The 140,641-nt window shown below is 45.1% G+C and overlaps 1 protein-coding gene and 2 long non-coding RNA genes across 5 annotated transcripts; 1 reads left to right on the top strand and 2 right to left on the bottom strand.

Annotated features, from left to right (window-relative positions):
* The first annotated feature begins 37,294 nt into the window (after positions 1 to 37,294).
* On the top strand, positions 37,295 to 42,016 carry LOC139572775 (uncharacterized). The gene is made up of 3 exons (XR_011674476.1): positions 37,295 to 38,175; positions 40,160 to 40,265; positions 41,893 to 42,016. It is a non-coding gene; the product is annotated as an uncharacterized lncRNA (long non-coding RNA).
* Positions 40,393 to 42,004, bottom strand: LOC139572776 (uncharacterized). Its single transcript, XR_011674477.1, has 2 exons — positions 41,904 to 42,004; positions 40,393 to 41,371 (listed from the first exon to the last, which is right to left on the bottom strand). It is a non-coding gene; the product is annotated as an uncharacterized lncRNA (long non-coding RNA).
* Positions 42,017 to 50,121: 8,105 nt separating the features above from the next.
* Positions 50,122 to 120,446, bottom strand: LOC139572777 (ephrin-A4-like). Of its 3 annotated transcripts, XR_011674478.1 has the most exons (6): positions 119,753 to 120,411; positions 66,579 to 66,892; positions 64,234 to 64,302; positions 56,327 to 56,423; positions 52,119 to 52,154; positions 50,122 to 52,019 (listed from the first exon to the last, which is right to left on the bottom strand). XR_011674478.1 is itself a non-coding variant. In XM_071395544.1 (5 exons), exons 1-5 carry the CDS (start codon positions 119,872 to 119,874, stop codon positions 51,910 to 51,912), a joined length of 651 nt encoding a protein of 216 aa, XP_071251645.1. In that variant the 5' UTR covers positions 119,875 to 120,446; the 3' UTR covers positions 50,122 to 51,909. The 3 variants fall into 3 exon arrangements, 2 of the variants coding, with proteins under 2 accessions (XP_071251645.1, XP_071251646.1); XM_071395544.1 differs by lacking the exon at positions 56,327 to 56,423 and having other exon boundaries at positions 119,753 to 120,446; XM_071395545.1 differs by lacking the exon at positions 56,327 to 56,423 and having other exon boundaries at positions 50,122 to 52,010.
* Positions 120,447 to 140,641: the final 20,195 nt, after the last annotated feature.

A 140,641-nucleotide genomic window follows, 5' to 3' on the forward strand; every position in this document is an offset into this window, starting at 1 on the left:
GGGTTGATAAATTTGATTTCCATTGATAATTTTTGTGTGATTTTGTTGTCAGCACATTCAACTATGTAAAGAAAAAAGTATTTAATAAGAATAGTTCATTCATTCAGATCTAGGATGTGTTATTTTAGTGTTCCCTTTATTTTTTTGAGCAGTGTATATTTTTTATATACCTTTTTTTCTCCAGGATTTTGCAAATTCATATTAGTCAACTCCATAGCGGAGAAGATACGGTGGGATTCGAAATGGTCGGTGATCTGTTTGTTCACTTGGCTTTCGAAGACTTTAGAAAGGCAGTGCAGGATGGATATACAGTTGAAGTCGGAAGTTTACATACACCTTAGCCAAATGCATTTAATCTCAGTTTTTCACATTTAATCATAGTAAAATTCCCTGTCTCAGGTCAGTTAAGATCACCACTTCATTTTAAGATTGTGAAATGTCAGAATAATAGTAGAGAGAATGATTCATTTCAGCTTTTATTTCTTTCATCACATTCCCAGTGGGTTAGAAGTTTACATACACTCAATTAGTATCTGGTAGGATTGCCTTTAACTTGTTTAACTTGGGTCAAACGTTTCACGTAGCCTTCCACAAGCTTCCCACAATAAGTTGGGTGAATATTGGCCCATTCCTCCTGACAGAGCTGGTGTACCTGAGTCAGGTCAGGGATGGTGTTCTTCCAAGCCTCCCCGTTTTTCCTTCAAACATAATGATGGTCATTATGGCCAAACAGTTCTATTTTTGTTTCATCAGACAATTCTCCAAAAAGTACAATCATTGTTCCCATGTGCAGTTGAAAACCGTAGTCTGTCTTTTTTATGGTGGTTTTGGAGCAGTGGCTTCTTCCTTGTTGAGCGGCCTTTCAGGTTATGTCGATATAGGACTCATTATACTGTGGCTATAGAGACTTTTGCACCTGTTTCCTCCAGCATCTTCACAAGGTGTTGTTCTGGGATTGATTTGCACTTTTCACACCAAAGAACGTTCATCTCTAGGAGACGGAACGCGTCTCCTTCCTGAGCGGTATGACGGCTGCGTGGTCCCATGGTGTTTATACTTGCAAACTATTGTTTGTACAGATGAACGTGGTACCTTCAGGCGTTTGGAAATTGCTCCCATGGATGAAAGACTTGTGGAGGTCTACAATTTTTTTTTTAGGTCTTAGCTGATATATTTAGATTTTCCCATGATGTCAAGCAAATAGGCACTGAGTTTGAAGGTAGGCCTTGAAATACATCCACAGGTACACCTCCAATTGACTCAAATGATGTCAATAAACCTATCAGAAGCTTCTAAAGCCATGACATAATTTTCTGGAATTTTCCAAGCTGTTTAAAGGCACAGTCAACTTAGTGTATGTAAACTTCTTACCCACTGGAATTGTGATACAGTGAATTATAAGTGAAATAATCTGTCTGTAAACAATCGTTAGAACAATTACTTGTGTCATGCACAAAGTAGATGTCCTAACCGACTTGCCAAAACTATAGTTTGTTAACAAGACATTTGTGGAGTGTTTGAAAACGACTTTTAATGACTCCAACCTAAGTGTATGTAAACTTCTGACTTCAACTGTACATTACTAAAATGTGGCTTTACAGGGATACATTGGGACTTGGGCCAAATCCCTAGAGTCGGATGAACTTGTGGATAGCATTTTTTGTCTCTGCGTGCAGTTTGAAGGAAAATGCAAACTAGCGCTAACGCAATTGCTAATTAGTGTCGAAGCAATGACTGGAAGTCTTTGGCTTTTAGATACCCATAGACTTCCAGTAGTTAGCATTGGCTCGCAAAACTACCTCTAACTTCCTTATACTGAACACTGAGACATACAGTGCATTTGAAAAATATTCAGACCCCTTCCCTTTTTCCATATTTTGTAACATTACAGCCTTATTCTAAAATGGATTAAGTAAAAAAAATAATACCATCAATAAACTTCAGTTAGTGCTAAATACGGCTGCTAGAATCCTGACTAGAACCCAAACATTTGATCATATTACTCCAGTGCTAGCCTCCCTACACTGGCTTCCTGTTAAGGCAAGGGCTGATTTCAAGGTTTTACTGCTAACCTACAAAGCATTACATTGGCTTGCTCCTACCTATCTTTCCGATTTGGTCCTGCCGTACATACCTACACGTACGCTACGGTCACAAGACGCAGGCCTCCTAATTGTCCCTAGAATTTCTAAGCAAACAGCTGGAGGCAGGGCTTTCTCCTATAGATCTCCATTTTTATGGAATGGTCTGCCTACCCATGTGAGAGACGCAGACTCGGTCTCAACTTTTAAGTCTTTACTGAAGACTCATCTCTTCAGTGGGTCATATGATTGAGTGTAGTCTGGCCCAGGAGTGTGAAGGTGAATGGAAAGGCTCTGGAGCAACGAACCGCCCTTGCTGTCTCTGCCTGGCCGGTTCGCCTCTCTCCACTGGGATTCTCTGCCTCTAACCCTATTACAGGGGCTGAGTCACTGGCTTACTGGTGCTCGTTCATGCCGTCCCTAGGAGGGGTGCGTCACTTGAGTGGGTTGAGTCCATGACGTGATCTTCCTGTCTGGGTTGGCGCACCCCCTTGGGTTGTGCCGTGGCGGAGATCTTTGTGGGCTATACTCGGCCTTGTTTTAGGATGGTAAGTTGGTGGTTAAAGATATCCCTCTAGTGGTATGGGAGCTGTGCTTTGGCAAAGTGGGTGGGGTTATATCCTTCCTGTTTGGCCCTGTCCGGGGGTATCATCGGATGGGGCCACAGTGTCTCCTGACCCCTCCTGTCTCAGCCTCCAGTATTTATGCTGCAGTAGTTTATGTGTCGGGGGGCTAGGGTCAGTCTGTTATATCTGGAGTACTTCTCCTGTCTTATCCGGTGTCCTGTGTGAATTTAAGTATGCTCTCTCTAATTCTCTCTTTCTCTCTTTCTTTCTCTCTCTCGGAGGACCTGAGCCCTAGGACCATGCCTCAGGACTACCTGGCATGATGACTCCTTGCTGTCCCCAGTCCACCTGGCCGTGCTGCTGCTCCAGTTTCAACTGTTCTGCCTGCGGCTATGGAACCCTGACCTGTTCACCGGATGTGCTACCTGTCCCAGACCTGCTGTTTTCAACTCTCTAGAGACTACAGGAGCGGTAGAGATACTCTTAATGATCGGCTATGAAAAGCCAACTGACATTTACTCCTGAGGTGCTGACTTGTGTCGTGGATAATCGTCTCAGAAATATAACACTCTTACAAGAACTTGTAAATTCAATATAGGCTTTAATACAAAGTATATCTTAGCCTAGATGGTCCGCGGGACACACACCTTCCCAGAGCACTGGCTCTGGCTTTATACACACACAGCACATGAGTTCATCACATATGTTAATTAAATTACTTCTCCTAGGTCATCTGCCACCATTACCCTTTATTTCGGCTTCCTCGTTGTTTACGCCCAATAACGCCTGTATCCGCTCTTGATTAGATTATAATGGTGGCAGGACACTCTCGTGTCCTAAAATTAATATATGTCTATTTTACCCTAAGCACTTATGGCCTTTACCCTAAGCACTTATGGCCTTTCCTCTCTATTTAATCTTCATAATGGTGTCCTGCTCTTTCCATAAATGCACTTTAAAGCACGTATGGCTTAGGCCATTTTACTATCTGTTTAATCTTTGGTTTCCTGTTTTTACCAGAATGGCAAATGCACTCACGTGTTGCCTTCTCTTCCTTCTCCTCCTTTATTCTAATGTACACCTGTCTTTTGCTCAATAGTGTGATATCTGTCTCTATATGTCTAAGTACTAACTCCTACACTTGCTGCACCCTCGACAAGTACTGTGATTATTATTATTTGACCATGCTGGTAATTTATGAACATTTGAACATCTTGGCCATGTTCTGTTATAATCTCCACCCGGCACAGCCAGAAGAGGACTGGCCACCCCTCATAGCCTGGTTCCTCTCTAGGTTTCTTCCTAGATTTTGGCCTTTCTAGGGAGTTTTTCCTAGCCACCGTGCTTCTACACCTGCATTGCTTGCTGTTTGGGGTTTTAGGCTGGGTTTCTGTACAGCACTTTGAGATATCAGCTGATGTGCGAAGGGCTATATAAATCGATTTGATCTACACACAATACCCCCATAACGACAAAGCGTAAACAGGTTTTTATACATTTCTTTCTAAAAATAAAAAACAGAAATAGCTTATTTACATACAGTATTCAGACCCTTTGCTATGAGACTGGGAATTGAGCTCAGGTGCATCCTGTTTCCATTGATCATCCTTGAGATGTTTCTCCGATGTCCACCTGTTGTAAATTCAATTTATTGGATATGATTTGGAAAGGCACACACCTGTCAATATAAGGTCCGACAGTTGACAGTACATGTCAGAGCAAAAACCAAGGCATGAGGTCGAAGGAATTGTCCCTATAGCTCTGAGACAGGATTGTGTCGAGGCATAGATCTGGGGAAGGGTGCCAAAAAATGTCTGCATCATTGAAGGTCCCCAAGAAAACAGTGGTGTCTATCATTCTTAAATTAAAGAAGTTTGGACCCACCATGACTCTTCACAGAGCAGGCTGCCCGGCCAAACTGAGCAATCAGGGGAGAAGGACGTTGGTCAGGGAGGTGACAAAAAAAACCCAGAGCTCCAGAGGTCCTCTGTGGAGATGGGAGAACCTTCCAGAAGGACAACCATCACTGCAGCACTCCACCAATCAGAACTTTATGGTAGAAGCCACTCCTCAGTAAAAGGCACATGATAGCTCTCTTGGAGTTTGACAAAAGGCACCTAAAGGACTCTCAGACCACGAGAAACAAGGCCTGAATTCCAAGTGTCATGTCTGGAGGAAACCAGGTACCGCTCATCACCTGGCCAATACCATCCCTACGGTGAAGCATGGTAGTGGCAGCATCATGCTGTGGGGATGTTTTTCAGCGGCAGGGACTGGGAGACTAGTCAGGATTGAGGGAAAGATGAACGGAGCAAAGTACAGAGACGTCCTTGATGAAAACCTGCTCCAGAGTGCTCAGGACCTCAGACTGGGATGAAGGTTCCTCTTCCAACAAGACAACGACCCTAAGCACACAGCCAAGACAACACAGGAGTGGCTTCAGAACTAGTCTCTGAATGACCTTAAGTGGCCCAGTCAGAGCCCGGACTTGAAATCCGATCTAACATCTCTGGAGAGACCTGAAAATAGCTGTTCAGCGACACTCCCCAACCAAACTGACCGAGATTGAGAGGATCTGCAGAGAAGAAAATCCCCAAATACAGGTAGCATCCTACCCAAGAAGACTCAAGGCTGTACAGAGTAAAGGGTCTGAATACTTATGTAAATGTAATATTTCAGTTTTTATTTGTTATAAATTTGCTAAAATTAAAAATAAACTGTTTTTGCTTTGTCATTATGGGGTATTGTGTGTGAATTGATGAGGGGAAAAAAATATTTCATCAATTTTAGAATAAGGCTGTAACGTCATTTTGGGGGGAAAAGTCAAGGGTCTGAATACTTTCCGAATGGACTGTATACTTCCAATAATTGTTTTAACTGGTACCGGGGACCTTCAGACGAGACTTGTGAGGCTTGTGTTCATCCTAGAGCAAAACAGCCAACATGTACATGTTTGTGAGAGACTCACCTTTCCACAGAGGGTTTTGATCTATTAGTGTGTAGCCCAAACTGTTTGGACACTACAGACAGAAGTTGGCAGATCGGCAGTATCGACTTCAGACGAGTCCTGGAGAACACCATCGTGTTCATGAGCGTTTCATCTTTCCATAGAGGTGTCATGATATTTTGTAGGCCAAACCATTCTGGCTCTGCAGACGTTTTCATGAGAAGACCGATTTTTGGGACGTCTCATGGTCTGACAAACACTGCTGTAGTTCTGCCACCTTTTACCCGCAGATATGGAAGCGCGACATTGGCGCATGTGGTGGATTGAGACGTATCCAATGCAAAAAAAACATCTTAAACAGACAGATTTTGATTGACTCTAGGGATGATAAGGGCAGTGCTTTCTCATGACTTTTCCATTTGGTTAAAGTTGCTTCCAATTGCCGATCATGCTTTAGCTCCCACAAATCGTCGATGTGACAAGAGATGGTTAAAGCATGACTGTCCCCTAACCCAAACTCTACTTGCCTTATGGCTGAAGAATTTGCAATATGAGATTAATGATCAAACTAAGATAACCAGTGTGTGGTACTTCAGACGATGTTGTCTGATACACATGGAAGAAAATGAATTGCCAACTGTGTCAACTGAACTATTTAAATTCAGAGAAGACTCTGGACTTAGTATTACCACAGATAAAACTATCCCTTTGCCACCAGGCCACTGTCATGACGTTGCCCTCTTTGGGTACAGCGAGCACCCCTCCCTCTGCACCAGCCCTTTTCTATGCACCATCCCCCTACCCCCCCTGTCTCCTACACCCAGGCTGCTGTGGTCAGAGAGAGGTCTTAAATTCCTGGAGGAGATTATCTCCCCATGGCCACAGTATAGAGAGAGAGTAAAGTTTCACAGAGAGAACAAAGGAATTTCTTCCACCTCACAAAACTGGAGAACCGAACAACATTTATGTTCTGGAGAAGGTATAAAGAGAAGATATAAAAGATCGGTGAAGAATCCAGCTACGAACTGGTCCGTTTGGTACAATTTTGTGAAACTCATGGGAGACAATACGGCCACATTACCATAACGCTGTTTGTATAATAGCCTCAGTTATGAGGCTTACATCTAATTGTTGTATAAGACGAATGAGTGAGGATGATACTGTTTGTGACATTGTGTAATGTGATTTTGGACTGTTTAATGAAGGAAACTCCAATTCCCTTTGGAGTTTAACCTCTCTGGGGTAGGTGGGACGCAATCGTCCCACCTGGCCAATAGCCAGGGGAAATGCAGAGCGCCAAATTCAAATACAATTATATAAAAATCAAACTTTCATTAAATCACACATGTAAGATACCAAATTAAAGCTACACTCGTTGTGAATCCAGCCGACATGTCAGATTTCAAAAAGGCTTTTCGGCGAAAGCATAAAATGCTGTTATCTGATGATAGCACAAAAGTAAACAAAGAGAGTGGCATATTTCAACACTGCAGGCACGACACAAAATGCAGAAATATAAATATAATTCATGCCTTACCTTTGACGAACTTCTTTTGTTGGCACTCCAATATGTCCCATAAACATCACAAATGGTCCTTTTGTTGGATTAATTCCGTCGATATATATCCAAAATGTCAATTTATTTGGCGCGTTTCATCCAGAAAAACACAGCTTCCAACTTGCGCAACGTCACTACAAAATATCTCAAAAGTTACATGTAAACTTTACCAAAACATTTCAAACTACTTTTGTAATACAATGTTAGGTATTTTTAAACGTTAATAATCGATCAAATTGAAGACGGGATGATCTGTGTTCAATACAAAAAGAAAACAAACTGACGCAACTTTTCTGGTAATGTGCCTCTCTCAAACAATTTACTTAAAGTGACTCTCATTTAAGATGGCTGTACTTCTTCATTACACAAAGGAAAAACCTCAACCAATTTCCAAAGACTGGTAACATCCAGTGGAAGCGGTAGAAACTGCAAACAAGTCCCTTGGAAATCTGGTTTCCCAATGAAACTCATTGAAAAGACAGTGACCTCAAGAAAAGAAAAATCTGAATGGTTTGTCCTCGGGGTTTTGCCTGCTACATAAATTTTGTTATACTCACAGACATGATTCAAACAGTTTTAGAAACTTCAGAGTGTTTTCCATCCAAATCTACTAATAATATGCATATCTTATATTCTGGGGATGAGTTGCAGGCAGTTGAATTTGTGCATGCTATTTATCCAAAAGTGAAAATGCTGCCCCCTACCCCGAAGAAGTTAACTAAATCAGAGGACCGCCCATGAGCACAGCCAGGACTTGGCGTCATGAGACAGCCTTTTTCTGCTCTTCCGAATAAAACCCCCACCTTGAGAATTTCTCAACAGACCATGTTTCTCTCAATTATGAGAGGACAAAGGTTGCAGACCAGCTTACCTCAATAACGAGAGTGCCAAGGTTTGAGACGATTGCTGAATCTTTTAACCTCTAATTCCTCCCAAACCCGGATCCGGGAGCACCCCCATCAGTAAAAAAGCTGACTAGCATAGCCTAGCATAGCGTCACAAGTAAATACTAGCATCTAAATATCATTAAATCACAAGTCCAAGACACCAGATGAAAGATACACATCTTGTGAATCCAGCCATCATTTCTGATTTTTAAAATGTCTTACAGGGAAGACACAATATGTACATCTATTAGCTAACCACGTTAGCAAAAGACACCACTTTTTTTACTCCACCAGTTTTTTACTCCATCAGTAGCTATCACAAATTCGACCAAATAAAGATATAAATAGCCACTAACCAAGAAACAACTTCATAAGATGACAGTCTGATAACATATTTATTGTATAGCATATGTTTTTTTAGAAAAATGTGCATATTTCAGGTATAAATCACAGTTCTACATTGCAGCTGCAATCTGAAATAGTGCCGAAGCAGCCAGAATAATTACAGAGACCAACGTCAAATACCTAATTACTCATCATAAATCATTTCTGAAAAATACACAGCGTACAGCAAATGAAAGCCCAACATCTTGTGAATCCAAAAGAAAGGAGGACCAAGGCACTCTTCATATAATTAATTAAAATGCCTTTATTAGTATGGCATGTTCAATAGAAACAAAGTTGTTAAAAAACCGACGCGTTTCGGCTGCATGGCCTTCGTCAGGGAGTACAGAAAAAGGAGAATACAATGTCCTCTTTTGAAAGGCTTTTCCAATTAGCCCTAATTAGAAGAGGGAGTGGTTACCAAATTGGACACACCTAGTAAGCAATAATATACACATGGTAACCAATTTGGTAACCACTCCCTCTTCTAATTAGGGCTAATTGGAAAAGCCTTTCAAAAGAGGACATTGTATTCTCCTTTTTCTGTACTCCCTGACGAAGGCCATGCAGCCGAAACGCGTCGGTTTTTTAACAACTTTGTTTCTATTGAACATGCCATACTAATAAAGGCATTTTAATTAATTATATGAAGAGTGCCTTGGTCCTCCTTTCTTTTTGATGACCAATTTACACCTTTTACCAAAGAGCACCTTCTATCTACCAAAATATACTATAGTGTACCTTAGTAGCGCTTCCCTTCCTCCTCTTTCTATCTTGTGAATCCAGCCAATATGTCAGATTTTTTAAGTGTTTTACAGCGAAAACACAATATAGCATTATATTAGCTTACCACAATAGCCAGAAACACAACCGCATTTACCAGCAGCAAATGTTAGCGATCGTAACAATCCAGCAAAAGATATATAATTGGACTAACCTTGATAAACTTCATCAGATGACAGTCCTGTAACATCATATTACACAATGCATATAGGTTTTGTTCGAAAATGTGCATATTTAGCAGCACAAATCGTGGTTATACAATGTGATCAGTAGCAGCATTTCATGCATTCCTGTCGGCGCCATCTTGGAGAGGCACCTAATCTAATCGATAAATAATCGTAAACTTGACTAAAAAATACAGGTTGGACAGCAAATGAAAGATGCATTAGTTATTAATGCAACCGCTGTGTTAGATTTTTAAAATTAACGTTACTAGACATACAGTGTGCGTTACAGCCAGACCAGTGCCGCAATAATGGCGGACAAATCCTTTTTCATTTTTCCACATAAATACGGAATAACATCATAAATAGCTCTTACTTTTGGACGAGCTTCCATCAGAATCTTGGGCAAGTTGTCCTTTGTCCAAAAGAATCGTTGCTCGGTTGTAAAACGTCCTCTTCAACTTTGGAACTAGCAGCTAACAATAGCTATGTGGCGCAGACATGCTCAAATGTTCAAAACGCAATACTAAGGAAATTCCGAAAATCGCAATATACTTGTAACGTCCTGACCAGAGTTATTATGTGTTTTGCTTGTTTAGTGTTGGTCAGGACGTGAGCTGGGTGGGAATTCTATGTTGTGTGTCTAGTTTGTCTGTTTCTATGTCCAGCCTAATATGGTTCTCAATCAGAGGCAGATGGTAATCGTTGTCCCTGATTGAGAATCATATATAGGAGGCTTGTTTTGTGTTGGGATTTTGTGGGTGTTTGTTTCCTGTCTCTGTGATTGTCTGCACCAGATAGGTCTGTCTCGGTTTTTGCACATTTTGTTATTTTGTATGTTGTTTGTAGTGTTTCACTTGTTCTTTATTAAACATGTTGAACACTAGCCGCGCTGCACTTTGGTCCTCTCCTTCACCCCTGGAAGAAAACCGTTACAATACTCGCATAAACTGATATAACTCGGTTTAAAATAACTTCGTTATGATGTTTCTAACACCTATATCGAATTAAATTACAGACGGATATATCTAAGGCCGATAACTGAGCGTTTCAAAATGCCATCCTGAGGTCTTGCTTTGCGTCATGACGAACGTCAAAAAGAGAGCTCCCTCCGTTCCTTGGGGCTTTATAAGGTCTGAGATCTGCGTAGAAACTCCATTCCAATTCTCATTGGTTACTGACATCCAGGGGAAGGCGGGTGGAGTTCATGTCGACCCATAGGATACATACAGAGCTTTAAACTGATCTGAGAACAGAGCCTCGTTTTCAGACCTTCGCAGTTCCTGTCATGAATTGCGCTGCAGAATGAGTTCTGTTTCACCCACAGACATAATTCAAACGGTTTTAGAAACTAGAGATTGTTTTCTATCCAATAGTAATAATAATATGCATATTGTACGAGCAAGAATTGAGTACGAGGCAGTTTAATTTGGGAACGATAAATGTCAAAGTTGAAACAGCACCCCCTATAGTGACAAGAGGTTAACCATCCCACGTGGTTAAACTCTTAGACTATCGATACCGACAGAATAAGAACAAGTCTTTGATATTAATTACTAGTCTGCAGCTAGGAATTTGGTATCATTGAACGTGAAGACCGACAACCGCCGAAACATCTATTCTATAACGACATGAATGAATGTCACTCTGAACTATCCATTCTAACCACGACAGAGAGAGCGAGAGAGAGAGGGCGAACAGACTCTCCAACAGAAACTAACTTTTCAACAGAGATCCCGACGACACACTGAGCATAAATATATATATTGATTGCAATTGTTCCCGAATGAGTGAGCGTTCATGTGCAAAGGATTAGCATTTCAATTGTTATAATTATCAACTGTGTGTTGTCTTATCTCAGTCGATCCCCACTTCCCTTTTGTACCCCAAGCTGCGATGCCGGTTTATCCCACTAGGGAAACTCTGTTATGATTTCCTTGTAACTATCTACTGTTTGTTTATGCATTTCTGTGAATTACTTAGTTAGTAAATAAATGATTTAAGACAATTGATGTATGGATGACTCATAGTGAAGACTGGGTTCGTGTAGATAACCAACAATTTACGATGTTTGGAATGACACTAACGTGAGGTAAAATAAATAATTCATTAATAAAGAAGACTAATTGATCAGATATTAAAACATCTGAAAAGTTGTATTAGGAAAATTATAACTTTGTAATCTGAATATTTTCCTTGGTGCCCCGACTTCCTAGTTAATTACATTTGCCTGATTAGTTAATCACGTAATAATAATTACAGAGAGTTATTTGATAAATAAGTCTTCAGTTTAATGATGCCAAAGACACGACACCACAAACCCAGAACAGTGAGTGAAGGTCAAACTCAGAACCCAGAACCAGTCCTAAAGATCATGTATTATGGTCAAACCCAGAACCAGACCTAAAGATCATGTATTTTAGTCAAACCCAGAATCAGTCCTAAAGAGTATGCATTATCTGTGACACACATGTGTCATGACGTTGGGTTGGGGGTAGGTTTACGACAGTCATAAATACCTCTTTCCCCCTTTTTCTCTCTCCCCACTATAACTGATGTGACATAAGGAAACCCATGGGTTAACATAGAGATTCTGGGTAACATCAGAAGTTGGGGGAAATGAACTATATTCTGATAATCCAACCAACTGAACATATGCGGTGGTACTTAAGGTATATTATGTCAGTTCGGTTGCACTCTGACACATTCTCATCAATGATAGAATGACATAAACTCTACTGTGGAAAGTATAAATGTCAGAGGTATCGGATTCACATGGAATTGTGGTTTAATTGAAATGTTTGAATATGAGATTATTTGTGAAGAGATTAAATGTAAATTTAGCTTCCAAATGAGAGATCTGTGCTTTCATAAGTTTTCCTCAGCTCAACCAGTGGCCCACCCCTGTGAAGAGGCATGGGTTATAAACTTTTCAGACACACCCCTCTCCCTCCACTATATAAAGCCAGTGACAAGAATATAACTTCCTGTTCCGGGTACATTTTGGATGACGATCCGATGTCAGAATGGTTCAGACAATAACTACAGAACTAGGCCAACATCAGCATGGACTTTGATTGTGAATGGTATGAAACTTGAACTCGTGTTCACTACAGAAGTGATATCTCCTAGCCGTTGAGTTGGCAACAGCTGCTACAAACGCAGGTTAGGAAGGACAGTCCGAGTATCCCGTCTTCCACACACAACGTTACTACACGTATCCCGTGACTACCAGAGACATTCTCCAAAGGACAGAGGACCCGGGTTGGCGACACGGTCCATCTACCACCAACCTACTGAAGCGCAGCTCAGAGTAAATATGTATTGCATTTTCTTTTTCAAATGGGCGGTAATTTAGAATGCATCAGATACTGTATTTACGACAGCACAGCTCGCCTATGTTCGAATCTCCCGCTCTTTCACTAAGACTCAGCCCCTTTCCTTTGTGTAACAAGCGTCATATCTATTCCGCCCGCTAGGGACGTTTTTCTGTATGACGTAATTTGTGATCAAGTTATGATTTAATTGTATATGTGTGATTCTGTGTGATTAGTTAGGTATTTAGTAAATAAATAATTAAACACAATTTTGTATTGCTGATTCAACTTGTTAGCCAGGATTCTTGCAGATAATCAAGGACTTACAACTTTCAGATGAGACTGAATAAAATGACGATTAATGTGACTGTTATTTAGTAAAATATTACTAAATCTTTAAGAGTTTATTCGAAAGATAACAGCTCTATAAATATTCTTTCGTGGTGTCCCTCTCAAGTTAATTAATATTTACATGATTAGTTCAATCAGGTAATATTAATTACGGAGAAATTATTTTATAGAATAGCATGTCATAGCAATCAATCTGGCATAGTCAAAGACACGACATATTGATGCCCCGTTGTGTGGAGTCTAAGATAGAATGAGGCTTTCATTCTGATTCAGCCTGTATAAAATTGAAAAGCAGATTCCATAATATACCAAATTTATTATACACATTTTTGGAGTGATAGACAAGCATTGTTGAGTGTGTGTGCGCGGAGATTCCCCGCCCCGCGCTGTTCTCTGACATAGTCAGTGGACAACATAAGCGAATACATTTCTTTTATAAGGCTGAGAAAGCTAATTATAGAAATCAGAGAAATAGTGCGTTTGGCCAAACGCAGGGCTATTTCTGCCTGACGCATTTCATACGCTGGTAGGGGAGGTCATTATTAATTTCTCGAGCGAGGACAAAGAGCCAGCCGATTGAAATTCAGGAGATATAGCTCGACCAGCGATAATATTATCTCTCTCGGTGCATTTCATGTTTGCCGCGTGTTCCGGTTAAAACATCGTCCAAAAAAACGGCGAAAAGGGTTTGAACATAATACGTTATTAGTAAAACCTTTCCCTTGCCAAGGGAATCCTACGTGCTACATTTTCAGGCACAAAGGAGGGTTAGCTGGCACGAGGTGCTAAAGCTAACAAGGGAAAATAGTTTTTTTCTGGTGCCACGCTGAAATTCCTCCGCCTCGCGGAACGTAAGTCCCGCACCGGGTATTTCCATTTGATTTCAGCGTGTTAAATCATTGGCCGCTGAAGTGTGCCCAGTATATTCGTTCATGAAGAATTATTCAGGTCACACTCAAGTCATTACTTATGATTTCCAGACGAATATCAATGTCTTATCCAATTGAACTAATAAGTGTAAATCTGGCCATTTACATTCTGAAATAGATATTTTAAATAATATCCAAATTGTTGAGTTTTCTAAATAAGACATTGCAAACTTTTTCCAAACTAACCTAGATTAAGCACTTCTCAGGTTAATTAAAGTTTAATTCACAAATTGCCTATACTGTCACGTTCCTGACCTGTTTTCTGTTGTTTTTGTATGTGTTAGTCGGTCAGGGCGTGAGTGTGGGTGGGCATTCTATGTTATGTGTTTCTATGTTGGTTAATGGGTGACCTGATATGGTTCTCAATTAGAGGCAGGTGGTTTTCATCTCCTCTGATTGAGAACCATATTAAGGTAGGTGGTTTCACATTGTTTGTTGTGGGTGGTTGTCTCCTGTGTCTGTGTCGTTATTGCACCATACGGGACTGTATCGTTCGTTCGTTCATTTATTTGTAGTCTGTACTTGTTCGTGCGTTCTTCGTTGTATGTAAGTTCGTAAGTCAAGGTCTGTCTACTTCGTTTGTTGTTTTGTAGTGGGTTAAAGTGCTTCCGTGTTTTTTCGTCTTTTCTTTAAATAAATATAATGTCAAATTACCACGCTGCGTTTTGGTCATCCGATCCTTCTCGCCTCTCCTCGTCTGATGAGGAGGACGAAGTAGAAGAGCGTTACAGAACCACCCACCAAACCCGGACCAAGCAGCGGGACTACGAACAGTGGTCCACTACACGGGAATTCTGGACATGGGAGGAAGTAATGGAGGGAAAAGGACACTGGGCTCACATTGGGGAATATCGCCGTGCTCGTGAGGAGATGGAGGCAGCGAGAGCCCAAGATCGGAGGTATGAAGGTACGCGGCTAGCACGGAAGCCCGTGAAGAAACCCAAAACATTTATTGGGGGGGGGGGCTAAGAGGTGGTGGGCCGAGGGCAGGTAGGAGACCTGCGCCTACTTCCCAGGCTAACCGTGGAGAGCGGGAGTACGGGCAGACACCGTGTTACGCAGTAGAGCGCACGGTGTCTCCTGTACGTGTTCATAGCCCCGGTGCGGGTTATTCCACCTCCCCGCACTGGTAGGGCTAGATTGGGCATTGAGCCAGGTGCCATGAAGCCGGCTCAACGCGTCTGGTCTCCAGTGCGTCTCCTCGGGCCGGCATACATGGCACCAGCCTTACGCATGGTGTCCCCGGTTCGCCTACATAGCCCGGTGCGGGTTATTCCACCTCCCCGCACTGGGTGGGCGACGGGGAGCATTCAACCAGGTAAGGTTGGGCAGGCTCGGTGCTCAAGGGAGCCAGTACGCCTGCACGGTCCGGTATATCCAGCGCCACCTTCCCGCCCCAGCCCAGTACCACCAGTGCCTACTCCACGCACCAGGCTTCCAGTGCGTTTCCAGAGCCCTGTTCCTCCTCCACGCACTCTCCCTATGGTGCGTGTCTCCAGCCCGGTGCCTCCTGTTCCGACACCACGCACCAAGCCACAGGTGCGTCTCCAGAGCCCTGTACACATTGTTCCTTCTCCCCGTACTCGTCCTGATGTGCGTGCCCTCAGCCCGGTACCACCAGTGCCGGTACCACGCACCAGGCCCATAGTACGCTTTGAGAGTTCAGTGTGCCCTGTCCCTGCTCCCCGCACTAGCCTGAAGGTGCGTGTCCTTAGCCCGGTGCCTCCAGTTCCGGCACCACGCACCAGGCCTACAGTGCGCCTCATCCGGCCAGAGCTGCCCGTCTGCCAAGCGCCATCTGAGCCACCCGTCTGCCAAGCGCCATCTGAGCCATCCGTCTGCCCAGTGCCATCTGAGCCATCTGTCTACCCAGCGCCATCTGAGCCATCCGTCTGCCCAGTGCCATCTGAGCCATCCGTCTACCCAGCGCCATCTGAGCCATCCGTCTACCCAGCGCCATCTGAGCCATCCGTCTGCCCCGAGCCATTAGAGCCGCCCGTCTGTCCCGAGCCGTCAGAGCCGTTCGTCAGTCAGGAGCCGCTAGAGCCATTCGTCAGTCAGGATCTGCCAGAGCCGCCAACCAGACAGGATCTGCCAGAGCCGCCAACCAGACAGGATCTGCCAGAGCCGCCAACCAGACAGGATCTGCCAGAGCCGCCAACCAGACAGGATCTGCCAGAGCCGCCAACCAGACAGGATCTGCCAGAGCCGCCAACCAGACAGGATCTGCCAGAGCCGCCAACCAGACAGGATCTGCCAGAGCCGCCAACCAGACAGGATCTGCCAGAGCCGCCAACCAGACAGGATCTGCCAGAGCCGCCAGTCAGCCAGGATCTGCCAGAGCCGCCAGTCAGCCAGGATCTGCCAGAGCCGCCAGTCAGCCAGGATCTGCCAGAGCCGCCAGTGAGCCATGAGCAGCCAGAGCCGTCAGCGAGCCATGAGCAGACAGAGCCGTCAGCGAGCCATGAGCAGTCAGAGCCGTCAGCGAGTTATGAGCAGCCAGAGCTGTCAGCGAGCCATGAGCAGCCAGAGCCGTCAGCGAGCCATGAGCAGCCAGAGCTGTCAGCGAGCCATGAGCAGTCAGAACCAGCCAGCCAGGAGCTGCCAGCCAGCCAGGATCCGCCCCTCAGTCCGGAGCTGCAGTCCTTCAGTCCGGAGCTGCCCCTTATCCCGGTGCTGCCCCTTATCCCGGTGCTGCCCCTTATCCCGGTGCTGCCCCTTATCCCGGTGCTGCCCCTTATCCCGGTGCTGGTCATTATCTCGGTGTTGCCCCTTAAATTAGGTGGGTGGAATAGGAGGGTGGTCATTCGGAGGGGGATACGTAAGCTGGGATTGACTATGGTGGGGTGGGGACCTCGCCCAGAGCCTGAACCACCACAGTGGTCAGAGGGCCATCCAGACCCTCCCCTAGACTTTTGGTGGTGCGTCCGGAGTACGCACCTTGAGGGGGGGGTTATGTCACGTTCCTGACCTGTTTTCTGTTGTTTTTGTATGTGTTAGTCGGTCAGGGCGTGAGTGTGGGTGGGCATTCTATGTTATGTGTTTCTATGTTGGTTAATGGGTGACCTGATATGGTTCTCAATTAGAGGCAGGTGGTTTTCATCTCCTCTGATTGAGAACCATATTAAGGTAGGTGGTTTCACATTGTTTGTTGTGGGTGGTTGTCTCCTGTGTCTGTGTCGTTATTGCACCATACGGGACTGTATCGTTTGTTCGTTCATTTATTTGTAGTCTGTACTTGTTCGTGCGTTCTTCGTTGTATGTAAGTTCGTAAGTCAAGGTCTGTCTACTTCGTTTGTTGTTTTGTAGTGGGTTAAAGTGCTTCCGTGTTTTTTCGTCTTTTCTTTAAATAAATATAATGTCAAATTACCACGCTGCGTTTTGGTCATCCGATCCTTCTCGCCTCTCCTCGTCTGATGAGGAGGACGAAGTAGAAGAGCGTTACATATACAGGTTTGATTTATCATTAAATTGATCAATCAGTAAAATTTCGGTTTTTCAAAACCCATTTAGTAATCCAGTATTGACAGAAGCCCCGCCCCAGCGGGAATCCCATGTGGTTTCGGCCTTAGGGAGAAGTGCCACAGTGTTGAATGTTCCAAACATTTGGTCTACTGTTTACGCTTATGATATCCAATCAACAGAGATTGTATGGAGTATCGTCTCATTCAATTTAATAAGTTAAATTGTTGAACATAATTTAATGTTCTTCCAATCAAATGAGACACTTTTAAACTTCTCATATTAACCTAGATGAAGCCACATCTCATGTTAATTAAAGTTTAATACCCAGATAGCCTACACAGGTAGGATTAATCATTGGCATTGATTAATTAATCAAATTTGCTTTTGCAAATTCATTCACGTCCAACTTCCACATTACTGGTACAGTACTGGTAGTTGTCAACATCTATAAATAGATTAAACTTGTCTTTGCAGCTTCCAATTAATTCCAAATCCAAACTTTGAATAAATTTAGTGAAAAATTTTCCTCTAAATTTTTCTAATAATGTGCAAGCTATCAAAGGAGGTGGTCACCACTCCTCCGCTAATTAGTGAACCTCCACCCATAAAAGGATTGATCTCTGACCTCAGCAGCGATACCAACCCTAATTATGCCATTAGTGAAAAAACAGCCGAAATTGCGAACGCTCTCCAAAATCAACCATCAAACGCAGGCTTTGTGACGGTTCTCCCCACTTTTGCACTGATGTATCGCCATAAAAATGTGGCATCGGTCCAATACCACCGTGCACAACTAAAGCACGATAGCTCACTGGCTAACATCAGGGGACAGGTGGAGAGAACTGAGCCACTATTGACAAAAGCAGGAAATGAAAACATTCTGCTAGTCGAGGAACTGCGTTTGAAATCTGAACAATTGAAAGTAATTGCAAATACTTATGACGATGAACGAGCACAAACTCTTCAACAAAATCGTCGTCTCCAGGAACAATTCGATTTAGCCAAAACTAAATACGAGGTTGTCCACTCCAAACTAGATAAATCTGTTGAGTTATCTACAAATAGGAGCGCGCAATTTGATAACATGCAGGCAGTTTTGTTGAACGTTACTCAGAGTAACACGGCTCTACTCAAAATTCTGCAGACCAAAGACGATCAGTTGATGAACACATTGACGAAGTTGGATGACAAATCAGCAGAACTCATTGAAGTCGCTGACCAAATGAATGATGAGAGAACTCGGGTGATGAAGATGGAAATCTTGATTTCTAAGCAAGCGGAGGAAATCTCATCACTGAATCTCTCGCTCCGTACTCAAGACCTCTATCTGCAAGCCATGACAGATAAGTTTGAGACCGAAAGGAGCAAGTGCGACACTCACGTGTCCAAAATCAGCACTCTAAGAGCTCAAGTGGACTCTGCAATGCAGCAGAATACCACCCTTAGGTACCATCTGGAGGAAGTCCAGAAGGGTCACGCTCTACAGCGTGACTATCCATCCAAGCAACCGGAGCCCGGTACTCAAAGGAGTGAAGACGATAGGTTTCAGACATTGCCTCCGTCAGGTGTCCCCCAGTCTTCTCCGCTTGGCCATTCGACACTGAGTAATATGGCGCCTCTTGGCCAACAAAGCCAAAGCTTGGCTTCTCCTCTTGGCCTTTTGGCCCCACTTTCCCCACAGGATAAAGCCCACCCTCTCCGCCCGCTTGACGCGGAATACCTTGACAAACTCGTCAAGTATTTCCCCACCTTTGACCCCGTTCCAGGTCAGCCAAATGATACTGAGACGTTCCTAGCTGACATAGAGGACGCGTTGGATGGCTACCCGAACGCTACGGGTTCTGACAGGGTTTACCTGTTGAAGCGAACGTCGAATAGACACGTGACAAGGTTCATTCGCCTACAACAGCAACACGTGCTAAATGACTACGCTAAACTTGCCACAGCTTTGAAATTAGAATTCAGTGGTTCTGCAACTCGCAAACACGATAGCTCACTGGCTAACACGGTCAAACAAGCTCGGAATGAGCACCCACAAGCTTACTATCATAGGCTTCGTTCAGCTTACTTTGGCCTACTCACTGAAACAGGCATGGAAGACCTGTTACCATTTAAACAAATGGTCCTGTCGAACATGTATCCCACCTTCATTACCTACTTGGGCACTGCAGCCCACATTGGCTTGCCTATCTTACAACTCAGAGAGCTTGCAAGCACAGCTTTTGAGGCATCAAAAGCTCGCAACGCCAAGAGCCCTGACCACTCGGTTTTGAAGTTCGACCAGGAGCACTCACTCCAGTCAGAGAGTGCATTATCAGGTATTGGAGCGTTAAGAGATGACGCACAACAACAGTTTCTACCACGAAACCATGATTCCAATAACCTCCGCGGTCGAAATAACTGTAAAGCACGTCGCCATCAAAACGACTACCGCTACAATCGACCTGTTCACTACGTTCCTGCACCCAACCCACACAAAGTGTCAGAGCACAAGGGTAACAAAGGGTTGAAGGATGATCAAAACGTAGACCAATGTTCTCCAGAAGTTCCACTACGTGAAGAACTAAAGCGAGAAACATTTGAGAAAAGGGTAAAAGATAAGTCACAAGGACTAGACAGGGAATTACCGGACTCCAGGTCCGCAGGAATTAACACCCATAGCAAGGACGTTAAAATTCAAATCCCTCCTGCTTTCACTCGAGACCCTATCCAGGGCCCGATTGACCAAGAAACAAGCCCACGGGCTTTGTCTATAAACTCTGATACAAAGGTTGCGAAGAAAAAGGTAAAACGCTTCGTTAAAGACAAGCCCACTCAAAATCGTAAAAGTCAATCTGCTTCCACCTTGAACAGAATTGACACATCACGTTGTTGCGAAAGACGCCTCACTTTGTGGGGAATATGTCCACTAAACACGAATCGAAACGACCATACCTGGAAACAGTCCTGGAGGACTGCTTAACTTGTCATGCGCTAATTGATTCGGGTGCGACAATATCACTCATCTCTCAAACATTGTTTGATGATCTAAAAAGGGCTTTGAAGCCAACTAAACGTTGGTTAAAAGTGGAACGATGCGACACTACACTTCGAGGGGTCACTCAGACTACCTCGCCTCTCACATTGAGCGTCATGCTGAAACTACACTTCAAGGACATATCGCTCGTCCACCCTGTGTATGTCACTAGCCTCGAAACTGTACCCCTGCTACTTGGAGCAGGCTTGATGGATCGGTTACTCCCATTGATGGATTGGAAAACCAACCAGGTATGGTCACAGGCTACCGTGCCTTCTCCACCGACCACACTGTCTTTCCCTAACGCTAGCTGCAACGCAGTCAGTCACGAGGGGTATCTGTCGAAAGCACCCCTTGGGAAAAAGACGTTTAAAAAACACTTGGTGCAGAATCCGATCCAAGGAGATATTACGATATCTCAACACATTCCATCAGCCAATCTGATTGACAATTATTTTCACGTTTTCGAGCCAGCTGTCTCTGTGAATGAGCTACTTCCCTATTCCTTGCAGTCATGCAATACGGTAGTTGAGATGAACTTCTCTTGCCCTTCGGACACTTCCGCAAGCACTGCGGCCGTCTCAGCAAGAAAAACATTGATGCGCAGAGTATACTCTGCTTCCGATGTCACACCTTCCGCTTTGTGGGGGACTGTCAACCCCTACAATGACAATAATGGCGTCAGTCCAGCAACTGACCCGTTGACTCCCACTGGTGAAACACTTTGCGATATCACAGACCGATATCCTCGTCTCAGTTCGCAGGTACTGACGAGGTTGCCACACGCGGTCGCGGTGGTGACTGACAGACCTCGACAGCCACTGAGGGTGTTGAAGCACAAACACCAGGAGATTTGGTTGAAAGGTTACAGCCATTCTCATAACGTGGCCACTGACAACTCGTACATAGGGTCCCAACCTTTCGTTTGCGCCTCGGATACCAACACCACATGCTGGTGGGGGGGTCCCGAGACACAAAGGGGGGGAATAGTAGCCCAGACCCATGATGAGCCTTATCGAGGCCGGTGGGGGGGTCGAGACTACGGACAACACCGTACGAGGCCGCCAGAGCATAAATCAAATCTAGTTGTAAACTCCCATTTGAGAACAGTGAGGAGCAGACAGGCCCCTAGACGGGGATTATCTTAGAACACATCTAAGATATTATTGAGGTGTACCACACTGGTCGTAAAGGAAGTCCAGTGGACTTGTCCACCTCCAAAACAAATGGCAACAATAATCATTCCTTGCCATGTGTAGTAGTCACTACAAGACAACTAGTAAAATGCTCTAATCATGTATTCCTGTAGGATAACATTTCAGAATAAATCGGTAGGACGACTGGACCCCTTGAGTACCAGTACCAATACCACAGTCAGCCCAGCAACACTCAGTAAGAGGATTAGTAACCTCACAAGTTAAATTGCTATTGATAATAGCAACATAGGAGTCACTCAGAGTGCAGCGCGGGGAAGGGAATCTCCATTGCACTCTTCCAATGGTTACACACGCCACTAATAAATAGAACCCTCCGTTCAGGAGAAAAGTTATCAGAAGTCAGGAACCACGATCACACCATGTACGACTGGTCTAATACTTAAAGTACTTCCGTCATGAGGTTAGCTCCTCCGTGGATAACATAGCTATGAAGTATACTTCTTCATACCTACTGCCACTACAATAGTGGAAGACAGTGACTGGTAGTAAAACCACTACAGACTCCCTCGACACCAATTCTGACTGACCTCCAGGCATTGACCTGAAAATTACCTGTCTACGTCAGACTCATTCTGAACAAGTTGTAATCTGCCAGGATACTTGGTTTCCTTCCCTTGACATGTGTGCTTGCGTACGCATAAACGCACATGTACAACGGAACATCCAATTAGGATTTATGCTAGGATCACTTAAGGGTCCGAGCAAAATACCAGCCTTAGTAAAGTTGAACATTTATTTTGAGGCCTTTAACTCTACAGCTACAGCACTCACCAGTTTTCTTCTCAGAAGTCCATAGGTCATCCCTGTAGACTGCCCAAAACTAGTGCCTTACAGCTGTAGACGTATCATATAGTTATCAACTTAGGATAGTACCCTAACCAACACCCCGCAAATTAGAAGAGCCCTAGATATGACATTAGACAATGCCATGATAGGGTCATTTTGCCAAGACCATGGACGTAGATAGAATACAGTCCAATTAGATGGTTAAGGTGGCATAACTATATTTTGTTTTATTTATGCTTTCATTCATTTTGTTTCATTTTCTTCGGCATGTAGAAAGTGATAGAGCCATAAACAACTTCCCCATACAACCATCAGTTAGTGCCACAACGCCGCTCATTTGGGAGGAAATGTAATGATATATTTCATGAGTGTGTGTGCGTTGTTAACATCTGCCTAAGTTACTGCCCAGATCTTCCAGTCTGGACGACCAGACTACGGGTCCGGAACGGCGATCCCAATCCGGACCTCCGCTGCCCAGCCATGGGGCAGACTTCTTCATTTGCAGACACCCTACCCGGGTCAACCACACCAGAGGGGGGACTGCAACAGCGATCACCAACTGGACATCTGCTGTCCAGCCATGGAGCAGACTTCTTCATTTGCAGACACCCTACCCGGGTCGACCACACCAGAGGGGGGACTGCAGCAGCGATCACCAACTGGACATCTGCTGTCCAGCCATGAAGCAGACTTCTTCATTTGCAGACACCCTACCCGGGTCGACCACACCAGAGGGGGGACTGCCACAGCGATCACCAACTGGACATCTGCTGTCCAGCCATGGAGCAGACTTCTTCATTCGCAGAAACCCTACCTGGGTCGACCACCAGATGGGGACCACAACGATGGTCCACAACCAGGACAACCCACGGTCATTTGTATGTTGGTTTGCAACATGCAGGTTAAATCGCAAGATTGAACCCAACATGGGGGGACTGTCATGACGTTGGGTTGGGGGTAGGTTTACGACAGTCATAAATACCTCTTTCCCCCTTTTTCTCTCTCCCCACTATAACTGATGTGACATAAGGAAACCCATGGGTTAACATAGAGATTCTGGGTAACATCAGAAGTTGGGGGAAATGAACTATATTCTGATAATCCAACCAACTGAACATATGCGGTGGTACTTAAGGTATATTATGTCAGTTCGGTTGCCCTCTGACACATTCTCATCAATGATAGAATGACAAACTCTACTGTGGAAAGTATAAATGTCAGAGGTATCGGATTCACATGGAATTGTGGTTTAATTGAAATGTTTGAATATGAGATTATTTGTGAAGAGATTAAATGTAAATTTAGCTTCCAAATGAGAGATCTGTGCTTTCATAAGTTTTCCTCAGCTCAACCAGTGGCCCACCCCTGTGAAGAGGCATGGGTTATAAACTTTTCAGACACACCCCTCTCCCTCCACTATATAAAGCCAGTGACAAGAATATAACTTCCTGTTCCGGGTACATTTTGGATGACGATCCGATGTCAGAATGGTTCAGACAATAACTACAGAACTAGGCCAACATCAGCATGGACTTTGATTGTGAATGGTATGAAACTTGAACTCGTGTTCACTACAGAAGTGATATCTCCTAGCCGTTGAGTTGGCAACAGCTGCTACAAACGCAGGTTAGGAAGGACAGTCCGAGTATCCCGTCTTCCACACACAACGTTACTACACGTATCCCGTGACTACCAGAGACATTCTCCAAAGGACAGAGGACTCGGGTTGGCGACACGGTCCATCTACCACCAACCTACTGAAGCGCAGCTCAGAGTAAATATGTATTGCATTTTCTTTTTCAAATGGGCGGTAATTTAGAATGCATCAGATACTGTATTTACGACAGCACAGCTCGCCTATGTTCGAATCTCCCGCTCTTTCACTAAGACTCAGCCCCTTTCCTTTGTGTAACAAGCGTCATATCTATTCCGCCCGCTAGGGACGTTTTTCTGTATGACGTAATTTGTGATCAAGTTATGATTTAATTGTATATGTGTGATTCTGTGTGATTAGTTAGGTATTTAGTAAATAAATAATTAAACCCAATTTTGTATTGCTGATTCAACTTGTTAGCCAGGATTCTTGCAGATAATCAAGGACTTACAACTTTCAGATGAGACTGAATAAAATGACGATTAATGTGACTGTTATTTAGTAAAATTTTACTAAATCTTTAAGAGTTTATTCGAAAGATAACAGCTCTATAAATATTCTTTCGTGGTGTCCCTCTCAAGTTAATTAATATTTACATGATTAGTTCAATCAGGTAATATTAATTACGGAGAAATTATTTTATAGAATAGCATGTCATAGCAATCAATCTGGCATAGTCAAAGACACGACACATGTCAAGTAAAATCATAAACCATGAAATAAGAGGCATTACACTTCATATCCAGGGATATTGGATATCTGGGTTTACAACAGCCTATACATTACAACCTGTATACATGGTCATGTATTTTCAAACATATACAGTGGGGCAAAAAAGTATTTAGTCAGCCACCAATTGTGCAAGTTCTCCCACTTAAAAAGATGAGAGAGGCCTGTAATTTTCACCATAGGTACACATCAACCATGACAGACAAAATGAGGGAAAAAATCCAGAAAATCACATTGTAGGATTTTTTATGAATTTATTTGCAAATTATGGTGGAAAATAAGTATTTGGTTACCTACAAACAAGCAAGATTTCTGGCTCTCACAGACCTGTAACTTCTTCTTTAAGAGGCTCCTCTGTCCTCCACTCGTTACCTGTATTAATGGCACCTGTTTGAACTTGTTATCAGTATAAAAGACACCTGTCCACAACCTCAAACAGTCACACTCCAAACTCCACTATGGCCAAGGCCAAAGAGCTGTCAAAGGACACCAGAAACAAAATTGTAGACCTGCACCAGGCTGGGAAGACTGAATCTGCAATAGGTAAGCAGCATGGTTTGAAGAAATCAACTGTGGGAGCAATTATTAGGAAATGGAAGACATACAAGACCACTGATAATCTCCCTCGATCTGGGGCTCCACGCAAGATCTCACCCCGTGGGGTCAAAATGATCACAAGAACGGTGAGCAAAAATCCCAGAACCACACAGGGGGACCTAGTGAATTACCTGCAGAGAGCTGGGACCAAAGTAACAAAGCCTACCATCAGTAACACACTACGTCGCCAGGGACTAAAATCCTGCAGTGCCAGACGTGTCCAGGCCCGTCTGAAGTTTGCTAGAGAGCATTTGGATGATCCAGAAGAAGATTGGGAGAATGTCATATGGTCAGATGAAACCAAAATATAACTTTTTGGTAAAAACTCAACTCATCGTGTTTGGAGGACAAAGAATGCTGAGTTGCATCCAAAGAACACCATACCTACTGTGAAGCATGGGGGTGGAAACATCATGCTTTGGGGCTGTTTTTCTGCAAAGGGACCAGGACGACTGATCCGTGTAAAGGACAGATTGAATGGGGCCATGTATCGTGAGATTTTGAGTGAAAACCTCCTTCCATCAGCAAGGGCATTGAAGATGAAACGTGGCTGGGTCTTTCAGCATGACAATGATCCCAAACACACCGCCCGGGCAACGAAGGAGTGGCTTCGTAAGAAGCATTTCAAGGTCCTGGAGTGGCCTAGCTAGTCTCCAGATCTCAACCCCATAGAAAATCTTTGGAGGGAGTTGAAAGTCCGTGTTGCCCAGCAACAGCCCCAAAACATCACTGGTCTAGAGGAGATCTGCATGGAGGAATGGGCCAAAATACCAGCAACAGTGTGTGAAAACCTTGTGAAGACTTACAGAAAACGTTTGACCTCTGTCATTGCCAACAAAGGGTATATAACAAAGTATTGAGATAAACTTTTGTTATTGACCAAATACTTATTTTCCACCATAATTTGCAAATAAATTCATTAAAAATCCTACAATGTGATTTTCTGGATTTTCTTTCCTCATTTTGTCTGTCATAGTTGAAGTGTACCTATGATGAAAATGACAGGCCTCTCTCATCTTTTTAAGTGGGAGAACTTGCACAATTGGTGGCTGACTAAATGCTTTTTTGCCCCACTGTAGGTTTTTTAGATGTGTCTTCAAAAACTGCTGATATTGTATTCATTTTTGCACAGCTGTCTTGATAGGAATATAAATAACTACTGTACATATTATACTGTATACAGTTGAAGTTGGAAGTTTACATACACTTAGGTTGGATTAATTTAAAACTTGTTTTTCAATCACTCCACAACTTTCTTGTTAACAAACTATAGTTTGTCGGTTAGGACGGTTAAGTCGGTTAGGACATCTACTTTGTGCATGACACAAGTAATTTTTCCAAAAATTGTTTAGACAGATTATTTCACTTATAACTCACTGTATCACAATTCCAGTGGGTCAGAAGTTTACATACACTAAGTTGACTGTGCCTTTAAACAGCTTGGAAAATTCCAGAAAATTATGTCATGGCTTTAGAAGCTTCTGATAGGTTTATTGTTTATTATCATTTGAGTCAATTGGAGGTGTACCTGTGGATGAATTTCAAGGCCTTCAAACTCAGTGCCTATTTGCTTGACATGGGGAAAAACAAAAGAAATCAGCCAAGACCTCAGAATAACATTTGTAGATCTCCACAAGTCTGGTTCATCCCTGGAAGCAATTTCCAAACGCCTGAAGGTACCACGTTCATCTGTACAAACAATAGTACACAAGTATAAACACCATGGGACCATGCAGCCGTCATATCGCTCAGGAAGGAGACGCGTTCTGTCTCCTAGAGATGGACGTACTTTGGTGTGAAAAGTGCAAATCAATCCCAGAACAACAGCAAAGGACCTTGTGAAGATGCTGGAGAAATCAGGTACAAAAGTATCTATATCCACCTTAAAACGAGTCCTATGTCGACATAACCTGAATGGCCGCTCAGCAAGGAAGAAGCCACTGCTCCAAAACCGCCATGAAAAGCCAGACTACGGTTTGCAACTGCACATGGGGACAAAGATCGTACTTTTTGGAGAAATGTCATCTGGTCTGATGAAACAAAAATAGAACTGTTTGGCCATAATGACCATCGTTATGTTTGGAGGAAAAGGGGGAGGCTTGCAAGCCGAAGAACACCATCCCAACCATGAAGCACGGGGGTGGCAGCATCATGTTGTGGGGGTGCTTTGCTGCAGGAGGGACTGGTGCACTTCACAAAATAGATGGCTTCATGAGGGAGGAAAATTATGTGGATATATTGAAGCAACATCTCAAGACATCAGTCAGGAAGTTAAAGCTTGGTCGCAAATGGGTCTTCCAAATGGACAATGACCCCAAGCATACTTCCAAAGTTGTGGCAAAATGCCTTAAGGACAACAAAGTCAAGGTGTTGGACTGGCAATCACAAAGCCCTGACCTCAATTCTATAGAACATTTGTGGGCAGAACTGAAAAAGCGTGTGCGAGCAAGGAGTCCTACAAACCTGACTCAGTTACACCAGCTCTGTCAGGAGGAATGGGCCAAAATTCACCCAACTTATTGTGGGAAGCTTGTGGAAGGCTACCTGAAACATTAACAATTTAAAGGCAATGCTACCAAATATTAATTGAGTGTATGTAAACTTCTGACCCACTGGGAATGTGATGAAAGAAATAAAAGCTGAAATAAATCATTCTCTCTACTATTATTCTGACATTTCACATTCTTAAAATAAAGTGGTGATCCTAACTGACCTAAGACAGGGATTTTTTACTACAATTATATTTCAGGAATTGTGAAAAACTGAGTTTAAATGCATTTGGCTAAGGTGTATGTAAACTTCCGACTTCAACTGTAGATGTATGAGCTATGATGTATGAAGAAGAAGTGTTCGCAAGAGTGAAATATCTCAATCTTATCAGGGTTCTGCCGACTGTAAATAAATATAACCTCAACTCAATATTCTATTGGGTTTCTCAGGTTACAATGACCTTTCAAACCACAAGGTCCTCTGAAGGTCCTTAGGTCTCAATTTGAAGATACTCCTTTGCATTGTACATAATATGTCGGTCTTCCACAAATAAAGGTATGTGTGTGTATTTGCATGTTTGTATTTGCATGCATTTGGAACCATTCCATGAGTCTTATCACTGGCATCCAATGATAGGTGATGACGCATAGGTTGTTGTGGATATTTGTATGACTGCACGCAACCTTTACATAACTATTTACATAGACTCACCTGAGTATTAGAGGTCATACAGCACAGCAGAGAATAAACACCTCCACCACCCATGCTCTACCAATGTTTTCCAGCACACAGCTCTGCCCGACTACAGTAGCTATGTTGGTATTGTAATTCAAACTATGTGTAGACAGGTTGCTTAGGTTTCAAATATACTAAAAACAACCAACATAGCTACAGTAACAACAGCAAAAGCAAGACTAGGTGGATTGCAGGATTGGGGTCAATTTGAATTGAAGGCAGTCAATTCAGGAAGTGAAACACAATTCCCATTCAATAATTTATCTGAAATGTAGAAGTTATTTATTAAACATTTAAAATACATTTTTAAATGAACAAACACATGAGAGCTTTGTGAAGTTATAGAAATGACTAAGACAGTTCATTGAATCATAATGAAGACCATAACCCAGTTATCTAGTACAACCTGCTCTACCGTCACTAAACTTGTATGTAAAGAATGTAATTTGTCTCCGAGTGCTCACACGCAACTCTCACAAGACATTCCTTACCTTTGAAAGCAAGATAAAAATAAGAACATCTGAATACGCCCCACCCCCTCAAAACAAAGAACGGGGCATTTATACATTACATATTACACAACGGAAAGTCAAATAGAGAGACAAATTGAATCCTCCTGACTGCATTTCTTAATTGTTGCTTCAAGGAAGAGTAGCTGCTGCCTTAGTAACAGCTGATGGAAATCCTAATTAAAGAATAACCCAGTTATCTAGTACATCCTGCTCTACCGTCACTGAACTTGTAGGAAAATAATGTAATTTGTCCTTAAGTGTTCACATGAAAAGGTTAATTTATGAATCATACATGATTCAGTAATACCTGTATGTGTTTGTAACATGTATGACACTTTATCCACATCTGTACAACTAATTGAATACAAATATCACTGAAATATCACTGAAGAATGTCTTGCTATTTTCTCAGGAAACAAACTAAACTAAAATCACCACAACACACCTGTCTGCCCATTAATTAAGCATGTAAGATGAAACATAGATATACAAATGACTATAATGGAGCTTTAACAGTTAACAATACAAAGTATCTGATGACACAGAAGTGGGTGTAGATGTTGATATGGCTTCACACAACCTTTAATATTTAAAGAGACTCACCTGAGTATTACGGGTCATACAGCACAGCAGGGAAGACACCTGGATCAACAACTCAGGTGAGTCCTGTCGTAGCTGAATCAGAATTAGTTAGGTAACATAGTTAGGTAACATAGTTAGGTAAATAAGATGTTTTATTTACTTCATACTTGTCATTAGAATGTCTTCTTTTGGACTATACTGTTGGCAGTTGCATTTTCCTTTCTCTCTAGGGAAAAGTCACTTGGGGCCCAGAGAGGGGAGAGGTCAGGCTTGTTTTTTACATGTCTGGTAATATGCAGAATATCAGAAAGGGAGAAGTCAGGTTTGAACATTGTCTTCATATGTGAATGTTTCTGTTAAACCATGTGAAGGGCTCCACTATGTCTGTACTCCAGTCACTCCCTCCTTTTCCCATTGGGGGGAGGAGTATGGCAGTGCCTGGAACCATTGTATTACCCCTCTGATGTTGCACTTATCTTTCATAGTATATGACCTAGAGGCTCACTCCCCTCCGTGAGCTTGTCCAGGAGGGAGGGTATTTGGGATGGGAGTATCTAGAATTGACAATTGATATATGCCATTGGATGAGGTAATGTTTTGGTACTAGGAAGTACCAAGAACGAGAAGTAGAACCTCGTCTAAGAGACCAAACTGAACGATAATGTATAGCTAATGCTATCTGGCTATGGGATACTCCTCTCTCAAGTAAAAGGCCCTTTGTGAAGTTCCTAAGATCTGTGGTTTCGTCATGTGAGTTGAGAGGGGTTTATCTTGGCTATAAAAGATACTAAGTATTCTCTTGTAAGGACTCTCAGAGAATTCATTTATAGACACTGAATTGATCTGAGAGTTAAAGGGTGAAGCTCATATAACTAAAGATGGACTTTAAAATATAACTCTGACTTGTGTGTGGTTTGTAAACTCTCCTCATTTAGTAATACAGGAAATTACCACAACAGTCCTTCACTGGGTTAGAGGAATAGGCTATTTAGGGGTAGGCACACATACTTTAAGATCATATTGATACCGTATTATAGAGTTTTTGACCAAACAGTTAGGCTGGGTTTAAAAAAAATAAGATTGTTCTATGCATTTGGAGATTTAAAGACAAATCACAAGTGCTATTTTGTTACTATTCTGTAGAAATAGAGAGAGAGAGAGAGAGAGACAGAGACAGAGAGAGAGAGAGAGAGAGAGAGAGAGAAAATGGCGGCTATTTCTTTGACTATTTTGGGTTCTGAGCGCCGTTCTCAGATTATTATTTTTCCGTAAAGTTTTTTTGAAATCTGACACAGCGGTTGCATAGAGGATAAGTTTATCTTTAATTCTGTGAATAACACTTGCATCTTTTATCAATGTTTATTATGAGTATTTCTGCAAAATCACCGGATGTTTTGGAATCAAAACATTACTGCACGTAACGCGCAAATGTAAACTGAGATTTTTTTCTATAAATATGCACATTATCGAACAAAACATACATGTATTGTGTAACATGATGTCCTATGAGTGTCATCTGATGAAGATCATCAAAGGTTAGTGATACATTTTATCTATATTTCTGCTTTTTGTGACTCCTATCGTTGGCTGAAAAAATGGCTGTGTGTTTTTGTGACTTGGCTCTGACCTAACATAACCATATGTTGTGCTTTCGCTGTAAATCATTTTTGGAATCGGACACCATGGGTAGATTAACAAGATGTTTATCTTTCATTTGCTGTATTGGACTTGTTAATGTGTGAAAGTTACATATTTCTAAAAAATATTTTTGAATTTCGCGCACTGCCTTTTCAGCAGAATGTTGTCGGTGTTCCGCTAGCGGAACCCCTGCCCTAGAAAGGTTAACCTGTTGAGGACAGAGGGCGCTGTTTTCACTTTGGGGGAAAATCGTGCCCAATTTAAACGGCCTCGTACTCAATTCTTGCTCATACAATATGCATACTATTATTACTATTGGATAGAAAACACTCTCTAGTTTCTAAAACCGTTTGAATTTTGTCTGTGAGTAAAACAGAACTCATTTGGCAGCACACTTCCTGACCAGGAAGTGGAAAGTCTGAAATCGATGCTCTGTTCAAGGGCCTGCCTATAAATGGGCATGATACGTATTAGTATACATGCACGTCATACACCTTCCCCTAGAAGTCAAGAGGAAGTGAGAGAAGAAATGAAGTGTTTATCTTGGTCTGAGGTGGAATAAATCCTCTTGGCACAACGAGTCACCCATTTCCTGTTTTCTGGAAAGCGCGAAGATGGACCTGGAATTGCCTTCTGGAAAGCTGTCGTTATAGGCGACTACTATCTCCGGCTTTGATTTTATTTGATACATGTCACAATATCATCGTAAAGTATGTTTTTTCAATATAGTTTTATTAGATTATTGAAATTTATTCGGGACGTTAGGCGTGTTGCGTTGGGTGCTTTTGTTCAGGAAGGAGACCTTCGCGCTACTTGGCGAGTGTGCTTGCTAATTCAAGAGGGACAAAGGACGTTCTAAAACCAAACAACGATTGTTCCCGACAAAGGACCTCTTGTACAACATTCTGATGGAAGCTCATCAAAAGTAGGACCCATTTTATGATGTTATTTCATATATCTGTCTAACTGTGTACTATTAGTTTTGCGCCCAGGTTTTGGTCACTATCTCGCCATAACGTAAGCCTTATGTCGTAAAGAAGTTATTTTTAGAATTCTAACACTGCGATTGTATTAAGAACTAGTGTATCTATCATTTCCTATACAACATGTATTTTTTTGTAATGTTTATGAATAGTTATTTGGTCAGAATAGGTGAGAGTCTAATAGAAATATCCGCACATTCTGGGAAAAAGAGGCTACGTTAGCACAATGTATAACCACTGATTTCAGCTCTAAATATGCACATTTTCGAACAAAACATAAGTGTATGTATAACCTGATGTTATAGGACTGTCATCTGATGAAGGTTTATGAAGGTTAGTGAAAATTAATATATTTTGCTGGTTTATTCGCTAACGCTAACGTGCCTATTGCTATCGCTAATGTGCCTTGATGAATGAATGCGGTTGTGTGGTAGGCTATTGTAGTAAGCTAATATAATGCTATATTGTGTTTTCGCTGTAAAACACTTAAAAAATCGGAAATATTGGCTGGATTCACAAGATGTTTGTCTTTAATTTGTTGTCCACCATGTATTTTTCAGAAATGTTTTATGATGAGTATTTAGGTATTTCACGTTGGTCTCTATAATTACTCTGGCTGCTTCGGTGCTATTTTTCATGGTAGCTGTGATGGTAGCTGCAATGTAAAACTGATTTATACCTCAAATATGCACATTTTTCGAACAAAACATAGATTTATTGTGTAACATGTTATAGGACTGTCATCTGATGAAGTTGTTTCTTGGTTAGTTTGGTTGGTTCTTGGTTAGTTTGGTTGGTTTCGTGCATGCTACCTGTGCTGTGAAAAATGTCTGTCCTTTTTTGTATTTGGTGGTGAGCTAACATAAATATATGTGGTGTTTTCGCTGTAAAACATTTTAAAAATCGGACATGTTGACTGGATTCACAAGATGTGTATCTTTCATTTGCTGTATTGGACTTGTTAACTTCTACTTGCACAGCATCCCGGATCCGGGAACACCCCCCACAGTAAAAAAGCTGACTAGCATAGCCTAGCATAGCGTCACAAGTAAATACTAGCATCTAAATATCATTAAATCACAAGTCCAAGACACCAGATGAAAGATACACATCTTGTGAATCCAGCCATCATTTCTGATTTTTAAAATGTTTTACAGGGAAGACACAATATGTAAATCTATTAGCTAACCACGATAGCAAAAGACACAACTTTTTTTCCCACAATTTTTTTCCTGCATGGGTAGCTATCACAATTTCGACCAAATAAAGATATATATAGCCACTAACCAAGAAACAACTTCATAAGATGACAGTCTGATAACATATTTATTGTATAGCATATGTTTTTTTTGGAAAAATGTGCATATTTCAGGTATAAATCACAGTTCTACATTGCAGCTGCAATCTGAAATAGTGCCGAAGCTGCCAGAATAATTACAGAGACCAACGTCAAATACCTAATTACTCATCTTAAAACATTTCTGGAAAATACACAGCGTACAGCAAATGAAAGCCCAACATCTTGTGAATCCAGCCAATATTTCAGATTTTTTAAGTGTTTTACAGCGAAAACACAATATAGCATTATATTATAGCTATAATATAATTATATAAGCTATAGCTTACCACAATAGCCAGAAACACAAGCAATTTACCAGCAGCAAAGGTTAGCGATCGTAACAATCCAGCAAAAGATATATAATTTTTGACTAACCTTGATATACTTCATCAGATGACAGTCCTGTAACATCATATTACACAATGCATATAGGTTTTGTTCGAAAATGTGCATATTTAGCAGCACAAATCGTGGTTATACAATGTGATCAGTAGCTGCATTTCATGCATTCTGGCCGGCGCCATCTTGGAGAGGCACCTAATCTAATCGATAAATAATCGTAAACTTGACTAAAAAATACAGGTTGGACAGCAATTGAAAGATGCATTAGTTATTAATGCAACCGCTGTGTTAGATTTTTAAAATGAACGTTACTAGACATACAGTGTGCGTTACAGCCAGACCAGTGCCGCAATAATGGCGGACAAATCCTTTAAAAATTTTCCACATAAATACGGAATAACATCATAAATAGCTCTTACTTTTGGACGAGCTTCCATCAGAATCTTGGGCAAGTGGTCCTTTGTCCAGAATCATCGTTGCTCGGTTGTAGATTGCCGTCTTCAACTTAGGAATTAGCAGCAAACATTAGCCATGTGGCGAAGACGTGCCCAAATGTTCAAAGCGCAATACTAAGGAAATTCCGAAAATTGCAATATACTCGCATAAACTGATATAACTCGGTTTAAAATAACTTCGTTATGATGTTTCTAACACCTATATTGAATTAAATTACAGACGGATATATCTAAGGCCGATAACTGAGCGTTTCAAAATGCCATCCTGAGGTCTTGCTTTGCGTCATGACGAACGTCAAAAAGAGAGCTCCCTCCGTTCCTTGGGGCTTTATAAGGTCTGAGATCTGCGTAGAAACTCCATTCCAATTCTCATTGGTTACTGACATCCAGGGGAAGGCGGGTGGAGTTCATGTCGACCCATAGGATACATACAGAGCTTTAAACTGATCTGAGAACAGAGCCTCGTTTTCAGACCTTCGCAGTTCCTGTCATGAATTTCGCTGCAGAATGAGTTCTGTTTCACCCACAGACATAATTCAAACGGTTTTAGAAACTATAGATTGTTTTCTATCCAATAGTAATAATAATATGCATATTGTACGAGCAAGAATTGAGTACGAGGCAGTTTAATTTGGGAACGATAAATGGTAACGTTGAAACAGCACCCCCTATATTGAGAAAAGGTTATTAATGTGTGAAAGTTAAATATTTCGAAAAATATATTTTGAATTTCGCGCTCTGCCTTTTCAGTTGAATGTGGGAGGAGTTCCGCTAGCGGAACGCCGGGGCTAGAAAGGCTAACCTATATCCAGTGTGCTGAGGTTCTCCAGACTAGTCTTTTTAGAGTAAGTGAAGTCTTTTGAATTAGGGTTTTGTATTCTCCATATGTCCACTAGCTTCAGAGAGGAGGTGAATTCTTGAAGATAAACTCTAAATGTTTTGTGCTGATGATTATCTGACGTGGAGCTCCTGTCACTTTTAGGGTCTAGCACTGTGTTGAAATCCCCTCCCACCACCAAGGTTCCGGTAGCAGTGTTTTTAAGATAATGACCCAGTCTCTCCAGGATTGTGTGGTCATCTTTGTGATTATAGACATTCACAAGAGTGAAGAGTTGACCTTACAGTCGACAGAACAGTACAATGTAGCCACCAGCGTAATCTTCATCATGGCAGATATACTCAAAGTCTGTTATGCTATCTTTAATCAGTATGTCTGTTATCCTCTAACGAGTCACAACCCCGGATCCGGGATCCCCCCCATCAAAAAAGCTGACTAGCATAGCCTAGCCTAAAGCCACAGGGATATCATATAATCAAATGTTCATGAAATCACAAGTCCAAGACACCAAATGAAAGATACAGATCTTGTGAATCCAGCCATCATTTCCGATTTTTTAAATGTTTTACAGGGAAGACACAATATGTAAATCTATTAGCTAACCACGTTAGCAAAAGACACCACTTTTTTTACTCCACCAGTTTTTTACTCCATCAGTAGCTATCACTAATTCGACTAAATAAAGATATATATAGCCACTAACCAAGAAACAACTTCATAAGATGACAGTCTGATAACATATTTATGGTATAGCATATGTTTTTTTTAGAAAAATGTTCATTTTTCAGGTATAAATCACAGTTCTACATTGCAGCCACTATCACAAAACTCACCCAAAGCGACTAGAATAACTACAGAGAGCAACGTGTATTACCTAATTACTCATCTTAAAACATTTCTGAAAAATACACAGCGTACAGCAAATGAAAGCCCAACATCTTGTGAATCCAGATAATATTTCAGATTTTCTAAGTGTTTTACAGCGAAAACACAATATATCGTTATATTAGCATACCACATGAGCTAACATCACCCCAGCATTGATTCAAGGCAAAAAGCGCGATAACGTTATCACCACCAAAATATATTAATTTTTTCACTAACCTTCTCAGAATTCTTCAGATGACAGTCCTGTAACATCATATTACACAATGCATATAGAGTTTGTTCGAAAATGTGCATATTTAGCATCACAAATCGTGGTTATGCTATGTAATCAGTCAAAACATGGCATGCATTCTGGCCGGCGCCATCTTGGAAGGGCACCTAAGTTTACGATTATTTATCGGTTAGATTTACTAAAAAAATACAGGTTGGACAGCTAATGAAAGATGCATTGGTTATTAATGCAACCGCTGATTTAGATTTTTAAAATTAACGTTACTAGACATACAGTGTGCGTTACAGCCAGACTAGTGCCGCAATAATGGCCGAAAAATGCATTTACATTTTTCCACATAAATACGGAATAAAATCATAAATAGCTCTTACTTTTGGACGAGCTTCCATCAGAATCTTGGGCAAGGTGTCCTTTTGTCCAAAAGAATCGTTGCTTTGTTGTAAAACGTCCACTTCAACTTCGGAACTAGCAGCTAACAGTAGCTACGTGGCACACACATGTCCAAATCCTCAAACGCAATACTACGAAAATTCCGAAAATAGCAATATACTCGCATAAACTGATATAAATCGGTTTCAAATAACTTCGTTATGATGTTTCTAACACCTATACCGAATTAAATTACAGACGGACATATCTAAGGCCGATAACTGAGCGTTTCAAAATGCTATCCTGGGGTCTTGCGTTGCGTAATGGCGGAAGTCGAAAAGAGAGCGCACCTCGTTCCTTGCCCTTTTATAAGCTCTGAGAAATACGTAGAAACACCATTCCACTTCTCATTGGTTACTGACATCCAGGGGAAGGCGGGTGCAGTTAATTTCGATCCATAGGGCACACACAGAGCTTTAAACTGATCCGAGATCAGAGCCTAGTTTTCAGACCTTCGCATGTCCTGTCATGATTTTCGCTGTAGAAAGAGTTCTGGTTCACCCACAGACATAATTCAAACGGTTTTAGAAACTAGAGATTGTTTTCTATCCAATAGTAATAATAATATGCATATTGTACGAGCAAGAATTGAGTACGAGGCAGTTTAATTTGGAGACGCAAAATGTCGAAGTTGAAACAGCACCCCCTGTAGTGACAAGAAGTTATGCTATCTTTAATCAGTATGTCTGTTATGCTATCTTTAATCAGTATGTCTGTTATGCTATCTTTAATCAGTATGTCTGTTATGCTATCTTTAATCAGTATGTCTGTTATGCTATCTTTAATCAGTATGTCTGTTATGCTATCTTTAATCAGTATGTCTGTTATGCTATCTTTAATCAGTATGGCTACTCCTTTGCTTTTGAATCAAATACAGTGAAGACAGATTTCCAACCAACCACTTTCTTTAAGAGTTTCACATTCTTAGGTCCAATGTGTGTCTCCTGTAGAAACGCTACAGAAGAGTTTATATCCTCCAGCTGGTCTAGTACAGCATTCAGTTTAGGGTCATTATCTGAGGCTTGTCTGTGGGGTTTGATACCACAGGTGTTCTAGGTGACAAAGTGAAGAAGAGTAGATCCTGGTAAGGGTACACTCAGATCGTCCTCTGTCTCTGATGATGATTCCAATGAATTAATTTAAATTGTTGAGTGTTTTATGAGTGATGGTTGAAGTTGGACTTGTTCTTTGTCAGATCACAGATGTAGGATGTTCAGCACCCTCTGGACAACATGACAAAAGGAAAACATTGAAGGACAAAATCATGGGGAGGAGAATGAGGTGATGCCATGATGACATGCTGTTGGGTCGATCGAGCCATATATTTATCCAGTAGATTGTATAAAAACCTTCCTCCAAAGCTCTTGTTTAAAACAAAAAAATTGAGTAGATAAAGACAGAGCAACACAGTTAATTGACACTCAGCAGCTAAATCAGAATTTATAAACCAGTTATTCTGGGGTTCAACCTTCCTGCCAAAGCAGACAGTTCCACTCCCTCCACACCAGAATGTAGAAATACAGAGGTTCGGACAATGTTACCGGAGTATCAATACAATGACAGAACAGGAAAAATATGTGGGTCTGAGATAGTAATGGCAATAGAATTTCTGACTGGCTCTGGACAACCAACACTTGGTACAATACCTGACCTGATAACAACCGAACGCTTAAAGCAGACATATAATAAAGAACAGAAAGCTTCAGAAATGACACCCAATGAAGGGACGATATTTGCTAAAATACTAGAAAGTCGTCTACAAATGTACCTTCAGTTCTCAATCATAGAAAAGAACCGAGGTGAACCGTCACAGAGTTTGCCTTATCTTGTTAAGTTGGACATCCCAACAAAGATTAAGATAAACTTCTTGGAAGAAGCCCTTTTGTCCATAAAGTGTTCTAAACCATCTCCTAAATCACCTAACCCTATTGGATTCACATTTTTAAGGGAAGTGCTTTTTCGTGACTTTACCAACTGGTCAAAGTTGCTTCTAATTGACGATCATACTTTAGGTATGACAAGAGATGGTTAAGACGTTACTGTCCCCTCGCCCAAACTCTACTTGCCTTATGCAAGAAGAATTTCCAATACAAGATTTATGATCAAACTAAGATTACCAGTGTGTGGTACTTCAGACGGTGCTGTTTTATACACTTGGAAGAAAAGGAATTGACAACTGTGGCAGCTGTACTCTTTAAATTCAGAGAAGACTCTGGGCTTAGTATTACCACAGATAAAACGATCCCTTTGCCACCAGGCCACAAACCAAGAACAGTGAGTGAAGGTCAAACTCAGAACCAGTCCTAAAGAGCATGTATTATGGTCAAACCCAGAACCAGTCCTAAAGATCATGTATTATGGTCAAACCCAGAGCCAGACATAAAGATCATGTATTATAGTCAAACCCAGAACCAGTCCTAAAGAGCATGTATTATAGTCAAACCCAGAACCAGACCTAAAGATCATGTATTATGGTCAAACCCAGAACCAGACCTAAAGATCATGTATTATAGCCAAACCCAGAACCAGTCCTGAAGATCATGTATTATAGTCAAACCCAGAACCAGACCTAAAAATCTTGTATTATAGTCAAACCCAGAACCAGACCTAAAAATCTTGTATTATAGTCAAACCCAGAACCAGACCTAAAGAGCATGTATTATAGTCAAACCCAGAACCAGTCCTAAAGATCATGTATTATGGTCAAACCCAGAACCAGACCTAAAGATCATGTATTATAGTCAAACCCAGAACCAGACCTAAAGAGCATGTATTATAGTCAAACCCAGAACCAGTCCTGAAGATCATGTATTATAGTCAAACCCAGAACCAGACCTAAAAATCTTGTATTATAGTCAAACCCAGAACCAGACCTAAAGATCATGTATTATCTGTAACTAACATTTCATCAGGTGAGATCATAAACCATGAAATAAGAGGCATTACACTTCATATCCAGGGATATTGGATATCTGGGTTCACAACAGCCTATACATTACAACCTAAATACATGGGCATATGTTTTCAAACATATAGGTTATTTAGATGTGTGTCTTCAAAAACTGCTGATATTACTGTATTCATTGCTGCATATCTGTCTTGATAGGAATATAAATAACTACTGTACATATTATACTGTATAGATGTATGAGCTATGATGTATGAAGGAGTACTCCCAGGAGTATGCAATGTCTTGGTCTTATCAGGGTTCTGCCGACTGTACATAAAATATAAACTCAACTCAATATTCTATTTGGTTTCTCAGGTTACAATGGACTTTCAAACCACAAGGTCATCTGGAGCCTCAGAGGTCACACAACGAACATACTCCTGTGCATTGAACATACTATGTCTGTCTCCCACAAGTAAAGGTGTGTATTTGTATGTGTGTGTGTATTTGCATGTGTGTGTATACTGTCTAAATGTATCTTGATTATAGGACTTGCTGTAGTAAAACAAACAAAAATGAATGAAGACAAATAAACCAGGAAAAAACTGTCTTATTGCAATCATCTTTATTTTGTCGTCACCTTGTATAAAAGGGCTCAGATTGCAGTTCACTCTTCATAGAAGATGTTTCATACTTCACTAAAATGTGAAAAATCAAAATCAAAACACACAACACACACAAAACATAACACAAAATAACAAATATTTTTTCCTATGAACTGATTGTAATAAACTCTAAATCTTGGAGCACTAGCTTTATACAACAAGGTTCTAGACATCAGGGTTCACACCACTGGAATAATCATTACATTGCTGAATAACTTGCGTAGACCAGAAAAAAATATTTAACTTTAATTGAAGGAATATTGAGAACCAAATGTGCGTATAAAGTAATTATTAGCAATAATTTCTGTTAATTCTCCTATGCACTTTTTTTGGGCACCAAGGACAGAGTTGTGAAACATTGCTCTAACTTATCTATCAACATATGAATGTGGCCCTGTCTCAGTTTGGCAACACTTTAAGCCCAATGATGCGTTTTTCCAACACTTACAAAACTACCTCTAGCTCTGGCCTGGAATGTTTGTTTCTCAACTTGTTTTTTTCTACATAATTACAACATCTTGAGAAGACAGGAAACATGTTTCAAGTGCACTGCATGGATAGCCTACAACATATACTTGTGTAGGGGACCAGTGAGGTGTCAGACGAGAGGACAATTTCTCATGTTTCAGAGGCTACTGATGTCACAATAATCATAATGGCACAACAAATACTACTGAGAGATACATCTGTGTCTAAGGAGATGCATTAGGTAGTGTTTGACATAATCCTTTAGTTTAGGACTGGTACAGGATGCAATATAAGAAATGTAGATTTTTTTGCAACATTGGGTCTCACAGGGTTAACAGTTAACATGATGATGCAGAGGTGGGTGTGGATGTTAGTATAGCTGTGCGCAACCTTGAATACTCACCTGAGTATCACTGGTCAGACTGCACCACAGGGTGACACACCAATATTTCCACTGTAAAAAGTAAAGGGAATCACAAAAGTACATGTAACAACTGTGAGGCCCAACGCAGGAGATGAGAAGCAGATACAGGGAGTCAACGGAACAGCGTCTGGACATAAAAACGACATGACATGAGTCCAATGAGCGCAGCTGCGCTTAATGATGGTGACATGTGCGTATAATCACGGGTAGCCTGGCGCCCTGGAGCTCCAGGGAGAGGGAGCAGGCGTGACAGTATCCCCCCCTCCCAAGGTAGATTGCTGAGATTTTTAGAATAAGGTTGTAACTTAACAAAATGTGGAAAACGTGAAGAGGTTTGAATACTTTCCGAACGCACTGTATATTTATACCTCGGGACTGCGACATTGATCGCCCTAATATTTCTATACTTCTTAATTCCATTCTTTTACTTTTTAGATTTGTGTGTATTGTTAGATATTATTGCACTGTTAGAGCTGGGAAAACAAGCATTTTGCTACACCCGCAATAACAGAGAGACAAATTACATCTTCCTGATTGTATTTCTTCTAAAGGTTTAAATTACCAGATGCAATCATCAGGATGGAACATGAGTGCCTCACTGCGGTGGCGATCCGCCTGCTCCTTCTGACTGCGGACGGCGTGCTTCGGTCTGGCTTGGAGTCCACGTGGCTGAGCTGGCTCGTAACCCAGAACACGCTGGAAAAGAGTCAGCCCGGTGGAAGAATGGGGCAACGAATTCTGGGCATATTCCGCCAAAGGAAGGAGTCGGACCCACTCCTCCTGCCGGTCCTGGCAGTGATTCCTCAGGAACCTCCCCAGCTCCTGGTTCATCTTCTCCACCTGCCGTTAGACTGAGGCCGGTACCCGGAAGTGAGGCTGACCGTGACACCCAGCTTCTCCATGAAGGTTTTCCATACCCATGAATTGGGGGCCACAGTCGGAGACAATATCCACTGGAAGACCATAGTGCTGGAAAACCTGCTGGAACAGTGCCTCAGCAACCTGGAGAGGGGAAGGGAGCCCAGAGAGAGGGATGAAACGGTATGATTTAGAGAATCTATCCACAACCACCAAAATAGTGGTGAAACCATCAGAAGAGGGGAGATCACTGACACAGTCAATGGACAGATGAGACCAGGGACGCTGGTGCACGGGAATTGGCATGGGAGTTTTCCTGCTGGAGCGTTGTGGGGGGATTTGGATCGAGTACAAACCGAACATGAATTGACATAGTGGGTTACGTCCTGCGCCAAAGTGGGCCACCAGTATTTATCAGAAAGGGATGGGATAGTGCTGTGATACCTGGGTGTCCAGCAGTGAGGGATGTGTGTGCCCAGGTCAACAGCTGATCTCTCACCCCTGTTGGAACGTAGATGCGCTCCGGAGGACAGGTGACAGGAGCAGGTCCTCGCTGCAGAGCCTAGAAGATGTCCACATCTACGTCCCAACACATGGGGGCAATGATACAGCAGGACTGATTGATGGGCTGGTGGACACTCACAGGGCCCTCAACCAGCCTGGAACCACAGGGTGCGGGAAGGTAGGTCCTTCTGGGAGTCAGGTGTAGTTCGTGAGTTTAATAATAACGAACATGGAACGATACAAAACAAGAGCAGCGTCTGACATAGAAAACACAAACAATACTACCTGATGACTAGTAATAAAAGAGTGCTATATGAAGGGTAAGTAATCCGTGAGTAATGAAGTCCAGGTGTGACTGAGACACAGGTGTGTGCAATGTTAGTTGCCAGGTGTGCGTAAAGATTGGTTGCCAGAACCAGTGGTTAGTAGACCAGCGACATCGAACGCAAGAGGGGAGGAGCGGGAGTAGAAGTGACAATATTTGATCCCATAATTATAACTAACAATTATGATATTTGATAATAATTTTTGATGACGTTGGCAGTAATTCCTATCAAAACTAAAGGTAGTTATTAAAAACCTGGATTGGAAATGAAAACGCCAATGAACTATGTAGCTCTGTTTTACGGGTGACATTACATAAGTCTTATCAACGACATCTATCTAGTGTATCTAGTGTATGTATTTAAATAGACTCACCTGAGTATCAGAGGTCATACAGCACAGCAGACAAGACACACCTGGATCAGCGCTACACAGGTGAGGTTATGATATTTTTATGTGTTGGTGAGAACTCTGTAGAACTTCACAATTTTTTAATGTGTAAGGTATCAAGCAGAGAAGCAGATATTTATATCTCTGAAAAAAAAGTGTGTGAATTGTGTACTTGTGCAAATACTTGCTAAATCTGGTGGAATATTTTGGTTAGCAGGAGTAAAGTCTGATTTAAAGCAGCTTATTATACTCAAACTAATATCTTTATGTTTTAGAATCCAACCTAGAAACACCAGAACTATGGCAAAATCAAAAAAACAAAACTCCCTAAATTCTATCAGCATATCGATTGTGCTACCAGGGCTGGTAAAACCCTGGATCATTGTTATACTAACTTCCGCGACGCATATAAGGCCCTCCCCCGCCCTCCTTTCGGAAAAGCTGACCACGACTCCATTTTGTTGATTCCAGCCTACAAACAGAAACTAAAACAACAAGCTCCCGCGCTCAGGTCTGTTCAACGCTGGTCCGACCAATCTGATTCCACGCTTCAAGACTGCTTCGATCACGCGGATTGGAATATGTTCCGCATTGCGTCCAACAACAACATGGACGAATATGCTGATTCGGTGAGCGAGTTCATTAGGAAGTGCATTGACGATGTCGTACCCACAGCAACGATTAAAACATTCCCAAACCAGAAACCGTGGATTGACGGCAGCATTCGCGTGAAACTGAAAGCGCGAACCACTGCTTTTAACCAGGGCAAGGTGACCGGAAACATGACCGAATACAAACAGTGTAGCTATTCTCTCCGCAAGGCAATCAAACAGGCTAAGTCCCAGTACAGAGACAAAATAGAGTCGCAATTCAACAGCTCAGACACAAGAGGTATGTGGCAGGGTCTACAGTCTATCACGGATTACAAAAAGAAAACCAGCCCCGTCGCGGACCAGGATGTCTTGCTCCCAGACAGGCTAAATAACTTTTTTGCCCGCTTTGAGGACAATACAGTGCCACTGACACGGCCCGCTACCAAAACCTGCGGGCTCTCCTTCACTGCAGCCGAGGTGAGTAAAACATTTAAACGTGTTAACCCTCGCAAGGCTGCAGGCCCAGACGGCATTCCCAGCCGCGTCCTCAGAGCATGCGCAGACCAGCTGGCTGGTGTGTTTACGGACATATTCAATCAATCCTTATCCCAGTCTGCTGTTCCCACATGCTTCAAGAGGGCCACCATTGTTCCTGTTCCCAAGAAAGCTAAGGTAACTGAGCTAAACGACTACCGCCCCGTAGCACTCACTTCCGTCATCATGAAGTGCTTTGAGAGACTAGTCAAGGACCACATCACCTCCACCCTACCGGACACCATAGACCCACTCCAATTTGCTTACCGACACAATAGGTCCACAGACGACGCAATCGCAACCACACTGCACACTGCCCTAACCCATCTGGACAAGAGGAATACCTATGTGAGAATGCTGTTCATCGATTACAGCTCAGCATTTAACACCATAGTACCCTCCAAACTCGTCATCAAGCTCGAGACCCTGGGTCTCGACCCCGCCCTGTGCAACTGGGTCCTGGACTTCCTGACGGGCCGCCCCCAGGTGGTGAGGGTAGGTAACAACATCTCCACCCCGCTGATCCTCAACACTGGGGCCCCACAAGGGTGCGTTCTGAGCCCTCTCCTGTACTCCCTGTTCACCCACGACTGCGTGGCCATGCACGCCTCCAACTCAATCATCAAGTTTGCGGATGACACTACAGTGGTAGGCTTGATTACCAACAACGACGAGACGGCCTACAGGGAGGAGGTGAGGGCCCTCGGAGTGTGGTGTCAGGAAAATAACCTCACACTCAACGTCAACAAAACAAAGGAGATGATTGTGGACTTCAGGAAACAGCAGAGGGAGCACCCCCCTATCCACATCGACGGGTCAGTAGTGGAGAAGGTGGAAAGTTTTAAGTTCCTCGGTGTACACATCACGGACAAACTGAATTGGTCCACCCACACAGACAGCGTTGTGAAGAAGGCGCAGCAGCGCCTCTTCAACCTCAGGAGGCTGAAGAAATTCGGCTTGTCACCAAAAGCACTCACAAACTTCTACAGATGCACAATCGAGAGCATCCTGTCGGGCTGTATCACCGCCTGGTACGGCAACTGCTCCGCCCACAACCGTAAGGCTCTCCAGAGGGTAGTGAGGTCTGCAGAACGCATCACCGGGGGCAAACTACCTGCCCTCCAGGACACCTACACCACCCGATGTCACAGGAAGGCCATAAAGATCATCAAGGACAACAACCACCCAAGCCACTGCCTGTTCACCCCGCTATCATCCAGAAGGCGAGGTCAGTACAGGTGCATCAAAGCAGGGACCGAGAGACTGAAAAACAGCTTCTATCTCAAGGCCATCAGACTGTTAAACAGCCACCACTAACATTTAGCGGCCGCTGCCAACATACTGACTCAACTCCAGCCACTTTAAAAATGGGAATTGATGGAAATTATGTAAAAATGTACCACTAGCCACTTTAAACAATGCCACTTAATATAATGTTTACATACCCTACATTACCCATCTCATATGTATATGTATATACTGTACTCTATATCATCTACTGCATCTTGCCATCTTTATGTAATACATGTACCACTAGCCACTTTAAACTATGCCACTTTATGTTTACATACCCTACAGTACGCATCTCATATGTATATACCGTACTCTATACCATCTACTGCATCTTGCCTATGCCGTTCTGTACCATCACTCATTCATATATCTTTATGTACATATTCTTTATCCCTTTACACTTGTGTGTATAAGGTAGTAGTTGTGGAATTGTTAGGTTAGATTACTTGTTGTTATTACTGCATTGTCGGAACTAGAAGCACAAGCATTTCGCTACACTCGCATTAACATCTGCTAACCATGTGTATGTGACTAATACAATTTGATTTGATTTGATTTGAAATCTACAGGAAATAGTCTCTCTATCATCACCTGGAACACTTGTGGTGTTAAACCAACAAAAGGCCTCCCAAATCAGTTGATTGATATAATGATTTCTTTGGCAAGAAACAGAATGCTGACGTGATCTTCCTTCAAGAAACTCACATTGGACCTAAAGGATACAAAGACATAAATTAAGTGAGAGGTTGGACCTCTTACTTTACCATTTACTCTCCGAATAGCAAAGGAGTGTCCATACTGGTGAATAAAAACATACCACACTATCAGTACATCTGCCATGATGAAGATTACGCTGGTGGCTACATTGTGCTGTTCTGTCAGATGTATGGTCAACTCTTCACTCTTGTGAACGTGTACAATCATAAAGAAGACAAGCAAGTACTGAAGAGGCTGTCCCAGTATCTTCAGGATATGATAACAGGCATCTTAGTGATTGGAGGGGATTTCAACACAGTCCTTGACCCTGACTTTGACAGGATCTCTGCATCTGAACACAGACAGCACACAGCCTTGACCCTGACTTTGACAGGATCTCTGCATCTGAACACAGACAGCACACAGCCTTGACCCTGACTATGACAGGATCTCTGCATCTGAACACAGACAGCACACAGCCTTGAGGCCTCATCTGGAAGAGTTCATCTCTTCACGGAGCCTAGTGGACATCTGGGCAAGACTTCACCCAACAGAACAAGCCTTCACTCGCTCTCAGAACAACAGCCACTCCCGGATAGATATGTTCTTCATGCCACAGGACAAAGCCCCATGTGCCCAGAGCTGTGAGATTCACACTGTCCCAGGGATTTCAGATCACAACCCTGTGTCTCTGAAGATCCATGTTCCTGAAATAAGAAGTATGTTAACAGATGTTCATCAAAAGCTGAGGAAGTTGGGTGATGCTGAACTAAAATACAAGACCAAATTAGACAGAAGAGCAGGAAAAATGAGTGGGGCAGAAGTCCTTGTGGCAATGAAATCCCTGACCGACTCATCAAATGGATCAAGGGAAGAGGACCTCATGGAAACAGAGACATTAAAGCATTATTACAATGGAATACCCAGGAAGAAGAAAATACATGCGGAACTCATTATGTCACTTAAACAAAAGTACAAAATATTTGCCACAATACTTGCCAACCGTCTAGATGTACCTATCACCCTCGTTCAGAGGAAGGATTAAAATACCACCACAGAGCTTGCCATTCAAAGTTACCTTGGCCAAGCAACCATCTATTAAGTGGGAATTCTTAAGAAAAGCCCTGGCTTCCATTGACATAATTCAGTCTCCCCCTAGAGACTTCACAATCCTAAAGCAGGTGCTTCCTCGGGACTTGGACATCTTGTGGAAGTTACTCCCAATGGTTGAAGGTTCCTGGGGTCACAAAAAAACTAAAGCATCAATCCCCCCTCACCCCAGCACTACTCCACCTGTGTCTGAAGTACATGGAGCACTGAATCCAGAAGACAGGCACAGTCCTTAGTGTTAGCCGTCAAAGACGGACTCTTTTGATACACATGGAACAAGAGAAACAGCGTTCTGTGGAAAAACTGCTCTCTGAAATCAGAAAGGAGTCTGACCTGAGTTTGAAGGTGGTATGAACATTAGAAGATAAATATTTAAATGAAATGAGAAAAACATTGTCCATTAAAGGAGGATACTGCCTTCAGCTTCACCATGAGACTGACTACATCATGAAGTGTTGAACCAGTGGCCTCCATACTAACTGCTATAGTCCATAAGAGCCACCAGGGGAAGATAAGTGAAGGTCAAACCCAGAACCAGACCTAAAGAGCATGTATTATAGTCAAACCCAGAACCAGTCCTGAAGATCATGTATTATGGGCAAACCCAGAACCAGTCCTAAAGATCATGTATTATGGTCAAACCCAGACCAGACCTAAAGATCAGGTATTATGGTCAAACCCAGAACCAGTCCTGAAGATCATGTATTATGGTCAAACCCAGAACCAGTCCTGAAGATCATGTATTATGGTCAAACCCAGAACCAGTCCTGAAGATCATGTATTATGGTCAAACCCAGACCAGACCTAAAGATCAGGTATTATGGTCAAACCCAGAACCAGTCCTGAAGAGCATGTATTATAGTCAAACCCAGAACCAGACCTAAAGATCATGTATTATGGTCAAACCCAGAACCAGTCCTGAAGATCATGTATTATAGTCAAACCCAGAACCAGTCCTGAAGAGCATGTATTATCTGTGACAAACAATGGCCTGAGGGAACACACTAAATGTATTGGGTGTTATAAAATGTAATGTCAGCCATGGTATATCAGACCATATACCATAGGTACAACAAAATATGTATTTTTACTGCTCTAATTACGTTGGTAACCAGTTTATAATATCAATAAGGCACCTCTGTGGTTTGTGGTATATGGCCAATATACCACAGCTAAGGGCTCTGCGTTGCGTCGTGGTATATTGGCCATATACCACACCTCCTTGGGCCTTATTGCTTAATTGTGTATAACTGCATTAATGTTGCTGGACCCCAGGAAGAGTAGCTGCTGCCTTGGAAGGAACTAATGGGGATCCATAATTAACACCAGGAAGAGTAGCTGCTGCCTTGGAAGGAACTAATGGGGATCCATAATAAACCCCAGGAAGAGTAGCTGCTGCCTTGGAAGGAACTAATGGGGATCCATAATAAACCCCAGGAAGAGTAGCTGCTGCCTTGGCAGGAACTAATGGGGATCCATAATAAACCCCAGGAAGAGTAGCTGCTGCCTTGGAAGGAACTAATGGGGATCCATAATAAACCCCAGGAAGAGTAGCTGCTGCCTTGGAAGGAACTAATGGGGATCCATAATTAACCCCAGGAAGAGTACCTGCTGCCTTGGAAGGAACTAATGGGGATCCATAATAAACCCCAGGAAGAGTAGCTGCTGCCTTGGAAGGAACTAATGGGGATCCATAATTAACCCCAGGAAGAGTAGCTGCTGCCTTGGAAGGAACTAATGGGGATCCATAATAAATACAAATCAGATGAGATTATAAACCATGAAATAAGAGACATTAGCCATCATATCCAGGGATATTGGATGTCGGTGGCTATAATTTAAAATCCTACATAAATGTATTTTCAAACATATAGGCCAAAGATAGGCAAAAACGGTTTCTCCAATAGAAATCCTTGATCACGCTTGTAAGCGATGTCATGATGACATTAGCAAGCTAAGCTCAGCTACAGAAACACGTCATCAGGTCTAGTGGGCGTGGCATGCCCAACTGCACAAACATATAGGTTATTTAGATGGAAGTGGATCTTAAACAAATGCTGATATTACTGTATTCATTGTTGCATATCTGTCTTGATAGGAATATAAATAACTACTGTACATATTATACTGTATAGATGTATGAGCTATGATGTATGAAGGAGTACTCCCAGGAGCATGCAATGTCTTGGTCTTATCAGGGTTCTGCCGACTGTACATAAAATATAAACTCAGATCAATATTCCATTGGTTTTCTCAGGTTACAATGGACTTTCAAACCACAAGGTCATCTGGAGCCTCAGAGGTCTCACAACGAACATACTCCTGTGCATTGTCCATAAAGGAAGGTGTGTGTGTGTGTGTGTGTGTATACTGTCTAAATTAATCTTGATTATAGAACTTCCTGTAGTAAAACAAAGAAACAAGAAGACAAATAAACCACGAAAAACCACAAATAGCAAAGTTAAGAAATTTCAACAGTCTTATTGCAATCATCTTTATTTTGTCGTCACCTTGTATAAAAGGGCTCAGATTGCAGTTCACTCTTCATAGAAGATGTTTCATACTTCACTAAAATGTGAAAACTAAAAACAAAAAAATCTGGGAGCACCAGCTTTATACAACAAGGTTCCAGAAATAAGTGTTTAAACCCCTGGAATAATCATTATATTCCTGAATAACCTGTGAAGACTAGAACTAAATATTTACCTGTCATTGAAGCATGTTGTTATCCAAATATGTGAGTAAAGTAATACTGCAGACTCCTCTTCATGAGTAAGTGCTTACAGGCATAACTAATAGTCAACATATTTATTCTCAAAGAAAACATTGTTTTCTAAATGTTGTGACCAAAGACAACATTAGAATGTGGGAAAAACTGCCTCCCCGAATAGCCTGTATTTAAGAAGGATTAATTATGTTGGATTAAAATAAGCAATTTATCAGAATTATGATTTTAATTAAATATACACTAGTTTTTGTGGGATTAAATGAATAAGAATAATTTCAGGTTAATCTCTCACTTTTGAAAAGAAAACATGTATATTTGTTAGGTTTGTGATATTTGTAACACACTTCTACTGTAAATGCAATTTAGTGTTATATTACTTTTGTGAATGGAACATGAAATTGCATTGAAGTAATACATTCAAAAATGTCATATCTAACCAACAGATAAAAGATATGACAATCAAAATAAGATTTATTAAAATTGCTTTGATAATAAAATGGCATTTTTTAATGCTATTTGTTTAATGAAAAGATGATAAAAATGTATGTTTTATAACTTAAAGAAAACTACAGGGTAACCTGTACTAAAGTGCTTTAGTTATTCTTGATAGCACTATAAACAACAGCAATCAGCGTTGATCTAGACCTGTAAACAGGTCCTTTAAAGACAGAGGTAAACCACCAGACACAGTCCAGTTAATTCCAGATATGGTCAGATGAAGACCACAGAGTAGCAGGGTCTATTCTCCAATCCCAGAGTGTCAGGTGTTACAGAACAGTTGGACCAGTCTAACCAGTTTGATCCCAGTAGAGGGCGTAGCAGAACAGTCACAATATTCTAGTTCATCATTCCCAGGGTTCCACTCACACAGCATATCCTGGTTTAGGCAGTGTCGTCAATGGTGAACTGTTTTAATAAAGTTTGGTCAACGTTTGGTGTTCCTGTGTTTAACAGTTGGTCCCACTTTGGATACAAAAAAATAGTTGTTTTTCATCTAAAAAACAATGACTTTCAAATCCAATGACGTCAACTCAAAAACATGGTTCTGTTCAGAAGCAGTCAACTCTGACAGCCAGTCAACTTCAAGTCTGGTCCTCTCCGTAGTAATTTAACAGAACAACGTCTGGATGGTCCACTTTGGCTCAGCTGGCTCATTATGTTCACACACACAGAGAGAGAGAGAGAGAGTCGACAGGATGGAGTGGATAAAGGTGTGACATGAAGAATGAGAGCTTTGATGGTAGATTAGAATCAGTCTGTTTCAGAGGGAGCTTTAGTCAGGAGCGAGAGATGGAAGAGGGGGAACCAGAGGAGAGAGTGGACAGAGAGAAAAGAGGAGACCAAGAAGAGAAAGATGAGTCCCCCTCCAGAAAAGACAGAGGTGGTGTGTTGGTGTGTAGACGTCTACCCTGTTGCAGTCATTTCAGGGGCTGAATTGAAGACTTGGCCTCCCTATGAGGTGTGGATAGTTTAAAGTAGGGACTGAGTGGGTGAGGCAGGCCATCTACAGTGGGCATGGTAGATACTCAGGAAGTCAGCTAGATAGAGAGGGATGTTAGATAGAGGACGTTCAAGAGTGGGATGAGGAGGAGGAGAGAAAGAGGGACTGTCCTCATTGAACACACATCACTGTGAAGAGCTGGAGTACCTGAGAGAGAGCCAGAGAATTAGCAGTTTATCAATACCAATGAACATCCTGCGCATGCGTTGCATACCACACACACACACGAGTGCAGTTGTATCTCACCTTGTTCCTGCTTGTTCTGCTTGGACCCTTTGGTTGCTAAGCGAGGGGAAGAAAGGGAGAGAGCAGGACATAAAAATAAAGTTCATTATTCAAGTAATTTTCAAGTTTCCCAAAAACTACGGCATTACTTGCATGAAACAAAAAAACAAACAGAAAAATGGCTAGGGGAGGTTATTTACCATTACTCACAGCCAAATGCCATGAAAAATGACTACTGACTGCGCAACCCTAAAATATGTCCCCAATGCAAATTTTCTTAAAGGTTGAATGAAAAACAAGCGAAGAAAGTGAGTCAGGAGGAAGATAATGTTGAGCCAAGGAGAAAGAAGAGAGAGAGATTAAGAATAAGAGAGAGAGATTAAGAATAAGAGAGAGAGAGATTAAGAATAAGAGAGAGAGAGATTAAGAATAAGAGAGAAAGGGAAAAGAGAAAAAGAAAGAAGGCAACACAATTCAGAATGACAGAGAAACAGAAGAGGACATAGGAGAAGAAATGAAAGGGTGGAGGTGGAGAAGACCTGGGAGAAAAACAGACGGAGAAAAGCAGGGAGGGAAGGAAAGATTGTAAGAAGTTCAGGCGGAGAGAGGGAGAGAAAGAGAGGGAGACGGAGGAGGGAGGGGGTGATTGTGTCTGGGTGTCATTCTCTCAGCAGGGGGGCTGACTAAAAGGAAATAATGGAGGACTGGAGGGAGAGGGAGGAGGAATGAGGGAGTTAGAGGGGTGGATGGGTGCTGGAGGGCAAAGCAAGGTGGAGAGGGGCAAAAGAGAGGTGGGAGAGAAGGCTACAATACCAGAAAGAGCAAAAAGAAAAAGAAAAGTAAGGATGATAGTGAAGGGAGAGGGCAGGGGAAGGTCTAGGAAGAAAAGGAGCAGAAAATGTGGAGGAGATCGTTGTAATGAAACTGTTATCCAGTTGACTGTTTTCCTGCAATGAATTGTGTACATCAGCAGAACCATGATGTCTAAGGTATATTTTTCACAAGATGGCTCACTGATCGAATGCTTAGCTTGGAGATCATTTTCTCTCTCTCTGTGTGTGTGTCTGTGTCTCTGTGTCTCTGTGTCTGTGTGTCTGTGTGTCTGTGTGTCTGTGTGTGTGTGTGTGTGTGTGTGTGAGCACTAACGTTAAGCAGAAGAAAATGTGAAAAGGGCATTTTGTGTCCAAAGCATCAAAACTATGAAAGTTACAGAACACATCACTTCTGTTTTGTAACATTAATTAATAATTATAAAATAACAAACAAAAAGTTGCAGGGTTCTATTAATCCAATCTTTCATGTCCAAACTGAGTGGATAAAAACAGCTCAAAGCCAGCACAATAATGTGCAGAGGTTTTATCAGGTAATTCTCCAAATACAATTAACAGAACATAAAACTATTTACATCAAAGGCAACAAACAAGTGCATACTCAGACTAAATGAATACATTAAAGAGCATGATCTGATTTTGAAATGTACACATTGACCTAATGCCTACATCAATAGCTGACTTTAAAATGACTGCGTGATTATAATGGTTTAATTATAAACGTAATACTATACCAAACTATACTGCCGTTTCAAGAAGAACAATCGAAGTCTGCATAAACAATTAAATGTTGAATCGTCAATGATAAAAAATATATATATACGTAAAATAATTGAAAAACTAAATATAATTTTCCGTTCACTGATAATGAATAGGTCGTTCTACGAAATGAGTGTTCACTGATAATGAATAGGTCGTTCTACGAAATGAGTGCCTTTTCGTCCCTTTGATATTTCAAGCAGAAATTGTGCACAAATATTGAATATTAATGAAGTGTCCATTAATATAGACCACATAGAAAATTCAATAAATCAGATTTTTATATTAAAGCTGCAATATGTCACTTTTTAGATGACCTGACCAAAGTCACATAGAAATGCGAGTTACAGATCTGTCACTCATTGAACGCAAGTCTATGAAGCGGTAGATCTGTTCTATGTTCTTATGTTACTTCTTTGAATCTTTAACTTTCTGTTTTGCTGCTTCAAACAGCTGAAAATACAATATTTGTGGTTATGGAAAAGATTAGAATTAGAATTTTAGCAACCAGGAAATAGAGGAGCGATCACCTTTAACAATGACTAAAGTACCAACATTCAGCATTTTGACGTGTCCCTCTGTGCATCCTCTGAATTCTAGGAAGATTTTAACCCACTTAACCCCAACACATCTCCATTTTCACCATCATTGTAAGGCCCTAGTTATTTTGTTGCTTTAACAAAGTCATTTCTTAAGATGAATATTTAAGTGATTCATTTTAAGGTAAAAATAAATAAACCTGTCCCTCATTTTAAGGTCAATCCTGTTACATGAACTGAACTCGTTTTAATAACATAATAAAATGTTGGTGAAACGATTCCTTTTTAAATAGAGATATTGAACATCTAACATCATGGTAAAAGCAGGTGAGCTGGTCCTACTCCTTAGGCCATTTTCTGCTGTTTTGTGGTGGACAACTGAGCAGGTGGAGCGTAACACATCAACCCTGTTACCCAGAGATACACAGACAAGACACGCTTTCACAATTACATTATTTTGTGAAGCCTACATTCAATTGCCCTTCCCTGTTGTACAGAACAAGCTTGCATTCCCCATGTCACAAGGGGATTTATGGCTGATTTAAGAAGGAGTGGTCAACCCAGATACTTTATCTGGAACTTAGTCATTTACAGGCACTTAGTTATTTTTTTATTTAACCTCTTGAAATATCATGTTGAACATATGTTCTTTATGACAGAATGTTAAAATTAGTGGAAATAAAAAGCTTTTTTAACTACTCACAATGCATCTAAATGATGGAAATACCAAAGTTATAATCTGTGTATTGCTGTTGTACATGATTAGGTGAATTTGTGTGAATGACTACATGTGTGCTGTAGATAACTGTGCTGTATTGGTCACGGTCAGCTCTACCCCAAAATGGCTGCCATGGTCGCATGCGTCTCAGGAAAGCACTGCACTGCAGAGAGAGACCCACTGTGTGAGTGTGAGTGGATGTGAGCATGCATGTGTGTCTCCAGACAGAGAACTGCAGAGACACCATTCCATGACTCCACCTCTCCTTCCCCACGCCGCCATTTTATAAACACAGTGACTAGAGGTAGGGAGCCATCTTCCTGGGCGGAAAACATTCCAAACCTGCTCGCCGAAAAAGAAAAATCTAATCACGGTAGGAAGTTGGTCAAAGTTAGTCCTTCAGTGTTGTGCTGGAAGTCGGAGAGAGAAGTAGACGAGCGGTGTGTGTGCGCGAGTGTGTGTGTTCGGAAGGGTGGGCAGGGGGCACAAAGGTATTTAGAATAGAAAAAGAAAAAAAGTTGAAAAAAGCGCAAAAGAAGTGAAAGACCGGAGAGGGGACTGCAACCTGAAATGACCACGATGGACTGTTCACAGCAGGGGAGAGAGGGAGGGAGAAAAAGAGGAGTGTAGGAGAAGGAAAGAGGAAATCAATTAGAGAGAGTAGAAGGTCTATAATGGCTTCACACAGCGGGAAAGAGAGAGAAGGAAAGAGAATGAGAGAGGAGGGTGAGGAACAACAGCAGACTTCATGTTTGGAGAAGTTGTCTTCATTGAAAGGTAAGTAGAGGAAGATAGCGGAAAATTGGGGGGGAAAGGAGGAAAGAAAGGCGGAGCAGCAGGGGGAGCTGTTTCAGCGTGACACCACTCTGGTGATGCGGATTTTGAAGGTTGTGTCTGATGCAACACTGTTCTAGCACAGCAGAATTGGGGAAGGGGGCTATTTGCCGTGACACCGCTCTACTGGAGTGGGTAGGGGACACTTTTCGCCGGGACACTTCAGTAGTTTCAAATTTACAGTAGAGTCAAACTTAGACTTTCTGTTCATTTACAATGTCATTCAGCAGTCTGCAGAACCAAGATATCCAAAGAGAATTGAATTCAATAAATAGACACCAACAGGGAGAGAGGAACATAGATAAAGTGACTAATTACTCCCAGCACAGACCTTAGGAGCTTCCTGTGTCACGTGCAACTGTGTCCTACCTGCCATGCTCTCTTTACGGCTGTTTTAGTTCATTTCAGTTAGAGAAAAAGTTGGCCTGTGACACACGCACACAGGAGAGTGCTGGTTAATTTGAGTGGATAAACACACACACAGTGACACAGGAGAGAAGAGGATGTCACCACAGAGTGCTGGGTGACCTTGGTACAATGACAGTGTACCTGATGGACCCTCTGTCACCGCTCTGTCCTTTAGGTCCCCGTGTGTGTGCACGCACAAACGTGTGCGTGCTCGTTCCCAACTACAGGGAATCGCCACCTGAAAAGTACATTCAGAGCACGGTTTGTTGTTTGAAAAAGACAGGATAGTGAGACGGCCGTAGAGAGCGAGACGGCCGTAGAGAGCGAGACGGCCGTAGACAGAGAGACGGCCGTAGAGAGCGAGACGGCCGTAGAGAGCGAGACGGCCGTAGACAGAGAGACGGCCGTAGAGAGAGAGACGGCCGTAGAGAGCGAGACGGCCGTAGAGAGCGAGACGGCCGTAGAGAGAGAGACGGCCGTAGAGAGCGAGACGGCCGTAGAGAGCGAGACGGCCGTAGAGAGCGAGACGGCCGTAGAGAGAGAGACGGCCGTAGACAGAGAGACGGCCGTAGAGAGAGAGACGGCCGTAGAGAGCGAGACGGCCGTAGAGAGAGAGACGGCCGTAGACAGAGAGACGGCCGTAGACAGAGAGACGGCCGTAGAGAGAGAGACGGCCGTAGAGAGAGAGACGGCCGTAGAGAGAGAGACGGCCGTAGAGAGAGAGACGGCCGTAGAGAGAGAGACGGCCGTAGAGAGAGAGACGGCCGTAGAGAGAGAGACGGCCGTAGAGAGAGAGACGGCCGTAGAGAGAGAGACGGCCGTAGAGAGAGAGACGGCCGTAGAGAGAGAGAAAAGGAACATAAATTTCAACATACCAATTAGGATCTGGCTAAAAATACTTGAATCAGTCATAGAGCCCATTGCCCTTTATGGTTGTGAGGTCTGGGGTCCGCTCACCAACCAAGATTTCACAAAATGGGACAAACACCAAATTGAGACTCTGCATGCAGAATTCTGCAAAAATATCCTCCGTGTACAACGTAGAACACCAAATAATGCATGCAGAGCAGAATTAGGCCGATACCCACTAATTATCAAAATCCAGAAAAGAGCCGTTAAATTCTACAACCACCTAAAAGGAAGCGATTCCCAAACCTTCCATAACAAAGCCATCACCTACAGAGAGATGAACCTGGAGAAGAGTCCCCTAAGCAAGCTGGTCCTAGGGCTCTGTTCACAAACACAAACACACCCCACAGAGCCCCAGGACAACAGCACAATTAGACCCAACCAAATCATGAGAAAACAAAAAGATAATTACTTGACACATTGGAAAGAATTAACAAAAAAACAGAGCAAACTAGAATGCTATTTGGCCCTAAACAGAGAGTACACAGTGGCAGAATACCTGACCACTGTGACTGACCCAAACTTAAGGAAAGCTTTGACTATGTACAGACTCAGTGAGCATAGCCTTGCTATTGAGAAAGGCCGCCGTAGGCAGACATGGCTCTCAAGAGAAGACAGGCTATGTGCACACTGCCCACAAAATGAGGTGGAAACTGAGCTGCACTTCCTAACCTCCTGCCCAATGTATGACCATATTAGAGAGACATATTTCCCTCAGATTACACAGATCCACAAAGAATTCGAAAACAAATCCAATTTTGATAAACTCCCATATCTACTGGGTGAAATTCCACAGTGTGCCATCACAGCAGCAAGATTTGTGACCTGTTGCCACAAGAAAAGGGCAACCAGTGAAGAACAAACACCACTGTAAATACAACCCATATTTATGTTTATTTATTTTAACTTGTGTGCTTTAACCATTTGTACATTGTTACAACACTGCATATATATAATATGACATTTGTAATGTCTTTATTGTTTTGAAACTTCTGTATGTGTAATGTTTACTGTTCATTTTTATTGTTTATTTGACTTTTGTATATTACCTACCTCACTTGCTTTGGCAATGTTAACACATGTTTCCCATGCCAATAAAGCCCCTTGAATTGAATTGAATTGAATTGAGAGACGGCCGTAGAGAGAGAGACGGCCGTAGACAGAGAGACGGCCGTAGACAGAGAGACGGCCGTAGAGAGAGAGACGGCCGTAGAGAGAGAGACGGCCGTAGAGAGAGAGACGGCCGTAGAGAGAGAGACGGCCGTAGAGAGAGAGACGGCCGTAGAGAGAGAGACGGCCGTAGAGAGAGAGACGGCCGTAGAGAGAGAGACGGCCGTAGAGAGAGAGACGGCCGTAGAGAGAGAGACGGCCGTAGAGAGAGAGACGGCCGTAGAGAGAGAGACGGCCGTAGAGAGAGAGACGGCCGTAGAGAGAGAGACGGCCGTAGAGAGAGAGACGGCCGTAGAGAGAGAGTTGAAAGCATCCAGAGCAGCCAGAGAGGCTGTGGCTAAAGGACGGGAACGGCCATCGCTGGGTCCTCACACACACACACTGTATGTGTCACACTGCCATGCTGGCTGTCAGATAAAAGGGAACCTCTACAGGAAGGAACCAGAGAGAGAGTGAGGCGTTGCCGCAGGGAGCACAACAACAGCTGCACTAAACAACCACTAATGGACATACAGAGAGAGAGAGAGAGAGGGAGAGAGGGAGAGAGGCAGAGAGAGAGAGGCAGAGGCACAGAGAGAGAGAGGCACAGAGAGAGAGAGGCACAGAGAGAGAGAGGCACAGAGAGAGAGAGGCACAGAGAGAGAGAGGCACAGAGAGAGAGGCACAGAGAGAGAGAGGCACAGAGAGAGAGAGGCACAGAGAGAGAGGCACAGAGAGAGAGGCACAGAGAGAGAGGCACAGAGAGAGAGGCACAGAGAGAGAGGCACAGAGAGAGAGGCACAGAGAGAGAGGCACAGAGAGAGAGAGGCACAGAGAGAGAGGGGCAGAGAGAGAGAGAGGGGCAGAGAGAGAGAGAGGGGCAGAGAGAGAGAGAGGGGCAGAGAGAGAGAGAGAGGCAGAGAGAGAGAGAGGGGCACAGAGAGAGAGAGGCACAGAGAGAGAGGCACAGAGAGAGAGAGGCACAGAGAGAGAGAGGCACAGAGAGAGAGAGGCACAGAGAGAGAGAGGCACAGAGAGAGAGAGGCACAGAGAGAGAGAGGCACAGAGAGAGAGAGGCACAGAGAGAGAGGCACAGAGAGAGAGGCACAGAGAGGCACAGAGACAGAGAGAGAGGCACAGAGAGGCACAGAGAGAGGCACAGAGAGGCACAGAGAGGCACAGAGAGGCACAGAGAGGCACAGAGAGGCACAGAGAGGCACAGAGAGAGAGAGAGAGAGAGAGAGAGAGAGAGAGAGAGAGAGAGAGAGAGAGAGAGAGAGAGAGGAGACAGAGACAGAGACAGAGACAGAGAGACCGACTCAGTTGAAATAATCCTGAGCACCCAGGAACAGGCTGTGGCTAAAGGACAGGAGTGGCACAGAGAGAGAGGCACAGAGAGAGAGAGGCACAGAGAGAGAGGCACAGAGAGAGAGAGGCACAGAGAGAGAGAGGCACAGAGAGAGAGGCACAGAGAGAGAGGCACAGAGAGAGAGGCACAGAGAGAGAGGCACAGAGAGAGAGGCACAGAGAGAGAGGCACAGAGAGAGAGGCACAGAGAGAGAGGCACAGAGAGAGAGGCACAGAGAGAGAGGCACAGAGACAGAGAGAGAGGCACAGAGAGGCACAGAGAGGCACAGAGACAGAGAGAGAGAGAGAGAGAGAGAGAGAGAGAGAGAGAGAGAGAGAGAGAGAGAGAGAGAGAGGAGACAGAGACAGAGACAGAGACAGAGAGACCGACTCAGTTGAAATAATCCTGAGCACCCAGGAACAGGCTGTGGCTAAAGGACAGGAGTGGCCATCGCTGGGCCTCACACACACTGTATGTGCCACACTACCTGTAGATAAAAGGGAACCTCTACAGGAAGGAACCAGAGAGAGTATGAGGCGTTGCTGCAGGGAGCACAACAACAGCTGCACCACTAATGGACAGAGACAGAGAAACTTTTTCATCCATCTCAGTCTCATCCTGCTCTCTCCTCGTGTACCCTCATCCCAACACATTTACAGAACAGCCCCTGCATGACAGAGATAGAGAGGGAGAACAAAATAAAAGAGGGAGAGTTGGTAAATAAGTGGCCAGAGAGGAGATGGAGAGATACAGAGGAGAGATAGAAAAGACAAAGAAAATGTTGGAGGGATGGAGGGAGCAGAGTCAGATAGGTAGAGGATGAAGGAGGGAGAGAGGGTGGGAAACATGGGAATGGAAGGAGAGAGAGAGACATGGAGTGGATGAAGCCTAGATTAGTTTTGCTCCAGTAGCGACAGATCATAAAAAGGAGGGAGGGGGAACGAGGAGAAGAGACAGAGAGAGGGGGAGATTAGTGCCACTTCAGGAACGACAGAAGACTAAAAAGAGAGGGAGGAAAAAGACAGAAGACTAAAAAGAGAGGGAGGAAAAAGACAGAAGAGGGCTCTTGAAATGTAGTCCGGATTAGCTTCACTAGGAGAACAGGATGAGAGAACAGAGAGGAAGAGAGACAGAATGAAAGAGAGGAAGAAAGAGAGAGAGGAACAGAGACTGAGAATAATGTCCATTTGGGTAAATATCCTGTACAGTATAAGAAAAACGTAGCATATTTTCAGTCAGTGTGAAAAACAGCAGCAATGGAAGGAAACAGTCAGAAGGTCAATCCTGCTGTTCCTCACAGAAACACTATCCAGAGTGTTGTTAATGAACAGCCATGGGGTCATTAGAACACAAACGTTCATTCTAGTTATTTGGACAGATGAAATGATCCCCTCTCTCTCTTTGTAATAGAGTACGTGTTTAAGAAGAGAGAATATAGAGAGCATTATACAGCGCCTGGTTCTGGGCTGATGATATACACTATGAAGAGAAGACACACCCAGGCACGCCCCACACACACACACCTAACTAATGATGTCCCTGCCTGTAGCGTGGAGACGAGGCTGGGACATTTACTTAGCCCTCCTGCCCAGTCCACTGGGATGTGATGGGAATTGGGACAGACGTCTCTTACACACACACACACACACACACACACACACACACACACACACACACACACACACACACACACACACACACACACACACACACACACACACACACACACACACACACACACACACACACACACACACACACGTCTCTTCAACTGTAGAGTGTAGAGGCATTCCCACAGTGACTGGGCAACATTCCCGACCGGAATAGGAACAGGCAGCTCAGTGGACCGGAAGACTAACATTACTGTAGGAAGGAGCTGGGTTAGAACAACTCTGGGAATTCACACCAGAGACACCGAGGTAAAGAAAAGAGAGATAGAGAATGAGAAAGTGTGTGTGAGAGAGAGGAAAGAGAGGGAGCAAGAGAGCTTGCTGTTGAGCTGATAACAAATGTATACTAAAAGGTCTGTGTTCTTTTGACACACACACACACACACACACACACACACACACACACACACACACACACGATGATGCTAGAGCAGCCGTCACCAACCTTTGAGTCAAGAACACTCAGTCAAAATGCATGCTGAGATCTACCACTCTGTTTATTAACATGACTTAAAATGTAAGCCTATGAAACATTAACCAATTAAAAACAGTACTGTGGCAGTGAGGTTTGTGCAGTAAGCTACAGGCCAATACATTATCACCACATACTGGCTTTGCTTGAATTTACCTGCCAAAGCATTGTTGTTCGGGACATTACATTTTTTTTTTTTTTAAATATGAAAACATTTGAGGCAGGCTATATGATCACACCGGTAATAGATCCATTGTTGTATTACTTGTATGCTCACTCAGCTGTGCCTCACTTTAAATAATTAGCTTTTTATTTTACTGGGCTGATGGTGGCTGCATATGATGGTCAGTCTCAGCAGAGGGAGAGAGCAGCAGACTGAGGGTCCACCTCTCAACATCGCTCTGCTCTCCCGTTCCTCCACTGACACTGACAGTCTCAGCAGAGGGAGAGAGCAGCAGACTGAGGGTCCACCTCTCAACATCGCTCTGCTCTCCCGTTCCTCCACTGACACTGACAGTCTCAGCAGAGGGAGAGAGCAGCAGACTGAGGGTCCACCTCTCAACATCCCACCGCTCTCCCGTTCCTCCACTGACACTGACAGTCTCAGCAGAGGGAGAGAGCAGCAGACTGAGGGTCTGCCTCTCAACATCCCTCCGCTCTCCCGTTCCTCCACTGACACTGACAGTCTCAGCAGAGGGAGAGAGCAGCAGACTGAGGGTCCACCTCTCAACATCCCTCCGCTCTCCCGTTCCTCCACTGACACTGACAGTCTCAGCAGAGGGAGAGAGCAGTAGACTGAGGGTCCACCTCTCAACATCGCTCTGCTCTCCCATTCCTCCACTGACACTGACAGTCTCAGCAGAGGGAGAGAGCAGCAGACTGAGGGTCCACCTCTCAACATCGCTCTGCTCTCCCATTCCTCCACTGACACTGACCAAAAAGATACACCTTCCAGCTGTTGGCGAAACTCAAGTCGCACCGCATTATTTCCGCCTCATGCAAATGCATGTTGTTACTCCTATGACCAGAGAAAGTGAAATATTCCTTGATATTAAAAAAGACCCAAGCCACTAACAACAACACAAGTCTGTAGATACACTTTCCTACTCATTCATCACTGCTGCACTGCTTGTTGCAGCGCTGAGTGGAGAAGCGTATTTTATGGCTTATAAACGTGTTGAATACAAAGTGTTGAATACAAAAGTGTTGAATACAAAGTGTTGAATACAAAGTGTTGAATACAAAGTGTTGACAGTGCTGAGAAAGAAGTTAAACGAAGTCAGTCATAACAACAGCAGCTCTTTGCTGTATTCGTTGTCTCTCTCTCGTCATGGTTTGAAACGTTTAAAAACAGCAGCTCTTTGCTGTACTCGTTGTCTCTCTCTCGTCATGGTTTGAAACGTTTAAAAACAGCAGCTCTTTGCTGTATTCGTTGTCTCTCTCGTCATGGTTTGAAACGTTTAAAAACAGCAGCTCTTTGCTGTATTCGTTGTCTCTCTCTCGTCATGGTTTGAAACGTTTAAAAACAGCAGCTCTTTGCTGTACTCGTTGTCTCTCTCTCGTCATGGTTTGAAACGTTTAAAAACAGCAGCTCTTTGCTGTATTCGTTGTCTCTCTCGTCATGGTTTGAAACGTTTAAAAACAGCAGCTCTTTGCTGTATTCGTTGTCTCTCTCTCGTCATGGTTTGAAACGTTTAAAAACAGCAGCTCTTTGCTGTACTCGTTGTCTCTCTCTCGTCATGGTTTGAAACGTTTTCAAATCTCACAGTAGCTTTCTTTATGCTGCTACGTTACTGCAGACACGGTCATCTGATTGGCCAGCGGTGGCATAGTTCACTTGATTTCCTATCCAGGCTCACCGGGAAGGCAGTGTTTGTACCTTCAGACAAATGAAATGGTAACAGTTTCCCTACAGAGAATCAAATGAAATGTTATTGAACTAACAGTGAAATGCTTACTTACAGCGCCTTTTCCAATAATGTGGAGTTCAAAATAAGATGCAAATAATAATGATTCACGAGGAAGTTCACACGAAGTGAATAACCGATAAAAATAAAGAGTAAAATAACATGTCTATATACAGTACAGGGAGTACCAGTACTGAGTCAATGTGCAGGTGTACGAGGTAACTGAGGTAGCCATGTACTGAACATACCGGTAGGGGTAAACTGACTAGGCAGAGAGAGAAGATTGGTGGAGCGAGAAAGGGAGAAGGAGAATGATGAAAGAAAAGGATGCCCTCCATCACAAACATTTTGATTTGAGCTAGAGGAAGAGGAAGATATGAGGTGGAGGAGAACATCAAACGTGAGATGAAGAGCAGGAACGTCCCCAGCTACCTCTGGTAGACCGAGAGAAGGAAATATGGAAACAGATGGAGGGAGACGTTAGAGAGCTCTACATACTGGTTTCACACAGAAGAGCCTATGAGTGAGTGAGTGAGTGAGTGAGTGAGTGAGTGAGTGAGTGAGAGAGAGATGAAAAGGAGGAGTTTACTCACTGGGCTCACAGCACACGGTGACTCGAAGCTTCATGCAGGGCAGCGGGGAGCTTTCCCCTGTAGGCAATGCTGGAGAGAGAGACAGAGAGAGAGAGAGAGAGAGAGAGAGAGAGAGAGAGAGACCGAGACAGAGAGAGAGAGAGAGAGAGAGAGAGAGATTGCCTTGTTACAGCAAAGGTATGTGTGAAGGTGTGAAGTGTTGGGAGTTGGAGATTTTCAACCCTTCATGTATTTGACAATAATCTAGAATGTGTCACCATATGGACGTCACCCTTCACCAACCAGCAGAACTCAGCTGGACGGCATTCAGTTAATAATGAAAGAAACCACAGAAAAGGTTTTCCATTTGGACACTCCAGCAGACAGCAACCACTACAGGGGTCAAAGGGGACTGACACAATGGATTGTGGGAGTCAAGGTGTTTCCTGTTTGGCAGCTGCTGTCAGAGTTAAGCGACAGAAACACGGTCACTATCTGGTCGTCTGGAGCTCAGTTGCATGACGCTTGCAGGACAGTGGGCTTGATTCCCGGGACCAGCCCTATGTAAAATGTATGTACGCATGACTACGTCACTTCAGATAAGAGTCTTCTAAATGGCATATATTATATTAAGGAGGATGCTAACTTATACTTTCAAGTTCAAACAGCCACCTCTAATCTTAACCCTCAACGTAACCGAACAAAAGCTTGTCTACTTGCTCGTCAGTTCTGAGAATGCTGTTCCTTCTAGCAATGCCATCTAGTGACTATAGATCACTGGGCTGATTGACGCGGATGCTATGTGAGCTGTCAGTGTGGATCACGATAAGAGACAGACTGAAACAGCTAATACTATTAGCGGCTCTAATACTATTGCCGTGTCCCCAGTCTAAAACCATTATACTGTCCCTATGGCCTGGCCCTTTCACCCAGCCAGACGTTTGGACAAACTTCAAGCGTTATCTTTGATGTGGACAATACACACACAGACAGCCAGGCCCATTGGGGAAGTTCCAGGGGAGGAGGCTATTGTTGTGTTCTCCAGCCCTGCGCAGCCACAATGGCCCAGTGCTGTGTGTGTGTGTGTCTGTCTCTCATGCCCTGACAATGCTCCATTGTCCAGCAGACCGCAATAGTAATTTATGTAAAGATTCTTTCCCTCCGTCTCTCATCCATTATTTTCCTCGCCCTTTTCCCTCGCTGTTGTTGCTCCCCCTTTCTACCTCCCTGTGGATTCCACTCATCCCCCCTCTCTCTCCCCCTCCCTTCCTGTACTGTCAGACTCTCCCCTCTTTCATTCCACGCTTCTCTTCCTCCGGCTGCTTTAAAAGCCTTTCTTTTCCCCTCTGTTTTTCTTGTTTCCCGCCCCCCCCCCCTCTTTTGGTTGGACAGTGACCAGAAGTTGTAAAAACAGTAAGAAACTAATTTTACGGCCACAAACCTCCCCCTCTCCAATGTGTCAAGTAATTATATTTTTGTTTTCTCATGATTTGCTTGCGTCGAATTGTGTTGCTGTCCTGGGGCTCTGTGAGGTGTGTTTGTGTTTGTGAACAGAGCCCCAGGACCAGCTTTCTTAGGGGACTCTTCTCCAGGTTCATCTCTCTGTAGGGGATGACTTTGTTATGGAACGTTTGGGAATCGCTTCCTTTTAAGTGGTTGTGTAATTTAAGGGCTCTTTCATGGATTTTGATAAATAGCGGGTATTGGCCTAATTCTGCTCTTTATGCATTATTTGATGTTTTACGGACGATAGTTTTGCAGAATTCTGCATGCAGAGTCTCAATTTGGTGTTTGTCCCATTTTGTGAATTCTTGGTTGGTGAGCAGAGCCCAGACTTCACAACCATAAAGGGCAATGGGTTCTATAACTGATTCAAGTATTTTTAGCCAGATCCTAATTGGTATGTCGAATTTGATGTTCCTTTTGATGGCGTAGAAGGCCCTTCTTGCCTTGTCTCTCAGTTCGTTCACAGCTTTGTGGAAGTTACCTGTGGCGCTGATTTTTAGGTGTGTGCTCCAGGGCAATTGTGTCTAGATGGAATTTGTTTTTGTGGTCCTGGCGACTGGACCTTTTTTGGAACACCATTATTTTTGTCTTACTGAGATTTACTGTCAGGGCCCAGGTCTGACAGAATCTGTGCAGAATATCTAGGTGCTGCTGTAGGCCCTCCTTGGTTGATGACAGAAGCACCAGATCAGCAAACAGTAGACATCGCTCCTTGCCCTCTACCTTCTCTGCCTCCTTTGCTCCCCCCTCCAGTGGTTGGAGATAAATGAGAGAGGAAGACAGAAATAGGAAGTAGTGGGAAAACAGGAAACCCAAGTTATCACACAGATTGACTTATACACACACACACATCTACTCACAGCTGTAGTAGTAGTGGTGTCCGGGGAGGAACTCGAAGCCCAGAGAGAAGGGGGTGAATCGCTGGATCTTCTCTGAGAAGCGGACAGGGCCGAAGGGGGCATGGGGGCTGTTACACTCCCACCTCTTGATGGCCCCCTGGGTCTCCACACAGCCCCTGAACCCCCCCTCAGCCACCAGGTACAGGGCCAGGCTGTCTTGTGGGGCCTGGGGGTAGGCCTCCTCACTGGGGGGAGACGGGTGAGGGTAGTGGGGGCAGTAGATATCCAGGTAGTCATTCAGATTCACCTGGATGGACAGATCCCCTCCCGTCAACCTGAGACAGAAGGAAAGGGAGAGAGACAGAAGGAAAGGGAGCGAGACAGAAGGAAAGGGAGCGAGACAGAAGGAAAGGGAGCGAGACAGAAGGAAAGGGAGCGAGACAGAAGGAAAGGGAGTGAGACAGAAGGAAAGGGAGCGAGACAGAAGGAAAGGGAGCGAGACAGAAGGAAAGGGAGCGAGACAGAAGGAAAGGGAGCGAGACAGAAGGAAAGGGAGCGAGACAGAAGGAAAGGGGGAGAGACAGAAGGAAAGGGGGAGAGACAGAAGGAAAGGGGGAGAGACAGAAGGAAAGGGGGAGAGAGAAGGAAAGGGAGAGAAGGATAGAGGAAAAGAGATTAAGCATCAACATTCCACAATAACGATCAGACACAGTAAAATACAATGCTGTTAGTCTGAGAGAAAGAGACGGATGGAGAGAAGAGCTGGATGGTTGATAGATAGTCTAAATAACTGTGGGCCTGGAGGAGAGATGGAGAGACAAGAAAGATGGATAGATCATCAATATTCCACATAACGATTACAAGGTGACAAAGCAACATAATGTAGAGCCACCTTTATTACTTGTTTTGGTGTCTGATACTTTGTAATAACATAGCTGGGAGCAGTACCAGGAACAACAACCGACAGAGAGAACGAGAGAGAGAGAGAGAACGAGAGAGAGAGAGAGAACGAGAGAGAGAGAGAACGAGAGAGAGAGAGAACGAGAGAGAGAGAGAACGAGAGAGGCCCAACAATGCTAATTAAGGAGAAAAAGAGAGTCGGAAAAGTACAATGTGGACTTGACTCTGACGCACACTAGGGCCTCCAGTAAAGGCTGGCTGGTTCTGGGAATAACAACATGGGGCCAGACATGAGCAGTACGGTGTCGAAGGGCCTTAGTGAATTGAGGAGACGCACCCTAACCCAACAGTCCTCCACTAGCGGAGGGAGAAGCAGCATATCTAACAGTCCTCCCTCCACTAGCGGAGAGAGAAGCAGCATATCTAACAGTCCTCCCTCCACTAGCAGAGAGAGAAGCAGCATATCTAACAGTCCTCCCTCCACTAGCGGAGAGAGAAGCAGCATATCTAACAGTCCTCCCTCCACTAGCGGAGAAAGAAGCAGCATATCCAACAGTCCTCCACTAGCGGAGAAAGAAGGAGCATATCTAACAGTCCTCCCTCCACTAGCGGAGAGAGAAGCAGCATATCCAACAGTCCTCCACTAGCGGAGGGAGAAGCAGCATATCCAACAGTCCTCCACTAGCAGAGGGAGAAGCAGCATATCCAACAGTCCTCCCTCCACTAGCGGAGAGAGAAGCAGCATATCCAACAGTCCTCCCTCCACTAGCGGAGAGAGAAGCAGCATATCTAACAGTCCTCCCTCCACTAGCGGAGAGAGAAGCAGCATATCTAACAGTCCTCCCTCCACTAGCGGAGAGAGAAGCAGCATATCTAACAGTCCTCCCTCCACTAGCGGAGAGAGAAGCAGCATATCTAACAGTCCTCCCTCCACTAGCGGAGAGAGAAGCAGCATATCTAACAGTCCTCCCTCCACTAGCGGAGAGAGAAGCAGCATATCTAACAGTCCTCCCTCCACTAGCGGAGAGAGAAGCAGCATATCTAACAGTCCTCCACTAGCGGAGAGAGAAGCAGCATATCTAACAGTCCTCCTTCCACTAGCGGAGAGAGAAGCAGCATATCTAACAGTCCTCCCTCCACTAGCAGAGAGAGAAGCAGCATATCTAACAGTCCTCCACTAGCGGAGAGAGAAGCAGCATATCTAACAGTCCTCCACTAGCGGAGAGAGAAGCAGCATACCCAACAGTCCTCCACTAGCGGAGAACAGTTAGATATGCTGCTTCTCTCTCCGCTAGTGGAGGGAGGACTGTTAGATATGCTGCTTCTCTCTCCGCTAGTGGAGGGAGGACTGTTAGATATGCTGCTTCTCTCTCCGCTAGTGGAGGACTGTTAGATATGCTGCTTCTCTCTCCGCTAGTGGAGGGAGGACTGTTAGATATGCTGCTTCTCTCTCCGCTAGTGGAGGGAGGACTGTTAGATATGCTGCTTCTCTCTCCGCTAGTGGAGGGAGGACTGTTAGATATGCTGCTTCTCTCTCCGCTAGTGGAGGGAGGACTGTTAGATATGCTGCTTCTCTCTCCGCTAGTGGAGGGAGGACTGTTAGATATGCTGCTTCTCTCTCCGCTAGTGGAGGGAGGACTGTTAGATATGCTGCTTCTCTCTCCGCTAGTGGAGGGAGGACTGTTGGATATGCTGCTTCTCTCTCCGCTAGTGGAGGGAGAAAAACAGACTGGCCATACAGTATGTCCACCAGTCTGCAGAATATTAATCCTTAAGAGTGTATTGATGGTGGAAGGTGGCCGAGCTACAGCAGTGTTTGTCAGACCATGAGACATCCCCAAAATCTGTCTTCTCACAAAAACGTGTAGCGTCTGAACGGTTTGGGCTACAAACTACTTCACTCTATGGAAAGGAGAGGCTCTCACAAAGACTATGGTGTTCTCCATTTTGCGCTACGACCCCCACAAGTGTCAAGGGACTGGAAGGACAACGTTTGGGGAACCCTGGCCTATAGTAGTAAATGCCAAATACAATATTTTATAAAATATATATATTTTTTGGGGGGGGGATACCTAAAGGGACAGAGAGAGAAAGAGAAAAGAGGTAGATATGTAGAGCAGTGATAGTCAATGTGAGAAAGGGAGAGAGGGATGAAGAATAGAAAGCCAGAGACGGAAGGAAGTAAGGAGAAGTATGAGGGGGAAGAGTGTATAAAGGGATGTAGAATGGCATGACATAAGGAGAAAGAGGAGACGATGGACAAAGTGAGAGGCTCATGAGAATAAGAAAGACAGGAAAGAGAGAGAAAGTCAGTTAAAGTCAGAGGATGAGTGGAGGAGATGAGGAGATGAGGGGAGGAGATGAGTGGAGGAGATGAGGGGAGGAGAAAAGAAAGACAAAAGAGTTGAGTTTTAATTAGTGACCCAAGACAGTCTGGCTGTAGACAGAGGAGAGAGAGACGGAGAGCTTCTGTGACATGCTGACCAGAGCAGACACGTCGCGTGCGTGAGCATCGCAAAATAAATGTAGAAATACACGTTTTTCAATTATTGCACCCACACTGCTCGCGCGTGCGCCAACGAGCATCTGCGTTGCCATGGGCTAAAATAGAAGTCATTCCTATTTCTGACGTAGATCGTGCTGAAAGTCCTGCCTCTCCAATCTCCTCATTGGTTTATAGAAGCAGGTACCCACGTGCCATCTCCTCATTGGTTATACCCACGTGGGTGATTGAAAGACTAAATGTTTTGCCGGTTGTCGTGGTAAAAGTGTAGATTTTTAAATTTGTATTTCACCTTTATTTAACCAGGTAGGCTAGTTGAGAACAAGTTCTCATATACGACTGCGACCTGGCCAAGATAAAGCATAGCAATTCGACACATACAACACATAGTTACCCATGGAATAAACAAAACATAGTCAATAATACAGTAGAACAAAAGAAAACAAAAAGTCTATATACAGTGAATACAAATGAGGTAAGATAAGGGAGTTAAGGCAATAAATAGGCCATGGTGGCGAAGTAAATACAATATAGCAATTAAATACTGGAATGGTAGATGTGCAGAAGATGAATGTGCAAGTAGAGATACTGGGGTGCAAAGGAGCAAGATAAATAAATAAATACTGTATGGGGATGAGGTAGGTAGATAGATGGGCTGTTTACAGATGGGCTATGTACAGGTGCAGTGATCTGTGAGCTGCTCTGACAGCTGGTGCTTAAAGCTAGTGAGGGAGATATGAGTCTCCAGCTTCAGAGATTTTTGCAATTCGTTCCAGTCATTGGCAGCAGAGAACTGGAAGGAAAGACGACCAAAGGAGGAATTGGCTTTGGGGGTGACCAGTGAGATGTAGCACGCGCTCCGGCAGGTATGAGTGGGTGCTCTTATGGTGACCAGTGAGCTGAGATAAGGTGGGGCTTTACCTAGCAGAGACGTGTAGATAACCTGTAGCCAGTGGGTTTGGCGAGGGCCAACCAACGAGAACGTACAGGTCGCAATGGTGGGTAGTGTATGGGGCTTTGGTGACAAAACGGATGGCACTGTGATAGACTGCATCCAGTTTGTTGAGTAGAGTGTTGAGCGATGCCAATCACCATATAATTTCAAAGATGAAAAATCCTGGAAGGAGGAGAGAACTAGAAATGATTCGGTTGGCCGTTTTATGTGTGGATTAATTGTCGGAGTAGAAGACCTTGTGCATTTCAGGTAAAATAACAACTCAATGTTTATATCCCAGGACAAATTAGCTAGCAACAGCAAGCTAGCTAAACAGGACAAATTAGCTAGCAAGTGCAAGCTAGCTAGCTAAATTGCCATACATGTTTAATGCTTTTCGACCTGTCCCCAAATTAATGTAATTGGTTCAGAGTTTGTTTTGATATTTTAACCTGCGTGTCGTGATCATGTTTGGTGTGGGGGGACAAAATACATTTATGCACGATAGCGCACGATGGCGCACGCGCGCAGCCGGTTTGGGTGCCATGTAAGTGTAATGTTTACTGTTAATTTTTTAAATTGTTTATCATCTATTTCACTTGCTTTGGCAATGTAAACATATGTTTCCCATGACAATAAAACCCCTTGAATAGAATATGAGAAAGAGATCAAGAGTGAGCGAGGTACAGTAGAGAGAGCATGAGGTTGAGAAAGAGAGGAGGAGATGGACTTTAATTGGTCTCCACTCCACACTGAGCACATGAGGGGGGTGAGGGGGGCAGAGAAAGAAAGAGGGAGAAAAAGAGAAATAAAAGACAGGATGTGTGTCTCGGGCGGCAAGTTCAGGTCCGTCAGTGGGAGTCTTTATAGGGGAGCGACAGAGCGAGGGAGGGGCGGGAGAGAGGACAAGTGCAAGGAGTCAGTGGAGGGGGAAAAGGAGAAAGAATAGCATGGAGAGAGAGAGGGGGGGGTCTCAAGTTAAGTGGGTGGACAGAGAAGAGCCCCAAAATGACTGGGGCATCAGAAAGAGAGAGAACAGAGGAAATTAAATGAACACAGAGAGAGGACACAAAGAGGAGAGAGTAAGAAGGATTAACGGAGAGAGAGAGAGAGAGAGGACAGAAAATGGTTACGGTGTGAGCAGTATGTGTTTTAGGAAGGATTTCCATTTCCCATGTGTAATACAGGCCCCATATCCAGTCAAAAGCCTAGGTCACTGATCACCCACCCTGGTTGCAGCGAGCTGCAGGGTGTGCAGACTATAGTTCCAGCCTAGTATTCACACACCTGGTTTAACTAATAAAGGACTTAGATGATTAGTTGATTGGTTGAAACAGGTGAGCTGGAGCTGGGTTGGGGAAAACTGCATGCTAAAAGTGGACCAATATATTTGAAACATGTCAGAAAACCTAGTTAGCAGAGAGGCGCCGTAGTCCTCGACGCTGTTAGCAGAGAGGCGCCGTAGTCCTCGACGCTGTTAGCAGAGAGGCGCCGTAGTCCTCGACGCTGTTAGCAGAGAGGCGCCGTAGTCCTCGACGCTGTTAGCAGAGAGGCGCCGTAGTCCTCGACGCTGTTAGCAGAGAGGCGCCGTAGTCCTCGACGCTGTTAGCAGAGAGGCGCCGTAGTCCTCGACGCTGTTAGCAGAGAGACGCCGTAGTCCTCGGCGCTGTTAGCAGAGAGGCGCCGTAGTCCTCGGCGTTAGCAGAGAGGCGCCGTAGTCCTCGGCGTTAGCAGAGAGGCGCCGTAGTCCTCGGCGTTAGCAGAGAGGCGCCGTAGTCCTCGGCGTTAGCAGAGAGGCGCCGTAGTCCTCGGCGTTAGCAGAGAGGCGCCGTAGTCCTCGGCGTTAGCAGAGAGGCGCCGTAGTCCTCGGCGTTAGCAGAGAGGCGCCGTAGTCCTCGGCGTTAGCAGAGAGGCGCCGTAGTCCTCGGCGTTAGCAGAGAGGCGCCGTAGTCCTCGGCGTTAGCAGAGAGGCGCCGTAGTCCTCGGCGTTAGCAGAGAGGCGCCGTAGTCCTCGGCGTTAGCAGAGAGGCGCCGTAGTCCTCGGCGTTAGCAGAGAGGCGCCGTAGTCCTCGGCGTTAGCAGAGAGGCGCCGTAGTCCTCGGCGTTAGCAGAGAGGCGCCGTAGTCCTCAGCGTTAGCAGAGAGGCGCCGTAGTCCTCAGCGTTAGCAGAGAGGCGCCGTAGTCCTCAGCGTTTGCAGAGAGGCGCCGTAGTCCTCAGCGTTAGCAGAGAGGCGCCGTAGTCCTCAGCTCTGTTAGCAGAGAGGCGCCGTGGTCCTCAGCGTTAGCAGAGAGACGCCGTAGTCCTCAGCGTTAGCTGAGAGACGCCGTGGTCCTCGGCGCTGTTAGCAGAGAGACGCCGTAGTTCTCGGCGCTGTTAGCAGAGAGGCGCCGTAGTCCTCGGCGCTGTTAGCAGAGAGGCGCCGTGGTCCTCGGCGCTGTTAGCAGAGAGGCGCCGTAGTCCTCGGCGCTGTTAGCAGAGAGACGCCGTAGTCCTCGGCGCTGTTAGCAGAGAGGCGCCGTAGACTTCACCGCTAGTAGAGAGGTGCCGTAGACTTCACCGCTAGTGGAGAGGTGCCGTAGACTTCACCGTTAGTAGAAGTGCCGTAGACTTCACCGTTAGTAGAGAGGTGCCGTAGACTTCACCGCTAGTAGAGAGGTGCCGTAGACTTCACCGCTAGTAGAGAGGTGCCGTAGACTTCACCGCTAGTAGAGAGGTGCCGTAGACTTCACCGCTAGTAGAGAGGTGCCGTAGACTTCACCGCTAGTAGAGAGGTGCCGTAGACTTCACCGTTAGTAGAGAGGTGCCGAAGCTCGCATCCGCTACAAGACCATGGTGCTTGCCTACGGAGCTGTGAGGGGAACGGCACCTCCGTACCTTCAGGCTCTGATCAGGCCCTACACCCAAACAAGGGCACTGCGTTCATCCACCTCTGGCCTGCTCGCCTCCCTACCTCTGAGGAAGTACAGTTCCCGCTCAGCCCAGTCAAAACTGTTCGCTGCTCTGGCACCCCAATGGTGGAACAAACTCCCTCACGACGCCAGGTCAGCGGAGTCAATCACCACCTTCCGGAGACACCTGAAACCCCACCTCTTTAAGGAATACCTAGGATAGGATAAAGTAATCCTTCTAACCCCCCCCTCCCCCTTAAAAGAGTTAGATGCACTATTTTAAAGTGGTTGTTCCACTGGATATCATAAGGTGAATGCACCAATTTGTAAGTCGCTCTGGATAAGAGCGTCTGCTAAATGACTTAAATGTAAATGTAAATGTAAAATTTAACAAGCGCATTCGCAAAAAAAGCACTGTCATTGCACCAATGTGTACCTAACCATAAACATCAATGCCTTTCTTAAAATCAATACACAAGTATATATTTTTAAACCTGCATATTTAGTTAATATTGCCTGCTAACGTGAATTTTTTTTAACTAGGGAAATTGTGTCCTAATCAATAAATGCCGCAGAGTATTAGTGATCAATCTACAAGACGGGGCCCATCGATCTGGGCTACTCAAACAGGACAGACACACACAGTATTGATCCCCTGTGTGTTTGTGTTCAACCCCTCAGGTCACGATGCATAGCTCTATTACCTGTATCGGCTCTCCACCACACACAGCGGTATGTTTACTTTGGCGTACTGCAGGGGGGTGTGTGTGCAGGCAGTGACAGCAGTGTGTTTACATAGTGGTGTACCACCTGTAGTGAGTGTCAGTCACCATGCCTCCTCTCCTGTCTAAAGCTGCACACAAGTCTCGTCAAACTACCTCTCCTCTTTCTCCTCTTCCTCCCCCCCTTCTCTCCCCCCTTTGCATATCAATCACTCTTTCCCATTCCATCGTTGTTTCTCTCTTCTCCTCATCCCCTCATCTCAGACTCTTCCTCTCACGTGTCCCTCCATCCTCCTCTATCCTCATCTCAGACTCTTCCTCTCACGTGTCCCTCCATCCTCCTCTATCCTCAGCTCAGACTCTTCCTCTCACGTGTCCCTCCATCCTCCTCTATCCTCATCTCAGACTCTTCCTCTCACGTGTCCCTCCATCCTCCTCTATCCTCATCTCAGACTCTTCCTCTCACGTGTCCCTCCATCCTCCTCTATCCTCAGCTCAGACTCTTCCTCTCACGTGTCCCTCCATCCTCCTCTACCCTCAGCTCAGACTCTTCCTCTCACGTGTCCCTCCATCCTCCTCTATCCTCATCTCAGACTCTTCCTCTCACGTGTCCCTCCATCCTCCTCTATCCTCATCTCACTCTTCCTCTCACGTGTCCCTCCATCCTCCTCTACCCTCAGCTCAGACTCTTCCTCTCACGTGTCCCTCCATCCTCCTCTACCCTCATCTCAGACTCTTCCTCTCACGTGTCCCTCCATCCTCCTCTACCCTCATCTCAGACTCTTCCTCTCACGTGTCCCTCCATCCTCCTCTATCCTCATCTCAGACTCTTCCTCTCACGTGTCCCTCCATCCTCCTCTACCCTCAGCTCAGACTCTTCCTCTCACGTGTCCCTCCATCCTCCTCTATCCTCATCTCAGACTCTTCCTCTCACGTGTCCCTCCATCCTCCTCTATCCTCATCTCAGACTCTTCCTCTCACGTGTCCCTCCATCCTCCTCTATCCTCATCTCAGACTCTTCCTCTCACGTGTCCCTCCATCCTCCTCTATCCTCATCTCAGACTCTTCCTCTCACGTGTCCCTCCATCCTCCTCTATCCTCATCTCAGACTCTTCCTCTCACGTGTCCCTCCATCCTCCTCTATCCTCAGCTCAGATGATGTCTGCCCTGGTAATTACAGAGAGGTTGTCTGCCAAAAGGTGTCAAACACTGTCAACCTTTCCTTCCTTCACCCCCTCGATATCTCATCCCCCCCACCCACCCCTCCAGACCTTGGAGGTGGTACACCCCAATTATACCCAGGATGCTCTGCGCCAGCTGCGAGCCAGGGGAGCTGTGACAGCACAGAGAATCATGGAAGTGCTGTAGAACAGTGTCACAGAGTAGAATGTAAGAGCAGCCAATCAGTGAGAGAACAAAGTGATACAGGAAGAGAATCAAATACAGGGCAGTGTAGAACACACACACACACACACACACACACACAGTGACAGAGACAGGGGCCAGGGGATAAAACCATGATATTGTAGGAACACAGAAACAGACAGTAGAGAGAGGAGGACTAGGGGAATGTGATGTCAGACAGCCCACGTCCAGCCTTCTACCTGACGCTAGGTGTGTGTTCTGTTGTTGGTGTAGTGTGTAGTCCAGGAAGACGGTTGTGGAGTCAGGACGACTGTGCTGTGTTAACTCTATGAAACTAATCCATTCTCACTACGGAAGATAACAACAACCCACATGGTGAGTGCTTCAATAATACAGCAATGTAAAGTATATCCAATTAACTACAACATCTCCCAACTGAATCAAACCATAGCGGATGGTATTACTGATGAGTGTGTGTGAGGATTAGGAGTGTACAGTATGTGTGTGTGTTTTCTGTGTGTGTGTAGTTGTAACGAAATGCAGGAGGTTGACTGTGGCAGGGACCTTTGATCCTTTATTTGAGAGAATTATTAAACAAGCAACAATCCCTCAGCAGACAGTCACCCTGGAATACAGAACACTTACTCTACATACTACTGTCAACTACACAACACGCATACTGAATATAACCACACTTTACTACTGTGCATACAAAGTGCATACTGTGCATACCAAGTACATGACAAAAGTTAAGTTGTGCTACTACACACCAAGTACCAAAGTACACTAAATGGCAAAAATGATAATATTAAATATTATACACCTCCTATTACATAGGAGAACAGTGTAGAAGTACACTGAACTACTAGGACAGGACAAGAGAGAAGGGTAGAAGAGAGAAGGGTAGAAGAGAGAAGGGTAGAAGAGAGAAGGGTAGAAGAGAAAGAAGAGAGAAGGGTAGAAGGGTAGCAGAGAGAAGGGTAGCAGAGAGAAGGGTAGAAGGGTAGAAGAGTAGAAGAGAGAAGGGTATAAGAGAGAAGGGTAGAAGAGAGAAGGGTAGAAGAGAGAAGGGTAAAAGAGTAGAAGGGTAGAAGGGTAGAAGAGAGAAGGGGAGAAGAGAGAAGGGGAGAAGAGAGAAGGGGAGAAGAGAGTTCTTGAATGGTCTGTGGAGTGACCGGTGGGGCTGTTGTCGTGACTGTGGAGAGGTTGTAAGGCTCGGTGGGGGCTGTTGTCGTGACTGTGGAGAGGTTGTAAGGCTCGGGGGGGGCTGTTGTCGTGACTGTGGAGAGGTTGTAAGGCTCGGTGGAGCCCAAACTCTTCCTTGGTTGAGCATAGCATGCAGCCACAACACTATCTTGGTTGAGCATAGCATGCAGCCACACCACTATCTTGGTTGGGCATAGCATGCAGCCACACTGTCAAGTTTTGACCTCTTTCTTGTGCAATTCCCCACTTGAAAAGGACAGTCCCTCCACATGAAGATTTTAACTGGATTTCACTCAATAAACAGCCATGGAATCAGTTGTTTGTCTTTTATTTACCATTCTTTGGTTGGCAGTAAACAGGTGAAAAACCTCAAAAAAAAAAAAGAGATGACAAATACAAGTTACTATGAGTTGACAGCCCAATCAAACACAAAATTATCCACATTCACCCCAGATAAACACATTTCTGCCACCATAAAACACAAGGTTTCCACTTTTAAGCAAATGTTTCCCAAAATAGAAACCCACCATTTTTAATCAAATGAGCAGAATCTGTATATTTTCTCTAAATTTGCATTTTAGCCAAATACATTCAAAATATTTTTAGTAGTAAAAAATTACATTTATTTTCAAATCAGTAGTTTTAAGCAGACAAATCTTACATTTTTTAGCCAAAGATTTTTTAGACTATACATTTGTTACTGAATTAAGAACTTGGTTTACTAAGATTTCTACAAAGTTTAAATTACTTTTAACCATTTCAAACAAGTTCTTTGTCAACAATGAATTTGGCTCTTCTTACTTTTCCTTTATACCCCACAAACAACATTTGAAGTTATAAATACCACTGCAAAAGTCCTATCAAAGTTAAGAGTTAAGAGTCTGTGTTTTCCAGAGTATCATTAGCAGTGCACTGCTTAAGTTAGTATTGCCAAGCATGGCTAATATGGCGCTTACCGGCTGTCTTTCACAGTTTTGTGGAGGGCTTGGACTTGCACAGTCACCTTGATCACAAAGATGAAGTTTCCTTGGTCTTGTGGTGTTATAAATGCTCCTTTCACTGCGGTCTAAAGACAACAGCAGAGCCAGGTGCTGGCACGCCCAGATTGCCTGGAAGATTTGTTCCACCTGGTTCACCACTGATTGAAGGAGGAGGAGTTTCACCACTGAGGAGCTCCCAGGCAGTTTGTCAGCACACCTCCCACTCAATCTTCCCACGGGAACCGATGGAATGATCGTAAATCAGCACCTACATACTGCCGGTCAGCTCCGAGTTTGATCCTCAACTGGTAGCAAGACAACCAGGCGTCGAACATCTCTGTGCAGGACTGTGGTTTGCGTAGCTTCTTTCAGGACTTTGGCCGATGGCCGGTTTAGTGCGGGTTTTGTGACAGGAAGGCAGGAGCTTTGGACCACTTTGACGTTCACGTCTCGAACAATGCCCTTAGCATCTGGATTAACGCTCACCACCCGTCCTAGCTTGAATTGGCCCCTCACTGCATTTTGGTCACACAACCAGACAATATCTCCGACAGCAACGTTGCGATATGAAGTGTGCCATTTACTTCTCAGAAATAAGTTTGGGCCGGCAAGCTGGCTCCAAGACCTCCAGAACTTGTTGACCTGGTTCTGCATCTCTCTGAGTCTCTTGTAAGGGTAGTTCGCAAAGTCAAATGTTCTGATCTCACCGCTTGGAGAGGCTCGGCCCAGGAGAAGTGTGTTGGGTGACACATACTGCACGCTTTCTTCATGGCTCTGCACCCTGGCATCTATTGGGCATTCGTTGGCAAGGTTTGCAGCAAGTTGTAGTGTTGTCTGAAGCTCGCTGTAGCTAAGGCCAGTGTTGTTGCCCAGGCTCTGCAGTGCCTTCTTGAGAATGCGAACAGCGGCTTCAGCAGCCCCATTGCGGTGAGGTGAGTCAGCAGGGTGAATTGTCCACTCCCATTTGGTACCTTTTTGAGCCGACATCTCTTCTATTGAAGTTCTATTCTGAGCATCCAGGAACTGGTACAGCTCTCTTAGGACAGGTTTGGCGCCGATGAAGTTTGTCCCCGGGTCAGACCAGATCTTTCTTGGGTGCCCTCTAATTGCAGTAAAGCGTTGGTAAGCCATCAAGAAGCTCTCTGTCGACATTGTGTTGACCAGGTCTGCATGAATTGCCCTGCTGGCCATACAGCTGAAGACGACACCCCACACTTTCATTGAGACCCGTTTCTTGATGTCATCTTTGACAAGGTACGGTCCGAAGAGGTCGACTGTAGTGAACTCGAACGGAGCTGCAGGTGTGGCTCTTTCAGCAGGTAAGTCAGCCATTACCTGTTCGCACCTTCTTGCTCTTGACTTTTTGCAGAAAAGGCAGTTATCCACTACTTTTTGGGAAATTTTTCTTCCTTGGATGACCCAGGCTTTCCTCCTCATTTTCAGCAGGGTTGCAGCCACACCTTCATGACCCTCATCGTGCGCCTCCCGTGCCAATAAAGTAGAGACCCATGCATTGAAAGGCAGAAGGGGAACTGCAGCGCCATCCTCCCTGAAGCCATGGATTCTCCCACCGCAGACTAGTAACCCAGATTCTGGCTCTCTGTACACAACCAAGCGGTCCGTAGTGGTAGTTGGGAACGTCACCCCCTCTTGAGCAGCAAGATAGATGTCTCTTATTGCCTCTTGACGTTCTGTGGCGGTGATAACTCCTTTTGTGGGAATCGCCTCCCACTTTGGGGTCTCGATGGACTTTGTTGCAGATCTAAACTTTTTGGCGGCTCTCCAGATAAAAGCAACAGTCTTGATTAGACACTTTAGGCTACTAAAGCGCCTCTCATCCACCAAGTTTAGGACAGCTGCACCAGCAGGAAATCGTCCCACAAGACTTGGAAGACTTCTTTTCGCTTGGGCTCTGGTGAGTGCTGCCACAAATGACTTCTTTTGCATATTGTTAATGCTCTCTCGAGCTGTCACAGACACATCTTTTGACGACATAATTGGCCACTCGCTCTCTGGAAGATATAGAAACTCTGGCCCTTGCTGCCACTCTGAATGGGCATCAAGTTCCTTTGGCCCAGCTCCTCGAGTGATAATGTCGGCTATGTTGAGTGGTCCAGGGATCCACCACCAGTCCTGTAGCCGTGTGCTCTCTTGGATCTCTCCAATTCTATTAGCGAAGAAAGTCTGAAATCCATAGCTTTCACGCTGGATAGCTCCAAGAACAGTCTGACTGTCTAACAAATGGTACCACCTTTTTATCTGGATCTGGGTATGCTGTTCAAAGTACTTTTTCAGGCGGCTTGCAAAGACTGCACCGCAAAGTTCCGCTTTGACTGCATCCCCCTTCTGGTCAAGTGGTGTCAGCTTTGCTTTTGACTCCACTAGTCGAATTGTTAATTGTTTGTTGCAGTTCCACCGCAGGTAGAGGACAGCACCATAGGAGCTTTCACTGCCATCTGAAAAAGTGACAGCGACTGGTTCAGTTGTTGCCTTTGGTGGAGTAAGAGCTCTTGGGAACATTACTTTGCTTAGCTGGACGTACTCCTCAAAAATTCCAATTGCATCTTTGCGGAGCTCATCCGACAGGGGAAGGTCCCATGTGTCCTTGACCATGCTGCACTTTGGTTTTGCCTCTTGGAATGCCCTTCGGACCAAGATAGCCCCTCTTTGCTTTGATGGCGTTGTCAGGCCAACTGGGTCGTACAAACCAGCAACTTGACTCAGCAGTTCACGTCTTGTCAGCGGGTCTGGTGTCTGTGCTCGTACTTCTTCTAGCAGTAAGTCTTGCCCAAGTCTCATCTTTTTCTTCCTCCTGGAGAAGTTGACCCTCACCATGACATGCAACATGTCTTCATCCACAATGTAGCCGAGACCGAGCGCCTTGTTGTCTTTTTCCTTAAGCTGATTTGGCAGGACAACAACATTTGGTGATGCCTTTTCTCTTTCTCCTTTATTTTGGCATGAGAAGACCCAAGGCTTCAGTGCAAACCCTCCTGCTTTTAGAATCAGTTCCACATTCTTTGTGATGACTTCGAGTTTTTCACGGCAGTTGTGGGATGTCAAGATGTCATCGACGTAGCTGTGCTCATGTAATACTTGGCATTCATCTGTGAGGTGGCTGAATTGAGGCAGGTTAGCCGTCTCCCTCATGGCCAGTTGTGCTATGCACCCTGCTGGCTTGTCCCCGATATTCACTCTGGTTATGGCGTATTGTTCCACCTCATCGCCCTCTGAATCCCGCCACAAGAACCGGTGTAGATGGACTTCCCTCTCCTCGAGCCACACAGAATTGTACATTTTTCTGACGTCTCCTAGAGCGGCGTAGGAGCCTTGGCGGAACTTGAGGAGGACAGCTCGAATCGGATTGAGAACGTCAGGGCCTTTCATCAGAAGGTCATTGAGACTTTGGCCTTTGTACTTCTGACTGCTGTTCCAGACAAGTCTTACCGGAGTTGTAACAGAGTGGGGGTTGGGTGCGATAAGATGACTAATATACCAGACAGGTCCATTCCAGTTGGTTAGATCCTCTTTGGTCAGCTTTCTTGCAGCCCGGCGGTCAACCATTTCGTGGACTTGAGCACCATAGGCTTTTTTCCACTGCGGTTCTTTGGCGAGCTGTCTCTCTGTTCTGAGAAAGGTTGTCTCCACTGCTTTTATGTTGTTTGGCAATGTAGATGGGTCAATGAGCCATGGATACCTTGCATGCCAGTGTGGACTATCACTGTGGTCATCAGCACCAACATAAGTCAGGCCATCCTTAACAACTTCCAGCTCCCTTTCTTCAGCCAGAGTAATTTCTTTGCCACCAAGTTGACAACTGCCGCAGCGACATCCTCCACATTTTGGGGTGCAGGGGGCGCCAATGCTATCCCATCTCCACCACTCAACAAAATCCCGAGGGGAAATAGCAGAATAAGAAGACTTGATGGTAGGTTTGGCGCAGATATGTTCTTCATACATCAATGCTGCTGTTCTCATGGATCTGGCGAAGTGCGCTCTGGACTGGTGTGCTGTAACTGTAGCCTCTTCAAACAGACCAGGGTGTGTCCCTGCAATTGTCTTTCCCAATGGCCCATCCCATAGTACAAGGTCCCCAACGGTGCGTATTTTCTGTGGGACCAGTCGCCCTTCATTATGGCTTATCAAAAGCTGTATCTGTCTTGGTCTAACAAGTTCATTTTGGGGGACATCTGGAAAGAATTTTTGGAGTCTTTTGGCTGTCACATGTTTGTGAATCTCTGCAATGCTATCCAAACCATAGCAGAGGAGTTGGTGGGATCTGACATTGCCTTGCTCTGTGCGGACCCGGATCTTTAGGAGGTACCGTTTTGTGGTGACTTGAACTTTCATTCCTCCCACACCATGGACAACAAGGGTTATGGCTTCACTTCTAAGGTTCAAACGATCAGCTGCATCATGAGTTATATAGTTTGTATCTGATGCCAGGTCGATCAAAGTCCCAACTTTTTGTCCTGCATTGGCCGTGACCTCTAAGAGCATCATGATGACTGGCCACTCCACTATTCCATTCTCTGCTAGAAGACTGGGTTGGTTGGACACAAGAGAGGTTCTGGCTATAGTGTTGCAAAAGGCATTGCAACACTTCTCCACACCACTATCTTGGTTGAGCATAGCATGTAGCCACACCACTATCTTGGTTGAGCATAGCATGCAGCCACACCACTATCTTGGTTGGGCATAGCATGTAGCCACACCACTATCTTGGTTGGGCATAGCATGTAGCCACACCACTATCTTGGTTGAGCATAGCATGTAGCCACACCACTATCTTGGTTGGGCATAGCATGTAGCCACACCACTATCTTGGTTGGGCATAGCATGCAGCCACACCACTATCTTGGTTGGGCATAGCATGCAGCCACACCACTATCTTGGTTGGGCATAGCATGCAGCCACACCACTATCTTGGTTGGGCATAGCATGCAGCCACACCACTATCTTGGTTGGGCATAGCATGTAGCCACACCACTATCTTGGTTGGGCATAGCATGTAGCCACACCACTATCTTGGTTGGGCATAGCATGCAGCCACACCACTATCTTGGTTGGGCATAGCATGCAGCCACACCACTATCTTGGTTGGGCATAGCATGCAGCCACACCACTATCTTGGTTGGGCATAGCATGTAGCCACACCACTATATTGGTTGGGCATAGCATGTAGCCACACCACTATCTTGGTTGGGAATAGCATGCAGCCACACCACTATCTTGGTTGGGCATAGCATGCAGCCACACCACTATCTTGGTTGGGCATAGCATGCAGCCACACCACTATCTTGGTTGGGCATAGCATGCAGCCACACCACTATCTTGGTTGGGCATAGCATGCAGCCACACCACTATCTTGGTTGAGCATAGCATGCAGCCACACCACTATCTTGGTTGGGCATAGCATGTAGCCACACCACTATCTTGGTTGGGCATAGCATGTAGCCACACCACTATCTTGGTTGGGCATAGCATGTAGCCACACCACTATCTTGGTTGGGCATAGCATGCAGCCACACCACTATCTTGGTTGGGCATAGCATGTAGCCACACCACTATCTTGGTTGGGCATAGCATGCAGCCACACCACTATCTTGGTTGGGCATAGCATGTAGCCACACCACTATCTTGGTTGGGCATAGCATGTAGCCACACCACTATCTTGGTTGGGCATAGCATGCAGCCACACCACTATCTTGGTTGGGCATAGCATGCAGCCACACCACTATCTTGGTTGGGCATAGCATGCAGCCACACCACTATCTTGGTTGAGCATAGCATACAGCCACACCACTATCTTGGTTGAGCATAGCATGTAGCCACACCACTATCTTGGTTGGGCATAGCATGTAGCCACACCACTATCTTGGTTGGGCATAGCATGTAGCCACACCACTATCTTGGTTGGGCATAGCATGTAGCCACACCACTATCTTGGTTGGGCATAGCATGTAGCCACACCACTATCTTGGTTGGGCATAGCATGTAGCCACACCACTATCTTGGTTGGGCATAGCATGTAGCCACACCACTATCTTGGTTGGGCATAGCATGTAGCCACACCACTATCTTGGTTGGGCATAGCATGCAGCCACACCACTATCTTGGTTGGGCATAGCATGCAGCCACACCACTATCTTGGTTGGGCATAGCATGTAGCCACACCACTATCTTGGTTGAGCATAGCATGCAGCCACACCACTATCTTGGTTGGGCATAGCATGCAGCCACACCACTATCTTGGTTGGGCATAGCATGTAGCCACACCACTATCTTGGTTGGGCATAGCATGTAGCCACACCACTATCTTGGTTGGGCATAGCATGCAGCCACACCACTATCTTGGTTGGGCATAGCATGCAGCCACACCACTATCTTGGTTGGGCATAGCATTTAGCCACACCACTATCTTGGTTGGGCATAGCATGTAGCCACACCACTATCTTGGTTGGGCATAGCATGCAGCCACACCACTATCTTGGTTGGGCATAGCATGCAGCCACACCACTATCTTGGTTGGGCATAGCATGCAGCCACACCACTATCTTGGTTGGGCGTAGCATGATGTCGTAACAACTCTCTACGAAAGTCTGTCTAGCATGCTGTAACAATAATACAGGAAGTTGGTTGCACAATGATTTCCCAGATTTCTACTGAGTTCCAAAACATAACAGGTAGTCATCATTACCATGGAATAACACCGCAACTCAGAGGAATTCTGTAGTGGTGTGTAGCAACATGTCAATGACAGAACACAAAAGAGCAACACACAGTTTCTCTGTGTTGTCCAGAGCAGATAATGCCCTGAACCACTGGTACAGGGTCAGATATTATTCCTCCCCCAAATGTATATGGGTTGGACTGGGGGTGGGAAAATCTGATCCTACAACTGTGGTTAGGGGTCCTTCTACTTCAAGTGTATGAAACCGTCCTTGACCTCAAGCAGTCCATCAAAGAGGAAGAGAAGAAATGAAGCAGGGAGTGAGAAACAACAAAGGGGGACGCAGGGAGTGAGAAACAACAAAGTGGGAGGCAGGGAGTGAGAAACAACAAAGGGGGAGGCAGGGAGTGAGAAACAACAAAGTGGGAGGCAGGGAGTGAGAAACAACAAAGTGGGAGGCAGGGAGTGAGAAACAACAAAGGGGGAGGCAGGGAGTGAGAAACAACAAAGGGGGAGGCAGGGAGTGAGAAACAACAAAGGGGGAGGCAGGGAGTGAGAAACAACAAAGTGGGAGGCAGGGAGTGAGAAACAACAAAGTGGGGGGCAGGGAGTGAGAAACAACAAAGTGGGAGGCAGGGAGTGAGAAACAACAAAGTGGGAGGCAGGGAGTGAGAAACAACAAAGGGGGACGCAGGGAGTGAGAAACAACAAAGTGGGAGGCAGGGAGTGAGAAACAACAGTGGGAGGCAGGGAGTGAGAAACAACAAAGTGGGAGGCAGGGAGTGAGAAACAACAAAGTGGGAGGCAGGGAGTGAGAAACAACAAAGGGGGACGCAGGGAGTGAGAAACAACAAAGTGGGAGGCAGGGAGTGAGAAACAACAAAGTGAGACGCAGGAGTGAGAAACAACAAAGTGGGAGGTAGGGAGTGAGAAACAACAAAGTGGGAGGTAGGGAGTGAGAAACAACAAAGGGGGAGGCAGGTAGTGAGAAACAACAAAGGGGGAGGCAGGGAGTGAGAAACAACAAAGGGGGACGCAGGGAGTGAGAAACAACAAGGGTGAGAACATTACTACATAAAGGCTTCCATCACTCCAGCGATCTCTCCACATGCCATCCTTCCATCACTGAGTGAAATAGAGGAACATTGAGCACCACTGCCCATGAGAAGACATAGAAAGGGGAGAGAGGAAGAGGGGGGGGAAGAGGCCTCTTTCCCCTCAATGTCCTACAGGTACCATGAATAATGCACATTTACTAATAATGACAAACTTCTGGTAGAAGACATTTTAGAAAATTAACACAGGTCTCAAACAATCTCTAAAGCACAAGCACACCTGTTAATGTGTAGTCAGCTGATCTTTATATTTCAAGTTTAGCCAACTTGGAAATATTTGCTAGCTAATGAGGTAATACAGTTAAATTGTTAAGAACACAACCTTTAGTCCGTCTCCAACTGTTTGAACAGCATGCTAGCCTGTCCACTTTGGTCAGATGTTGAAATCAAGTGGCCTACCGTATTTCTCAGAATGACAACGAGTTGCCAATTCCTTATATAATTGTGTTTTATGCTTATTGCACATTTATAAAACAGACTAGACAGCTAGTATAACAGTGTTTTGTTAAAATGCTGCTAGTGGTATGTGGTACTGCAATCCCGCTCACGACAAACTGAGCATTCATTTTCCAGAATCAGTGTTGATTGATACTCCTGTTTCAGTAGCGTCTGCTCTGAGTGCAGTTTGAGGAGTTGAGACAGAAAAGGGTCTAGTTAAAAGGTTAACTCCTCTATTACAGTAAAATAATGTCTCAATGTGTTTCAGTCTCCATATGACCCATTCTGTTGGAACAAACCTCAAAATCAAATAGCGAGTTGTCAGAGAGAAACGTGATCTCTCATCTTTGTTGTTGTGAGTGGCAGGGGGAGGAGCTTGGTGTGTGGGGGAGGAGCTTGGTGTGTGGGGGAGGAGCTTGGTGTGTGGGGGAGGAGCTTGGTGTGTGGGGGAGGAGCTTGGTGTGTGGGGGAGGAGCTTGGTGTGTGGGTAAATGGGAAGGTGCACACAGCACAGAAGGCGCGAAGGAGAAGAGAACAAAGCGACAACATTAGGCCAAGCGGACAAACATAAACACGTGATTCTTGCGATACAGGAATTTGGAATATCACGCAAAAACATACATTGGAATTAATTGAATACATGGCCCAGCACTAACGCCTCCTTCCCTCCACGTTGAATCTCATATAATTCTATACTGTCTCTCATTCACTCCTTTATCCAGCATTAACTGATTTAGTGTCGGTTTCCTCATTACAGACCCAGTGTGGCCTAAGCAGCTCAGACATGCATGTTGTGTCTAACCTAGTGCTTAGGCCTCTGTCCTCTCTCTGTCTCCTCCACACATACAAACAGACTTAAACCCCCCCAGACATCTGGGACCCCCCACCATCCTCCCTATCCTACCCATCTGCCTTCTAAAATCTCCCCCCAGTCCCCCCTCTATTTCACTGTGTATCTTTAACTCTGCATTGTTGGAAAGGGACCAGTAAGTAAACATTTCACTGTTAGTCAACACCTGTTGTTTACAAAGCATGTGACAAATAAAACTGTATTTGACCCCCACCCCAGTAGAGTGAATGGGACATTAGTGGAAGACATTAGTGGAAGCCCGTCCTGCTGTCTGTGGTCCTCCAGTCCTTGGTCACTGCTGCTAAACAGACACTGGCAGGAGGATCCCTAACACTCTGTTCAGTGTTTACATGAGTTGGAGCTGATCTCAGTCTGTGGTAGTTAGTAACAGGCCTCCCTGCCTTGTCCGGCTTCACTGGTGTGTGAGTGTTCAGCATTACTGAAGTGATTGGCTGCACCACTCTCCTGCAGCATGATCCGTTAAATTACCTGCAGCCTCAGATGGGTCTACTGCCCGTATCTCTCAATGGAGAGTGAATACACACACTCTGGGGGGAATACACACACTCTGGGGAAGCAAGGGGCCTGGTCAGCTTAAGCGACCTCCCAGACCCTATTTTATGCCTGTTAGGGCCTGAGCGCTGTGTGTGTGTGTGAGCAGCAGTAGCAGGAAACAGGAGGACCTCACAGCTGAGGAGCACAGGGCAAATCGTCATAGAGACAGGCCTCCAACTGAACCAGTCCAATAGGACTCCAGCTCTAGCTTTGGGAAAAGACTTCTTCCTGTTCCACTTAGAATCTTTATCCAGAAAGGAATACAACAAAAAAAACACACACACACTGGACAAATACATAAACAAAGTCACACACACCCTGGACAAATACATGCAAAGTCACACACACCCTGGACAAATACATGCAAAGTCACACACACCCTGGACAAATACATGCAAAGTCACACACACCCTGGACAAATACATGCAAAGTCACACACACCCTGGACAAATACATAAACAAAGTCACACACACCCTGGACAAATACATAAACAAAGTCACACACACCCTGGACAAATACATAAACAAAGTCACACACACCCTGGACAAATACATAAACAAAGTCACACACCCTGGACAAATACATGCAAAGCCACACACACCCTGGACAAATACATGCAAAGTCACACACACCCTGGACAAATACATGCAAAGCCACACATACTGTAGCTTCAAGCTTTCAGACAAACACACAGGAAGTGTATTCCATTCTGTCCAGCCCATCAGAAGCAGTAGAGGAGTGTGTATGTGAGCAGAGTGAGTGGAGTGTGTGTGCGGTGTGTGTGTGCACAGTGAGGGCATGTAGGGGTAAATAAGGTCAGCTGTACTGTTGCCTAGGAAACAATCAATCCTAGGCTGCGATTCAAGTCAAGCCTCTGCCCCACCCATTCCTCCGTCCTTCCTCCAAACCTCAGAGTAATGAGTGCTCTCTAGGTCTCTAAATGGAGCTTAAATAACAGTCTTGTGTTATTATTGTACAGTAGAAAATAGTCAAAATAAAGGAAAACCCTTGAATGAGTAGGTGTCCAAACTTTTCACTGGTACTGTGTGTGTGTGTGTGATATATATATATGACACATATACACACACACACACTTCTGCCGAGACACGCTTTTAAATGGATAGTCCACCCTGCTTTTAAGTCACAAAATCCCATGCTTAGGTACTCTCCATATCCTAGACGTTGTATGTAGTCTAGACTGTGTGTGTGGAGGTCTCAGAAAAGACCACCTGTAAAAAGTAGGTTAAGGAGGACATAGAGGGAGATACGGGCCTAACACACACACAACGCAAACTTCAGCTTGGTGAAAAGGGCACTCACTAAGCAAATGGTGTACACCAATAAATCAGCTCTGGCTTTGAGAAACCATCATTTACTAACTGGGTCAGTCTTCTGATGGCATGCACTCTTTCTTTCCTCTCCCTCTCGTTCTGACGTGAAGGTCAGTGTGAGTACTAACACTGCTCAGAGGTTGATATACGTGGACCAGGTGTTCTCTGTCTTTCTCTCCCCTCTCCTTTCCTCATCCCTCTCTCTGACGCCTCTGTGGTTGTTAGTGGAGGAACAGAGGAGAGGACGGCAGGACTGGGCTCTGGGGTTGTGAGCCCTCGTTTAGAACACACACACTCGTTTAGACAACTAGGATCCTGCCCCAGCACAGTGGACCGGTCTGAATTATTTAAGAGGAGAGAGGGAGAGGAGGAGAGAGGAGGGAAGGAAGGAAGGAAGAAAGAAGGAAGGAGAGGGGAGGGAAGGAAGGAAGGAAGGAAGGAAGGAGAGGGGAGGGAAGGAAGGAAGGAAGGAAGGAAGGAAGGAGAGGGGAGGGAAGGAAGGAAGGAAGGAAGGAAGGAAGGAGAGGGGAGGGAAGGAAGGAAGGAAGGAGAGGGGAGGGAAGGAAGGAAGGAAGGAAGGAAGGAAGGAGAGGGAAGGAAGGAAGGAAGGAAGGAAGGAAGGAAGGAAGGAAGGAAGGAAGGAAGGAAGGAAGGAAGGAAGGAAGGAAGGAAGGAAGGAAGGAAGGAAGGAAGGAAGGAAGGAAGGAGAGGGGAGGGAAGGAAGGAAGGAAGGAGAGGGGAGGGAAGGAAGGAAGGAAGGAGAGGGGAGGGAAGGAAGGAAGGAAGGAGAGGGGAGGGAAGGAAGGAAGAAGGAGAGGGGAGGGAAGGAAGGAAGAAGGAGAGGGGAGGGAAGGAAGGAAGAAGGAGAGGGGAGGGAAGGAAGGAAGAAGGAGAGGGGAGGGAAGGAAGGAAGAAGGAGAGGGGAGGGAAGGAAGGAGCGAGGAGGGAAGAAGGCTAGGTGGGAATGAATGTGTGAACAGTGAGAATGAGTCGACAGGGCAGGGAATTGCCAAGGACCTCGCAATACAATACAGCTGCACTTCATAAGGTCCAGCAAAACTAAAGCAGTTTATACAATTTTAAAAACATAATACATTCACAGATTTCACAACACACTGTGTGCCCTCAGGCCCATACTCCACCACATATCTACAATACAAAATCCATGTGTGTGTGTGTGTGTGTATAGTGAGTATGTTATCGTGTGCGTCTGTGCTTATGTTTGTGTTCCTTCAGTCCCTGCTGTTCCATAAGGTGTATTTTATATTTTTTCCCCCTACATTTTACTGCTTGCGTCAGTTACTTGATGTGGAATAGAGTTCCATATAGTCATGGCTCTATGTAGTACTGTGCCTCCCATAGTCTGTTCTGGACTTGGGGACTGTGAAGAGACCTCTTGTGGCATGTCTTACGTGCCGATACAGTAGAATCACAATACACAACGTATGTGCATTGTGATTCAATACTGTGAGCTTAGATTTGATGGTCTAAACATATTTCTGCTACATATGGACAAGAGGGAGCCATGAGAAAACCAGTTTTGATCAGTCAGGGAAATAAAGGCACTGAAAACAAATTGACTCCCTATTTAAAAAATAAATAGAGTTTTAGTGTAGGTACAGCCAACTAGAGCAAGAATAATATTGTGATATTGTCAAAATGATACGATATATCAGGATATGTAACTCCATGGATTTTGTCCCCCCATCACTATGAGCCGGCCCGTTCCAGTCCCTCTCAGTGAGCTCATTTAAAACTTCTGGACTTGTTTACCTTCTTTTCCTCTCTTTCCTTCACTCCATCTTCAGCAGGTCTCATTTCCTCCCCCTGTCATCATTTCTCCACCACTCTCCCCCCCTCCTCCCCACCTCTGTCCGTCTTCCTCCCTCCCTTTCTCTGTTTATCTAAGTACTTTCACGGTCACTGCCTAGGGATCCCAGGGGACTAAACTGCCCCATCTCACTATCCTACACAAACCAGCTCTCTCCCTCGCTGTTTCTCTCCTTCTCCCCCTTTCTCTCACACACTAACCCACTCCCTCTCTGTCACAGCCTGTCCACGATCCCCTCTCTCTCCCCATCTTCCTCCGTCCGATTGGGTCATGTTCATATCTAGTGGATCTGTCGGCAGGATGAAATGCCCCCCCCTCCCAGGCTGCCAGCTTTGTCCTGCTCTAGTCACGCACAGGACCCCAAAGCTCCCCCCACCCTGTCTCCTCAGACACACACTGCACGCACATTCACCCATGCATGCATGCACGCACGCACGCACCCCCCCCCCCCCCCCCCCTTGACAGGGAAGTTGCCACGGCGACACAGTGTGTTAGAAGAGACACACTAGTAAATGTAATACTAAAACGTCCTAGTGGGTTGTAAATGTTTAAACCATGTCAGTCAAAGGCAAACGCTTCCTTCCATTTCCTTAATGCCTTGGCTCAATCTCTAGCTCTTACTATTAGGCTAAGACTTATCTTTAGTAAGCCTAACCTAACCCAATAATGTAGACATCTAAGTCACTGCTTGAGGTGTACAGCTGTTGATGTACAGATGGCTAGAATGTAAAGAAAAGTTGATGAACAAAGTAGAACAAAGTAGGACGTGAAGCTATTTGGTCAGTTTTCACACTCCATTCAGAGCACCGTAGTCCTAGCAACTGTCTGAATTCGGTCAATAACCTTTTGACTTCTGTAAATACATTTTTCATACAAAATAAAACAGATTAATTGGTTAGAAACTCAACCGCTAATTTTTTATTTTATTCCAAGTCTCCTCATCCCTGTAAAATGAAATGTCTATACATTCTATATTATTTTCCTATTGTCTTAAAAATGGTGAACAAAAACGAAAAAAATAAATGTGCAGAGATGAAGTAAAAAGAGAAATATGGGAGACAAGTAGACAAGAAAGTATAGTAGAGGTAGAATAGAGGTAAAGTATAGTATAGGTAGAATAGAGTATAGTAGAGGTAGAATAGAGGTAAAGTATAGTACGGGTAGAATAGAGTATAGTAGAGGTAGAATAGAGGTAAAGTATAGTACAGGTAGAATAGAGTATAGTAGAGGTAAAGTATAGTACGGGTAGAATAGAGTATAGTAGAGGTAGAATAGAGGTAAAGTATAGTACGGGTAGAATAGAGTATAGTAGAGGTAGAATAGAGGTAAAGTATAGTATGGGTAGAATAGAGTATAGTAGAGGTGGAATAGAGTAAAGTAGAGGTAGAATAGAGGTAAAGTATAGTACAGGTAGAATAGAGTATAGTAGAGGTGGAATAGAGTATAGTAGAGGTAGAATAGAGGTAAAGTATAGTACAGGTAGAATAGAGTATAGTAGAGGTGGAATAGAGTAAAGTATAGTACAGGTAGAATAGAGTATAGTAGAGGTGGAATAGAGTAAAGTATAGTACAGGTAGAATAGAGTAAAGTATAGTACAGGTAGAATAGAGTATAGTAGAGGTAGAATAGAGTAAAGTATAGTACGGGTAGAATAGAGTATAGTATGGGTAGAATAGAGTATAGTAGAGGTAGAATAGAGGTAAAGTATAGTACGGGTAGAATAGAGTAAAGTAGAGGTAGAATAGAGGTAAAGTATAATAGAGGTAGAATAGAGTATAGTAGAGGTAGAATAGAGGTAAAGTATAATAGAGGTAGAATAGAGTATAATAGAGGTAGAATAGAGGTAAAGTATAGTATTGGTAGAATAGAGCAGAGTAGGCTATAGTGATGCACGGTATACCGAAAGGTTTTTTATGTCGTTTTGGAACTAAACTATGTAATACATTAAATTATTTAGCTGTAATAAGGAATTATAGGTTGAGCAAATTAACCCGAAAGTATCAAATTACATTTTAAAACAGTTTAACTGTAATTGTAAAATTGTCTGCTCTGAGTCTCCGGTATGGTTTTGCATAAGGAAAATATAATGTATTGTTCTGAAATGTTATATGGTGCTTTATTTTTTGCAAGAAATTTAATATTGAAGACAGTCTATTTGTTATACCAGTTATCAATATATTGTTCAATGTTAAAAAACACATTAAAAAAAGACAGAGGTGACTATAGCTAAACATTTTTTTTTTGGTGCCGTGGTATGGTCCGGGCATGGGGTATGGACCGGGCATGGGGTATGGACCGGGCATGGGGTATGGACCGGGCATGGGGTATGGACCGGGCATGGGGTATGGACCGGGCATGGGGTATGGACCGGGCATGGGGTATGGACCGGGCATGGGGTATGGACCGGGCATGGGGTATGGACCGGGCATGGGGTATGGACCGGGCATGGGGTATGGACCGGGCATGGGGTATGGACCGGGCATGGGGTATGGACCGGGCATGGGGTATGGACCGGGCATGGGGTATGGTCCGGGCATGGGGTATGGTCCGGGCATGGGGTATGGTCCGGGCATGGGGTATGGTCCGGGCATGGGGTATGGTCCGGGCATGGACTATCGTTCGGGCATGGACTATCGTTCGGGTATGGTCTGGGCATGGACTATCGTTCGGGCATGGACTATCGTTCGGGTATGGACTATCGTTCGGGCATGGACTATCGTTCGGGCATGGACTATCGTTCGGGCATGGACTATCGTTCGGGTATGGACTATCGTTCGGGCATGGACTATGGTTTGGGTCTGGAGTATGTAGTATGATGATACTAAACCTGGTATGGAAGTCATAAATCTGGTATGGTGACAACACCAGTAGAGTGATGGTAGAGTCAGACCCCATCTAGGGATGATGCTGCAGTAGAACAGGGATTAACTGATTCATGTGGGATTACAGATGGCCAGCCACTACAGGAGGAAATGACCCACAATTACCAGATTATCAACATGGGAAGTGTGTGTGTGTGTGTGTGTGTGTGTGTCTCTATTCTGGTGTCTGTTTTTTGGGATACCTATTTTATACATGTTTCATGTACAGAACATACATATTCTGTAATAGTGGTGTTATGAAATTAACATATCAACACGGGGCAGCAGGTAGACTAGTGATTAGAGTGTTGGGACAGTAACCAGCAGGTTGCCTAGTGGTTAGAGTGTTGGGACAGTATCCAGCAGGTAGCCTAGTGGTTAGAGTGTTGGGACAGTAACCAGCAGGTATCCTAGTGGTTAGAGTGTTGGGACAGTAACCAGCAGGTAGCCTAGTGGTTAGAGTGTTGGGACAGTAACCAGCAGGTATCCTAGTGGTTAGAGTGTTGGGACAGTAACCAGCAGGTAGCCTAGTGGTTAGAGTGTTGGGACAGTAACCAGCAGGTAGCCTAGTGGTTAGAGTGTTGGGACAGTAACCAGCAGGTAGACTAGTGATTAGAGTGTTGGGACAGTAACCAGCAGGTAGACTAGTGATTAGAGTGTTGGGACAGTAACCAGCAGGTATCCTAGTGGTTAGAGTGTTGGGACAGTAACCAGCAGGTAGCCTAGTGGTTAGAGTGTTGGGACAGTAACCAGCAGGTATCCTAGTGGTTAGAGTGTTGGGACAGTAACCAGCAGGTAGCCTAGTGGTTAGAGTGTTGGGACAGTAACCAGCAGGTAGCCTAGTGGTTAGAGTGTTGGGACAGTAACCAGCAGGTAGACTAGTGATTAGAGTGTTGGGACAGTAACCAGCAGGTAGACTAGTGATTAGAGTGTTGGGACAGTAACCAGCAGGTATCCTAGTGGTTAGAGTGTTGGGACAGTAACCAGCAGGTAGCCTAGTGGTTAGAGTGTTGGGACAGTAACCAGCAGGTATCCTAGTGGTTAGAGTGTTGGGACAGTAACCAGCAGGTAGCCTAGTGGTTAGAGTGTTGGGACAGTAACCAGCAGGTAGCCTAGTGGTTAGAGTGTTGGGACAGTAACCAGCAGGTAGACTAGTGGTTAGAGTGTTGGGACAGTAACCAGCAGGTAGACTAGTGGTTAGAGTGTTGGGCCAGTAACCAGCAGGTAGCCTAGTGGTTAGAGTGTTGGGACAGTAACCAGCAGGTAGACTAGTGATTAGAGTGTTGGGACAGTAACCAGAAGGTATCCTAGTGGTTAGAGTGTTGGGCCAGTAACCAGCAGGTAGCCTAGTGGTTAGAGTGTTGGGACAGTAACCAGCAGGTATCCTAGTGGTTAGAGTGTTGGGACAGTAACCAGAAGGTATCCTAGTGGTTAGAGTGTTGGGACAGTAACCAGAAGGTATCCTAGTGGTTAGAGTGTTGGGACAGTAACCAGCAGGTAGCCTAGTGGTTAGAGTGTTGGGACAGTAACCAGCAGGTATCCTAGTGGTTAGAGTGTTGGGACAGTAACCAGCAGGTAGCCTAGTGGTTAGAGTGTTGGGACAGTAACCAGCAGGTAGCCTAGTGGTTAGAGTGTTGGGACAGTAACCAGCAGGTAGCCTAGTGGTTAGAGTGTAGGGCCAGTAACCAGCAGGTAGCCTAGTGGTTAGAGTGTTGGGCCAGTAACCAGCAGGTTGCCTAGTGGTTAGAGTGTTGGGCCAGTAACCAGCAGGTAGCCTAGTGGTTAGAGTGTTGGGCCAGTAACCAGCAGGTAGCCTAGTGGTTAGAGTGTTGGGCCAGTAACCAGCAGGTAGCCTAGTGGTTAGAGTGTTGGGCCAGTAACCAGCAGGTTGCCTAGTGGTTAGAGTGTTGGGCCAGTAACCAGCAGGTTGCCTAGTGGTTAGAGTGTTGGGCCAGTAACCAGCAGGTTGCCTAGTGGTTAGAGTGCTCAAAATACATAAGGAAATAAAGTAGGTATTTTACAGTTCAGATGCAATGACTACGCACTTGTCAATAGTCATCACACATGTGTTTTGAACTCACAGACCATTACAACTCTCAGAGTTTTTCCCCAACAGTCTTTGGACAAGCAGAGAGACTACAATACATTCATTTCCACCTGAATGAAAGTGCAATGAGATTCATGAGTCCTGCTGCTAGGAGGGTAAGTCTATGGAGATGGAAAATGTGACTGGAAAAATACAATCACTTCTCTGTTTGTTCTAATGTTGGGAATAATAACCAGATTATTGTGGCCGCATGACAAAATAGTCTGACAATATCAGCAGAACATGCTCCTCATTTAAATGAAGCCTCTCAGAAATCTGTTGGGAATGAGAGTTGAACAGAGTTTTTCCTTCAAATAGAGAGGGGGCGAGAAGGACACATGGAGAGATATGAAGGGGTGGGGGGAATGGAGAGATAACAGGGAGAGATATGAAGGGGGGGGGGAATGGAGAGATAACAGGGAGAGATATGAAGGGGTGGGGGGAATGGACAGATAACAGGGAGAGATATGAAGGGGTGGGGGAATGGAGAGATAACAGGGAGAGATATGAAGGGGTGGGGGGACTGGAGAGATAACAGGGAGAGATATGAAGGGGTGGGGGGAATGGAGAGATAACAGGGAGAGATATGAAGGGGTGGGGGAATGGAGAGATAACAGGGAGAGATATGAAGGGGTGGGGGAATGGAGAGATAACAGGGAGAGATATGAAGGGGTGGGGGGAATGGAGAGATAACAGGGAGAGATATGAAGGGGTGGGGGAATGGAGAGATAACAGGGAGAGATATGAAGGGGTGGGGGGACTGGAGAGATAACAGGGAGAGATATGAAGGGGTGGGGGGAATGGAGAGATAACAGGGAGAGATATGAAGGGGTGGGGGGAATGGAGAGATAACAGGGAGAGATATGAAGGGGTGGGGGAATGGAGAGATAACAGGGAGAGATATGAAGGGGTGGGGGGACTGGAGAGATAACAGGGAGAGATATGAAGGGGTGGGGGGAATGGAGAGATAACAGGGAGAGATATGAAGGGGTGGGGGGACTGGAGAGATAACAGGGAGAGATATGAAGGGGTGGGGGGACTGGACAGATAACAGGGAGAGATATGAAGGGGTGGGGGAATGGAGAGATATGAAGGGGTGGGGGGACTGGAGAGATAACAGGGAGAGATATGAAGGGGTGGGGGGACTGGAGAGATAACAGGGAGAGATATGAAGGGGTGGGGGAATGGAGAGATAACAGGGAGAGATATGAAGGGGTGGGGGGACTGGAGAGATAACAGGGAGAGATATGAAGGGGTGGGGGGAATGGAGAGATAACAGGGAGAGATATGAAGGGGTGGGGGGACTGGAGAGATAACAGGGAGAGATATGAAGGGGTGGGGGGACTGGAGAGATAACAGGGAGAGATATGAAGGGGTGGGGGACTGGAGAGATAACAGGGAGAGATATGAAGGGGTGGGGGACTGGAGAGATAACAGGGAGAGATATGAAGGGGTGGGGGGACTGGAGAGATAACAGGGAGAGATATGAAGGGGTGGGGGGACTGGAGAGATAACAGGGAGAGATATGAAGGGGTGGGGGGACTGGAGAGATAACAGGGAGAGATATGAAGGGGTGGGGGGACTGGAGAGATAACAGGGAGAGATATGAAGGGGTGGGGGGACTGGAGAGATAACAGGGAGAGATATGAAGGGGTGGGGGGACTGGAGAGATAACAGGGAGAGATATGAAGGGGTGGGGGGACTGGAGAGATAACAGGGAGAGATATGAAGGGGTGGGGGGACTGGAGAGATAACAGGGAGAGATATGAAGGGGTGGGGGGACTGGAGAGATAACAGGGAGAGATATGAAGGGGTGGGGGGACTGGAGAGATAACAGGGAGAGATATGAAGGGGTGGGGGGACTGGAGAGATAACAGGGAGAGATATGAAGGGGTGGGGGGACTGGAGAGATAACAGGGAGAGATATGAAGGGGTGGGGGGACTGGAGAGATAACAGGGAGAGATATGAAGGGGTGGGGGGACTGGAGAGATAACAGGGAGAGATATGAAGGGGTGGGGGGACTGGAGAGATAACAGGGAGAGATATGAAGGGGTGGGGGGACTGGAGAGATAACAGGGAGAGATATGAAGGGGTGGGGGAATGGAGAGATAACAGGGAGAGATATGAAGGGGTGGGGGGACTGGAGAGATAACAGGGAGAGATATGAAGGGGTGGGGGGACTGGAGAGATAACAGGGAGAGATATGAAGGGGTGGGGGAATGGAGAGATAACAGGGAGAGATATGAAGGGGTGGGGGGACTGGAGAGATAACAGGGAGAGATATGAAGGGGTGGGGGACTGGAGAGATAACAGGGAGAGATATGAAGGGGTGGGGGGACTGGAGAGATAACAGGGAGAAAGACAGGAACAGAAAGAAAGAGGGTGAAACAGGGTGAGGAATAGTGTAAACAGAAAGCTGAAATTCACGTGGTACTGGTTATTATTAGAAACACACACCTCATACTATATATCCACTCAGCCAAGTCAAAAGTGGGAGTAGTGTTTAAATAAGTACATGATACAGCGTTCCATCTAGATTTTGTTCTAAAAACACTTACAGGTGTTTTATATCGACACGCACAGAATGGAGTGGGATTCCCCCCGGACTCTCCTGCTATGAGAGTGTGTGTGAGATATATATATATATGCAGCGTATGTGTATTGGCAGGTGAATGTATGTGTGTGTGTGGGTCCTCTCCTCACACTACCTCCTGACAGTGATAGTAATACCTGCTGACATCCTCTCTCCCTCTCTCCCTCTCTCGCTCCATCCCTCTCTCTCTCTCCCTCTCTCCCTCTCTCGCTCCATCCCTAGAGAAGGCCTTGCCGTTTGGGGAGTTGAAATCTGTTGCCTCTTTCTCTGCCATCCTTCCTAACGCATTCTCCACCCCCCTCTTCCACTGTTTTCACCATCTCTGGGGGCTGGTGTGTGTGTTTTCCTGATCTCTCAGGGGAGGTAGGAAATTAGCTTGTGATACTACGGAGAGGCATTTCTAAACTACTGGGGGAGAGATGATACAATATTACTGTAGCAGGTTAAAACTAATATCATGTTAAAACCATCCAGTAAAATACAGGAGTAGCTATAACATTCATACCTTACGTCTCAACAACCTGACTACAGTACATAACCACACGTCTCAACCTCCTCCTGACTACAGCACATAACCATACGTCTCAACCTCCTCCTGACTACAGTACATAACCACACGTCTCAACCTCCTCCTGACTACAGTACATAACCACACGTCTCAACCTCCTCCTGACTACAGTACATAACCATACGTCTCAACCTCCTCCTGACTACAGTACATAACCATACGTCTCAACCTCCTCCTGACTACAGTACATAACCATACGTCTCAACCTCCTCCTGACTACAGTACATAACCATACGTCTCAACCTCCTCCTGACTACAGTACATAACCATACGTCTCAACCTCCTCCTGACTACAGTACATAACCATACGTCTCAACCTCCTCCTGACTACAGTACATAACCATACGTCTCAACCTCCTCCTGACTACAGTACATAACCATACGTCTCAACCTCCTCCTGACTACAGTACATAACCATATGTCTCAACCTCCTCCTGACTACAGCACATAACCATACGTCTCAACAACCTCCTGACTACAGCACATAACCATACGTCTCAACCTCCTCCTGACTTCAGCACATAACCATACGTCTCAACAACCTCCTGACTACAGCATATAACCATACGTCTCAACAACCTGATTACAGCACATAACCATACGTCTCAACCTCCTCCTGACTACAGTACATAACCATACGTCTCAACCTCCTCCTGACTACAATACGTCTCAACCTCCTCCTGACTACAGTACATAACCATACGTCTCAACAACCTGACTACAGTACATAACCACACGTCTCAACAACCTGACTACAATACATAACCATCCAGTAAAATACAGGAGTAGCTATAACATTCATACCTTACGTCTCAACCTCCTCCTGACTACAGTACATAACCATACGTCTCAACAACCTCCTCCCGACTACAGCACATAACCATACGTCTCAACAACCTCCTCCCGACTACAGCACATAACCATACGTCTCAACAACCTCCTCCCGACTACAGCACATAACCATACGTCTCAACCTCCTCCCGACTACAGCACATAACCATACGTCTCAACCTCCTCCCGACTACAGCACATAACCATACGTCTCAACCTCCTCCCGACTACAGCACATAACCATACGTCTCAACCTCCTCCTGACTACAGTACATAACCATACGTCTCAACCTCCTCCTGACTACAGCACATAACCATACGTCTCAACAACCTCCTGACTACAGCATATAACCATACGTCTCAACAACCTCCTGACTACAGTACATAACCATACGTCTCAACCTCCTCCTGACTACAGTACATAACCACACGTCTCAACAACCTGACTACAGTACATAACCATACGTCTCAACCTCCTCCTGACTACAGTACATAACCATACGTCTCAACCTCCTCCTGACTACAGTACATAACCATACGTCTCAACCTCCTCCTGACTACAGTACATAACCATACGTCTCAACCTCCTCCTGACTACAGTACATAACCATACGTCTCAACCTCCTCCTGACTACAGCACATAACCATACGTCTCAACAACCTCCTGACTACAGCACATAACCATACGTCTCAACCTCCTCCTGACTACAGCACATAACCATACGTCTCAACAACCTCCTGACTACAGCATATAACCATACGTCTCAACCTCCTCCTGACTACAGCACATAACCATACGTCTCAACCTCCTCCTGACTACAGTACATAACCATACGTCTCAACCTCCTCCTGACTACAGTACATAACCATACGTCTCAACCTCCTCCTGACTACAGTACATAACCACACGTCTCAACCTCCTCCTGACTACAGTACATAACCATACGTCTCAACAACCTGATTACAGTACATAACCATACGTCTCAACCTCCTCCTGACTACAGTACATAACCATACGTCTCAACCTCCTCCTGACTACAGTACATAACCATACGTCTCAACCTCCTCCTGACTACAGTACATAACCATATGTCTCAACCTCCTCCTGACTACAGCACATAACCATACGTCTCAACAACCTCCTGACTACAGCACATCACCATACGTCTCAACCTCCTCCTGACTACAGCACATAACCATACGTCTCAACAACCTCCTGACTACAGCATATAACCATACGTCTCAACAACCTGATTACAGCACATAACCATACGTCTCAACCTCCTCCTGACTACAGTACATAACCATACGTCTCAACCTCCTCCTGACTACAATACGTCTCAACCTCCTCCTGACTACAGTACATAACCACACGTCTCAACAACCTGACAACAGTACATAAACATCCAGTAAAATACAGGAGTAGCTATAACATTCATACCTTACGTCTCAACCTCCTCCTGACTACAGTACATAACCATACGTCTCAACAACCTCCTCCTGACTACAGCACATAACCATACGTCTCAACAACCTCCTCCTGACTACAGCACATAACCATACGACTCAACAACCTCCTCCCGACTACAGCACATAACCATACGTCTCAACAACCTCCTCCCGACTACAGCACATAACCATACGTCTCAACAACCTCCTCCCGACTACAGCACATAACCATACGTCTCAACCTCCTCCCGACTACAGCACATAACCATACGTCTCAACCTCCTGACTACAGCACATAACCATACGTCTCAACAACCTCCTGACTACAGCATATAACCATACGTCTCAACAACCTCCTGACTACAGCATATAACCATACGTCTCAACAACCTCCTGACTACAGTACATAACCATACGTCTCAACCTCCTCCTGACTACAGTACATAACCATACGTCTCAACCTCCTCCTGACTACAGTACATAACCATACGTCTCAACCTCCTCCTGACTACAGCACATAACCATACGTCTCAACAACCTCCTGACTACAGCACATAACCATACGTCTCAACCTCCTCCTGACTACAGCACATAACCATACGTCTCAACAACCTCCTGACTACAGCATATAACCATACGTCTCAACAACCTGATTACAGCACATAACCATACGTCTCAACCTCCTCCTGACTACAGTACATAACCATACGTCTCAACAACCTGACTACAGTACATAACCATCCAGTAAAATACAGGAGTAGCTATAACATTCATACCTTACGTCTCAACCTCCTCCTGACTACAGTACATAACCATACGTCTCAACAACCTCCTCCCGACTACAGCACATAACCATACGTCTCAACAACCTCCTCCCGACTACAGCACATAACCATACGTCTCAACAACCTCCTCCCGACTACAGCACATAACCATACGTCTCAACAACCTCCTGACTACAGCACATAACCATACGTCTCAACCTCCTCCTGACTACAGCACATAACCATACGTCTCAACAACCTCCTGACTACAGCATATAACCATACGTCTCAACAACCTGATTACAGCACATAACCATACGTCTCAACCTCCTCCTGACTACAGTACATAACCATACGTCTCAACCTCCTCCTGACTACAATACGTCTCAACCTCCTCCTGACTACAGTACATAACCATACGTCTCAACAACCTGACTACAGTACATAACCATCCAGTAAAATACAGGAGTAGCTATAACATTCATACCTTACGTCTCAACCTCCTCCTGACTACAGTACATAACCATACGTCTCAACCTCCTCCTGACTACAGTACATAACCATACGTCTCAACCTCCTCCTGACTACAGTACATAACCATACGTCTCAACCTCCTCCTGACTACAGTACATAACCATACGTCTCAACCTCCTCCTGACTACAGTACATAACCATACGTCTCAACCTCCTCCTGACTACAGTACATAACCATACGTCTCAACCTCCTCCTGACTACAGTACATAACCATACGTCTCAACCTCCTCCTGACTACAGTACATAACCATACGTCTCAACCTCCTCCTGACTACAGTACATAACCATACGTCTCAACCTCCTCCTGACTACAGTACATAACCATACGTCTCAACCTCCTCCTGACTACAGCACATAACCATATGTCTCAACCTCCTCCTGACTACAGCACATAACCATACGTCTCAACAACCTCCTGACTACAGCACATAACCACACGTCTCAACCTCCTCCTGACTACAGTACATAACCACACGTCTCAACCTCCTCCTGACTACAGTACATAACCATACGTCTCAACCTCCGCCTGACTACAGTACATAACCATACGTCTCAACCTCCTCCTGACTACAGTACATAACCATACGTCTCAACCTCCTCCTGACTACAGTACATAACCATACGTCTCAACCTCCTCCTGACTACAGTACATAACCATACGTCTCAACCTCCTCCTGACTACAGTACATAACCATACGTCTCAACCTCCTCCTGACTACAGTACATAACCATACGTCTCAACCTCCTCCTGACTACAGTACATAACCATACGTCTCAACCTCCTCCTGACTACAGTACATAACCATACGTCTCAACCTCCTCCTGACTACAGTACATAACCATATGTCTCAACCTCCTCCTGACTACAGCACATAACCATACGTCTCAACAACCTCCTGACTACAGCACATAACCATACGTCTCAACCTCCTCCTGACTTCAGCACATAACCATACGTCTCAACAACCTCCTGACTACAGCATATAACCATACGTCTCAACAACCTGATTACAGCACATAACCATACGTCTCAACCTCCTCCTGACTACAGTACATAACCATACGTCTCAACCTCCTCCTGACTACAATACGTCTCAACCTCCTCCTGACTACAGTACATAACCATACGTCTCAACAACCTGACTACAGTACATAACCACACGTCTCAACAACCTGACTACAGTACATAACCATCCAGTAAAATACAGGAGTAGCTATAACATTCATACCTTACGTCTCAACCTCCTCCTGACTACAGTACATAACCATACGTCTCAACAACCTCCTCCCGACTACAGCACATAACCATACGTCGCAACAACCTCCTCCCGACTACAGCACATAACCATACGTCTCAACAACCTCCTCCCGACTACAGCACATAACCATACGTCTCAACCTCCTCCCGACTACAGCACATAACCATACGTCTCAACCTCCTCCCGACTACAGCACATAACCATACGTCTCAACCTCCTCCCGACTACAGCACATAACCATACGTCTCAACCTCCTCCTGACTACAGCACATAACCATACGTCTCAACAACCTCCTGACTACAGCATATAACCATACGTCTCAACAACCTCCTGACTACAGTACATAACCATACGTCTCAACCTCCTCCTGACTACAGTACATAACCACACGTCTCAACAACCTGACTACAGTACATAACCATACGTCTCAACCTCCTCCTGACTACAGTACATAACCATACGTCTCAACCTCCTCCTGACTACAGTACATAACCATACGTCTCAACCTCCTCCTGACTACAGTACATAACCATACGTCTCAACCTCCTCCTGACTACAGCACATAACCATACGTCTCAACCTCCTCCTGACTACAGCACATAACCATACGTCTCAACAACCTCCTGACTACAGCATATAACCATACGTCTCAACAACCTGATTACAGCACATAACCATACGTCTCAACCTCCTCCTGACTACAGTACATAACCATACGTCTCAACCTCCTCCTGACTACAGTACATAACCATACGTCTCAACCTCCTCCTGACTACAGTACATAACCATACGTCTCAACCTCCTCCTGACTACAGTACATAACCACACGTCTCAACCTCCTCCTGACTACAGTACATAACCATACGTCTCAACAACCTGATTACAGTACATAACCATACGTCTCAACCTCCTCCCGACTACAGCACATAACCATACGTCTCAACAACCTCCTCCCGACTACAGCACATAACCATACGTCTCAACCTCCTCCCGACTACAGCACATAACCATACGTCTCAACCTCCTGACTACAGCACATAACCATACGTCTCAACAACCTCCTGACTACAGCATATAACCATACGTCTCAACAACCTCCTGACTACAGCATATAACCATACGTCTCAACAACCTCCTGACTACAGTACATAACCATACGTCTCAACCTCCTCCTGACTACAGTACATAACCATACGTCTCAACCTCCTCCTGACTACAGTACATAACCATACGTCTCAACCTCCTCCTGACTACAGTACATAACCATACGTCTCAACCTCCTCCTGACTACAGTACATAACCATACGTCTCAACCTCCTCCTGACTACAGTACATAACCATACGTCTCAACCTCCTCCTGACTACAGTACATAACCATACGTCTCAACCTCCTCCTGACTACAGTACATAACCATACGTCTCAACCTCCTCCTGACTACAGCACATAACCATACGTCTCAACAACCTCCTGACTACAGCACATAACCATACGTCTCAACCTCCTCCTGACTACAGCACATAACCATACGTCTCAACAACCTCCTGACTACAGCATATAACCATACGTCTCAACAACCTGATTACAGCACATAACCATACGTCTCAACCTCCTCCTGACTACAGTACATAACCATACGTCTCAACCTCCTCCTGACTACAATACGTCTCAACCTCCTCCTGACTACAGTACATAACCATACGTCTCAACAACCTGACTACAGTACATAACCATCCAGTAAAATACAGGAGTAGCTATAACATTCATACCTTACGTCTCAACCTCCTCCTGACTACAGTACATAACCATACGTCTCAACAACCTCCTCCTGACTACAGCACATAACCATACGTCTCAACAACCTCCTCCTGACTACAGCACATAACCATACGTCTCAACAACCTCCTCCCGACTACAGCACATAACCATACGTCTCAACAACCTCCTGACTACAGCACATAACCATACGTCTCAACCTCCTCCTGACTACAGCACATAACCATACGTCTCAACAACCTCCTGACTACAGCATATAACCATACGTCTCAACAACCTGATTACAGCACATAACCATACGTCTCAACCTCCTCCTGACTACAGTACATAACCATACGTCTCAACCTCCTCCTGACTACAATACGTCTCAACCTCCTCCTGACTACAGTACATAACCATACGTCTCAACAACCTGACTACAGTACATAACCATCCAGTAAAATACAGGAGTAGCTATAACATTCATACCTTACGTCTCAACCTCCTCCTGACTACAGTACATAACCATACGTCTCAACCTCCTCCTGACTACAGTACATAACCATACGTCTCAACCTCCTCCTGACTACAGTACATAACCATACGTCTCAACCTCCTCCTGACTACAGTACATAACCATACGTCTCAACCTCCTCCTGACTACAGTACATAACCATACGTCTCAACCTCCTCCTGACTACAGTACATAACCATACGTCTCAACCTCCTCCTGACTACAGCACATAACCATACGTCTCAACAACCTCCTGACTACAGCACATAACCATACGTCTCAACCTCCTCCTGACTTCAGCACATAACCATACGTCTCAACAACCTCCTGAGTACAGCATATAACCATACGTCTCAACAACCTGATTACAGCACATAACCATACGTCTCAACCTCCTCCTGACTACAGTACATAACCATACGTCTCAACCTCCTCCTGACTACAATACGTCTCAACCTCCTCCTGACTACAGTACATAACCATACGTCTCAACAACCTGACTACAGTACATAACCACACGTCTCAACAACCTGACTACAGTACATAACCATCCAGTAAAATACAGGAGTAGCTATAACATTCATACCTTACGTCTCAACCTCCTCCTGACTACAGTACATAACCATACGTCTCAACAACCTCCTCCCGACTACAGCACATAACCATACGTCTCAACAACCTCCTCCCGACTACAGCACATAACCATACGTCTCAACAACCTCCTCCCGACTACAGCACATAACCATACGTCTCAACCTCCTCCCGACTACAGCACATAACCATACGTCTCAACCTCCTCCCGACTACAGCACATAACCATACGTCTCAACCTCCTCCCGACTACAGCACATAACCATACGTCTCAACCTCCTCCCGACTACAGCACATAACCATACGTCTCAACCTCCTCCTGACTACAGTACATAACCATACGTCTCAACCTCCTCCTGACTACAGCACATAACCATACGTCTCAACAACCTCCTGACTACAGCATATAACCATACGTCTCAACAACCTCCTGACTACAGTACATAACCATACGTCTCAACCTCCTCCTGACTACAGTACATAACCACACGTCTCAACAACCTGACTACAGTACATAACCATACGTCTCAACCTCCTCCTGACTACAGTACATAACCATACGTCTCAACCTCCTCCTGACTACAGTACATAACCATACGTCTCAACCTCCTCCTGACTACAGTACATAACCATACGTCTCAACCTCCTCCTGACTACAGTACATAACCATACGTCTCAACCTCCTCCTGACTACAGTACATAACCATACGTCTCAACCTCCTCCTGACTACAGCACATAACCATACGTCTCAACAACCTCCTGACTACAGCACATAACCATACGTCTCAACCTCCTCCTGACTACAGCACATAACCATACGTCTCAACAACCTCCTGACTACAGCATATAACCATACGTCTCAACAACCTGATTACAGCACATAACCATACGTCTCAACCTCCTCCTGACTACAGTACATAACCATACGTCTCAACCTCCTCCTGACTACAGTACATAACCATACGTCTCAACCTCCTCCTGACTACAGTACATAACCATACGTCTCAACCTCCTCCTGACTACAGTACATAACCATACGTCTCAACCTCCTCCTGACTACAGTACATAACCACACGTCTCAACCTCCTCCTGACTACAGTACATAACCATACGTCTCAACAACCTGATTACAGTACATAACCATACGTCTCAACCTCCTCCTGACTACAGTACATAACCATACGTCTCAACCTCCTCCTGACTACAGTACATAACCATACGTCTCAACCTCCTCCTGACTACAGTACATAACCATATGTCTCAACCTCCTCCTGACTACAGCACATAACCATACGTCTCAACAACCTCCTGACTACAGCACATAACCATACGTCTCAACAACCTCCTGACTACAGCACATAACCATACGTCTCAACCTCCTCCTGACTACAGCACATAACCATACGTCTCAACAACCTCCTGACTACAGCATATAACCATACGTCTCAACAACCTGATTACAGCACATAACCATACGTCTCAACCTCCTCCTGACTACAGTACATAACCATACGTCTCAACCTCCTCCTGACTACAATACGTCTCAACCTCCTCCTGACTACAGTACATAACCACACGTCTCAACAACCTGACAACAGTACATAACCATCCAGTAAAATACAGGAGTAGCTATAACATTCATACCTTACGTCTCAACCTCCTCCTGACTACAGTACATAACCATACGTCTCAACAACCTCCTCCTGACTACAGCACATAACCATACGTCTCAACAACCTCCTCCCGACTACAGCACATAACCATACGACTCAACAACCTCCTCCCGACTACAGCACATAACCATACGTCTCAACAACCTCCTCCCGACTACAGCACATAACCATACGTCTCAACAACCTCCTCCCGACTACAGCACATAACCATACGTCTCAACCTCCTCCCGACTACAGCACATAACCATACGTCTCAACAACCTCCTGACTACAGCACATAACCATACGTCTCAACAACCTCCTGACTACAGCACATAACCATACGTCTCAACAACCTCCTGACTACAGCACATAACCATACGTCTCAACAACCTCCTGACTACAGTACATAACCATACGTCTCAACCTCCTCCTGACTACAGTACATAACCATACGTCTCAACCTCCTCCTGACTACAGTACATAACCATACGTCTCAACCTCCTCCTGACTACAGTACATAACCATACGTCTCAACCTCCTCCTGACTACAGCACATAACCATACGTCTCAACAACCTCCTGACTACAGCACATAACCATACGTCTCAACCTCCTCCTGACTACAGCACATAACCATACGTCTCAACAACCTCCTGACTACAGCATATAACCATACGTCTCAACAACCTGATTACAGCACATAACCATACGTCTCAACCTCCTCCTGACTACAGTACATAACCATACGTCTCAACCTCCTCCTGACTACAATACGTCTCAACCTCCTCCTGACTACAGTACATAACCATACGTCTCAACAACCTGACTACAGTACATAACCATCCAGTAAAATACAGGAGTAGCTATAACATTCATACCTTACGTCTCAACCTCCTCCTGACTACAGTACATAACCATACGTCTCAACAACCTCCTCCTGACTACAGCACATAACCATACGTCTCAACAACCTCCTCCCGACTACAGCACATAACCATACGTCTCAACCTCCTCCTGACTACAGCACATAACCATACGTCTCAACAACCTCCTGACTACAGCATATAACCATACGTCTCAACAACCTGATTACAGCACATAACCATACGTCTCAACCTCCTCCTGACTACAGTACATAACCATACGTCTCAACCTCCTCCTGACTACAATACGTCTCAACCTCCTCCTGACTACAGTACATAACCATACGTCTCAACAACCTGACTACAGTACATAACCATCCAGTAAAATACAGGAGTAGCTATAACATTCATACCTTACGTCTCAACCTCCTCCTGACTACAGTACATAACCATACGTCTCAACAACCTCCTCCTGACTACAGCACATAACCATACGTCTCAACAACCTCCTCCCGACTACAGCACATAACCATACGTCTCAACAACCTCCTCCCGACTACAGCACATAACCATACGTCTCAACCTCCTCCCGACTACAGCACATAACCATACGTCTCAACCTCCTCCCGACTACAGTACATAACCATACGTCTCAACCTCCTCCTGACTACAATACGTCTCAACCTCCTCCTGACTACAGCACATAACCATACGTCTCAACAACCTCCTCCCGACTACAGCACATAACCATACGTCTCAACCTCCTCCCGACTACAGCACATAACCATACGTCTCAACCTCCTCCCGACTACAGCACATAACCATACGTCTCAACCTCCTCCCGACTACAGCACATAACCATACGTCTCAACCTCCTCCTGACTACAGTACATAACCATACGTCTCAACCTCCTCCTGACTACAGTACATAACCATACGTCTCAACCTCCTCCTGACTACAATACGTCTCAACCTCCTCCTGACTACAGCACATAACCACACGTCTCAACCTCCTCCTGACTACAGCACATAACCACACGTCTCAACCTCCTCCTGACTACAGCACATAACCATACGTCTCAACCTCCTCCTGACTACAGTACATAACCATACGTCTCAACCTCCTCCTGACTACAGTACATAACCATACGTCTCAACCTCCTCCTGACTACAGTACATAACCATACGTCTCAACCTCCTCCTGACTACAGTACATAACCATACGTCTCAACCTCCTCCTGACTACAGCACATAACCATACGTCTCAACCTCCTCCTGACTACAGCACATAACCATACGCAGACCTTAGTATAGACACTCACACAAAAACAGAAAATCTCAGTACACACCCACCCACACCAAAGTCAGACTATTGACCCCTTACTGTATATTGTGTAGATGATTAGATAAAGTGTTGTGGAGCGGTGCTTTGTGCAAGGAACTTTATTACACCATAAACCAGTATGAAGTGTGCTGCATCCTACCTCTCCACTGAACTACACTCTACAGAGTAACACACCCTACCTCTCCACTGAACTACACTCTACAGAGTAACACACCCTACCTCTCCACTGAACTACACTCTACAGAGTAACACACCCTACCTCTCCACTGAACTACACTGTACAGAGTAACACACCCTACCTCTCCACTGAACTACACTCTACAGAGTAACACACCCTACCTCTCCACTGAACTACACTCTACAGAGTAACACACCCTACCTCTCCACTGAACTACACTCTACAGTAGAGTAACACACCCTGCCTCTCCACTGAACTACACTCTACTGTACAGAGTAACACACCCTACCTCTCCACTGAACTACACTGTACAGAGTAACACACCCTACCTCTCCACTGAACTACACTCTACTGTACAGAGTAACACAGTAGTACACCCTACCTCTCCACTGACCTACACTCTACTGTACAGAGTAACAGTAGTACACAGGGGACAAGTCTAGTACCTGGATAGATAAAACCTACAATCTAGAAGCAGACAGACAGGTAGTCAGCCCAATAAAGACCACAGGCAATTCACTTTCATATGTTTTCCAGCTCCAATGTCACAGTTGGTTTGAATGTATATATTGAATGTATTTGTCCATTGCAGGTTGATGGAGACAATATGGTTTGAGATGGAGTGATACTATAGACCTGCATATGGATGGCTGTTCTATAGCCGTCAGTGAGCCTGGTTTATGACGTGGGAGGGGTTTTCAACATTACTTACATGAAACATGAATGTGAAAGCAACATCAGCGTACTCATGCAGTGTGTGTTACTCATATACACCGATAAACTGCAATACATGATACGAAGATTACTGTGGAATTCACATGACATCTTGGAAAAAGGTCAGAACACCAAAACATTTAATAAAACAGGGAAACTTTGCAAGCAAACAGTACAGAAATATGTTCCCCTTTTGAAATAAATCCTACAGACTACTCCAACGCAGCTGCATGTCAGTGGACTTGTATTAGAGAAGCATATAGAAGGTTTTATATATCAATCATACTGACACACGTGAGGATTTGTCCAAACAAAGTGTAATCTGGTCAGAGCAAAAAAACATTTACGCATATCAGTTAACACTGACAAAACCATCTCTGTAGTCATAACAACCATCACCATTGACGATCATATGAGCTATGCCAATTTGCTCATGAGAGGAAAATGTCAATTCCACAACTTCCATGAACCTGACGACAATGCAAACCCAACAACTGGGGACTGAACACACTAAACAGCTGTCATGTCAAACACAGGATGTGTGTCAAATGCCTTGTAGGCTCCTGTACTGTTCTATAATCTAGGCTCCTGTACTGTTCTATAATCTAGGCTCCTGTACTGTTCTATAATCTAGGCTCCTGTACTGTTCTATAATCTAGGCTCCTCTGCTTCTCCCTGTACCTCATCCTCCTCAGTCAATACTAATTCAATTTTTCTATAGCAGGGAATTCCCTGGCTGCCTCTTGGCAAGGCTTCTGAGATGAGTGTGTGTGTGTGTGTGTGTGTGTGTGATGAAGCAGAACACACAGTGGTAAAGCAGAGGGAGTTGAGACAGTGTTAACCATTTAAGTCATTTCTATATCTTTCATCTGAGACAAACAGAATCTATTGAAAACTCCCAACATTCATATTCCATTACATGCAGGACCATTTGAGTTCCAGATTTGATGATCGAGTGAATAACTCTGTTATATACGGTTCTACAAACCAATGCATTTGTTGTTATTGTTGATGTTTAATGCATACAAGATGATTCCCACACTGCTGCTTGTCTGCGTCATCCCGAGCCTCCTTGTCACATGGCAGCCATTTTGTGCCGAACAGAAGCCGTTTGAGTGTCCATGCCGACAGACCCGCTATCCAAACTTCATCTGTCCCTGGACAACAGCCGTTTCAGGACACGAAGACATTCCCTCTACAGTCAGTATTAGACGCAGTAAATAAAATCAATAATGATTATCCACAGAGAGAAATGGCGAGATATGGAGAGAGGTCTGGGGCTGGTTTGGGTCCATATGTAGTCCAGCGATAATGCAAGGAGTCAGTGATTATATCTAGCATTTAAATTGGTATCGATAATTCCTAAATACCTTGACCAGAGGTATTCTAGCCGCTCTGTAAATGCACTCAGCACCATGACTATCTGAGAGGCTGATACAGAGTGCAAGGCCTCTCTCTCACCCTCTCCACCGAAAATAACTAATTTACAACAGTGTGTGTGTGTTTATCCACCTCAATTGCTTGCTGCAGGATTATATTTTCTGTTTGGCAGCTCGTTTACATAGGATTTCATTCAGAGGGGTAATACAGCAGTCTCTAGCCGGCTGGCTCCTCGCAATACTGTGGATTACACACACACACACACACACCCCTCGACGGTGCTCCAATTCAATTCAAAAATTCACATTTGAATGGATTTGTTAGAATGATTTACAAATTGAGGCCAGGTAGGGTAATGTTTACAGAAAGATAGACATTGCAGTCACAGTACAATACAAGTCTCTAGTCGACACCCTCCCTCCAAAAACACATTTTCCTCTGACACTTTGAAACAAAACAACGACCCATTTAATTTATACTCTGTCATAGAACAGTTAGGCCTTTCATTATCACTGTCTGAGACCTGGGTTGGTCTTCCCAGTTAGGCCTTTCATTATCACTGTCTGAGACCTGGGTTGGTCCTCCCAGTTAGGCCTTTCATTATCACTGTCTGAGACCTGGGTTGGTCCTCCCAGTTAGGCCTTTCATTATCACTGTCTGAGACCTGGGTTGGTCCTCCCAGTTAGGCCTTTCATTATCACTGTCTGAGACCTGGGTTGGTCCTCCCAGTTAGGCCTTTCATTATCACTGTCTGAGACCTGGGTTGGTCCTCCCAGTTAGGCCTTTCATTATCACTGTCTGAGACCTGGGTTGGTCCTCCCAGTTAGGCCTTTCATTATCACTGTCTGAGACCTGGGTTGGTCCTCCCAGTTAGGCCTTTCATTATCACTGTCTGAGACCTGGGTTGGTCCTCCCAGTTAGGCCTTTCATTATCACTGTCTGAGACCTGGGTTGGTCTTCCAAGTTAGGCCTTTCCTTATCACTTCTCAGTAGGAGGAAGTTCACATGCAGGGAGAAAGGTCCTTGCTTGTTGAAAAACAATCCATTTGTCTGCCATGTGCTACAGTATCTCGCTACTTTATTGGAAAAGGAAAACCTAGAAAATAACCCTTTATGAAATGTCTCTGTTTTAGGAGAGCGTGTCCTGTTTTGAAAGCTTCAAGGAGAGACTTCCTGTGACTGAGTGTTGGTCTTTCCAGTAACGGGTCGTATCTCAGCCCTGTTCTGGTGACGGAAACACACACTTCCCCTGAACACACGCACGCACACACACTTCCCCTGAACACACGCACGCACACACACTTCCCCTGAACACACGCACGCACACACACTTCCCCTGAACACATGCACGCACACACACTTCCCCTGAACACATGCACGCACACTTCCCCTGAACACATGCACACTTCCCCTGAACACATGCACGCACACACACTCCCCCTGAACACACGCACGCACACACACACACACACTTCCCCTGAACACATGCACGCACACACACGTGCTCCAAGAAACAAGTACACAGACTAGGACACACACCCTGACAGAGTCATTGTTCTACTGAAATGAACTTTAGTGCAGCACAATGGGCAGAAACATTGATTCAGCCTGCGACAAATCACTGGAATTACTGCAACACATTGTTTAGTACACAACTACACAGTCAGACTGCCTCCTGGTACACACAACATAAAGCACAATGTTTACTACGTCAGGCAAGACAACGCATGAGCATCATCAACACAGATAGGAGGGAGAGAGAGAGATGGTGTTAGCAAGACAGGGAATAGAGTGGTAATTACCACACTTTAGTCTTGTTGATTATAGTTCACAGCTTCTTCATGTTAATCATTTACCAGGGGAGGACTGAGATTAACACTGAGCTAGGCACACAGCGGAGAGACACACACAGGAATATGAGAGAGAGAAACAAGTCTACTGGTGCAATCATAACTCCCCTGATTAGGCCCAATTACACAGACACTGTCAGCTTTCCATTCAGTGTCTACAGTGCAGTACATGAACCCAGGTACATGATGAATATACACAGACACTGTCAGCTTTCCATTCAGTGTTTACAGTGCAGTACATGAACCCAGGTACATGATGAATATACACAGACACTGTCAGCTTTCCATTCAGTGTCTACAGTGCAGTACATGAACCCAGGTACATGATGAATATACACAGACACTGTCAGCTTTCCATTCAGTGTCTACAGTGCAGTACATGAACCCAGGTACATGATGAATATACACAGAGAAGCTGTAAAATAATAAGTCTTTTTCATTAAAGAAACAAACATAAATACTAATCTCTACCTTCTACTGCAGAGAGAGAAAGCTGGACTGGTATTCCTTACATAACAAGTTTGGACACTTACTGTATGAGGGAAAATAATCCTGCAACAACAGGAAATGTGAATTATAATTAAATGGGCATCTTCATAGGGGTTGATACATTTTTCATAAGGGAAGGGAAAATCAAGTCTGAAATTTCAAACCACAAATACACTACTAGTTTTAAATGTCAGCTGTCACCCCTCTCTGGAGGACAGAGGGGTGTGTAAAGGAGCAGGACTGAAGGGTGTTAGCGTGTGTAGAGGAGGAGAGGAGGAGAGGGTGAGCGAACCGAGAACAGGGGATAAAGGAGCAGACCAACCAAACAGAGACAGCGATATGGAGCATGAAAACCAAAATGTCAGAACCAAGCATGTGGCAGAACGAGTAGAGGCCAGGCCTATGTACAGACATGCATGGTCACCTACGTGGTAAACTAGTTTGGAGCCACAGATTCTTCAAGGTAAACCAAACCCCATGAGTGGAGTCTAAATCCACAGCAGAGAACTAGCCCCAGCCTGCTACACACTGGGAGGAACGCTGCACACTGTAGCTACGCACTCACCACTAAATTAACTTTGGTTTATAACTGTTGTTTTATTTCACCTTTATTTAAACCAGGAAGTACCACAGAAATAAAGAATGTGGAGCCCTGGTCAATGATACAGCTCCTGTAGAAAACAATCATTCAGGATATAAAACGACAACAAAACAAATCTACATTTCTACCTCTCCTGCTGTAAATCTCTGATTTAGACTAGAGCCAGATACATTTCAATAACTTTAATCACTTTTTTAATAACGTTCAATTACTAAGCAATTACTCTTATTGTATATAAATGTGTGTAATGCTTAAAATTATACATGTTTATAATTGTTAATAAATGTCAAAATAGTAATTTATTAATAAGACATATGTATATTAGTTTATTAATACATATTAATGAATGTTCTATAAAGTGCTAGCGAAGAGTCTGCTAGCTAATTGTGCAGCAGTAATAAATTACAGCAGCCAGGCTATAGTCTTTGTTCCAGCCATTTTAACTAGATGGCTGACTTTATAAACCCCTGTTCACACATCACTGCTTCTACTTCATTAAAACTATACATCTGGAAAAAGGTGACAGGCCAGGCTCCTAAATCATCTATATTAACAGCAGCCTGCTGTGTGTTGTGACTGTAGGAGCCTGGTGTTAATGTTAAATGTCAGCTGTCGCCCCTCTCGATCCTCCACTAGAACCTCACTGCAGTAGGATGACGCCACTAGACACTGATATCGGGTCAGTTTTGTTGTTCAGCCTTAATGGTTAAGGATCGGGTTTGGGGAGGGTGAGCTGATCCTAGATATGTGGTTAAAAGAGCACTGTGGTGTGGTATATTGCAGAGACAGAGGTAGAGGGAGGCAGTGGTCGCTTGGCCAGGTTTATGGGCCTTGGGATGGCCTATAGCTTCTCAACAGCAGCTCAGGGAAAATGGCTGAACCTAAACTAATCACACAGCCAATATCCTGCTCTGGACAGAGGGAGAGGGCAGGGGAGAGGAGGAGAAGAGGGAGGTGCAGGAGAGTGGGCATGAGAGCAACAACACACACACTGGCCCCTGGGGACCCTGTCCTGGGTGCAGTATCACAGACACACTGATGGGTTTCTGATTGGGTGGTGCAGCAGAAAGTATTTTCCTTGCCACAGAGTGTGACCCTTCCAGCTTCCCCTGAGAGAGAGAGAGGTGCAGCGGTGTTTCCCAAGCAATTGTAGGTGGTTCACAATTGCAGGGCCCCGTTCCAAATAGTTATAAAGCTTCCTTCATTCCTTGAGGAATTATATTTAATTGGTGAAAACAGTAGGATGGCAACCATACATTCAGTCATCCAATCACATACATGCAGGTCAGATTTCCTCAGGGAAGGGAGGAGTATGCTTTTCATAACATTTGGAACTGTCATCCACGTTACAAATATTTGGGTACTTTGGGATTTTGGCAATGATGCCTAGGTTTGAGCGCTATCCAGATTTTCATAACGTCATTGCGTCCTTCTCTCATGCAGGGATTTACGCTATTACCGGCTAAGTACACAAAAAAGCCCATTGGGCGTCTATTACCAGAATACTGACAAAATTAGCACAAGTAATAGGTAATTTCCATGGAAGCTGTTAGCTAAATATCTGCAAAGACAGGCAATCAGCTCATAAGGATATACATATATTGGTAGGTGCTACCAAATGTCATTTTTGGTTAGTTTGGACATTTACAAGCGAATGATGCCCCGTCTCCTCCTTAATTCAGCCACTTACTTAGATAACTAGCAAGTTAAACTTAGGGGTTGCGTTTTTCACAACAACAACAAAAAGATAAAACTCATAAAATAATATCTTGCAGCATTTTATTAACGCAGATCAAAAATGATTCTTATTGTAATTTCTGCTCAGCATCAGCTGCACTCCTCCATTGGATGAGAATTCACAAACAGGCCTATCAGCAGACAGCACTCAGACTGAGCTGCTTTTCTCCGGTAGACGGCTTTCCGGTAAAATGACAGATTAACTTTAAGCAAAACATTAGAAAATGTTGCTGGCTACATTCTTTCTATGATAAACATTAGAAATGTCATGGCCAAAAATACCTCACTTTTTCATTGTAAGCTAATTTACTTGTGCTGCTGCCAGCCGAATAGCGTTGCACTCCTGCCAAATGTCTTGCACCAACACATTTTTTGTGAAGGGAAACAATAGTTGCACGCCCCTGAACACTCTTTTGAAGCAGAAAAACACTTGACTTTCAATTTAAAACACAACGCCTGTCAATAGACAACTGGACTCTCCTGCTCCCGCTTTCTCCTGTTGTGCCATTTACAAACAAACACCCGACTGGCTCAACTGTTCTGGGGAACTACGGTAAGCTTTATAATGGAAAATAATGAAGAACGGTGAAATGAAGAAAGCGATCTGCTTTATCTCCTAACATATTGCACATGTTGACTGCAGGTATTTACTTCAATTAGCTACAAATATTAAAATGTATTGAAAAACGTAAAAGAAATAGTGTCAACGGTATTGACAGTGTTGAAAACTATTTCCAAATCCCCCAGTATACATGGTATACCGCCCAGGGCTGATGAGGCTCTTTATCTACTTCCCCAGAGTCAGATGAACTCATGGATACCATTTTTATATCTCCACGTGCAGTTTGAATGAAGTTGATAACTAGCGCAATTGCTAACTAGCGTTAATTTCAGCATTGGCTCGTGAAACTACCTCCACCCTCCTTAATACTGGACGCAGATACATTATAAATTGTAAAAATTCTGAAGTATCCCTTTCAGCCCAATCAGATCAGTGATTGATGAACACAGCCCTGTATGTTGCTGGGGCCCCTACCTGGCTGGCCGGACAGTCGGTTAGTAAGACATGGGATCCCTGAGGTGGTGCAGCTTCCACAGTCTTCAATTAGCTGCTTGGTAACACCTGGATCCGCAGGTGAACCTCTCTCTGCCTGACTAATGACCCCAATCAACTCATTACACACACACTATACAAAACCACACAGCACACTCCCATTACCAACTAAACACTTACACATGGCGGTGGTTTGGAGTCAAACACACACCTGTCAGCAGAATACTTCAGTATCTAGGTCCCTGTTTGAATGCTTCCTACATATAAATCACTACCACAACATGGCTAGACAAGTGAAAGCAAGGGTTTCCACTACAGAACTAACACAGTCATGTCAGAACAGTGATTATTACCTCAATGAAGGAAGGAGGGAAGAATACGTCTGTAAAGTATTCATTCAAACTAGGTCTATTGCTTTGCCTCTTTAAAAAGAAAAAGCTCTGCACACTTAATTTATTACCAATGTTTCAACAGCCAAGCTGTCCTCACCAGGGTATGATGAAGACTAGCTGTGGGTTATGCATTAGTAAAGGACTGGGTAATGTGGGTGGGTTGGAGAAGCTGTCAGCACAACTTGACTCATGCCTGTTGACCTGCATGGGCAGCCATCACTGTTTAAAAGGTTAGTTCTTGCATAACCGTGCAGGTGAGCATGTCAATACAGGTAAAAGCCGGGTTGGATGTTTGACATGAATGTAGGAAGGAGAAGTCCTGACTCCTGTTATAGTTAGGCCTATCACACTGCTCAGTTAGGGCACCACAGGGTTGGAGGTTGAACGTTGCCCAATCTCAATGTGCTACAAGTTCACTCAAAGTGGACTAATATGCATAAACACTATGGTGTTGTCCTGTCTGTGCAGTAGTGGTCCCGTGGTCCCGTGTGGTCCCGTGTGGCTCAGTTGGTAGAGCATGGCGCTTGCAACGCCAGGGTTGTGGGTTCATTCCCCACGGGGGGACCAGGATGAATATGTATGAACTTTCCAATTTGTAAGTCGCTCTGGATAAGAGCGTCAGCTAAATGACTTAAATGTAATGTAAATGCAGTAGGCTAATGCAAAAGGACGTGGGCTACTCATGCAGAAACGTGAGATAATGGGAAAGGGAAGTTCATGGACTTGTTCTAAATGAGCAATGCATAAACTCTACCAAATGAACAATCCCTAAACTATTCCCCCAGTTTCAGAGCAGCGGGGAGGATTTCCCTGGTTGTTCTAGAAACACTTAGCTCACCTAGTGTTGGTGGAGTTCCAGTAGACGACGTGTCTCTTGGCCGACGCTGTGCACGCGATGTTGAGCAGGAAAACGGTAGTTCTCCAAACCGTGACAGGTCCCGGACTCCAACCGCACGCCATCACGGTTAGCGGGCGAGGCAGGCGACCCACGGAAAGACAGCACGAGGGGACAGGGTTGGGAGTAGTTGGTTGAAATAATTCGGTGACAGGTAGACTAGTGGCCTCGGTTAACGCAGAGCAGAATCACCTTTATTAACGCAATACTCCTGTTCAAACGTTCTCAAACTAATTCACAAAAATGCCTTCCTTTCGGGGTACATCCTATGTTGTTGCATGGTGAATAAAGTCAAACGATGGAGAGACCCCTCAAAAGTTGAACAAAGAAAGTCAGATAGTTTGGTAAAGTTGCTGACTGATACTGAAAAGGATAGCCTCCTTTTTTTCTTATGCAGCACAACTTATTTCCTTTTGTCAAAAAAAAACTACCTTTTAAAAGTAGACTAACTTACCGAGTATATGCCTAAAGTTAACTTGCAAGTTGTTGATAATCACCTGCTGAACTATGAGTATGCAAGGTTAAATAGCAGCGTTTTCCGAATTAGAGTTGGAATCAGTTGATAGGTGTCAGTGGGTCCTGTCTGGAGCGGTGCGCTGTGATTTGGGTTGGGAGGAGCACAGGGCGAGAGGGCCGTGGGCGAGGGAGGGACCCAGGAAACTTTAAACCAATCAGTGGAACGCATGGGCGGTGTCAACATTCCATCGTTTTTAGAGGTGTGAGGTGCGCCGACGTGTGAGCTGAGGGTGTGGTGCATCAAATACGTTTCTTCCTCTTCTTCCCTTAAGAGTATGGACAGCAGAAGGTTAAGAGTATGGACAGCAGAAGGCAAAGAAAGTGCAAAATTATGCGGAAGTTTCTTAAAATATAGGTGGTACAAAATTATGGTTGCCAAAATATTTAGAAAAAAAACTGACAAAACAAAGAACAATATGAAAGAAAACGAATAGACCTATGCCATCTAGGCATCCCTGCCAAAAGACTTACAGTACTTAAGTTGGCACAGGTGGGGGTCTACCCCAGGCCCCCATGTCAGGTCTGGAGCATGAAGTCATGAGCTCTGCTGGTTGGCTACTGCTTAGCAACCTAGCGGTGCCTAAAACCCTGTGCCCCCATCCACAAAGTATCTCAGAGTAGAAGTGCTGATCTAGGATCTGTCCATATAACTAAAGTTCAAACTGATCTTAGATCAGCACTCCTACTCTGAGATGCTTTGTGGATATGTGCCCAGGTTTTTGTGGATATGTGCCCAGGTCTTTGTGGATATGGGCCCAGGTCTTTGTGGATATGAGCCCAGGTCTTTGTGGATATGGGCCCAGGTCTTTGTGGATATGGGCCCAGGTCTTTGTGGATATGAGCCCAGGTCTTTGTGGATATGGGCCCAGGTTTTTGTGGATATGGGCCCAGGTCTTTGTGGATATGGGCCCAGGTTTTTGTGGATATGGGCCCAGGTCTTTGGGGATATGGCCCCAGGCTTTTGTGGATATGGGCCCAGGTCTTTGTGGATATGGGCCCAGGTCTTTGTGGATATGGGCCCAGGTCTTTGTGGATATGGGCCCAGGTCTTTGTGGATATGGGCCCAGGTCTTTGTGGATATGGGCCCAGGTCTTCCCCAGAAAGACTATGTAAATTATGGTCGCCAGAACAGGCCAAAAATGTTTACAGATGCCCGTTTTGGCCTTTAAAAATGGTTTATTATGATCAAGTTCAATCCCCACATTTAATTCAATAGTGATCCATTCTGACTACTAAATTAGTCACACAGAACCATGTGCCGACACAGACCAATCCACGCTTTTTGCATGTGCACCTAAGGGTGTGTGGTGTGCTATCCAGATGAGAGCGCGGAGTCAACGAGCCTGTCAAGAGGAGATGGAGGGGTTGAACAATGTCTGAGGGGCTGAGAGAGGATGACAGAGGATGGCCGTGGAGATGGAGGGGCTGACCAATGTCTGAGGGGCTGAGAGAGGATGACAGAGGATGGCTGTGGAGATGGAGGGGCTGACCAATGTCTGAGGGGCTGAGAGAGGATGACAGAGGATGGCCGTGGAGATGGAGGGGCTGACCAATGTCTGAGGGGCTGAGAGAGGATGACAGAGGATGGCCGTGGAGATGGAGGGGCTGACCAATGTCTGAGGGGCTGAGAGAGGATGACAGAGGATGGCCGTGGAGATGGAAGATTGGCTCACACTATGTTTGAAATAATTGACTAGATTTTAAATTCCAAACTCCATTGAGGTTATTCTGAGGTTATTCTTTATGACAAAATGACACAGTTGCAGAAATGATACAGATAGTCTACAAACATATACAAATATAGAATTGAGATTAAATCATTGTATAATGTATATATAGTCCCCTTTTTAGACTTTACAGAGAGTCACCATGCCAGCATGTTCTGCATTTAACTGTACTAGTCGTCCCTCCAAAGAGTCTAATCTTCATTATTTCCGGTAAGTCAGTCGTAATTCTGATTATTATAGTTCATATTTGCTGTCCGTTTTGTTTTTCAATGTTGAACTGGCTAAGTTCTAGGTAACTCTGAACCTAGCCAAATAAACGCAGATACCCATAGACTTCCAGTCAAGAAGGAGGAATGAGGAAGAGATGAAGACCTGCAATGAGGTGAAGAACACCATCCAGGACAGAGCTTAGTGGAGGTGCAGGACCTCTGCTCCACTAGGAGCTGAAAGCATTACGTCTAGTAAGTCAAGAAATGAATACACATTATATTGTGTGTGTGTGTGTGTGTGTGTGTGTGTGTAGCTGTGTATCTCTTTTTGATGGCATTCTTGTGCATCTGATGTTATGATTGGATTTCAATAAAAGCTGGTTGCTTTTATGAAAGCAATTTGAAATGCAATTCCAGACCTCAAATATTAGGTTTACTACAGTGGATGGATAAATTCCATCACAAGTTAGATATCATGCATGGCTACATTGACTGTGACCTCACCTTTAGACTGTAATGCAGGCTGTAATGCAGGCTGTAATGCAGGCTTACAGTATATTAGTCTATCAAGCAGCCAGATAGACAGCACAGCCGGATGCAAGATAAGTAATCTATCACACACACACACACACACACACACACACAGTAATCACAGTCAAAGATAGGCTATGCTTCGAAAAGCAGTTTCCAGAAAAATGACACTTTCTTCCTGTCTCATCTCTCTTCTCTCCAGGCCATAGTTACTGTTTATAACCTTCTTCCTCATGTATGTTGAGGTTTGTGTAGTGGATGTGTGTGTGTTGTGGGTATTAATTCTCCTGTTGTCAGTGGGCCCCAGGGGATAGTGTAGTAACACTAATCACCTTCTACCTCCGTGGGCGAGAGCCACCGCTGGTCCTCTATAATTATCTGTGCCTGTTTGTGTGTGTGTGTGTGTGTGAGAGAGAGTGTGCATGGTACTTACTTCTCCCAGTGTGTTTGCTCCATCCCTCATGCAGACAGTTACATGGCTAGCGTCGTGTTATTAGGAGGGTCCTGTCTCTCTTCCTGTGTGTGTGTGTGTGTGAAGAACAAAACATGTGTGTGTGTCACGATCGTCAACGGGACTGAGAGAGGACCAAGGCGCAGCGCGTGGAAAGTACATATTTTATTTTAAAGAAGGAAAAAACAAAACAAACAGAACAGACGACCGTGAAGCTATACAAAAATCAGTGCTGACACAAAACACTTCGACATAGACAATTCCCCACAAACAGCTAAAGCCCATGGTTGCCTTAAATATGGCTCCCAATCAGAGACAACAATAACCAGCTGTCTCTAATTGAGACCCAATTCAGGCAACCATAGACTTTCCTAGATACCTACACTCAACCATAGACACAGCTAGACTACTATACTAAACATAAACCCAACTACTCTAATAAACCCCCTAAACCTTACAACCACCCTAGACACTACAAAAAACACATACATTCCCCATGTCACACCCTGACCTAACTAAAATAATTAAGAAAACAAAGAATACTAAGGCCAGGGCGTGACATAACCCCCCCCTTAAGGTGCGAACTCCGGGCGCACCAGCACATAGTCTAGGGGAGGGTCTGGGTGGGCGTCTGTCCACGGCGGCGGCTCCGGCACTGGTCGTGGTCCCCACCCCACCATAGTCACTACCCGCTTACGTAGCCTCCTCCAAATGGCCACCCTCAACATTAACCCCACTGGATTAAGGGGCAGCACCGGACTAAGGGGCAGCACCGGACTAAGGGGCAGCACCGGACTAAGGGGCAGCACCGGACTAAGGGGCAGCACCGGACTAAGGGGCAGCACCGGACTAAGGGGCAACACCGGACTAAGGGGCAGCACCGGACTAAGGGGCAGCACCGGACTAAGGGGCAGCACCGGACTAAGGGGCAGCACCGGACTAAGGGGCAGCACCGGACTAAGGGGCAGCACCGGACTAAGGGGCAGCACCGGACTAAGGGGCAGCACCAGGATAAGGGGCAGCACCAGGATAAGGGGCAGCTCCGGACTGAGGAACGGATCCTGGCTGGACGGCTCTGGCGGATCCTGGCTGTACGGCTCATGGCTGGCTGACGGATCTGGCTGCTCATGGCTGGCTGACGGATCTGGCTGCTCATGGCTGGCTGGCGGATCTGGCTGCTCATGGCTGGCTGGCGGCTCTGGCTGCTCATGGCTGGCTGGCGGCTCTGGCAGATCCTGTCTGGTTGGCGGCTCTGGCAGATCCTGTCTGGTTGGCGGCTCTGGCAGATCCTGACTGACGAATGGCTCTAGCGGCTCCTGACTGACTAACGGCTCTGACGGCTCGGGACAGACGGGCGGCTCTAATGGCTCGGGGCAGACGGATGGCTCAGACGGCGCTGGGGAGACGGATGGCTCAGACGGCGCTGGGGAGACGGATGGCTCAGACGGCGCTGGGGAGACGGATGGCTCAGATGGCGCTGGGGAGACGGATGGCTCTGGCCGGATGAGGCGCACTGTAGGCCTGGTGCGTGGTGCCGGAACTGGAGGCACCGGGCTAAGGACACGCACCTTCAGGCTAGTGCGGGGAGAAGGAACAGGGCATACTGGACCCTGGGGACGCACATTAGGCCTAGTGCGTGGTGCCGGAACTGGTGGTACCGGGCTGGGGACACGCATCTCAGGGCTAGTGCGGGGAGCAGCAACAGGATGCACAGGACTCTGGAGACGCACAGGAGGCTTAGTGCGTGGTGCCGGAATTGGTGGTACCGGGCTGGAGACACGCACCATAGGACGAGTGCGTGGAGGAGGAACAGGGCTCTGGAGACACACTGGAAGCCTGTTACGTGGTGTAGGCACTGGTGGAACTGGACTGGGGCGGGGAGGTGGTGCCGGAAATACCGGACCGTGCAGGCGTACTGGTTCCCTTGAACACCGAGCCTGCCCAACCTTACCTGGTTGAATGCTCCCCGTTGCCCGACCAGTGCGGGGAGGTGGAATAACCCGCACCGGGCTATGTAGGCGAACCGGGGACACCATGCGTAAGGCTGGTGCCATGTATGCCGGCCCGAGGAGACGCACTGGAGACCAGACGCGTTGAGCCGGCATCATGGCACCTGGCTCAATGCCCAATCTAGCCCTACCAGTGCGGGGAGGTGGAATAACCCGCACCGGGCTATGAACACGTACAGGAGACACCGTGCGCTCTACTGCGTAACACGGTGTTCGCCCGTACTCCCGCTCTCCACGGTTAGCCTGTGAAGTGGGCGCAGGTCTCCTACCTGCCCTCGGCCCACTACCTCTAAGCCTCCCCCCAAGAATTTTTTTGGGCTGACTCACAGGCTTCCTACCGCGTCGTCGTGCTGACTCCATTCGCCAATATCCCTCCTCACACTGCGCCAGAGAATCCCAGGCTGGCTCCGGCACTCGCCCTGGGTCGATCGCCCACCTGTTGATCTCCTCCCACGTAGTGTAGTCCATATTACGCTCCCATTTCCATTCCTCCTTGCGCTGCTCCTGTTGCCGCTTTTCACGCTGCTTGATCCCGCATAAGTGGTGGGGAATTCTGTCACGATCGTCAACGGGACTGAGAGAGGACCAAGGCGCAGCGCGTGGAAAGTACATCTTCTTTTATTTTAAAGAAGGAAAAAACAAAACAACAAACAGAACAGACGACCGTGAAGCTATACAAAAATCAGTGCTGACACAAAACACTTCGACATAGACAATTCCCCACAAACAGCTAAAGCCCATGGTTGCCTTAAATATGGCTCCCAATCAGAGACAACAATAACCAGCTGTCTCTAATTGAGACCCAATTCAGGCAACCATAGACTTTCCTAGATACCTACACTCAACCATAGACACAGCTAGACTACTATACTAAACATAAACCCAACTACTCTAATAAACCCCCTAAACCTTACAACCACCCTAGACACTACAAAAACACATACATTCCCCATGTCACACCCTGACCTAACTAAAATAATTAAGAAAACAAAGAATACTAAGGCCAGGGCGTGACAGTGTGAGTGTGTGCGTGCGTGCGCACACGTGTGTGTGTGACGCCACGTCTCATTAGCTCACTTCCTGATCATGAATTTCCCATGATTCCTCTGTGGTCCGGTGTTGCTAATTTGTTCCCTGTGTGTTGTAGTGCACCCCCAGCAACATTAAATCAAATTGTATTTGTCACATGAGCCGAATACAACAGGTGTAGACCTTACAGTGAAATGCTTACTTAACCAACAATGCAGTTTTAAGAAAATACCTATAAAAAAAGTAAGAGATAACAAATAATTCAAGAGCAGCAGTAAATAACAATAGCGGGGCTATATACAGGGGGTACCGGTACAGAGTCAATGTGTGGGGGCACCGGTGTCGAGGTAATAGAGGTAATATGTACATGTAGGTAGAGTATGTACATGTGTGTGTGTGCGTGTGTGTGTGTGTGTGTGTGTGTGTGTGTGTGTGTGTGTGTGTGTGTGTGTGTGTGTGTGTGTGTGTGTGTGTGTGTGTGTGTGTGTGTGTGTGTGTGTGTGTGTGTGTGTGTGTGTGTGTGTGTGTGTGTGTGTGTGTGTGTGTGTGTGTGTGTGTGTGTGTGTGTGTGTGTGTGTGTGTGTGTGTGTGTGTGTGTGAGAGAGAGAGATTTGCCCCAACAGAGTACAGCTCCCTCAGCAACAAAGCCCACAGAGTAGCAGGCTGATGCATACTCAGGAGGGTATTTCTCTAGCCTGGTCAGGATGGTTAGTGTTTCTCTCTCTCCTTCTCTCACCGTCTTTTCTGGCACTAAGCAGCTCAGCTCTCAGGTCAGGTTCTTCAACTGAGAGTCAAACAGAATTGCAGAAGCATATCAGAGATGTAGATTCATCTAACTGTGCAGATGGTTATTTCACATTAACAGCAGAAGTTCCCATCACATGTCCTTAGTCCCTTCTTCATTGTTCAGACAGACGATGTTGTCCATGTGGTCCATGTTGTCCTTGGACAGCCATCTCTTCTTCTGTCCTGGGGGCTCCACTCTAGTGCTTGTGTTATTATGCTGTTGGCCTGTTGTTTTCTCAGGTGTTCGATCCATGACCATCTTCCCAGTCCCAGTCAGTTAGCTATTAGCTACGGGCCAGATATTGATTTTATAATGAGCGTAAACAGCCTGAAGTCTGTTGTTGTTGTTGTTGTTGTTGTTGTGATTAGTAACATGTTATGGTGGTAGAGGTTTAGGAAAGTGGAGCCAATTCAGATGACTCAAATCCTCTTATCACCACATTTGGCCCCATTTCTCTCTCTCTCTCTCTCTCTCTCTCTCTCTATCTCTCTCTCTCTCTCTCTCTCTCTCTCTCTCTCTCTCTCTCTCTCTCTCTCTCTCTCTCTCTACCTCTACCTCTACCTCTACCTCTACCTCTACCTCTCGCTCGCTCGCTCTCTCTCTCTCTACCTCTCTCTCTCTCTCTCTCTCTCTCTCTCTCTCGCTCTTTCTCTCTCTCTCCTACTCTCTCTCTCTCCTTCTCTCTCTCTCTCTCTCTCTCTCTCTCTCTCTCTCTCTCTCTCTCTCTCTCTCTCTCTCTCTCTCTCTCTCTCTCTCTCTCTCTCTCTCTCTCTCTCTCTCTCTCTCTCTCTCTCTCTCTCTCTCTCTCTCTCACTCTCTCTCTCTCTCTCTCTCTCTCTCTCTCTCTCTCTCTCTCTCTCTCTCTCTCTCTCTCTCTCTCTCTCTCTCCTACTCTCTCTCTCTCTCTCGTTTACTTCGTTCCTGTTGTACAGTGATGTCAGGGAGCCATAATCCTGTTATCTGACACCACGCCACTAGCCAGAGCTGTAATCAACTACCCTGTACACATACACACACACACGCACACACACACACACACGCACGCGCACACACACACACACACACACAGAGCCACTCGCCGAAGCAGTAATCAACTAGCCATGAACAGACGCACACAGTGTGATAATGTTTTCTCCCCGTCTTGCTAACCTGTACATACAGTACTTCTCTGTCTGATCCCTCTATCTCTCTTTGTTATGCCCCCTATCCAGCCGGGTCACTAGAAATACACAGATTTCAGACGTTTGAAAAAGGTGCTCAAACCACTGTGATCTAACTAGCCACGAGACTACTAAGAATACTGATGATACCTGATGGTAATAATGCATTGTTTTAAGCCTTCCCCAAAACATAACCTTAACCAAGAGGAATGAACAAAACATGAACAAAACATAACCCTAACCTTAACCAAGAGGAATGAACAAAACATAACCCTAACCTTAACCAAGAGGAATGAACAAATCAAATCAAATCAAATCAAATTTTATTAGTCACATACACATGGTTAGCAGATGTTAATGCGAGTGTAGCGAAATGCTTGTGCTTCTAGTTCCGACAATGCAGTAATAACCAACAAGTAATCTAACCTAACAATTCCACAACTACTACCTTACACACACACACAAGTGTAAAGGGATAAAGAATATGTACATAAAGATATATGAATGAGTGGTGGTACAGAACGGCATGGCAGATGCAGTAGATGGTATAGAGTACGGTATATACATATGAGATGAGTACTGTAGGGTATGTAAACATAAAGTGGCATAGTTTAAAGTTGCTAGTGGTACATGTATTACATAAAGATGGCAAGATGCAGTAGATGATATAGAGTACAGTATATACATATGAGATGGGTAATGTAGGGTATGTAAACATTATATTAAGTGGCATTGTTTAAAGTGGCTAGTGGTACATTTTTACATAATTTCCATCAATTCCCATTTTTAAAGTGGCTGGAGTTGAGTCAGTATGTTGGCAGCGGCCGCTAAATGTTAGTGGTGGCTGTTTAACAGTCTGATGGCCTTGAGATAGAAGCTGTTTTTCAGTCTCTCGGTCCCTGCTTTGATGCACCTGTACTGACCTCGCCTTCTGGATGATAGCGGGGTGAACAGGCAGTGGCTTGGGTGGTTGTTGTCCTTGATGATCTTTATGGCCTTCCTGTGACATCGGGTGGTGTAGGTGTCCTGGAGGGCAGGTAGTTTGCCCCTGGTGATGCGTTCTGCAGACCTCACTACCCTCTGGAGAGCCTTACGGTTGTGGGCGGAGCAGTTGCCGTACCAGGCGGTGATACAGCCCGACAGGATGCTCTCGATTGTGCATCTGTAGAAGTTTGTGAGTGCTTTTGGTGACAAGCCGAATTTCTTCAGCCTCCTGAGGTTGAAGAGGCGCTGCTGCGCCTTCTTCACAACGCTGTCTGTGTGGGTGGACCAATTCAGTTTGTCCGTGATGTGTACACCGAGGAACTTAAAACTTTCCACCTTCTCCACTACTGACCCGTCGATGTGGATAGGGGGGTGCTCCCTCTGCTGTTTCCTGAAGTCCACAATCATCTCCTTTGTTTTGTTGACGTTGAGTGTGAGGTTATTTTCCTGACACAACATAACCCTAACCTTAACCAAGAGGAATGAACAAAACATAACCCTAACCTTAACCAAGAGGAATGAACAAAACATAACCCTAACCTTAACCAAGAGGAATGAACAAAACATAACCCTAACCTTAACCAAGAGGAATGAATGCCTAAACTGTTAACCTTTTTAGTTGTTTTTGTTTTAACCCTGTAACCAAGCGGAATTAATGAGTCAAAAACGTTAATCCATAAAATGTCAAATTTCGAAGGGGAAATTTGGTTGCCCTCAGTTTACAGCACTTAATGCCCCCCTCTCTCTCTCTCTGTTCTTCACCCTTCCATCATAATCTACCTCTTCCACAAGCCTAACAGATTTATGTTACAAATAATAACCAAGGAGAATAAATGAACCAAACCTCAATGGAGAGAACGAGAGGAGATGATATGATGAAATCCTAGAGAAATGCTGCTTCTGTCACAATGTGGAGAATTCTCCCTGTCCTCCCACACGCACCACACACTTGACTTTCCCTTCTCTCTCTCTCTCTCTCTCTCTCTCGCTCTCTCTCATGTTCTCTCCCCTTTTCCGTCTTTCTCCCTTTCTTACTCTCTCTGGAAGTTTTAAAGTACATTGCATGTGGCTCTTGTTTTGTGTTCCTTTCCTCCCTTTCTCCCCCTTTCTCTCGTTCTCCCCTTTCTCTCTTTCTCCCCTTTCTCCCCCTTTCTCCCTTTCTCCCCATTTCTCTCGTTCTCCCCCTTTCTCTCTTTCTCCCCTTTCTCCCCCTTTCTCTCTTTCTCCCCCTTTCTCTCTTTCTCCCCCCTTCTCTCTTTCTCCCATTTCTCCCCTTTCTGTCTTTCTCCCCCTTTCTTTCTTTCTCCCCTTTCTCCCCCTTTCTCTCCTTCTCCCCTTTTCTCTCTTTCTCCCCCTTTCTCCCTTTCTCCCCCCTTCTCTCTTTCTCCCGTTCTCCCCCTTTCTTTCTTTCTCCCATTTCTCCCCCTTTCTCTCTTTCTCCCCTTTCTCCCCTTTCTTTCTTTCTCCCCCTTTCTCTCTTTCTCCCCCTTTCTCCCTCTCTCCACCTTTCTCTATTTCTCCCCCTTTCCCTCTTTCTCCCTTTCTCCACCTTTCTCTCTTTCTCCCCCTTTCTCTCTTTCTCCCCCTTTCTCCATTTCTCCCCCTTTCTCTCTTTCTCCCTTTCTCCACATTTCTCTCTTTATCCCCCTTTCTCCCTTTCTCCACCTTTCTCTCTTTCTCCCCCTTTCTCCCTTTCTCCCCCTTTCTCTCTTTCTCCCCCTTTCTCCCTCTCTCCACCTTTCTCTATTTCTCCCCCTTTCTCTCTTTCTCCCTTTCTCCCCTTTCTTTCTTTCCCCCCCTTTCTCTCTTTCTCCCCCTTTCTCCCTCTCTCCACCTTTCTGGTATTTCTCCCCCTTTCTCTCTTTCTCCCTTTCTCCACCTTTCTCTCTTTCTCCCCCTTTCTCTCTTTCTCCCCCCTTTCTCCCTCTCTCCACCTTTCTGTATTTCTCCCCCTTTCTCTCTTTCTCCCTTTCTCCACCTTTCTCTCTTTCTCCCCCTTTCTCTCTTTCTCCCTTTCTCCACATTTCTCTCTTTATCCCCCTTTCTCTCTTTCTCTCCCTTTCTCTCTTTTCTCCCTTCTCCTCCCCTTACTCTCTTTCTCCCCCTTTCTCTCTTTCTCCCCTTTCTCTCTCTCCCCCTTTCTCTCGTTCTCCCCCTTTCTCTCGTTCTCCCCTTTCTCCCCTTTCTCCCTCCCCCCTTCTATCTTTCTCCCCTTTCTCCCCCCTCCCCGTTCTTTCTTTCTCCCCTTTCTCCCCCCCTTTCTCTCTTTCTACCCCCCTTGCTCTCTTTCTACTCCCCTTTCTCGCTTTCTCCCCCTTTCTCCCTCTTTCTCTCTTTCTACTCCCCTTTCTCTCTTTCTCCACCCCTTTCTCTCTTTCTCCCCCTTTCTCTCTTTCTACTCCCCTTGCTCTCTTTCTACTCCCCTTTCTCTCTTTCTCCCCCTTTCTCCCCCCTTTCTCTCTTTCTCTCTTTCTCCCCCTTTCTCTCGTTCTCCTCCCCTTTATCTCTTTCTAGCCTTTCTCCCCCTTTCTCTCTTTCTCCCTCTTTCTCCCTTCCCCCCCTTTCTCTCTTTCTCCCCCTTTCTCCATTTCTTCCCCCTTTCTCTCTTTCTCCCTTTCTCCCCCTTTCTCTCTTTCTCCCCCTTTCTCTCTTTCTCCCCCCTTCTCTCTTCCTCCCCCCTTCTCTCTTTCTCCCCTTTCTACCCCTTTCCCCCTTTCTCCACCGTTCTTTCTTTCTCCCCCTTTCTCCCTTTCTCCCCCCCCTTTCTCCCTTTCTCCCCCCCGTTCTCTCTTTCTCCCCTTTCTCCCCCTTCTCTCTTTCTCCCCTTTCTACCCCTTTCCCCCTTTCTCCACCGTTCTTTCTTTCTCCCCCTTTCTCCCTTTCTCCCCCCTTTCTCCCCTTTCTCCCCCTTTCTCCCTTTCTCCACCTTTCTCTCTTTCTCCCCCTTCTCTCTTTCTCCCACTTTCTCCCCCTTTCTCCCTTTCTCCCCCCTTTCTCTCTCTCTCCCCTTTCTACCCCTTTCTCCCTTTCTCCACCGTTCTTTCTTTCTCCCCCTTTCTCCCTTCTCCCCCCTTTCTCTCTTTCTCCAATTTCTCCCCCTTTCTCCCTTTCTCCCCCCGTTCTCTCTTTCTCCCCTTTCTCCCCCTTTCTCCCCCTTCTCTCTTTCTCCCCCTTTCTCCATTTCTCCCCTTTCTCCCCCTTTCTCCCTTTCTCCACCTTTCTCTCTTTCTCCCCCTTTCTCCCTTTCTCCCCCCTTTCTCTCTTTCTCCCTTTCTCCACATTTCTCTCTTTCTCCCCCCTTCTCTCTTTCTCCACCTTTCTCTCTTTCTCCCCCTTTCTCCCTTTCTCCCCTTTCTCCCCCTTTCTCCCTTTCTCCACCTTTCTCTCTTTCTCCCCCTTTCTCCCTTTCTCCCCACCTTTCTCTCTTTCTCCACCTTTCTCTATTTCTCCCCCTTTCTCCCTTTCTCTCTTTCTCCCCCTTTCTCCCCTTTCTTCCTTTCTCCCCCTTTCTCCCCTTTCATCCTTTCTCCCCCTTTCTCCCCTTTCTCCACCTTTCTCTCTTTCTGTATTTCTCACCGTTTCCTTTAGTAAAGCATTTTATGTGGGCTCTATATTGGTGTGTAGTTGTCGTCCCTTCCCCTCTGTCTCTCTCACTCAGTTCTGTAATTACAGTTCTGGACTCAAGCAGTGATGGTAAATGCTTTTTCATTCTCTCTCTCCATCTCCCTCCCTCTCTCTCTCCATCTCTCTCATCTCCTTCCCTCTCTCTCGGCCTCTCTCACTCTCCCACCAAGCAAATTACCTCCTGGTTACCATAGAGATGTGTTTACTAAATGCATTTAGCCTCTTTCATACATCCCCCCCTCTGTCCTCCTTCCTCTTTCCCTCGGTCTTTTCTCCTCTTTCTGATTTCTGCCTCCCTCCCTCGTTTTTCACACAGTGTATGAACCACCTCTCTTTTGTGTCTGCTCTAATTTGATCCCTCTCTCTCTCCCCCCCATCTCTCTCTTGTTGTTGGACGAGGCATTTAACACATTTAAATCAAATCAAATCAAATCAAATCAAATTTATTAGTCACATACACATGGTTAGCAGATGTTAATGCGAGTGTAGCGAAATGCTTGTGCTTCTAGTTCCGACAATGCAGTAATAACAACAAGTAATCTAACCTAACAATTCCGCAACTACTACCTTATACACGCAAGTGTAAAGGGATAAAGAATATGTACATAAAGATATATGAATGAGTGATGGTACAGACGGCATAGGCAAGGTGCAGTAGATGGTATAGAGTACGGTATATACCTATGAGATGAGTACTGTAGGGTATGTAAACATAAAGTGGCATAGTTTAAAGTGGCTAGTGGTCCATGTATTACATAAGATGGCAAGATGCAGTAGATGATATAGAGTACAGTATATACATATACATAAGAGATGTGTAATGTAGGGTATGTAAACATTATATTAGGTGGCATTGTTTAAAGTGGCTGGTGGTACATTTTTACATAATTTCCATCAATTCCCATTTTTAAGGTGGCTGGAGCTGAGTCAGTTTGTTGGCAGCGGCCGCTAAATGTTAGTGGTGGCTGTTTAACAGTCTGATGGCCTTGAGATAGAAGCTGTTTTTCAGTCTCTCGGTCCCTGCTTGGATGCACCTGTACTGACCTCGCCTTCTGGATGATAGCGGGGTGAACAGGTAGTGGCTTGGGTGGTTGTTGTCCTTGATGATCTTTATGGCCTTCCTGTGACATCGGGTGGTGTAGGTGTCCTGGAGGGCAGGTAGTTTGCCCCGGGTGATGCGTTCTGCCGACCTCACTACCCTCTGGAGAGCCTTACGGTTGTGTGCGGAGCAGTTGCCGTACCAGGCGGTGATACAGCCCGACAGGATGCTCTCGATTGTGCATCTGTAGAAGTTTGTGAGTGCTTTTGGTGACAAGCCGAATTTCTTCAGCCTCCTGAGGTTGAAGAGGCGCTGCTGCGCCTTCTTCACAACGCTGTCTGTGTGGGTGGACCAATTCAGTTTGTCCGTGATGTGTACACCGAGGAACTTAAAACTTTCCACCTTCTCCACTACTGACCCGTCGATGTGGATAGGGGGGAGCTCCCTCTGCTGTTTCCTGAAGTCCACAATCATCTCCTTTGTTTTGTTGACGTTGAGTGTGAGGTTATTTTCCTGACACCACACTCCGAGGGCCCTCACCTCCTCCCTGTAGGCCGTCTCGTCGTTGTTGGTAATCAAGCCTACCACTGTAGTGTCGTCCGCAAACTTGATGATTGAGTTGGAGGCGTGCATGGCCACGCAGTCGTGGGTGAACAGGGAGTACAGGAGAGGGCTCAGAACGCACCCTTGTGGGGCCCCAGTGTTGAGGATCAGCGGGGTGGAGATGTTGTTACCTACCCTCACCACCTGGGGGCGGCCCGTCAGGAAGTCCAGGACCCAGTTGCACAGGGCGGGGTCGAGGCCCAGGGTCTCGAGCTTGATGACGAGTTTGGAGGGTACTATGGTGTTAAATGCTGAGCTGTAGTCGATGAACAGCATTCTCACATAGGTATTCCTCTTGTCCAGATGGGTTAGGGCAGTGTGCAGTGTGGTTGCGATTGCGTCGTCTGTGGACCTATTGGGTCGGTAAGCAAATTGGAGTGGGTCTAGGGTGTCCGGTAGGGTGGAGGTGATATGGTCCTTGACTAGTCTCTCAAAGCACTTCATGATGACGGAAGTGAGTGCTACGGGGCGGTAGTCGTTTAGCTCAGTTACCTTAGCTTTCTTGGGAACAGGAACAATGGTGGCCCTCTTGAAGCATGTGGGAACAGCAGACTGGGCTAAGGATTGATTGAATATGTCCGTAAACACACCAGACAGCTGGTCTGCGCATGCTCTGAGGACGCGGCTGGGAATGCCGTCTGGGCCTGCAGCCTTGCGAGGGTTAACACGTTTAAATGTTTTACTCACCTCGGCTGCAGTGAAGGAGAGCCCGCAGGTTTTGGTAGTGGGCCGTGTCAGTGGCACTGTATTATCCTCAAAGCGGGCAAAAAAGGTATTTAGCCTGTCTGGGAGCAAGACATCCTGATCCGCGACGGGGCTGCTTTTCTTTTTGTAATCCGTGATAGACTGTAGACCCTGCCACATACCCCTTGTGTCTGAGCTGTTGAATTGCGATTCAATTTTGTCTCTGTACTGGGACTTAGCCTGTTTGATAGCCTTGCGGAGAGAATAGCTACACTGTGTGTATTCGGTCATGTTTCCGGTCACCTTGCCCTGGTTAAAAGCAGTGGTTCGCGCTTTCAGTTTCACGCGAATGCTGCCGTTAATCCACGGTTTCTGGTTTGGGAATGTTTTAATCGTTGCTCTGGGTACGACATCGTCAATGCACTTCCTAATGAACTCGCTCACCGAATCTGCATATTCATCATTGTTGTTGTTGGACGCCGTGCGGAACATATTCCAATCCGCGTGATCAAAGCAGTCTTGAAGCGTGGATTCAGATTGGTCGGACCAGCGTTGAACAGACCTGAGCGCGGGAGCTTGTAGTTTTAATTTCTGTTTGTAGGCTGGAATCAACAAAATGGAGTCGTGGTCAGCTTTTCCGAAAGGAGGGCGGGGGAGGGCCTTATATGCGTCGCGGAAGTTAGTATAACAATGGTCCAGAGTTCTGCCAGCCCTGGTCGGACAATCGATGTGCTGATAGAATTTAGGGAGTTTTGTTTTTAGATTAGCCTTGTTAAAATCCCCAGCTACGATGAATGCAGCCTCAGGGTGTGTGGTTTCCAGTTTACAGAGAGTCAGATAGAGTTCGTTCAGGGCCATCGATGTGTCTGCTTGGGGGGGAATATATACGGCTGTGATTATGACCGAAGTGAATTCCCTTGGTAGATAATGCGGTCTACATTTGATTGTGAGGAGTTCTAGATCAGGTGAACAGAATGACTTTAGTTCCTGAGTGTTGTTATGATGGTCACACCACGTCTCGTTAATCATGAGGCATACCCCCCCGCCCCTCTTCTTACCAGAAAGATGTATGTTTCTGTCTGCGCGATGCGTGAAGAAACCAGCTGGCTGCACCGACTCCGTTAGCGTCTTTTCAGTTAGCCATGTTTCCGTGAAGCAGAGCACGTTGCAATCCCTGATGTCTCTCTCGAATGTTACCCGTGCTCGGATTTCATCGACCTTATTCTCAAGAGACTGGACATTGGCGAGTAGTATGCTAGGGAGTGGAGCGCGATGTGCTCGTCTCCGAAGCCTGACCAGGAGACCGCTACGTTTGCCCCTTTTTCGGCGTCGTGTAGCTTCGCCGGCTGGGATCAGGTCCATTGTATTGGGTGGAAGGCAAGACACTGGATCCGTTTCGGGAAAGTCATATTCCTGGTAGGAAGGGTGGTTAGTTGACGTTAATCGTATATTCAGTAGTTCCTCCCGGCTGTATGTAATGAAACTTAAGATCACCCGGGGTACCAATGTAAGAAATAACACATAGAAAAACAAAATACTGCATATTTTCCAAGGAACGCGAAGCGAGGCAGCCATCCTGTTCGGCGCCGGAAGTCCAAAAGTAGCAAACTGTAGCAAACTGTCAGTTATTTAGATGTTAAGGAGAGTGGAGGAGTGACTGTGTTGGATACATGCTCTGTGTAGTTAGCAGGCCTATGTTGTAGTTGTTTTGTGTGTGTCTACAGATAAATCTATGGCCTGTTGTAGTAATGAAGCAGTTTTCCAGAAGACAGTTTGTTGTCTCAGGCTACAGCACAAGTGGTTCAAACTAAATACACCACTTACAGAAATGCACTAATCTGATTGTTTGTTCTCTCCCATTTCTCCTCAATGACAAGGATACAGTCTTCAGTCTCTCTCCTTTATATGTCTCTCTCTCTCTCCCCCCTGTGTCTCTGATCCCTCCTCCTGTCTTTCCTCATGTATTATTCTTATTCACTCCCTCTATCCCCTTTTCCCTCCCATCTCCACTTTTCTTACTTCCTATTTATCCCTCTCTCGTGTTTCCCTCCTCCATCACGCTCTCTCTCTCACCTTATCACCTTCTCTTTCTCCCTCTCTCCTCAACTCTCCTCACACTCTCCCTCACCCCCATTGTATTCCAATTTTATCCCTCTCTCCTCACTCCCCCTCTCCCTCCTGCCCTCTTGCCTCGCTCCTCTCTCTCCCTCTTCTCCCTCTCTCCTTCTTCCCTCCCCTCCCCACCTCCTCCTTACGTCCTACCTCCTCTCTCTCGCTCCTCCCCCTCCCTCATCCCCGCCCTCTCTCTCCTCTCCCCTTCTTCCCCCTCCCATCCATCTCCCTCGTCTCCCCCTCTTCCCCTCCCCTCACTCTCTCCCTCTCTGCACCTCTCCCGTCCCGTCCTCCTCTACTCCTCTCTCTCTCCTCTCCTGCCTTCCCCACACTCTCCCTCTCCTCTCCGTCATCCCCGTCCTCCCCCCTTCTCTCTCCTCTCCTGCCACCCTTCTCCTCCCTCCCCCTCCCCCTTCCCCTCCCTCTCTCCTCCCTCCTCTCTCTCTCTCAGTACATGTGGATGATTAGTGTAGTCAGATGGAACAGTAGAGTCGACACGTGGACGGATCTAAATAATGTTCTGTCCTTCTGTCTCCTCTATTCCTCCTCCTGTCTCTCTCTCTCTCTGTCTCTCTGTCTCTCTGTCTCTCTGTCTCTCTCGCTCTCTCTCTCGCTCGCTCTCTCGCTCGCTCTCTCGCTCGCTCTCTCTCTCGCTCTCTCTCTCGCTCTCTCTCTCTCTCTCTCTCTCGCTCTCTCTCTCTCTCTCGCTCTCTCTATCTCTCTCTCAATTCAATTCAAGGGGCTTTATTGGCATGGGAAACATGTGTTAACATTGCCAAAGCCAGTGAGGTAGATAATATACAAAAGTGAAATAAACAATAAAAATTAACAGTAAACATTACACATACAGAGGTTTCAAAACAATAAAGACATTACAAATGTCATATTATATATATACAGTGTTGTAACAATGTACAAATGGTTAAAGTACACAAGGGAAAATAAATAAGCATAAATATGGGTTGTATTTATCTCTCTCTCTCTCGCTGTTTCTCTCTATCTCTCTCTCTCTCTCTCTATCTCTATCTCTATCTCTATCTCTATCTCTATCTATCTATCTCTCTATCTCTCTGTCTCTCTGTCTCTCTGTCTCTCGCTAACTCTCTCTCGGTCTCTCTCTGTCTCTCTCTCTCAATTCAATTAAATTTCAATTCAATTTGCTTTATTGGCATGACGTAACAATGTACATATTGCCAAAGCTTATTTTGGATATTCACAATATAAAAATAAATAAAATGAGAATCAAAATTGTCAACGGGACAACAGTAACAACAATAACCAAGGGTCAAAATAACCATACATTTAACAATAACAATAAGCATACAGTAGAGTACATGTGCAGGTTGATTGGTCTGTCAGACACCGTCCCTCAACTTATGGCAGGCAGCAATGTAGTGCGCTGCCAACCCACAGCTCTCTGCGTCCTCCCCCAACAGGACGGGTAGCCTATTCTCATCAGAGAGGTCTTTGAAACCTTGAATAAGAGTTTCAAATTTGGGGAAATGACACTCTCTAATTGTTTTCGATTTTTGACATTTTGTCAGGAAATGCAGCTCCGTCTCAGGTTCTGCTGTTGTGCAGTGGTTGCACAGCCTTTCCTCTACAGGGAGCCAGGTTTTCCTGTGTCTACCCTTCTCAATGGCAAGGCTGTGCTCACTGAGCCTGTACTCTGTCAAGACTTTTAGGTTTTGATCAGTAACCATGGTCAAATATTTAGCCACGGTGTACTGTTGATTTAGGGCCAGATAGCACTGCATTTTGCTTTGTGTTTGTGCTTGTGTTTCCCAATAAGCAATGTAGTTTTGTTTTGACTGTGTTGTAATTTGGTTTATTCTGATTGATTGGACGTTCTGGTCCTGAGGCTTCAGTGTGTTAGTAGAACAAGTTTGTGAACTCAGCCCCAGGACCAGCTGGATGAGGGGACTCTTTTCTTTGCTCAGCTCTTGGCATTGCAGGGCTTGGTAATGATATGAGAGGGGGTCACTGTATTTTAGATGTTTCCAAAACTTAATTGCTCTTTTTTGAGTTTTATTATTAGTGGATATTGGCCTAATTCTGCCCTGCATGCATTGTTTGTAGTTTTCCTCTGGACATGTCGGAGAATCTTACAGAACTCTGCATGCAGGGTTTCAATGGGGTGTTTGTCCCATTTGATGAAATCTTGTTTTGCAAGTGGACCCCACACGTCGCTGCCATAAAGTGCAATTGGTTCAATGACATGTTCAATCAGTTTTAGCCAAATTTTAATAGGTATTTCAATTTGAATTTGCTTTTTAATGACGTAGAATGCCCTGCGTGCTTTCTCTCTCAGTTCATTCACTGCCTCATTAAGGTGTCCAGTTGAGCTTATTTTTAAACCTAAGTAATTGTAGTGTGTACAGTACTCTATATATTTTGTACCAATTGAGAAGTTTGGTCTAATTCCCTGAGATCTGGATCTTCTCTGGAAAATCATTATTTTAGTCTTTTTGGGGTTTACTGCCAGGGCCCATGTCTGGCAGTACTGCTCTAGCAGGTCCAGGCTCTGCTGTAGGCCATGTGCTGTGGGTGACAGCAGACATAGTGTCACGTTCTGACCCTAGTTCTTTTGTTATTTCTTTGTTTTAGTGTGGTCAGGGCGTGAGTAGGGTGGGTTATCTATGTTTGTTTTTCTATGTTGGTTTTTTCGTTTGGCCTCGTATGATTCTCAATCAGAGGCAGGCGTCGTTAGTTGTCTCTGATTGAGAATCATACTTAGGTAGCCTTTTTCCACCTGGGTTTCGTGGGTGGTTATTTTCCGTGTCAGTGTTTGTCCCACACGGAACTGTTTCGGTTTGTATTTCACGTTTTGTTTCTGTGTTCGTTTGTTTCATTAAAATATATTATGGACACATACCACGCTGCGCATTGGTCCGACATTTCTTACTCCTCGTTAGAGGAGGACGAAGAAAACAGTTACACATAGGTCATCTGTGAAGAGTAGACATTTAAATTCTGAATTGTGGAGACTAACACCAGGGGCTGAGGATTTTTCTAGAATAGTGGCCAATTCGTTGATGTAAATATTGAAGAGTGCAGGGCTCAGATTACAACCCTGACGAAGGCCCCGCCCCTGGTTAAAGAATTCTGTTCTTTTCTTGCCAATTTTAATGCTGCACGTATTGCCAGTATACATTGATTTAATTATGTCATATGTTTTACCCCCTACACCACTTTCAATAACTTTGTAGAACAGTCCTGTATGCCAAATAGAATCAAATGCTTTTTGGAAGTCGATAAAGCAAGCGTATATTTTGGTATTATTTTGGTGGACATGTTTATCTATCAGGGTGTATAGGGTGTAAATATGATCAGTTGTACGATGTTTTGGTATAAATCCAAGTTGGCT

The sequence above is a fragment of the Salvelinus alpinus genome, chromosome 4, assembly GCF_045679555.1.
Source record: "Salvelinus alpinus chromosome 4, SLU_Salpinus.1, whole genome shotgun sequence".
Lineage (NCBI taxonomy): Eukaryota > Metazoa > Chordata > Actinopteri > Salmoniformes > Salmonidae > Salvelinus > Salvelinus alpinus.

What these genes read in the sequence shown, in the direction of transcription:
- LOC139572777 (XM_071395544.1), bottom strand. Translation starts at nt 119,874, where the DNA reads ATGGCGTGCGGTTGGAGTCCGGGACCTGTCACGGTTTGGAGAACTACC. An exon ending in TGGAACTCCACCAACACTAG is followed by an intron (nt 66,893 to 119,752) that starts GTGAGCTAAGTG and finishes CTTCTGTCTCAG; the next exon opens with GTTGACGGGAGGGGATCTGT. An exon ending in GCAGAACAAGCAGGAACAAG is followed by an intron (nt 52,020 to 52,118) that starts GTGAGATACAAC and finishes GCTCTCTCTCAG; the next exon opens with GTACTCCAGCTCTTCACAGT.